The sequence below is a fragment of the Spermophilus citellus genome, assembly GCF_964194105.1.
Source record: "Spermophilus citellus genome assembly, chromosome: 9".
In the NCBI taxonomy this organism is placed as follows: domain Eukaryota; kingdom Metazoa; phylum Chordata; class Mammalia; order Rodentia; family Sciuridae; genus Spermophilus; species Spermophilus citellus.
In genome coordinates, this window is record NC_138191.1 from 67186162 (window position 1) to 67330340 (window position 144179).

Below are 144179 nucleotides of genomic sequence, written 5' to 3' on the forward strand. Positions count from 1 at the left end.
CTGTGATATTATTGTTTTATTTCTCTTTATATATATATATTTTTTTTCGGCAGTACTGAGAATTGGACCTATGGGTGCTCTACTAATGAGCTTCTTCCCGAACCCTTTTTATTTTTTTAGACAGGGTCTCTAAAGTTGCCCAGCTGACCTAGAACTTGCAGTCCTCTCACTGAACTTTCAATCCTTCTGCCTTAGCCTCTCAAGTTACTGATATTATAGGCATGTGCCACTGTGCTGGGCTCTCTAAAAAACATTTTCAAAATTAAGTTTATTTTTAGGGTAAAACTTCATATTGCCCCATAAGCAGAAATTCAGCATCACTTGTCATTAACAAGCATAGTCTTTCCTGTATACCACAATAAATTCATAGCGATTAAGATAATTAAGATATTAAGATGTATTAAGATAATTAAAGTATGTGTTCTGTGTACAGTTCTGTACACCTTGGAATGCATACAGTACTCTGGAAAACACTGAGTTAGTCTCCATCCTTCTCCCTTTTCCTAACACAAATATGGAAACAAAAAAGGGCTGGGGTTGTAGCTCAGTGGTAGAGTGCTTGCCTAACACATGTGAGGCACTGGGTTCCATTCTTAGCACCATAAATAGGTAGATAAATAAATAAATAAATGTCTACCAACAACTAAAAAAATATTTAAAAGAAAAAGTCAAAGCTGGATTGGAAATCTATGGCAGAGCTAGGGAAGTTCTGGCTGCCACCTCCCTAAACACCACCCTAAGATTGTACACCTAGCAAGGGTCATTTTTCATGAACTTTCTAGACCCCACTCTGGTAGGAACAGAGCTAAAGCCCAATCCTTGCAGCCTGAATTTCTTCCTTAGGGACTTCTCTGCTGTGGCCCTGACCACATTTTCTTTTTCATTTTTCTCTTTTCACACCTGTAACACTCTCCTATCATATATCTTTCCCTGAACTCTAACAGGGTGATAAGAGACCAATAACAGACCTATTTTTCCCTCCTAAATTTAGAACCAAGACATAGGAGCTGGATATGTGGAAATCAAAATGTCATGTTTACTACTGATAAAGTTAATCTATAGAATATGACATGAATCTACAGCCAAATGGGCTTCGTCACCTGGCCACTGGCAGAGTTACTGGAAAATAGGCCTCTTCTGGCAGAGGGTGGTACCTGTCAGCATTATTTTTTTAAGAATCTGCATCATGGTGCGTGTGTGTGTGTGCGTGTGCGTGTGTGTGTGTGTGTGTGAGAGAGAGAGACAGACAGACATGTACTAGGAGAGAGACAGTGGTGAGAACTCAGAAGGCACTCAGCCAATCATGCTCAAATTCTCAGTTCACCACTCAGAGAAAGCCATTTTTTGAGACTTGGAGAACAGTAATGAGGAGGGCAGAGTGAAGTTATAGGTGACCCTCTCATACCTTCTTCTCTTGAGAGTTGGAGAATAATTTCCTCCCTCTTATGGAAACAGGAAAAGAACAGGATTTTATCTCCTAATAAATGCCTCCTATTGCTTCCTCCTATAGTAACCGAAGGTTACACATAAACTTCAGGACTTTTCTACAAATGGAGCAGGAAATAGAGATGATGCACTGTGCATTGGGAGCCAAAAACAACACACAAAGATTCTCCGAGTAATTGTTAAGCAATTACTTTCATGGCACACCTCATTTATTTGCCAAGTGGTAAAAAATTGGGCATATTCACCTTTATTGATAAATTCTTTCATTTTCAGGTCCCTGTGGCCATGTGCCAGCTCTAGCTAGCTGCCTTGGGCCTAAGACATCCCAACTGGTCTTTCCCTTCCATTCCCAATAGAATCCACCTCCTCCTCCTCCTCTGCCTCCAGGGAAAATTTGCCTTCTGCAATCTCATTTGGAATCTTATTATATGATTAAAATACTAAGGTGTTAATTACCTGACTAAGATACTAAGGTATTAATGATGTGTAGGTTTTATTTGTACTTTATTTTTAAATGGGGGCATATTAAACCCATTTTCAAGACTAACCCTAAGAAAGTATCAGAGGAACCTCCTAGTCTCTTGATTCTGTTAATAGCCATATGTCCAAACATATCTAGTTGTATACTTTATATAGAGAATATTTATAGTAACACTATGAAAAATGTGTGTGTTATAAACATGAGATTTGTGTAGGAGCACAATATTGCAGGTGAGAGCATAGACTCTGGAGGCAGACAGACTTGGCTTGTATCCTGCTGTCACTTGATTGCACTGTAATTAGTAATGTGGTATCTGTTAACAGTTTTCAGCAACAAACAACCACTGTCAAATTACAAAGGCCTATTATAAAAATATTCAAGTAATACAGACCTATTAAAAGTATTACCTTTGCTTCAAAGTAATCTAGAGTGAGGGCTATAGATTAAAGATTAGCCACATACTGTCTTTGTTAAAATTGAGGGTGGTAAAAGTCTGATCTTTGCTTTACACTCTTCCCTTCTTCCTTTCCATTTTTTTAGAATTAGAATAACTACCATTTTGATGACTTACTTCCAGGTTTTCATATGCAGAGAAATATGACTATCTATACCTTGGTATAAATACACAGACATCTTTTTTATACAAATGGGGTCATATTATACTTGTACAACTTGACCTTTCCCTTGCTAATTTGTGGACTTCTTTCCTTATAAGAATGAACAAACCTGTAATCATTGCTCATCACAAATAAAGAGTAATCCTTGTTTTGGATGAACATAATATATTTTTCTATTTTTCTATCAATGGACATGTAACTTCCTTCCATCCATTAATGTTGTCTTGGCTAATATATCCTCTCTTCAGTACCAGAAGTCAACACTTTGACTTTGTCAGCTTTCCATTAACAGTCTCCACCCACAGTTTTCTTGAATCCTCTGAAGTCCAGTGCATCCCTTAAACCTGCGAGGAGCCTGACCTTCACAGGACAAGAGAAGGAAAAAGAAATAAGAAGTAACTTTCTACTAGTATTATGTTTAAGTCACTGTGCAAACTCTGCTTTCCTGAGAAAGTATGGCTAAGGAATTTATTTTCAGGTTGGCTCTTTAATCCATAAGGTGAAGAAATTTCTTTTTCATTTTTTAAATTCTAAATCATATTTTTTTAAAAATAGTTTTAGTTGTAGATGGACACAGTACCTTTATTTCATTGATTTTTATGTGGGTGCTGAGGATCAAATCCAGTGCTTCACATGTGCCAGGCAAGCACTCTACCACTGAGCTACAACCTCAACAAAATCACATTTTTAAATTATTTTTTGGAGTTACACCTCTTATGTGACCCTTTATGTTTTCTCTTTTCTTTCCATTTAGAGAAACTAGTCAACAAATAAGTAAAATCTTTTACTGGATTTTCACTCCAACTTTGGAATCTTTATGAGTTTATGCTAGGTTGAATAATGACCCTAAAGATATGCATGCTGTAATCCCTGGAGCCTATGAATGTTACTTTATATGGCAAAAGTATTTAATAGATATAATTAAGGACTTAAAGATGGAGGGATTTCCCCAGGATATCCAGATGGGCCCTAATGGTAATTACAAGTGTCCGTATAAAAGGGAGTCAGAGGGAGATTTGACTATAGAAGGGAGAAGGTGATGGATAGATTCCAGTGGTACAGCTGGGAGCCAAGGAATACTAGCTGCCACTGGAAGGTGGTAGAGGCACGGAATGGATTCTCACCAGAGCCTCCAGAAGGAATCAGCCCTGCTGTCACCTTGACTTTAGCCCCACAAGGCTCATTTCAGACTTCTGGCCTCTAGGAGAGAAAGAGAACAAATATCCTATTGTTTTAAGCTACTGGGTTCATAATCATTTATTATATAATCCCAGCAACTCAGGAGACTGAGGCAGGAGGATGGGAAGTTCAAGATCAGCCTCAGTAACTTAGTGAGGCCCTAGGCAACTTAGCAAGACCCTGACTCAAAATAAAAAATAAAATCAAAGACAAAAAAGAAACAAATACTGAGCTCTGTTCACAATACTGTGTAATTAATTTTTGTTATTTTTTCAATTTGTTACTTATTGTTCTTGTTGGTTTCTTTTCCTTCAATGAGTGTTTTTTTCCCATATTTTTTATTGGTGCGTTATAATTATACATAATGGTGGGATTTGTTGTTACATATTCATACATGCATACAATATAACAATGTAATTTGGTTGATATTATTACTCAGTGTTTCTTCTTTCCCTTCCTTCCTCCCTCCCCTCTGGTTCCTTTCCTATGAAAGAGATCTTTTGACCCTTTCCCTGAGTTTGGCTTCCTTCACTTAACATAATGTTCACAAGTTCCATCCATTTCTGCAAATTACATAATTGCATTTTTCCTTATGGCTGAATAAAACTTAATTTCTTTATCTATTTTCTTTATCAATAGATAAAGAAAAATTTCATTTATTCATCCTTTGATGGACACCTAGACTGGTGTTCGTGGTTTGGCTGTGAATTATGCTGCTATCAACATGGGTATGCCTGTGTCCCCATAGTATGAAGACTTTAATTCTTCAGAATAAATATCAAAGAGTGGTATAACTCAATTCATATGGTGGTTCTATTCCTAGTTTTTTGAGGAAACTTTATACTGATTTCCATAGTGATTGTACTAATTTACATCCCATCAACATGTAAGTATCCATTTTTCTTCACATCCTCTTCAGCATTAATTATTGTTTGTATATTTGCTGACTGCCATTCTGGCTGAAGTGAGATGAGATTTCAGGGTAGTTTTTGATTTGCATTTCCCTAAGTGCTACCGATATTGAACATTTTTTTCATATATTTGTTGGCTATTTGTATTTCTTTCTTTCTTTTTTCTTTTTTTTAAGTGTTTGTTTAGTTCATTTGCCCATTAATTAACTGTGTGTGTGTGTGTGAAGTATTTTGAGTTCTTTATATATTCTGAATATTAATTCTCTATCAGAAGAGTATCTAGCAAAGATTTTCTCTCATTCCGTAGATTCTCTCTTCACATGCTTGTTTCATTTACTGTGCAAATCTTTTCAATTTGATGTCATCCCACTTATTAATTCTTGGCATTATTTTCTGAGCTTTAGGGGTTCTGTTGAGAAGGCACTGCCTATGCCTATCTGTTGGAGTTTGATTCTATGTTTTCTTCTAGGAGTTGCATAGTTTCTGGTCTTTAGATTCCTAGGTCTTTAGTCCATTTTTAATGGACTTTTGTGTAGGATAAGTGATAGGGATCAAGTAGTCTTCTAAACAATTTTAAACAATTGTTTAAAAGGCTATCTTTTCTCCAGTGAATGTTTTTGGCATTTGTCAAGAATCAGTTGACTATAACTCTTAGTGTTTGTCTCTGTGTCTTCTATTCTGCACCCTTAGTCTATGTGTCTGTTTTTATGCCAGTATCATGTGGTTTTTGGTACTATGGCTTTTAAATACAATTTGAGGTCAACTATTGTGATGCCTCCAGAATTGCTTTTTTGGCTTTGAATTGCTTTGGATATTCTAGGTCTTTAATTCTTCCAAATGAATTTTAGGACTATTTCTTCTAGTTCTATGAAGAATGTCATTCGGCATGTTGATGGGGGTTGCATTGAATCTGTATGTTGCTTGTGATAGTGTGGTCATTTACAAATATTAATTCTGGGGTTGGAGTTGTGGTTCTGTAAGAGTGGTAGAGCACTTGCCTAGCACATCTGAGGCCCTGGGTTCAATCCTCAGCACCACATAAAAATAAATAAATAAAATAAAGGTATTGTGTCCAATTACAACTAAAAAATAAATATTAAAAAAGAATATTAATTCTGCCTATCCAGGAACATAAAAGGTCTTTCCATATTCATGTGTCTTTTTCAATTTTTTCTTCAATATTCTATAGTATTCATTGTAGACATCTTTCACTGCCTTAGTTATATTTATTCCTAGATTTTTTTTAAGGCTATTGTGAATGGAGATATTTTCCTGATTTCTTTCTCAGCAGATGCATTATTGGTGTATAGGAAAACTATTGATTTTTGTACGTTGATTTTGTAACTTGCTACTTTACTGAATTTGTTTATTAGCCCCAACAGATTTTTGGTGGAGTTTTTTTTTTGATCTTTTAAGTATAGAATCCATATCATCTGCAAAGTAATAATTATTCTTCCTTTCATATTTTATACCTCTTATTTCCTTCTCTTGCCTAATTGCTGGGGTTAGAATTTTTAGTATTGTATGAAATAGGAGTGGTGAGAGTGGATATCCTTATCTTGTTCCAAATTTTAAAGGAAATGCTTTCAGTTTTGGTTTTGTTATATTTTGTCATATGTAGCTTTTATGATGATGTTGAGGTGGGTTCCTTCTATCTCTAGTTTCTTCAGTGTTCTTTATGAATGGGTGCTGAATTTCATTGAAGGATTTCTCACCATCTATTGAGGCAACTAAGGGGTTTTTGTACTTAATTTTATTTATGTGATAAATTATATTTATTGATTTGTGTATGTTAAGCCATCCTTACACCCCTGGGATAAAACCAACTTGCTCATGATGTGCAGTCTTTTAATATGTTGTTAAATATCATTTGCTAATATTAAGGATTTTTGCATCTAAGTTTATCAGGGATATCGGTCTATAGTTTTCTTTCCTTCATGTGTATTTAACTGGTTTTGGTATGAGTGTGATATTGGCTTCATAGAATGAAGCCTGGAAGTGTTCCATTCCTTTATATTTTATGGAATAATTTGAAAAACATTGGCATTAGTTCTTCTTTAAAGGTCTAATAAAATTCAACTGAAAATCCATCTGGTCCTCAGCTTTTTATTACTGCTTCTGTCTCATTGCTGGTTATTGGTCTGTTTAAGTTTTCTCTGTCCTCTTGATTCAGTTTTGACATGTTGTATGTGTCTAGAAATGTATCAATTTCTTCTAGATTTTCCAATGTATTGAAGTATAAGTTTTCAAAACAGTCCATAATGATCCTCTGGATTTCTGTGATGACTGTGATGATTTCTCCTTTTTCATTTCCAATTTTAATTATCTGGGTCTTCTCTCTTTACTTTGGTTAGTTTGGCTAAGGATTTATCAATCTTATTTATCTTCAAAGAACCAACTCTGATTCATTGATCCTGTGTGTATTTGTGTATGTGTGTATATTCTCAATTTCTTTGATTTCAATTCTGATCTTAATTATTTCCTTCCTTTTACTGGTTTTGCAGTTGGTTTGTTCATGTTTTTTTCAAGGGCCTTGAGGTATGTTATTAAGTTGTTTATTTGGGATCTTTCTAATTTTCTTCTGTAGGCACTCATATCTATAAATCTTCCTCTTAGAACTGCCTTCATAGTGTCTCAGAGGTTTTAGTATGTTGTATCACTATTCTCATTTTATTTTAGAATTAAAAAAAATTCCCCTGATTTCTCTATTACCCATATTCATTCAAAAATGTATCATTCAATCTCCATGTGTTTATATAATTTCTGTTATACAGGGGTTATTTAATGTTGACTTATAATTTGAATGCAAGATTATTTACTGAACCACATCCTCTTCCCTTTTTAGTTTTATTCTGAGATAGGTTCTCGATAAATTGCTGAGACTGGCCTCAAGTTTGCAATCCTCCTGCCTCAGCCTGCCAAGTTGCTGGAATTACAGGCATGCACCACCATATCCAGCTCTATCATTATATCTTGTTTGCTGGATTATTAATTTTAGCATATGAAGTAACATTCTTTGTCTCTTTTTTTAAAGCAAGCTTTTATTGAAACTTAAATTGTGATACAGAAACAGATATCAACTTATTTAAGTCCAACACAAATAAAGAGAGAAATTATGGCACCAAAATTTTCCTTCTTCTATCACACGAGGATAGATTGTATCCAATATACAGTTTTCATTTCTCTAGGCTTTGTTCCATACAAATTTGTGCAAGTTTTCAACATTAGAAGTCTTAAGATTATTAGGGGAAAGGAAAAAAAATTTAATAAATAAAAATAAGACCTCAAGCCAACAAACATTACTAATCTACTGGGATACTGATCCAAAACAAAATCCACGTTGAGTATAGGTCCTCACAACAGAGCAAGTCAAAACATTTGGTGCTGTGCTCATTACAGAATCAGACAGATCAAGCTGATTGAGAGCTTCCTCAATGAAACATTCAGTCAACAGCATACTCGAGATATAAGTCAAACAGTGTTCCAACCATGTGATTTCAAATCAAGTAGATTTTATGTTTAGAAACACCGAAAATGTGTTTCATTTATAATTATGGAATGAATAAAGCATCAATCCAGAAATTATCAAGAAAATATTGTGAGTTCAAGAAATACAAAATGTAGTCATTTTTTCCTGTTCTCTCAGTTGCTTAAATACCACAGTGTTTGCAAATATAGCTAAAAGATCCCAACTCTTGAAAGCCTATACACCGAGTCATTTCCCATTGAATATTTTTAGAATTTTAATTTTTAAAAATCTATCCATATACTCTGCTATATGATAATATCTGAATAATCTGGACAGTTTTCATTCTGGACAGTCATTCATTTGATCTTGTGGATACCATGGTGGAAGGAATATGATGCAGGAACAGATGAACATAAACGTGTGTTACTTTACTTAATTACAGAACTTCTAAGTCTTAATATGGAAAAACACTGATTCTGCTTTGAAGCAAAGTTCACAATACACTATTAAAGGAAATTTCTGGCAATGGCTACTAAAAGTAAAATTTAAGTAGATGATCCAAGATGACAGGACTTAATGAATCCAGGACAACCTATATGCTAAATCTCCCTACTTATCTACTTAGTGATAAAAATCCTTTTATACCACTACTTAGGAAGTTAGTACAGGCATGGTACTCCATTAGAAGCTAATCTCATTTATGAAAGAGCACAGCATAGCATGGGGTATACAGTTCAGTATACCCTAATCTCAATCTATAACTCTCCACGTCCTCCCTGCTAGTCAACATTGGAGACGCTTAAAATTATTTTGTGGGAGACATGTAATTTTGTCACTTACCTTCCAAAAGAGCCCATGCCATTAAAAAGGAGGCCAAATTAATATGCCCTTAAAAGAACATTAAGCCCAGGGACTTTTCCTAATTCTCGAACCTGGGGTATAAGATTAGTATATAAACCCACAGTGTAAGTACATTGCTTCATTTGTGGGGCTGGAGGGGAAGACACCAGGTTGAGGGAAGAAATCAAAGGACTACAAATGCAGAAACAATTATTAAAATAGTAATACACAAAATGAGTAATTAGAATAATTTTCTTAAGGACTTGTGAAAGAAAAATTTAATTGTGGTTGCCAAAAACATCTCTATGAAGTAGAAACTGGTTTCAATAACATTAGTAGACAATATGTTCAAGAAAGTTGAGGTAACTGCATATAAAATTCTGGCAGCAATTTAATAGAACAGTCCCAGATGGTTCAGCTGAGGCCAACACCTAATGAGGACGAAAGCCTTGTCTGTGAGGAATTTTGGACAATACCTGCAGAAATATTATACCATGCATAAGCCAGTCGAAATTGTTTTCACAAGTGTTGTAAAGTTTAATATAGTAAAAGTTTTTTTCTGAATGCACTTCAATTTCACAGCAAGAGTGGCATAGAATAACTAAACACAGAAGACAGCCTCCATGCAAGATATCTAACTCCTTGATATAATAATGCATACACTTCAAAATGATTACACTATCATTAGTCTAGGGCTTTCTGCAACTACAGGTGGTGGTTATGGAAAGCATAGCCCCCAGTACCAACATCTATAAAGTAGCCATCACCTTCTGTGGGGGTTCTCTTTTTGAGTTTTTTTCTTCATTTTCCTTAATCAACTCTGCTGTGCTGCTTCTTGGCAAGATTAGTAAAAACAAAGTTGTAATCATTTAACTAACATAGCACTCTGGCAATCAAGACGAGTTCTAAATGCCACACAGTGCTTTCTTCTGGCGTGAATATGTTTTGTATACAACTGGAAATACGAAAAATTGTGCTCTATAGGTGTAATATGAATTGTAATGCATTTCTTCTGGGGTGAAGAAAGCACTGTGTGACATTCAGAACTCTGACTAACAAACCAGGTCGTCACAAATTTTCCTGGCTTGAAGACTTCCCAAACTTTCCTGATCAGATCATCATAAGAGATCTGACTTAAGTTTGTTTCAAAACTAACATAAGAACATTCTGGTTCTGGAGTGATGTGAATAGTCCAATAAGTTCCATTCTTTTTTATTCCATTCATTGAATACCCACAAGGATTGAACAGTACGGCATCAATGACAAAACCTGGTATCAGGTCACAAATTCCGCTCTCATGAGTGACACCCTTTGCAGTAACACCATCTTTCATGTAGAATTGGTTAGTAACTGCTGGGTCAAGCTCAGTCATCAAAATTTTCAGGGTTTAAATGCCAAATGTTTTCTCTGATATAAGGAGGCTGACTCATAGTGGGGTTGGGAGGGGGAGCATGGGAAGATTAGACAAACTCTAGATAAGGCAAAGGGGAGGGAAAGGAAGGGAATGGAGGAAGGGGGTAAAAAAGATGAAGGAATGAGATGGACATTATTACCCTATGTACATGTATGGAGACACGAATGGTATGAATATATTTTGTATACAACCAGAGATATGAAAAATTGCGCTCTATGTGTGTAATATGAATTGTAATGCATTTTGCTGTCATACATAACAAATTAGAATAAAAATTAAAAAAAAAATTTCCAGGGTTTGATCTGGTTGACTTATTACCCGATTCTCTGGGAAATCCAGAGTATACAAGTACCAACAGTCAGAATTCATATGTCCCGTAAAATACACTGTTCCATTTGGGAAAATTGCATCTATTTCTTCCTGGAAATTCTGGTGTGGGTATCCTTGATGAGACGGCTTCATGAAATTCTTACAAGAATAAAAGAAGCTTTGAATTGAGTCAAACCCACTGTAATCCTTAGTAAGCTTCAACAGGGGAAACAGTGCTTTCAGCAAGAGGGTGGTACCAAATGTCTTCAAAATGAAACGTCTCTTGGAGACAAACACACTACTCTCATAAGCTTCCTTATAATCTAGATTGAGATTCCCCTCTACCTTATAGGTGTGGTATCCATAGACTTTGTGTTAATTCTGGTTTTGCTGCAGGAGAAAATGTCTTGTGAGTGGGATCCAAGGGCCCATGCCTAGCCATTTCTATTTGGGTCCTGGTCATTAGTCTGAGTTTTTGCCTCTTGTTTTCATTGTATTATTATTTTTTTAATATTTATGTTTTTAGTTATAGCTGGACATAATACCTTTATTTTATTTATTTATTTTTATTTGGTGGTGATGATTGAACCCAGGGCCTTGCATGTGCCAGGCATCACTCTACCGCTAAGCCACAACCCCCACCCTATTCAAGTGCAATGAAAGTTTGAGTGTGTCTAACTTTAAAAATAATTATTGTAAGAAAATGATAAAACTGAGAAAAAAGGAAAAAACATGTATAATATATATAATGTATTATATATACAATACATATACATACATACATAGACACACATACACACACACACATACACACACACATACACATATCCATGAACCAATCAGCCCAGCAAGAACACAAAAGCAAAAAGAAAGGAAAAAAGTTAATAAAAAAATGAAAAAAAATTGTCTTGATTGAGGTGTTCAAAACAGTTGTTGAGAATGGATGGTCACTGCCTGTGCCCGACTGTTTTTCTTTCCATTTCTTCTTGAGCTAGGTTCAGAGAGAGAATCAGAGAGAGATATAGCATACACAAAGTCTGGGAGTTGTGAAGCCGTTTCTCTTTTTGAGTTGCTCCCTGAGCTGTCAACTGGAGTAGCGTAAAACTGAAGCTGATTGAAATAGCTCTCAGCTTCCCTTCTCATCAGTGTAAAGTAGGATGGAATGAGAGGTTCTGTTGATTGAAGTTTTGTCCACACAGACCTGGATCAATGCACTCTCCAGATGGGACTGCTGTAGAGTTCTGTAAGGGGAGTTCCACTGGCTAGGGCTTAGGTCTAATCTAGTGTTGGGGCCTTTGTTGGGTGATATCTGCTCTGGGGAGATTAGATCAACACACCCCTATGGCCAGGCAGTTACTGATCACTGCTTGGAGTCTGGATCTTAGAAAGCTCCTCAAAATTCTACTTATGGGTCAGGGGAGACTATCCTTTACACACTGCACCCATGAATATGGTCTTAGTTCCTGAATGTATTCACACTGCCTGTTCGGATTCCCAACCCTCAACTGGTCTTGTGAGCTACCAGACTCAAAGGAAAAGCGAATTTCACTCCTCTTTGTTTTTCCGACTTGAAAACCCCTCCGCTCTCTACCTCCTAGTTGAGAAATACAGAGCACTTTTCAAACACCGGTCTGTTGTGCAGTCTCACAACTAAGTTCAGGCTGCTTTCCTGGTTTACAGGTCCATCTTTCGTGTTTCTCTCAACCCTCCCCTCGGTGGTGAACCAGCGCTGCTGTTGCCACACCTGGCTTGGCTCCAATGTACTCTTTCTTGTTCTTTGTTCAGTGCACCCGAATTTCTGAGTCTCTTAGACACTCTGTCCAATGTTGAATTTTAGTGCATTCCCTCGTTCACCCACCTCAGTACTTCCTCTGCTTGAATCCTGAGCCATGGAGCAACTGGAGATGCAACCTTCCTGTAATTTGCTATCTTGAATCTCTTCCATGAGTGTTTTGTAGACAACAGAACAAAGTTGTATATTTACAACTTGTAGTTAAGGAGTTCATCATGGCCTTTTGTGTTGTAAACAGGGGCTTACTACCTCCTAAACTTATTTGTTTCTTGCCCTCCCCACCCCACACTAGCTGCAACAAACTCCTGTTCCCTTGCTTGGATTTGGTCCCATGTCAGCACAGTGTGACTTCCCCTCCATGGAACTCCCCACTCTCCTCCTATCCCAGTGGTTCTTTGGGAGGAAAGAATGAACACTCTCTCACTCTGGGGACATTTGGAAATGTCTGGAGACATTTTTTTGTTGTCATAACTGAGGAAGTGCCACTCCTAGCATGTCGTGGGTAGAGATCAGGGAGGCTGTTAAGCATCCTACAATACAGAGGATAGTCCCACAATGAAGAATTTTGAAGCTCAGAGATCAACCGTGCCAAGGTTGAGAAACCCCATTTAGTCCCTGCACCCCAGCACCACTTGCCTGCATTCAGAAAACTCTTATTCAGAAGCAGTTCAGTTAGACAGCTTTCTTGGAATTCCTTGTTTTCCTTGTCTCCTCCTTCTGACTAATGATTTCTAATCTGGACTGTGCATCTGTCCATCTCTAGTCACCACAGGTCATTCTCACATGTAGCAAAGATCAGGAAGAATTCCTTTCTCAAGTGTGCATTCCTTGGGGTAGTTAATGAATGAAGCAACTTAAGTATTTTCAAGTTCAGAACACTGTTTTTGCAAATTCTTCCAGATTTTCATTCTTTGCTGAGTGACTATGCTTTAACAAGAATTTTAAAAAATATTTATTTTTTTTAGTTGTAGTTGGATACAATATCTCCATTTTATTTATCTATGTGGTGCTGAGGATCGAACCCAGGGCCCCGCACGTGCTAGGCGAGCGCTCCACCGCTGAGCCACAGTCCCATCCCCTTTAACAAGAATTTTGATATTAAAAAAATATTCAAATCCATCAGAAACAATTCTCTTATATCCTTTATTTTTCACTTGCCTGACCTTTGTTTAGCTGTCACTAATGGATTTAAGAAAAAAGTCTCATAGTGGGCACAATGGTGCATGCCTGTAGTCCCACCTACTTGGGAGGTGGAGGCAAGAGGATTGCAAATTCAAGGCCAGCCTGGACAATTCAGCAAGACCCTGTATTAAAATAAAAAGTAAAAAGAGTCTGGGAAGTAAATAGTGGTAGAATGCTTGCCAAGCATTCACAGGTCCTGGGGTTAATCCCCAGTACCAAATTAAAAATAATAAAAACAAAATCTGACTTTATTTCTTTTTTATAAAAATGGCTTCCTTAAAAATTTCAACAATGTGGAATGGTACAAAGACAAAATTAAAACCATCAGAACATTGAATATGCAAATAAATGGTTAGGTTACATATTGTTGAATATCCTTTCAGACATGTCATAGTCCATAAAATGTGTATATGTTTGTGTGTATGACATCTTACAAAAACAGGGCCATAAATATACTGGTCTATATTTTACTTTTTTTTTTTTTTGGTAACAATACTATGTCCTTGGTATATTTCCTGGCCAATACATATAGATCTACATCATAATTTTAATAAATTTCTAGTATTACCCTTTGTAGCTCTTTAATGATTAACATAATCAGCTCCCACTGATGGACATTTAAGTGGTTTCTAATTATTCACTATCATAAACAGTGCTGATATGAACAACCTTGTGAAACAGCATGACCTGAAGGCAAGGTTGATATGGTATAACTCTCAGCTCTGCTGTGTAAATTTAGATGAGTTACTAAATTTGTCCCTCAGTTTTCCCATTAATAAAATAAAATATTATGATACCTAATATTTGATAGAACTGTGAGGATTAGGTGAGTTAATATATGTAATAGTACCTATTACATATATTAGTACATAACATCTCATAAAAGTTGTGTACTATTCTAATATCTTTTCATTTGTCAGATATGTGGTTTGCAAATATTTTTTTCCTTGTCTATAACTTTTCATCTTCTTAACAGGGCCTTTTGCACATAAAGTTATTGAGATCCAGTTTCCTCTAGGCCTAGGTGCTAAAGATTTTCTCTGATATTTCTAAAAGATTTATAGTTTTACATTTAAGTCCATGATCCATTTTGTGTTAAGATGTGTAAAGATAGTACACTCATATTCATAGCAGCGTTTTTCACAATAGCTAAACCATAGAGGCAACCTGAGCGTCCATTAACAGATAATGGATGAAGGGATAAACAAAATGTGGTATAAACATACAGTGAGATATTATTTAGCCTTAACAAAGGAAAGGAAATTGATGCCTACTACAATGCAAACGATGAAGACATTCAGCTAGATCAAATAAATCAGGCACAGAAGAGCACCTGCCGCATGACTCCATTCATATGAGGTACTTAGAATAATCAGTTTCATAGAAACAGAAAGTAGAATGGCTATTGTCAGGGGTTCATGGGAGAGAGGAATGCGGAGTTAGTGATAGGAACTGTGTTAAAACTTTGTACCATTTGGGGGAGTTAGCATCTTTATCATGCTGAGTCTTCCAATCCGTAGAAGGAGTCTGTACTTATTTGTCTTCTTTGGTTTCTTTCATTAGTACTTTGTAATTTTCAGCATAAAGATCTGTGTATGTTTTAAATTTCATATCATATTCTTTGTAGCAACTTGAAATGGAGGGTTTTTTTTTAACCTTTATTTATTTATTTTTAGGTGGTGCTGAAGATAGAACCCAGTGCCTCACACATGCTAGGCAAGCGCTCTACCACTCTGCCACAACCACAGTCCTAAATGGAGGTATTTCAAAAATAGATTCTGCAAACTGCTTTCTACTCCCCTATAAAGCTGTTCTCGGTTAAGGCTTCACCAATATTGAGAATTATTCATATTCTTTATCAACGTACAGGCAAAGAATAATAGTTTCTTCTTTGATATCCCAGCAAAGTTGAACATCTTTTCATTTGTGTTTTGGCCATTTGTTTATTTACATCGATAAATTGCCTAATTTCCATTGAGATGTTGCTTTTGGTTAATTTATGAGTTCTTTGTATTTAGAGGCATTGATCCATTGTCTGTCTTGTATTGCAAATAATTTTTCCAAATTAAAAAATTCTTATTGGACTAGTATATGTGTGGGTGAAGGTTATCTGGTTATGAGTGTGTACATAAATAAAAATTAAGTCAGCTACACATTTACGGTTTGTACATTTTACTGTTGACAAGTAATACTTCAATAAAAAGAAAGGTAATAAATAAATAAATTCATTGTTTTTTTGTGTGGTAATTCCAACAAAATATAAAAGTTTGTAGTATATTCTACTTGCCAGAGATTTGTTCTATTTATAATACTTACGTTTATCCATTTATAAGACATAGTATTTACTTCGTTCTGTTTTCTAATATAGTTATTTGAGTACATGGCATATTATCTCTATTGGATAATGTGTATTAAAGGCAGGAATTTATTATAGAGTCTCTTTATAACCATTCTGGGAATAAATGAAAGAGAAATAAATAACACACTATTTGGGGGTAATTTCCAGTTATTTCATGTTATGGTTATTGAAGATCTATGTTTCAGACACTGTACTAGGAATTCTATCTATTCTTCACAAGAGCCATACAAGGTGGTCTATTGCTTAGCAGCAAACCATCCCCAAATTTAGTGGCTTAAAACAATGATGCATTCACTATGCTAAAAAATCTGTGTGTGGGCATACTTAGGCAGAGACAACTACTGTTCTCAGCATCCACTGGGTAGTTTGAAGGTTCAGGGTTGGAATAATTTGATGCCACATGCATTTAAATGATGTGGTCAATGCTGGCTGTTGGCTTAAACCTTAGCTGGGCTGTTGATTGGAACACCATATGTGCCTCCTCCAGGTAGTTTGGACTACCTCACAGAAGTGGCTAGGTTCCAAGGCTGAGTGCCCAGGGAGAGAACCAGGAGGAAGCTGTGTTGTCTTGTACGACTTAGCCTCAAAAGTGAACACAATGTCATTCATGCTACATTCTGTTCTTGAAAGCAACCACACCACCCTGCTAAATTTCTAGGGAACGGGAAATGGAGTTTGGGGTATGGCAAGAATACGTGGGATGAGAAATACTGCTCTGTCCATCACTGAGAGTTCCTTTGACCTTGGCAGAAACTCATCATGATTAGTTTACTAAAACTTCTAAGTGGCTTAATGCTCAGAATTCTGACTCCAAAGCCATGAGTATGAACTAGATATTTCTCTGATTTTTAGCGCCATTGACAAATATATCAATTCCTTTTATGTTTTATAAACAAATCCTTATGCATACCATTCATTTTTCATAGGAGGATCATCTATGAAATATTATTTTCCAATTATATTTAGACAATTTTGTGCTGCATAAGGTACTAATTTGTTTTAGAGTATTGTTTAATTCTTGGTTACTTTTTATCCATGGAAAGGGACTAGCATTTTTGAGGAAGCAGTGAAGAGAGAGTAGAGCTAAAAATAAATAAATAAATAAATAAATAAATAAACAAACAAATAAATAAATAAATAAGAGAGCACAGCTTGTGTGGAGAATTGCATGGAGGGCAATGGCTTGAGTAGAAATAGGGGAGAGAAAAGCAGTAAGAGATGAACTTAAAAGTAAGAAGGGCTGTGTCCTAAGCAGGAAAAGGGCTGAGACCCAATGCCTGAGGCAAGGAGGGATCTCTGAAATTTTTTAAATAGGGGATTGATGAAGTACAGATTTAAATTTTAAATGAACACTTCAGCTTCAGTGTTCAAAGCAGGAGATTCAGAGTGATAATTTAGTCACTTCTTGCATAATTTGTAGTTTGCGTAGAATATTGTATGCTCATTCAACCCATAGATACAAGTAATTTTCAATTTAGGAAAGGGTTGTTCCTCCCACACTCCATTGGACTATCTTTGGCCATGCCCCTCTTCCCCCTGTGTTTTATTAACTGTGCATAGGTTTAAGTCTTATTCTGGATTTTTAGGTGATAGTTCAGCACATCTGTTCTAATGAGATGGAATTTCTCTAATCTACTTGAGTATATTAGGATAGGACAGGCCATGAAATAAATAAACCCAGAATTCTTCACAGTTGAACATGGGTAATTTTCCACTTGCAAAATGTCTGATACAGATTGAGAAACTTTTCTCTGTTTTATAAATTATTGGCATTAGAACGCATAGTACGAGAAGTTAAAATTGGAGGATTTCATGAAATGATTTAAAATCAGGCCTGGAGTGGCTTCTATCACTTCTACCCACATCCTGTTGGCTGGAACTCAGTCAGTCACGAGATTCTAATCTAACTTCAGAGGGGGCTGGCAAATGCAGAGGCACACAGGGACATTTGACAAGAACAGTGGTTTCTGACACCACCCTCTGCCCAGATTTTATACTCTCAGTCAACTAAAATTAAGATTCTCAGAATAAGTGGATACAGAATCTTTTTGTTTCCAACTCTGTTTTTTTTTTTTTAAAGAGAGAGTGAGAGAGGAGAGAGAGAGAGAATTTTTAATATTTATTTTTTTAGTTCTCGGCGGACACAACATCTTTGTTGGTATGTGGTGCTGAGGATCGAACCCGGGCCGCACGCATGCCAGGCGAGCGCGCTACCACTTGAGCCACATCCCCAGCCCCCAACTGTGTTTATAGTGTATCATCTCTGAGGACTAAACTCCTCACCAATATTCCCTAGTAGAGCTTGAGTGGATTTGTAGGGTTTGCTTTCCTAGTGCTATGCTGATAGCCTGCTGGAGAAATTCAAACAAAATTCTGTTATCTTGAAAAAATAAAATATAGTGGTGCTTACATGTTTCCCTGGTTGATATAGATTGGGTTGAGAAGAACACATAAAATGCCTTTCTACTTTTTAAACAGATGTCGCTCTTCTTTTAAGATAATGTTTACTATTTTTCTTTTTCCAAGTATAAGACTTTAGGGCCTACATAATTGTTAAACTAAATTAATCGGCTACTAATACGTGTAAATTATTTATCCAATGGGTTAAAACTGTGGAATGTATTGGAAAGTTGAATGTTAATTAAACATCGGCTAGGGTTGGGGTTGTGGCTCAGTGGTAGAGTGCTTGCCTAGCATGCACGAGGCACTGGGTTCGATCCTCAGCACCACATAAAACTAAAAAAATTAAAAAATTTAAACATTGGCTATTGGGAGTTACATTGTAATAAAAATATACTACAAAAAAGGTCAGTTTACTCCCTTTGATACTTCGAGTCACCTCAGAATCTCAAAGTAGTTCAGCATTATTATTATTATTATTATTATTATTTCACATATATTTACAGCATTTAGACTTCACAAATTACTTTCATTTGTTTTATCTAATCTTTATAGTTCCATGCCATGGGAATTATCCTGTTTGTTGGATGAAGAAATGAAGGTGATTTGCCCAGCATTATAAACCTAGTGAGTGGCTGAGCTTGTGCTGCACTGGGCTCTCTCTGTTCTGACGACATTGAAAACCTATTGCCCAGTCCTACAGACATGACTCTTAGCTGAATTGTGCTGACACTTGGATGAACCTTGAATTTGGTCATCAAAATGATAAATCCTCAATTCATTTTTTATTATTACATTCAGAGCCATACAGCCTAGAAATATCTTTAAAAATGACAAGCTGGTATCAATTTCAGTTTATAATTTAGCTTGCATACTAAGGCTGAAATAAAGCAGACGATCAGCACTTAAGACTTGATTCTATATTGTTTAATTTTAACAATTTTTTTTTCAAAGAGAATTATTATTCTTAAAAAAATATTGCCCCTTTTATTGATTAGGTTATTTTTTTTGGATGTTAATTTTTTGATTTCTTTATATATCCTAGAGATTAATGCTTTATCAGAGGTGCATGTGGTAAAGATTGTCTCCCAATCTACAGGCTCTCTCCTCATATTATTATTTTCTTTGCTGAAAATAAGCTTTTTAATTTGAATCCATCCCATTTATTTATCCTTGATTTTACTTGAGCTTTAAGGGTCTTGTTAAGGAAGTCAGATCCTAGGCCTACATGGTGAAGATCTTCTATTAGGCGCAGAGTCTCTGTTCTAGTGCCTAAACGAAATAAGTCAATCCCCCAAAAAACAAAGGCCGAATGTTTTCTCTAATATGTGGATAATAATTCACAATAAGGAGGGAACTAGAGAAGAGAGTTACCTTAGATTAGGTAGAAGGAAGTGAAGGGAGGGGAGGGGAGGGGAGGGGTGTGGGGATAGGAAAGACAGTAGAATGAAAAAGACATTATTACTGTATGTATGTATGTATATATGTGACTACATGACCAATGTGATTCTGCAACAACATGTACACTCAGAAAAATGAGAAATTATATCCCTTTTATGTATGATATATCAAAATGCATAAATGCACTCTACTGTCATGTATAACTAATTAAAACAAATTTAAAAATTAAAAAAAATGTGACCCCTAAAAAGAGCTGGAAAATGTATCTCTAGATGACAAGGGAGAATGTAAAATCTTCCATTTTACATTTTTCTAATTCTTCTCTGTAAAAGAATAAAAACATCCTAGAATGTCACAGTGCAGGTTAGTTAGAGAAACCTTACTCTCTGCCAATATTTGAGTGTGGGCATTGTTACAGGGAAATACAACCTATATCATTTGCCATATTCACCATGTATATATTTTGAGTCATAATTGTTGACAAGAAAGTAATTACACATTTTCTTTTTAACCATCGTTTCCTCAATAAAAGTTGGTTGGGTGTGTGGGATTCTGCACTGATGATGTGCACTTGTTTTATATGAACCTGTGACCCTCAAACAGCTCATCAGCCATGCAAGAAATGGATTCATCTCACAGGATTTAATCTGCCCTTCACTGAGATATTTTATTTCCATAGTAGGGATCTAGCTCGGTTATACAGTATCTGCCCTGGCAATGGCAGCCTAGCAACGGGGATAGAATGCCTCCTACCCTGGGCAGAGCTCTGGGGCACTAGGGCACAGAGAGATGTTAATTATTTACAGTGGTGGATTAGCAAAGCTGCAGAGGAGCTCATGGGCCACTGACTACTGGAGTTAATTGCTTTTCCATCTGAAGTACACACGGATGATATGTTTATTTGAGGACCTGAAAATATGCTGGTTTAATTACACATTTCTTGGTGAATAAAAAGGATTTATAATGCAGAATAACAATTCAATTTGATCTAAATAAGTCAAATATTATTAGAATGATTCATTTCTTAAATAGCATTTTAATTTCTGCAAAACAGAAAGCTGCTCTTCAGATTTTAAATAGTGTCCAATATTTGTGGTCTCAGGATGATCAAAAGCTAATATTAAGCCAGACGTGCACAGTTGCTGCTTAAGTCACATTTAAGAGTGGGAGACATTCCCATTATTAATAGTAACCAAAATGTTAAAATCAGAGATTATTACTTGGGGCAGAGGAAACACTGGTGGATGTGTCCTTGTGCCTGAGACCAAGCAGAGGAGACAACATCCATTAAGGGCCAACAATGCTCAGGTACTTCACATTATTTTTGTGAGTTGGGGTAGGTATGATCACCACTCCCATTTTATAGATGAGGTAGCCAAGACTTAGAGGACAGTGCAGCTTACCCAGGGCATGAAGCTGGGCTCTGGACTCCAGCCTCTAAAGCTCTCCCTATTTTTACTACCCTGTAGGCCATAACAAAGAACCTATGAACAGAAAAAGAAGACCAGATTGACCCAAAGTACAGCTTGGAAGGAATGGGCAACAGGGGACAGGGCAGAGCCATGGGGTTAGGAAGGAAGTACACCAGTTAACTCTGTTTTCATTCATGCCCATATTCCTACATCTTCCATTTTAGGTGTTTTGCTTCTTAGCTTGAGCCTCAAACATGCTCTTTGCTGAGATGTAGCACGTCTGCCAAACAGAAGGTCTGGACCAGAGAAAAGGACATCAGCTCGAGAGGCTGAAAAGCCTCAGAGAGATCTCATCCCATGGCAGCTGTGTGAGTTTGCTCAAGTTCCAAAGCCTTGGAGTCAAAGGGAAGAACAAGAAAATCATTAAACCATATCTGGCCACCTGAGACACATCCTGCACGACCTCTGCCCTTTCCTCTCTCCTTCTGTTCATACAGATCGGCTTTGAGGGATGAAGTCTCTCCCTTGTTTCTCCCTCTTTCTCCGCCAGCAAATCCTTTGTGCATCTAATTCTTCTTGGTGTTTGCCTCTTGTTACGACTTCAACTCCCAGGAACACTGTCCCAGCCATAAGTTATTATGTACTCTAGCATTTTGGAAGAAGGGAGCTTTGAGTGCCTGGTGGTCTTCAGCTGGTTTTTTGGACATATGTGACTCCATCTTTATCCTAAGTGGTACTGGACACACCTAGGGGCTCTTTACAGAAGGTTGAGATATCTGATAAGCAGTTGGAACAAGAATTCACAAATCTTGGGTTCTGGCTACTAATGAGACCCCATTGGTGGCCACAGGATAGGGACATGAGAGGACTTGGAAGAATTGAGTTTCCAAACACTGAATGAAAATATATTAAACTGATAGTAGTTGTAGTCATTAATATGATGAATCCCATGTTTAGTCTCTATAGCATAAATGTTATAATCATTTTGTATTTGTAAATTAGGGGAAATAATAGCAAAATGTTACTTATGGCTTACTAAATACTAGTCACTATACAAAGTTATTATTATTATTATTATTATTATTATTATTATTATTATTATTTTGTACCAGAATTGAACTCAGGGGCACTCAACCACTGAGCCACATCCCCAGCCCTATTTTGTATTTTATTTAGAGATGGGTTCTCACTGAGTTGCTTAGAGCCTCGCTTTTGATGAGGCAGGCTTTGAACTAGTGATCCTCCTGTCTTAGCCTCCCGAGCTGCTGGGATTATGGGCATGCACCACTGAAGTTCTTTTCTTGATAACCAAGGCAGACACTTATTCAATATTCATTATTTACCCCATCTTCTATGCTAATAAAATCCTGATTTTGAGAAAACAAAGTGCTTAGCCCTCTGTAGTGGTTTATGTCACATACCCATGACCACTCCTGTTCTCTGTAGTCTAAGCATTTTTTGCACTGAGGGATGGAGGACTGGATTATGGAATACACTTCCAGAAGATTATAGGTGAAATTCCTCACTTCCTTCAGGTCTTTGCTCAAATATCAGCTTCACTGGTCACCAGTTTAAAAGTGTAGAGTCTGGCACACAGTAAAAACTTCATACTTTTTTTTTTTTTTTTTTTTAGTGAGTGCAGGAAAATAAAACAAGGACTATCTCTGGAGAAGGTGCAGTACATAGGCCTTGGGTTTGGAACATGCCTCACACATTTAGTGAATAGGAGGTCAACATGACTGGTGTAGGTCTCATGGAGGAGAGAATGAGTGATGAGACCCAGTAACAATGAAGCACACGGAGGCTTGCAGGCACGGTAACAACTTGAGCTAGGAAGCTGTGGGAAGAATGATAGCACCTGACTTTCATTTAAAAATAGCAGCCTAGCTGTCATAGAGAGAGAAGGGAGGTGGAGGACACAGAAGCAGAGAGAACCAGAGGTGATGGCAAACTCCAACCTGGTGATTATGGTTGCTTGGACCATGGTGAAGCTGTGAGGGAGGAGGGACATGATAAGGTTCTGGCTGTATATGAAGGTGTACTCCACAAGATTTGTTAGCAGATGGATGTGGACTGTGAGAGAAAGAGGGCGAAGGATGACCCTGAGCTTTTTGGCTCTAGCAGCCAGAAGCGTGGTGGCTGAGAGGATTGTCAGGAATGGGTTTTGGAGGGAAGTAAGGTCAGGCACTCAGTTTTGGGCATGTTGAAGTTTGAAATGACTATTACCTCCAAGTAGAGATAGACAGTCAAATGGCTCCATGGCTCTTGGTTTTATGGGAGAAGTCCAGGTAGTTTTTAAGACCATGAGACCTGGTGAATTCAACCCAAGATCCAAGTGCAGAAAAAAGTAAGACAATTCTAATAGGAATTCATCCTAATAGAAGCAGAAATCAAATTTTGCACCTACTGATCATATTGCTTTTGTTCATCTCTCCAAAAAGAGCTTCCCCTGTAAGACTGCACAAATTATAGGGCCATGTGCTAAACACAGTTCTAACAAATAAAATCTAGAGATAAACACATTTTAAAAAAAATAACAGATGGAGTCTGAGTTGGGTTTATCTAAGGTTAATTTAACCATAGAAGCTCAATAATTGACTAAAAGAAAGTATGATGCCAAGTAGATATAGAAAAACCTTTGATAAGGTTTAAGATCCATTCATGAGAAACAATAAAAACTTAGGTGGCAGAGAAAGAAGACAACTTCCTTTATCTAATGAAGGTCATCTAAAATAATCCTATACCAATCATTACACATGGTGAAAAGCTAAAAACTTTCCTCTAAGTTGTGGCCAGAACCCGGTACCCACTGTCTTTGTCGTCCTGTTGGTGTGGTGCTGGGGGTTTAGCACCCAGGCACAAGGAGGAAATGATAACATGTGAAATTGAGCTGCCACAGAATATGACACTGGGTTGTAAAGGGAAGTGGATTATAGATTGTGGGGAATTAATAAAAGGGCTAAGCAGGAAGGTGCCAGTCAGCTTTATTTTTAGGAAGATAAGGAACGGATTTGAGCCGGGAGGGTCTCCTGGCAGGAAAATGACATTTTTTTTTTTTGGTTGTTGTTGAAAACTCTTATATGCAGGTACAAAATTCAGTGCACACTCAGTACAAAACTTAAACATATTTTATTGTTATAATCCAAATATTTTAATAGAAATGAAATAAAAGCCTATAAGTAAATCTACATATGTTCAGTTTGTTAGTTCATCTTATACAAAATAACAAATGAAAACAAGACCCACAGAGGCCCCCCCAAGTACCCCTTCAGATGCTTTCCTATACAATGTCTATGTATGGCACCTTCTCTGTCTCTTTGGCTAGGCCAAGATTGATGAGGACACTCTTTTCCAGCTCCAAATAAGCCTCGTATTCCAATTTCAGTTCAGCCTCGGCTTGTTCTTTTGACATCTGATATATTTTCTAGGAGGAAAAATAGCAAGACATCTCTAGAAACTGCTGATAGATAAAAACATCAAAGAATTAGAAGAAGCTGTTTTTGAATAGTTGGTGTGACTGGGCTCTCCAGAAGGGGCGGGGGAGGGTGGGAGGGCTAGAGGGCAGTCCATGTGCAGGGGTGGGGAAATGGGGAGAAATGAAGGCCTGGCTCTCTCCAGTGCTTCTCTCCAAAAATAAAAGAAAGCCCTCTTTCCCACAACTCTTTCCTGGCTCTCATGGCCTGGAGGGAGAGTAACTTGACTACAGGCTGCAGAATCCTTTTGAAGTTCTCCCTCCCCTCAATCCCATAGAAAAGGCATAGTTTGTGGATCACATGGCTACTACTCCTTTACCCAGCTCTGGTTCTCCAGCTGAAATTTCAATTAGAAAGATTCCCATTTCATATGCTGTTAGAGCTGTGATTATTATTATCCTTTGAGACGTGAGCTGTGTCCAGACTCGATGGTGGCAAAGAGATGCTGTATCATTTCCCTGGGGTCTGTGGGTTGAAGCCTCATCCCTGGCATCCACAGGGCATTCATGAAGCCCAGCCAGGAAAGTAGGATCCTCCCCTGACCTCTGACTAGCACTTTCTAGGTACCAATCACTGTCTCAGTGCTGGAAATATGGAAATATTTTAATTCACTTAAATCCCCACTGCAATCCTCTGAGGTTCATATTGCTATTGTTCTCATTCCCCCCTTTCTAAGGGGATATTTCTGACTAACATTGTTTTTCCTTAGTGACTTTATTCATCATCCAAATGTAACAGAAGAGCCCTTTGAAATTCATTCACTTATCCATGATCTAGTTCCAGAGAAAATTTGAGAAGTGGCAGCTCTACTTACAAGAAGATAATGTGTCAAATGGAAATGATGTTACAAGAAGTAGTTGGAAAGGTTCTGGAAACTTTAAAGTAACACAATTTTAAGATATGACTATTGTAATATCCACTCATTTAAAAAAATATTTCAAATGCAAGTTATTTTTTGGAATTTCCATAATTCTACTTTGTTTTCACTGATGTGGGTAATTTGAAGTTGTTGCTATGATATATAAACACGCATAAAAAATTTGGATAATTACTTGGGTAAGAGAAGGGTGGCAGATATATCCCACCACATAATTTCATTGAATGTTTTTAAGTGTGAAAAAGAAAAACCTAAAACCGTTTTTTTTTTTTTTGGTAGCAGTGGAACTCGATGAAGAGTTAATTAACTGGCATTAATGCATAATTTGTAAAAGTAAGCAATGTTTTTGAAATGAGTTCCTCTGCTTCTATTGCACAAATTAGTTATCTATCAGTAAGTGATATTATTAATCTATTGGCCAGTGCAGTATGTTACGATATTTCCACATGTTGGTGCTTTTAACAGGGAACTCAGGTCTCACCTGAATAATTAAGGATGCTATGCATTTGGCTATAAGGAGACTACTGCTAGGACCAAACATAAAATTATTGGTGACAAAGGGCAAGGGATGGAATGAACCAAAGAGAAGTAAAAATCTCAAGGGAAAAGGAGAGAAGAGCTTAATTAACAGACTATTGAAAAGACCCAAATTCCAGTGGATAAATGAAGATCAGAATTATAGAATTCATAAAAAAACAAAGAAAGGCTGAGAAAGAGGAGGGTGAGAGCTTGATTTAGAGTTCTAGGTTCCTTTTTGGTGGAATTAAAGATGGGTGTGTCCTGTACCAAATTCTTCTCTATTTCAAGTGTCATGCACAGCTCCAATATATTATATTATAGGAAAATTCACTCTCTCCTTGTCTGTCATCTGACATTATAGTTATAGTAGCTCTCATTTGAAGACAGTCTACTATTTGTCAGGTTATTTAACTGAAAGTCTTACAGTAATCATCATCAAAGGAGTTACTAATATTTCTATCTTCCACACGAGACAACTGAAGCTCAGCATTTCAAAGAAGAGCCCTCTTGACTCTCATAATGAGAGAAGGCTGTGGAAATGGGGGAAAAATCCAAATGCACATATTTCCATGGGTGTGAGGGGAAAACAACTTTCATTTCTACAATTTAACTTACAAATTTTTTATTCTCCATTTCTAGTTCCATTTCTCTCTTTTCTTGCTCACGAATATTTTTGCGCTGTTCTACATATTCCAGATGCTTGACTTCTCTTTCGAAGTAGTGGTTAACACTTGCTATCTGTTAGAAACAATGGCTTGTGAGACAGTAACCCACAGGGAAGCTCTATGTTCTGTCCCAGACTCTTAGAATTCCTGCTGTTTGTAATGAGGCAGGCCACCTACCTGACCAACCTACTTAGTCCATCCTGACATTACCTAGTGACCATCTACCTAATCATGAGAGAGATATCTACTTTGGGATGCTTCCAATCCTTGAGGTGAATGTAATTTGGAAATTGTACCCACCTGCCTACTACCAGAGTAGCTAGCTCAATATGGGAGCAACTGTGCTTAGATTTAGGTCCTTGTGACTTGGAGGTTTTTAGGAAAGAAGTAGGTTGGAAGGAAGGGGCTGCAAATAACTGCTATTGCATAGTAGGAATATTTTTCCCTTTTTCTTCCTTGATTTGAAGGATATTTCATGTCATCAACTGAACTTAGAAAACCCAGATGAGGATATCAGTGGAGACCCTGAAGGGACTGACGTAGAGCTGAACTCCTAGTCCCCTGGAGGGCTTAATATGTGAAAATAAGAACAGAAGCTGAAAAGTCAGCAGAGTCCTCAGGAAGGCAACCTGAGTGGGACGAGGGAAAGTTTGTCACCTGCCAGTAAGCAGGTTGTTGTTGGGATGTGCAGTGGGTTACAATCTGTGCATTTAATGTTGGTTGTGTATATACTTATGCATCTCTATTCATTGATTTTCTTTTTATAACCTCATTATTAGCATTGCTTTAAACACTTGGGTAGTGTGTACCGGGTTTGGGGGAGGGGTGCAGAATATTGTCAGTTCAGATATGAGGCCTGCAATATACTAAGGTGGGAGGAGGAAGACAGAAAGATGCATAAAAATGTCACCTGGGTTCTAAGGAAAGAACTTCACTGAAATTGGGAGGCTAAAATTTAGTTAAAATCTAAAAACATTACTATTTATGATTATGAATTCCCAAACTGATTTTTCTATGACTCTGGGCTTCATCTAATTGCCTTCTCTCCCACCTCGTGCTAGGTCTTTTTTTCTAGCTTCAAACTACTGAACTCATATTAAGAGAAATATATCTCCTTTTTTTTACTGCATTAGTTTTTTGTTTTCTCATAAAGCAAACATGCTGCCATTTTTAACACACTTTTAAGATATGCCTCAGCAATGTCTAGTCACACAAATCTTCAAAACTAAAAGTCACTAACCTCATTGATGGAAGGGTGACTTAATGTCCATGGAATTTCTAATATATGCAGTGTTCCATAATAGTCAGCTATGGCTATAAATTGTTGCTTAGCTGAAAGATTTAAAAGAGAGAGAAAATTCAGCAAATTCAGCTTCAGAGGCTAAATATGCAATGTGTTTTGTTTTGTGGTTTCCCAAGGGACGTGCTGTGGTTACAGTGATCTTGGCAGCTTCATCAGATGTTCATGACTGAAACATATAAACATGTAAAAGTCATTTTTTCCAGTTGATGAAATGAAAGCTAAGACTCTGAGTCTTCCTTGGCCTCCCTGTCACCTCAAACCTTGCTTTCCTGGCATCCATATGAGGAGTATGGCTGATAGCCGGTTTCTCTGTGTCTGGGCTCATTGTCAGAGTTGAGAAGAAAGTAAGGAGGGCACATGGAAAGATTTTCAAAGAAAAGCCATGAAGCATATTTTCACCAAACACACTGAGGGCTAAAAGAATACCAGTTGAAATTCAAAGACATAGCCAGAACCACAGTCTTCATTACAAAACCGAATTGCTTACTTGAATCACTTAAAATGGGCAAAATACTTTAAGTGTTTGAGAATTTTAATTTTCTATCTCATTATATACGTCAGTATAGTTTCTTCTCATTTTCAGAAGATCTAGTTCAAATGGTTGAATCCTAGACTCATGATCCCTGCAGGTACAAAAACAATGACACATATAGCTATGCAGTAGCCAGATTGTGATACGCTACAGATGCTGATGACAAAAGTTTCTGAATCTAATGTTTCTGAGAGAAATGGATCGACAACTTCTTGCCTGTACACCTTTGGAAACAAAAGGGAACTTCTTTTAGAAAAGGCAAATATGCTGGATTTACCCAGAAAGTACTATTTAAATGAAATAGAAAAATTGGGGAAAAGGAAATAAATTTGCTCTTTCATAGACACAGTCCTGGGTGTATGCTTGTTTTGCTGCATATTACCTTTTCCTCATCCTTAATCCAAAGATTAAAGTTTAAATAGCTATCTAACCCCAGAGAATCATTTGATCTCGTGAAGAGAACTGCTTGATATGGCCCACAGGAAAATCACAAAAGTGACATAATGTCACAAAATATAAATTATAATAAAAAAGAGACAAAAATATTTTATATGGAAAAGAAACCGCAAAAAGTAGCCAAACTTCAGGGATGACCCTGTCTGACCCCAAGAGGACAAGAAGGATGTTTCCCATCAAGCTTGACATGGTAAATGTGTATCAGAAATCATTGTCAATGAGGACAAACAGTATGGGAGGCTCTGGGTGTATCCAAGGTTTGAGAGCAGGAGAGAAGGGGAAGGATGAGGAAGGAGGGGAAAGAAAGGAAAGATGGAAGAAGGAAAGAATGAGGAAGGAGAAGAGAGAATGGGGTGGAAAGATAAACCAAAACCTGAGAGAAAACACTGGATACTTTCCAAATGAATGTCAAAATGTTTCCCAGTTACCCAAAAGGATATAGCTCACTTATTTAGAATTAACATACAGGAAAAGGTCCAGGGCTTGATGTTGGTGATCATAGTTATGCAAATATTTTGTGACAGAGCTGGCTCATGGGTTTTCTCCAGAAGGTCCCAGACATCGATGTATCCATCTTCTCGGCCAACATAGAAAACTCCAGGCCTTGTCAGGGACCAGTGTCCCGAGGTGTACCTTTTCGGTGCACAGCATGACTGAAGGAGAGGTCCATACTTCCGAGCAAAATTTTGAAAGACAGATTAAAAGCATTTGTTATTACCAGAGAGAAACTCAATGATTTTCTTAAAGTATAACTCAGCTGGCCATGATCATTTAACAGCAAAATTATCCCACTGGAAAGTCTTTTTGTTGTGAGGGTGGAATACAAAAAAAAGCTCTTTTCTTTATTATTTGTTTTCATAGGTCATTTTTTTTCTTGTTTGAGTTGCTTTTAGACAAGATTGAACCTTCCAATTGAGCTGTTGAGGGTCCTATCAATACCCGCCAATCAATACCAGCTGTGAGACACATGTTGAAAATCAAGAGCTGAGCTGGCAAATTCTAATTAATTAACTTCAGATGAGAGTATCTGATGGCTTACAAAAGTATTTGGAAGAGATTTTAGACCACCAATGCATCTTGAGATTATGTCTTTTATCTATCTACCTTGGGATAATTTTCTGATTTGGGGAACTTTTCACAGAGATGATTGGAATATGTCTTCTACCAACTGCCAGGGTCCATCAACCAACCAGGTTGACTATGGGAATCTGCAGGGACTAAGCTAAACCACCTGCCTCATACCCTCCAAAACATGGGTAGGAACCTTTCCCGTGGAAAAAGAAGGTATCATGGCTTCCTGGACTTCTAGAGGTGAAACCTCAAACCTCTTCTTGCCCATGTCTCCCAGCTCCTTCAGTCTCAATGAGGGTCTTGGCCCGCATGGTCTATGAACCATCTTGCCTGAATTTTCTTTTTTTATTTCTTTAACTACAATGCTAGCTCATTGTAAAAAGAAATGTAAACATTCAGATGTAGACTGTTATAAAGTAGAAGTCATTTGCTGATGCATATTTAAGTAGTTTCCAATTTTTTTCAGTGACAAATTTGTACAAATGTTCACATACATTTCTCTATTACTTGTGTAAGTTAGAGTTGCAAAGGGGAAACCATTAGGGTCAAGAAATCTGTGTTCTACCTGGATCCAGCCCCTTTCCTAATTCTGACCAGACTCTTCCTCCTGCCTCCCTGTGACCCATGCATGTCTCTGGCAGGCTCTCATCTGCCTGGTGATGGACTTCTGAGCCCACTTATTCCCTCTTTCTGAAACTTCCAGAAGAAAAGCTGGAGCAGAAGATGATAGACCCAGTGTTTCCCCGTTGGACTCCATCCAGGAATCAGCCTCCCATCTTGCATTTTAAAGGGAGGCAAAAACACCAGCCAAGTCAACCGCCTGTGGTGTGTATTTCCAAGAAAAGGATTCGGAGAACAAGGGACTTGCTTTGCTGTTTACTGCCCGCAGGAAAGAAAAGCAAATGGATGTTTTCAAAAGGCTTAAGGTGGTTCTGCTGACAAGCTGGGGCGCAGGCCATCTGTTCTAATTTTTCTAAAAAAGTACCTAAAGGCAGTTATGTCAGAACAGGCCATTGTTCCTATTGTCTTTCCAAAGACCAAAGGGCCACACCCCGACTCTTCCATTTCACAGGCCACTTACCATAACACCTTCTTTCCAAATAGCCACGTTCCACCCACCAATGGTGAGGACAATGTCATTGTAAAAAGGTGATCTCTGGACAGTGTGGACAGCCCCATCATGGACAGTGTAGATGTTCACTGGTTTCTTTGCTGTTGGAGTGGAAAAGACCATTTTGGGGGTGAATGAATTTATAAGGGATAGCTCCTTATCTTTCTATGAAAAGGTCTGGAGAATTTCCCACCAGAGCCACTTTTCAGGCTCAGAGGAATACATCAGCTTCTTATTCATTTACTCATTCATTAGTTCATTCAGGGAATCAATAAATATTATCTGTAGATTGCCTACATGTGCCAAGATGGATGGGTAAACAATGGCTAGTGAACAATGTGATCCTGCCCTCATGGAGCTTAAAATCTAGCGGGAAAGACAGATGCTCAGTAAATAAATCCTAACATATAGAATTAAAATATGGTAGAGACTGTTATGAAAGAAAAAATATTACAAGAAAGTAACAAGGGAACATTTGTCATTTAGACTGATGTTCAGAAAGCCTTCTCTGACGATTAGTCATGGACACTGGAAGACATTGGTGTGGAGGAAGATTCTAGAAAGAGGGAACAGCACACACCAAAGTCCTGAGGAGGAAAGTGTTTGATACCTTTGTACACCCGAGGAAATCAGCACCAGGGTCTGGTAATCACAATGAGAACCAGGAAAGGTCCATACGATGCAGGGTCTTGCAGGACAGTTTAGAGTCTAGTCTAAGGGTAGTATGTTTTAATGAGTCCTAGAAGGTAGACAAATTGATTGGCGGTTCTAAAGGGCCTCTGGTTGTTGTGGGGGAATGGATTAGAGGCAGGTAGAGGTGAAGAGGGGACAATAGGGGAGGCTGCTGCAATAGTCCTGGTGAGAGAGGGAGGTGGCTTGGATTAAGGGGCAGTGGAGAAAGGTGGATTATCAAGAAATATATGTGAGCTGGGATGTGGAGACCGCTCAAATAAGGAGAGTGAAGAGATGAAGTGCTGAGAACAAAAGCTAAATTTATTTCTTTTTTTTTTTGAGAGAGAGAGAGAGAGAGAGAGAATTTTAATATTTATTTTTTAGTTTTTGGCAGACACAACATCTTTGTTTGTATGTGGTGCTGAGGATCGAACCCGGGCCGCACGCATGCCAGGCGAGCACGCCACCGCTTGAGCCACATCCCCAGCCCCAAAAGCTAAATTTCTGATGAGAGTAATTGGCTCTGTGAGATTTCCACTTGTTGCAAAGGGTTGGGAGGGCATGAAAGAAGGAACACTCCGGATGGAAGATCAGAGTTGATGTTAGTCTCTGCCCCAGGCCACAGAGTCTTCCCACTTTTCTGGACTCTTCACCCAGAGCACAGGAAGGTTTTGCTTGGGTTTATTCTCTCCCAGGCCTGTCTGCAGAGCTCGATGCTCCTCATTCCTTGTGTCAAAGCCCAAACCCAAAATTTCTAATTACTTTACACCAAAATCACAAACGTGTTCTGAATCTCACTGTAGTAATAGTTATGTGGGAGCTGGGGTTGTTCTTCCCCTGTCCCCAGAACACTGATGGAACATGAAGTATAAAAAGATCTACTACATCTTAGAAGACCTTATAAAGAAGGGTTTTTCTATCCACATTAATAGCAGCATTATTTGCAATAGCCAAAAGGTAGAAGCAACCCAAGTGTTCATTGATGGTGGAATGAATAAATAAAATGTGATGTAGACTGACAGTGGATTATTATTCAGTCCTAAAAAAAGAAGGAATTATGATACATGCTACATTGTGGATAGATCTTAAGGCTATTATGCTAAATGAAATAAGGCAATTGCAGAAGAGTAAACACTTTATGGTTTCACTTATATGAAGTACCTAGAGTAGACAAGTTCCTAGAGACAGAAAGCAGAATGGTGGGTCACCAGGGACCAGGGAAAAGAGGGATAAGGAGTTAGTGTTTAATTGGTGTGGAGTTTCAGTTTTTCAAGATGAAAAAAGTTGAGATTGGTTACAGAACAATGTGCATGTCCTTAACACTACTGAATTGTGCACTTCAAAATTATTAAGATAGCAAGTTTCTGTGTATATTGCCACAATTAAATTTTTTTTGGAAAAAAACTTATTAGGAAAAATAAATAAATAAAAATGTAAACATAGCACTTCTGGATTAAAAAAAAAAAAAAAGGGCCAATTTTCCTCTACCCAGAGCCCAACCTTGAAGACAGTACAGAAGACATACTTCTAAAGGCCACCTTGAAGTGACCTAGTAGATTAAGACAGGAGACTCTGGAAACCAGTGGCTGTCTTCTTGCTGCTGCCCCTGTGTCTCAGGGTCTGGTGTTGCCCTCAGGGTTACCTAGGCTTCCCTACCCTGGTGAGCAGGCCCTTCTGTAGTCTGGAACTGCAGTGACAGCAATATCCATAACAATAAGGGTTTTGGGATTTTTTTATTTTTTTTATTTTTATCTTTTTAGTACTGGGGAACCAAACCCAGGGCCTCATACACCAGACAAGGGTTCTACCAAGGAGTTAAACCCCCAGCCCACGTTTGTTCTTTAAAATAACAGCCCATAAAACCTTTTTCTTCCTTTTGTTCTTTGAAAGACCCATTGGCCATTCAGCAATGAATGAAGCTGTCTTAAATTATTAAGTGGAGTGCCAGGGCCTCTGGGCCAGATCACTAAAAGAAAATCATAATAAGCAGAAAAGCAGTTTTCCTAAGTCACTGTCTCTTGTGGGATTCAGTAGGGTCATGCGGTTAAGAACATTGACTGGTGGCATATGTGACCAAATGCTGGTGTCAATGCCAGCACTGCCACTATGGCAGCTACCCATGGGGCTGCTATGAGGTGAATTACATGGGTTAACTCATAGAAAGTGCTTGGAAGAGTGCCTGGCACATGGCATGTGCTGATTTGACAACTTGAGAGCAGACTAAAGGAAATAACACGTCAGCTGTCACCATTCCGAACCTGCATTTCTTGGCTTGTCACTTAGATCATCTGGAAATGTTTGGTTCAGTCTTCTTTATCACACACATCTCAGTGGGTGTAATCTGACTTCCAGAAACATCTCCTAAGAAGAAGAAATTCTCCTTCCTGCCCGGTTATATATTTGAGATAAGCAGACCCCAGAGGGTCAGGCCACAGTAGGTGCCTCACCTTTACTCAGGAAACTCCACGCTGTTTAAAAAAGACACTGGGATGGGAGGTGCCAAGAGACATCCCTCCAGTTCACAGAAGGCAAATAGGGCACATAATTTACAGTGCAGAGCGTCTACACATTGACTTTCCTTGGACTTCAAACATTATTCAATGAGAATAATGGGTTTTTTCAGCTTTCCATGCTATAAAATAGTTGACTGATGATTTAAAGTATTAACAGTAATCTTTTAGCAGTTAAAGCTATTCCCATTTTTAAAATGAACTAAATGCAAGAAATTAAAACAACTCCTCTAGTCCTGACTACCCACATTCCATTGGCCACAGAGTCCTGGCATGTCGACCCCTGCGTCTCTCTCTCCCCTGTAACCATGCTTGGACTTCAGTACTGTCTCTCATCGGGGCTGTTGCAACTGAGTATCCTGTTTTCATTATGAGTATTATCAACAAACCAACCCATCTTTGCTCTCCTTCCAGGAGATTTTCTGATTATATGCATGGCTCTGGGATAATGTCCAAAGCTCTTAGGAGGGAGCTCAAGGGTCTTTGCCACCTGGACCAAGTGTCCTCCCTAACATCTCCCCTGTTGCCTTCTCTATTGCTGTGCTTTGGCCATGAACTCTTCCTTTTTCCTAACTATCCATTGCTCTTCAGGTTTTTGTGTTTTTGTCCTTGATATATATTTTTTTTACGTGGAGTCTTTCCTCATCTGATCCAAATGGAAACTTGTGATCTATTTTTCAAGACCTAGTTCCACTGTGTCTCTCTTCAGTGGGACCTTTTCTTAATAGCCCCATATTGAGTCAGTTCTTCCTTGGGCTCCCACATCACTTTGCATTTTCTTATAACCATAGATCTAATGGCTGTGTGATGTCTGACTTGTTTTGTCGGATTTTTTCAATAGATCATGAAAATCTATTGAGGTGGAATAATATCCTGGTCATCTTGATATCTCCAGTGCCTGGCACATAACAGGTTCTCAATAATGACCTGATAAGTGGATAAAAGTAAGAGGGAAAGAACAAGCCAATAACAGTATGTTTCAAACATAAAGCTCTTGCATTTTAACTTTACTGATATTTATTATTTTACTAGTAAAATAAAATCCATTTAAAATAGATGAATAAACCTGTTTGTAATGGGTCTTCCAAAAGGCAGTTTAGAAAGTTGGCTATTAGGAGGAGATGGAGCCTCAAGAGAATCTCTGAGACCAGAAGAAATTGGTGCCTACATGTCCACAACCAAGTCATGGCATCTGGTCCTCAGCCAGTGTCTCAATAGTGTGGTGACAACCACTTCCATGTTATACAGTGACTGGCATGTAGTACATGCACGATTAATATTCATTAATTATTGAATAAATAAATTACATGAAGAAGCATAAAAGAAGTTGAATATAATTCATTATATCCAATATCTAATTTTGAGTTCAATTTTAAGTTATAGAATTAGGAATAAATGGAAAGCAAAAAAATCAGTTCTGTGTAACTTGATCCTCCTTTGGGTCACATCTGATCCTCTCTTGATGCCCCACTATTGTCAACAACACATATTTGAGTTTTTGGACAGGGGATACCATAGAAGGAAAATATAAGTGCTTTTGCTTCAAGATTAAAAGCTTTTGTTTCACTGTTGGCATGTGACAATGAAAGCCTTCCCAGGTCGATGGCAGACTCTGGTCTCTGGAACCAGATCAGTAGGACTGACTGGGGGGAAGGTTTGAGGTAAAGATGCCAGCCCCAACAGCTGTCCCGTGCAGGATGTGGCTTTGACCTCTGACCTCTGTGGGTCATTCACTTGCCACTCTTCTGAACACCCACAGAACTGACCAGATTTCCTCCGCAAACTGAGCCACTGTTCCACAGGGGGCTGCTCCTACATACTCTGAAGCCTTCCAGAGCCTTTATCTGCTAGCAGTTCCAAGAGCCAACTCTTCCTTTGCTTATGGTTATTTCAAACTTGAAAATGTAGTACAATTACATTGTCATGGTGGGATAAAATTTAAAGGTCTAAAGTAAGCAGCTGTAATTGTAGTGAATCCCAAGACTCTGAGCTTATCAAAGACAGGGAGCTTTGCTTATTGGTGTGCCTGTTCTCCTGGGTGTGACCCACACACCTTTGCTTAGCTGCCCAAATCACGGGAGCAGGAGTTTGGGGTTACTGTTTAATTAAGTTGTTCAAGTGTCTCAGTGATGTAAGCATCATATAAGTCAAATTTGGGGGTAAAAATAAATCACCTAGAAAATCTTATTAAAACCTGGATTTAGGTTCAATAGGTCCCAGGGTAGGATCCAAGATTTTTATATATTCTTCTAGTAAGCTCTGTGGTGACAAATATGCCACTTAGTAGAGGCCCTCATTTTAAGTAACACATGTATTAGAACGGGTGCTCTCCCTTCCACGAGCAGGACAAGGACCAGGCCTCTCAGGACTTCACAATATTTCTTTGGATGGTTTAAATTAAAAAGAAGATCTTATTAATAACAGAGCAATCCACAAAACTTACTCATCAAAACTTACTCATAAATCGTCCAGTGTCAGGATCTCTTTCTAATTTCCAATCTGTATATATCACTTCACCTTCCTAAAAATATTACAGGTTTCTGATGAATACAATGATAACTTCAGAGACAAACCCTCAAATTCATGTGCTCAGACTAACTGCAACCAAGACAAATATGAGTCCACAGTTCAATGTCATCAAATGATAATTAGATAATCACATTATGAGAGGGTATCAAAATCATAACTGTACTTGGTTTTACAAAAAATGAGTTGGTATTTATATAGACACAGTGACATAGAGAACATGGTGGCTATGGAAATGTGCTATGTACAAAGAATCCTGACTTCTGGGGTTCCAAAGTTTTTGCTGATCCACGATCAGTTTCAACTAATTCAGTGATCTGTTCTTAACATGTAACAAAGTACTTAATAACAACTTGTGGACTAAAAGAAAAATTACCTTTCAATTACCTTTTAAAGTTGAGAACAGGAAACATTAAGTTCAATCCAAATAAAATAACAAGTAGTATGTATTCTGTTAGTACCTTATGACCATTTTAAGAAGGGAAGGCAGAAGGACCCAGTGTAAAAAAAAGAAAGAGCCACACGAGAGGGAAGCATACAGTGCCAATGAATGACAGAGGTGGAGAGGCAGTAGCCCCATTGTCATCTTTTAGATGAGAAAATAGAAACAGAGAAGTTCAATGACTTAGTCAAGGTCACCCAGATGTAGATTCCTAATTCTAATCGCCACCCCTGACCCAGCTGACTGAGGGTATTTAAAAAGAGGAGATGAAAGGACTTGGAGGAGGGGATAGATTCGGATGTATAGGCCAGGGAGGGGAGATGAGAACACATTTGATTCATGCAAAGTGAAGGATGAGTTCAGTGGTGGTTGCCAGGAGCTGCAGAAACGTGAAAAATGAGGAGTTATTGTTGAGTGGGTGCAGAGTTCCGGTTTTAGATGATGAAAAGTTCCAGAGATGGATGGTGACAGTAAGAGTAGATTTAATACCACTGAATGGTACACTTGCAATGGTCATGATGGACAATTTTGTTATGTATATTTTGCCATAATTTGAAACAATTTTTTAAAAAAACTTGATGTGACATGCAAGTTATAAAACATACGTCTATTGGTAGTGTCCCACTGCTTACTAAACGGAATTCAAAAGGCCATCTTAGGTATTGGACTCCAGTTCCCCACGCCAGGCATAGCTCTCCCTCCTGCACCATTCTGTGCCACCACCTGCTGATAAATCCCAGACTTTTATGACTCCCAAATATTACTCAGGCTATGACTCCTGCTTGGAACCAAATTCTCACCCTGAGCCTTTTGGTTTCTTCTCAACTGCTTATGTCCCCTCAACCCTCCTGCTTCCTGTTTTGGCAGTTTCTAGACTGGTGTTGACCTCTGTCACATTGTCAATGTGTCTGCTCCTTAACTAGGCAGAAAGTGCCTTGAGGACAGGGACTGTAGGGCACACTTTATCTCTGGCCAGTGTTGAGCACTGCTCCTGGCAGGTGCCATGCTCCCCAGAGCTCGTGACTGGGGATTAGTCTTGGAGTACCAGCTTGTGAAGGCAAACTGCATTCTGTTAAGACTGAGCTGTGGCATCTTCCCCTGGTGTGTTGGTCTGGGAAAAAGAAAGTCATGAGTGAAGGGAGCATCTCCACCTGACTGTAGACAAAGTTCTGAGCCTCACTTCTTCATCTGTAAAATGGGACTAATAATATTGGCCTTTATTCTGGGGATCAAATGAGTCATACTTTGGAAGGTCACCTGGCACAGATCCTGATACATAACAATGTTTGATAAATGTGGGCTTGCTTTGGTTATTACGGTAGGTGCTGAAAATGGCATTCATTATCATTATTATACTCAATGGTTATTTATCTTCTGAATTAATTTTTTAACACTCTTTCCCACTAGCTTGTGTTAGAGTAAGAAAGTGGTATTTTCTTAGTAAATCTCTAATACTTAGCATGTTTTTTTCCCATACAGTGAAGTATTCAGTGAATACTTGCAGGTTGATCAATAAATTATTAGTAAAAAGTGTCCCTAATTTTATAGAGGTTTTTTTTTTTTCAGATTTGTGAATCTATGAGGCAACAAGGTTAAAAATCTCAAATGCAAATAAGCACATGAAAACATGGAAAATATTTGAATACCATAAGTCTTAGTACAGGAAACACATAAAACAGGACTATAATCTCATATTTTGGTGTAATTAGGTATTGATTTTAAAAGCAGGGGATTCCTATTTACCTCTGTCCCCACGAAGAACTTTGTGCAGAAGTCTTCTAGTGGCTTCAATTGCTCAGACATCCCACCTTCAAGATTGTAGTACGGGCTAGTTTCTCCTGCCTTCAGTGCTTTGGTCTGGGCTAATATTTTGTCTTTCAGAGGAGCATAGATAGAAGAACACATGTTTACATGAAAGATCTTTTAAAAATATAGTTTACATTTTCTATTCCTTGCCATATACATCTGTCCCAGTCTGTTCTGTTCTGTGGCATATGACGTATATCATAATTAAATACGCAAGCAGCACAAGAGCATAATTAGTCCAGGGGCTGAAATGCAAACACCATCAGGAAGATGCTTCTTTTAAAAAATATTTGATGTCACCTTGTCTTAAAACAAAGTTCATGGTCTAAAATTAATAAATATAATTTCCTGAATCTTTGGAAAATAGAGACAAGCATGAATGAAAGAACAAAAGTCACTCTTTATCTTGTCTCTCAGAGATAACCACTATTAAAATATTGGTATTTTCCCCTCTAGTGACTTTTCTGTATGTGTGTGTGTGTGTGTGTGTGTGTGTGTGTGTGTGTATATATATATATATATATATATATATATATATACACACATACATACATACACACACATTTTTTAAAACATTGGACCATTTCTATTTGACCTTTTCATTCTGCTTTTCCATCTTAAAGATATGTCTTAAGTATCTTTTCAGATCATTTATTATTTTTTAAAAAATGTAGTAGTAAATCTCTGGGAAAGATGGTACAAAAAATACATGTTCACAAAACCCTTCTCATTGCACCTCCTCAGTCTGCCCTCTGGTTATGTCTATGGGAAAACACCAGCAAATACAAAAACCAGCCAACAAACAGACAAAAAGTAAAGTAGGGTAAGAACACTTTAGCTATACTAAAAATTTATGTCGCATTAAAAAATCTTTGGCATAATTCTGGACAAAATTAAAAAATGACATAGTCAACCAACACTTTCTTTGTTCTGGAACCTATATGTTTTGAAAGGTCTCTTTTTTTACTGGGTAAGACATTAAAAGCAAGTAGTGAAATAACCCAAGCGCAGGGATTTAAAGAAACTGGACACTTAAGTAATTGTTTACAAAGTGCAAATCAATGTTTTAATAAATAACGAGGCACATTCAGTCACATTATTCTCCTTATAAGAGACTATTTATACACATTTAGGAAAAGCAAAGAGGAATTTCTATTTGTTTAATATATAAAATGAAATCATTAAAATATTTTAGATTCTTCACCCTTGTTTTAATGTCTGCTTTTCTCTTTTAAAATAGTGTACATAAATATATTAGTAGAGCATTACATGTACACGAGTTATAAATAATTATATGTACATTGGAGATCTGTACTCAAAAATATTTACTGAGAAGGTACAAGATCAAAAATCTCGGAGGAAGGCTGGGATTGTGGCTCAGTGGTAGAGTGCTCGCCTAGCATGCATGAGGCACTGGGTTCGGTTCCTCAGCACCACATAAATGTGAAATAAAGATATTGTGTCCACCTAAAACTAAAAAATAAATAATTAAAAAATTTTTGGAGGCCTCTGGTTCTAACAAGGGTAATGAAAAACAAGAAGCAAATGAGAAGAAATATTGTAAAAGAGAAGAGAGGCAGGATGGGCTGGGAGTCATGAATTCTGTACTGAACACATTGACTTTGAGCAGGTGGGTTGGATTCAGACCTGTGAGAGGTCTAGTGGAGAATTCTCAGCCAGAAAGTGGGAGCCACGTGAGTAGACTATGTTACCAACAAGGGTATAACTGAAGTTAAAGTTTGAGGTACATTCATGATGAGAGCAGCAAGGCAAAATGGAGCCAGGAAATGGAGGGGGAACTGAAGAAGGAGCAGGATAGGAAAATCACCAACACCAAGGAATGTGTGATGAGCTCCAGGAAAATTTATTGTGGCAGTGCCAGAGGATGAGGCCAGAGAAGAATGTTACCATCAATTTCGTTTAGTCAGACCTGAGTGGGGCATCTTTGGATATTTAATAAATTCAAAGTCATCCTAAGAGGTCATGGATTTTTCATCATGGGGGTTAGTAATACTAGTAGCTCACATTCATCAAATGCTTATGATAAGCCAGGATCTGAGCTGTGTGCTTTATGTGAACCATTTCATTCAATCCTTGCAATAGCTTCCAAAGTGTGAATGTATTAATCCTCCTTCAAGGATAAGTAAACTGAGGTTCAAAGAGACTGAGTATTTGCCAAAGGTCTCAAAGATGGTGGTTAACATTTATTGTGCTGTTCTTAGAGCTTCGTGTGTATTCACTCATGTTTTCTTCACAATATCCTATGAGATAGTTATCTTTATATTTTACTCCCTTTATCTTCTCACTCTGTTTTCAAGCAGGTTAAAAAGTAAGGCAAAGAGAGGTAAAGTAATATGATCTGGTCAAATAATGAACAGTGACTTTGAGGTTTAAACCTAGACCATCAACTTCACAGACTTAACCACTCTACCACATTGTTTAGAAGAATATATGGCAGGCCCTGAAAGCTATTGTAAAAGAAGAGTTTCACAATCATTTAGAGCTAAGAATTCCTCATTAAAATAAATGGAGGATTTCTAAAAATCATTACAATTCTTCAAAGGACATTGTCACGGACCTAAAATGGGAGGCAAAAAGTGAGTAGTCTCTGGCCTCTAGATGGCGACAGAGCACGAGAAACTGACACTGAGACCAATTAGGTCTCAAAGAAAATGGAATATCCAGGACTGGTGATCCACAGTGGAAGGAGGGCCAATATTGGATCAGTAGCAAAATGTGCTGAAGTGTTTATGAGTGTGTTCTAGTTTAAGGGTCCAAGTCTGGCTAGAATAGGTAGATAACTGGCAGTTTGTCCAAAAAAGACCCAAAATACCATAATTGATTTCCAATTAAAGTCCTTAAAAATGGCTGTTTACACAGGAGGCGGAAAATGACCATATAATGACTGACTGCCTTTAAAGATTAAAAGAAAAAAATGTGAGCAAGATTCCTGGGATTAGCAAATGAAATTTACTTCTTTTAGGCACTATAGAATTGCCTGAAACATGAAGAACCAGGCATGCATAAGGGAACCTAAAACCAACTAGAACCTAAGTTGGGAATCCAAAAACATGTATCCATTACTGTTATAAACTGATTTAAAATGGCTTTTCTCTGAGAATCAGCTATAAAATCATGTTGTCTGGAAAGAGAACATTCATTTGATGATATATACTCTGGTTTGATGACATATGGGACATGCTGTAAGCTTCTTATTTATGTATTTTGATTTTTTATTGATGCATTATAGCAAGCTTCTTATTTTAAATAGGGCTTTCCTTAATTGGATGTAAATATGTGTCTATTTTAGTCTATACCACCAGAATATTAGCTCCATAAAAAACAGGGACTTATCTGTTCTACAGTTGTACCCTCACAGCCTGAGTCTTTGCAGGAATTTTATAAATATTTGTTGAATGAACTCAGACATCAATATGGAAATAATTAAAAATTATTCTTTAAAAATATAAAGGAGCACAATATTTCTATATAATACTTCTGGCCACATCTATTTTTATGCACTTATTGTTGAGTGTTGGCTGTGTCAACAGTAAAATGAAGTTTCTTTTAGAGATAAAAAAGGCCTCTATGTCATGAAATGGTACCATATTTAGACAGCCTTCAGCAAGAGGTAACTTAGGAGTCTAATATTTATAAAAATATGATGGAAAGAGAAATTATCCTCACTTAATGAATATTAAAATTGAGATTCATTTTTTTATTGTTGGTTGATCAAAACATTACATAGTTCGTGATATATCATATTTCACACTTTGATTCAAGTGGGTTATGAACTCCCATTTTTACCCCGTATACAGATTGCAGAATCACATCAGTTACACTTCCATTGATTTACATATTGCCATACTAGTGTCTGTTGTATTCTGCTGCCTTTCCTATCCTCTACTATCCCCCCTCCCCTCCCCTCCCCTCCCCTCTTCTCTCTCTACCCCCTCTACTGTAATTCATTTCTCCCCCTTGTATTATTTTTCCCTTTCCCCTCACTTCCTCTTATATGTAATTTTGTATAACCCTGAGGGTCTCCTTCCATTTCCATGCAATTTCCCTTCTCTCTCCCTTTCCCTCCCACCTCTCATCCCTGTTTAATGTTAATCTTCTTCTCATGCTCTTCGTCCCTACTCTGTTCTTAGTTACTCTCCTTATATCAAAGAAGACATTTGGCATTTGTTTCTTAGGGATTGGCTAGCTTCACTTAGCATAATCTGCTCTAATGCCATCCATTTCCCTCCAAATTCTATGATTTTGTCATTTTTTAATGCAGAGTAATACTCCATTGTGTATAAATGCCACATTTTTTTTTAATCCATTCGTCTATTGAAGGGCATCTAGGTTGCTTCCACAGTCTAGCTATTGTGAATTGTGCTGCTATGAACATCGATGTAGCAGTGTCCCTGTAGCATGCTCTTTTTAGGTCTTTAGGGAATAGACTGAGAAGGGGAATAGCTGGGTCAAATGGTGGTTCCATTCCCAGCTTTCCAAGAAATCTCCATACTGCTTTCCAAATTGGCTGCACCAATTTGCAGTCCCACCAACAATGAACAAGTGTACCCTTTTCCCCACATCCTCGCCAGCACTTGTTGTTGTTTGACTTCATAACGGCTGCCAATCTTACTGGAGTGAGGTGGTATCTTAGGGTGGTTTTGATTTGCATTTCTCTGATTGCTAGCGATGGTGAGCATTTTCTCATGTACTTGTTGATTGATTGTATGTCCTCCTCTGAGAAGTGTCTGTTCAGGTCCTTGGCCCATTTGTTGATTGGGTTATTTGTTATCTTATTGTCTAATTTTTTGAGTTCTTTGTATACTCTGGATATTAGGGCTCTATCTGAAGTGTGAGGAGTAAAAATTTGTTCCCAGCATGTAGGCTCCCTATTTACCTCTCTTATTGTTTCTTTAGCTGAGAAAAAACTTTTTAGTTTGAGTAAGTCTCATTTGTTGATTCTAGTTATTAACTCTTGTGCTATGGGTGTCCTATTGAGGAATTTGGAGCCCGACCCCACAGTATGTAGATCGTAGCCAACTTTTTCTTCTATCAGACACCGTGTCTCTGATTTGATATCAAGCTCCTTGATCCATTTTGAGTTAACTTTTGTGCATGGTGAGAGAAAGGGATTCAGTTTCATTTTGTTGCATATGGATTTCCAGTTTTCCCAGCACCATTTGTTGAAGATGCTATCCTTCCTCCATTGCATGCTTTTAGCCCCTTTATCAAATATAAGATAGTTGTAGTTTTGTGGATTGGTTTCTGTGTCCTCTATTCTGTACCATTGGTCCACCCACCTGTTTTGGTACCAGTACCATGCTGTTTTTGTTACTATTGCTCTGTAGTATAGTTTGAAGTTTGGTATTGCTATACTGCCTGATTCACACTTCCTGCTTAGCATTGTTTTTGCTATTCTGGGTCTTTTATTTTTCCATATGAATTTCATGATTGCTTTATCTATTTCTACAAGAAATGCTGTTGGGATTTTGATTGGCATTGCATTAAACCTATAGAGAACTTTTGGTAATATCGCCATTTTGATGATGTTAGTTCTGCCTATCCATGAACAGGGTATATTTTTCCATCTTCTAAGATCTTCTTCTATTTCTCTCTTTAGGGTTCTGTAGTTTTCATTGTATAAGTCTTTCACCTCTTTTGTTAGGTTGATTCCCAAGTATTTTATTTTTTTTGAGGATATTGCGAATGGAGTGTTTTTCCTCATTTCCGTTTCAGAAGTTTTGTCGCTGATATACAGAAATGCCTTTGATTTATGTGTGTTGATTTTATATCCTGCCTCTTTGCTGAATTCATTTATTAGCTCTAATAGTTTCTTTGTAGACCCTTTTGGGTCTGCTAGGTATAGAATCATGTCATCTGCAAATAGTGATAATTTAAGTTCTTCTTTTCCTATTTTTATGCCTTTAATTTCTTCTGTCTGTCTAATTGCTCTGGCCAGTGTTTCGCGAACTATGTTGAACAGAAGTGGTGAGAGAGGGCATCCCTGTCTTGTTCCAGATTTTAGAGGGAATGCCTTCAATTTTTCTCCATTCAGAATGATGCTAGCCTGAGGCTTAGCATAGATTGCTTTTACAATGTTGAGGTAGGTTCCTGTTATCCCTAGTTTTTCTAGAGTTTTGAACATAAAGGGATGCTGTACTTTGTCGAATGCTTTTTCCGCATCTATCGAGATGATCATATGGTTCTTATTTTTAAGTCTATTGATATGGTGAATAACATTTATTGATTTCCGTATATTGAACCAGCCTTGCATCCCAGGGATGAATCCTACTTGATCATGGTGCACAATTTTTTTGATATGTTTTTGAATCCGATTCGCCAGAATTTTATTGAGGATTTTTGCATCTAGGTTCATTAGAGATATTGGTCTGTAGTTTTCTTTCTTTGAAGTGTCTTTGGTTTAGGCATCAGGGTGATGTTGGCCTCGTAGAATGAATTTGGACGTTCTCCCTCTTTTTCTATTTCCTGAAATAGCTTGAAAAGTATTGGTATTAGTTCCTCTTTAAAGGTTTTGTAAAACTCTGCTATATACCCATCCGGTCCTGGGCTTTTCTTAGTTGGTAGTCTTTTGATGGTTTCTTCTATTTCCTCAATTGATATTGGTCTGTTTAGGTTGTCTATATCCTCCTGACTCAATCTGGGCAGATCATATGACTTAAGAAATTTATCGATGCCTTCACTATCTTCTATTTTATTGGAATATAAGGATTCAAAATAATTTCTGATTATCTTCTGTATTTCTGAAGTGTCTGTTGTGATGTTGCCTTTTTCTTCCCGTATGCTAGTAATTTGAGTTCTCTTTCTTCTTCTCTTTGTTAGCATGGCTAAGGGTCTGTCGATTTTATTTATTTTTTCAAAGAACCAACTTTTAGTTTTGTCAATTTTTTCAATTGTTTCTTTTGTTTCTACTTCTTTTGCTGTTGTTTTGCTCTTCTTTTTCTAGGATTTTGAGATGATTTATTTGTTGGTTTTTTCTTTTAAGGGATGAACTCCAAGCAATGAAGTTTCCTCTTAGAACTTATTTCAATGTGTCCCATAGATTCCGATATGTTGTGCCTGTGTTTTCATTTATCTCTAAGAATTTTTTAATTTCCTCCTTGATGTCTTCTATAACCCATTGATCATTCAGTAACCTATTGTTCATTCTCCAAGTGATGCATGATTTTTCCTTCCTTCTTTTATCATTGATTTTCAGTTTCATTCCATTATGATCAGATAAGATGCATGGTATTATCTCTACTCCTTTATATTGTCTAAGCATTGCCCTGTGACAAAATATATGATCTATTTTTTTTATTGGTTGTTCACAACATTACAAAGCTCTTGACATATCATATTTCATACATTAGATTGAAGTGGGTTATGAACTCCCAATTTTACCCCAAATGCAGATTGCAGAATCACGTCGGTTACACATCCACAATTTTACATAATGTCCTATTAGTAATTGTTGTATTCTGCTACCTTTCCTATCCCCTACTATCCCCCTCCCCTTCCCTCACATCTTCTCTCTCTACCCCATCTACTGTAATTCATTTCTCTCCTTGTTTATTTTCCCATTCCCCTCACAACCTCTTATATGTAATTTTGTATGGCAATGAGGGTCTCCCTTCATTTCCATGCAATTTCCCTTTCTCTCCCTTTCCCTCCCATCTCATGTCTCTGTTTAAAGTTAATATTTTCTTCCTGCTCTTCCTCCCTACTCTGTTCATAGTTGCTCTCATTATATCAAAGAAGACATTTGGTATTTGTTTTTTAGGGATTGGCTAGCTTCACTAAGCATAATCTGCTCTAGTGCCATCCATTTCCCTGCAAATTCCATGATTTTGTCATTTTTTAGTGCTGCGTAATATTCCATGTTGTATAAATGCCACTTTTTTTATCCATTCATCTATTGAAGGGCATCTGGGTTGGTTCCACAGTCTAGCTATTGTGAATTGTGCTGCTATGAACATCGATGTGGCAGTATATATGATCTATTTTTGAGAAGGATCCATGTGCTGCTGAGAAAAAAGTGTAACTGCTTGATGTTGGGTGGTATATTCTATATATGTCAATTAAGTCTAGGTTATTAATTGTGTTATTGAGTTCTATAGTTTCCTTATTCAACTTTTGTTTGGAAGATCTGTCCAGTGGTGAGAGAGGTATGTTGAAGTCTCCCATGATTATTGTATGGTGGTCTATTAGACTCTTGAACTTGAGAAGAGTTTGCTTGATGAACATAGCTGCGCCATTATTTGGGGCATATATATTTATGATTGTTATGTCTTTTTTGGTGTATGGTTCCCTTGAGCAGTATGTAGTGTCCCTCTTTATCCCTTTTGATTAACTTTGGCTTGAAATCTATTTTATTTGATATGAGTATGGACACTCCTGCTTGTTTCCGAAGTCCATATGAGTGATATGATTTTTCCCAACCTTTCACCTTCAGTCTATGTATGTCTTTTCCTATCAAATGCATCTCCTGCAGGCAGCATATTGTTGGGTCTTATTTTGTGATCCATTCTACTAGCCTGTCTCTCTTAATTGGTGAGTTTAAGCCATTAACATTTAGGGTTATTATTGAGATATGGGTTGTTCTTCCAGCCATATTTGTTTATTTATGTTACTAAACATGGTTTGTTTTCCTCTTTGATTATTTTTCCCCCCTTTACTGTCCTACCTCCCACTGTTGGTTTTCATTGTTATTTTCCATTTCCTCTTCCTGTAATGTTTTGCCGAGGATGTTTTGAAGAGATAGTTTTCTAGCTGCAAATTCTTTTAACTTTTGTTTATCGTGGAAGGTTTTAATTTCATCTTCCATCCTGAAGCTTAATTTCGCTGGTTACATGATTCTTGGTTGGAATCCATTTTCTTTCAGTGTTTGAAATATGTTATTCCAGGATCTTCTAGCTTTCAGAGTCTGTGTTGAAAGATCAGCTGTTATCCTGATTGGTTTACCCCTAAATGTAATCTGCTTCCTTTCTCTTGTAGCTTTTAAAATTCTCTCCTTATTCTGTATGCTGGGCATCTTCATTATAATGTGTCTAGGTGTGGATCTCTTATGATTTTGCACATTCGGCGTCCTGTAGGCTTCTAAGATTTGGGATTCTGTCTCATTCTTCAAGTCTGGGAAGTTTTCTCATATTATTTCATTGAATAGATTGCTCATTCCTTTGGTTTGGACCTCTATACCTTCCTGTATCCCAATGACTCTTAAGTTTGGTCTCTTTATGTTATCCCATATTTCTTGGATGTTCTGCTCATGGTTTCTTAACAGTCTTGCTGAGCTGTCTATGTTCTTTTCAAGTTGAAATACTTTGTCTTCATTGTCTGATGTTCTATCTTCTAAGTGTTCTACTCTGCTGGTAGTATTCTCAATTGATTTTTTAAGTTGGTTTATTGCTTCCTGCCTTTCTAGGATTTCTGTTTGTTTGTTTTTTATAACCTCTATCTCCCTGTATAGTTGATCTTTTGCTTCTTGGATTTGTTTATGTAATTCATTGTCGAAGTGATCTTTCATTGTCTGATTTTGCTGTCTAATGTCTTCCTTGAGACTCCAGATCATCTGAAGCATGTATATCCTGAATTCTTTATCTGACATTCCATCTGCTGCAGCTATTACCTCTTCTAGAGTTGAGTTGACCTGCATTGCTTGTGGTCCTTTCTTTCCTTGTCTTTTCATACTGCTCACGTTTCTTTCTGCTTGGTGAAACTGTTGTTTTTTTGAAATTTTCCCCCTATATATTTATATTGCTCTTGTATAGTTGAAAAGTCTCCCTTGCAGGGGCGGGCGGCGGCTGTGCTCCTCCTCCAATTGGTGTGACGTGTCTACCACGCCCGCGGACCCCTGGGCCTGTTTTGCCGGTCGGTCGCAGGTCTGCCTACCTTGCAGGCGCGGGAGGCGGCTCTGCTCTGCCCTTACTCCAATTGGGGTGACGTGTCTACCACGCCGGCGGGTCGCTGGGCCTGTTCCGGGCTCGGGAGGCAGCTCTGCTCTGCCCCTACTCCAACTGGGGTGACGTGACTTCCACACCGGCAGGTCGCTGGGCGTGTTCTGGGCATGGGCAGTGGCTCTGCTCTGCCCCTACTCCAATTGGGGTGACGTGTCTGCTGCGCCGGCATGCCGCTGGGCCTGTTCCGCTGGTCGGTCACAGGCCTGCCTACCTTGTGGACGCGGGTGGCGGCTCTGTTCTGCCCCTACTCCAACTGGGGTGTCGTGACTACCACACCGGTAGGTCGCTGGGCCTGTTCCGGGCGCGGACAGCGGCTCTGCTCTGCCCCTACTCCAATTGGGGTGATGTGACTACCACGCAGGCGGGCCGCTTGGCCTGATCTGCTGGTTGGTCGCAGGTATGCCTTCCTTGCAGGCGCGGGTGGTGGCTCTGCTCTGCCCCTCCTCCAATTGGTGTGACATGTCTACCACGCCCGCGGACCGCTGGGCCTGTTCTGCCGGTCAGTCGCAAGTCTGCCTACCTTGCGGGCGTGGGTGGCGGCTCTGCTGTGCCCCTACTCCAATTGGGGTGACGTGACTGCCACGCCGGCAGGTTGCTGGGCCTGTTCCGGGCTTGGGCGGCGGCTCTGCTCGGCCCCTACTCCAGTTGGGGTGACATGACTACCACGCCGGCAGGTCGCTGGGCCTTTTCCAGGTGCGGGCGGCGGCTCTGCTCTGCCCCTCTGGCCTGATGACAAAGTGAGAGAGACTCGGGTGTATGTGACTCACTTTCTTTACCAGGAGACCAACTCTTTCTGTCGCCACTGGTATCGATGAAGTTATCTCCTCCGCCGCTTTCTGATGACCTCAGATCTCTGCCATGTTGGTATCCCATGCAAATGGCAGCATTTCGTTCCCTTTGCTGGGTGACCAAAGCAACGGGTGAGTCCCTCACAAGCCCCGTCTCAATCCTGTTGCCACTGCCTATGAAGGCTCGGTTGGTATTTACCTCCACAGTATTCAGCAGGACCCGGACCGAGAAGCAGTTTCCGCAGGTTCTTTAGCCCTGGGCAGAGCAGTTCCGGGAGCTGGAATTTGGCCGCTCCGGGCTCGGTGTATGTTCTGATAGGAGCAGGCTCCAAGAAGCAGTTTCTGTGGGTTCTTTAGCACTGAGTCTGAGTAATTTGTCTGTGAGATGCAGGCGAATGGCAGCCTGAAATTACCTGTTCTATAGCTGAATGAGCTGCGATCAGTCGAAAACAGGGATGCTGACGTTAGCTCTCCAAGATGGTTGCCGCTGGCTTCCTCTGTGGTCTGACCGGTGTGGAGAACCGAATTGGACCGCTTCCTTCCCCGTCTCAAACCCAGAATTCAGCACTGAGTACAGTGATTGCACAGCTGGCAGGAGCCCACAGAATCCGCAGCGCTGTATCTTTTCTTTGCTATCTCGTCGTTTCCCAGCGCGCGCCGCAGACTCTAGCCGTGGGGCGATTTGCTGAATAAGCAGCGTGACTCTCCGTGCGGACAAATTGCTCACATTTGAGCCCCCATAGCTGATCCTTGTGCGATGAAAATCCTTCCTCTAGGTTTTGGAGCACCCCAATTTTGCTGGAAATTCCTAACAAGATAGCTTTTAGCCATTCTAACTCGTCATTCTCCCTCACAGTGACACGGTACATGGGGGTGATGCACTCCCTTCGCCCTAGATTCATTTGTTTAAAAATATATTATCATATCTCAGTGCATTTCAAAAAATATACTATAGAGAGACATCTGCTTTAGGTCAAGATGGAGCAACTGGGACTAAACTTAGGCTATCTCACCTAAAAAAAAAAATCACAAAACACAGACAAAGTATACGAAACAATAATATTTAAGGTGCTTGACCTCAGACAACAAAGGGCAGTGATATCTGAAAATTAAGGTTAAAAAAAAGATGACAGTTTTAAATCTGTTAACAATCACATTAAGTATAAATGTTCTAAATATCCCAGTTAACATACAGACATGACCAGGCTGGACTAAAAAATAAATAAATAAATAAATAAATAAATAAATACCCCAAAGAAGGGTTCAATACAAAGACACAAATAGGCTAAATTTAAAAGGCTAAAAAGGGTACTTCATGTTTTTTCACTAAAAGAAAACTGGAATGACTATAACAATAGTAAACAAAGTAGATTTTGAAGTCAAAGGTATTACCAATTAATCCAGAAGACATTAATCTTGGGATTTGTGTATCTAATAACAGGGCTTCAAAAATAATTGAAACAAAACTGATAGAACTATGAGAAATCGAAAAATCCACATTTACATTGGAAAGTTTCAGTGTTGAAAATCAGAAAGAATATAAAAGACTTAAATAGTCTCCCTTTATCTGTGGTTTGCTTTCTGTAGTTTCTGTTACCTGTGGTTAACTATGTTCAGAATATATCAAATGAAAATTTCCAGAAATAAACAATTCCTAAGTTTTAAATTGCATATCATTCTGAGTAACATCATGAAATTTCACACCATCCTACTCCATCCTACCTAGGATGTGAATTTTCCCCTTGCCCAACATATCCACCCTGTATAGGTTACCTGCCCATCAGGCACTCAGTAGCCATCTTGGTTATCAGACAGACTGTGGTGGTACTGCAGAGCTTGTGTTCAAGTAACCCTTATTTTACTTACTAATGGTTGCAAAGTGCAAGATTAGTGATGCTGGCGATTCAAGTATGCAAAAAAAAAAAAAAAAAAACCATAAAGTGCTTCTTTTTAGTGAAAATGTGAAAAACACAATAAGATATTTGGGGAGTGAGAGAGAACACATTTATATAACTTTGATTCTAGTATATAGTTCCATATTGAAGCGTTTGATTTTCTGTATTATTTTCACAAGTTAAACTGTTTTAGCAAGTAACTCACCTTGGATATAATCAGATACAGATGCCCAAACTATTAAATGCCTTTTTAATAGGCAAAAAGCAGTTACCTTGTGTTTTGTAAAGAAGATGGTCTTCAGTCAGGCTTATCTTGGTTGGGCAGAGGTCTAAACTTGTTTCCCCCTTAGACAGCTTTATCTTTTGGGAGAACATAAAGGAAAGCTATGTTCTTTCATATCAAGAAAGAAGTTCTTATCAAGGATAACTTAAGATATCCTTAATTTTGCCTGTCCCTTCTGACCTCAGATTGTGAGAAACCCACCAACCTCTCCCTCCCTTCCTGCTTCCTTCCTCCCAGGCGCTTTTTACCATGGAAAACACCTAACCCACATTTCTAAAACCTTGCTGCAAAAGGGAGCTTGTCTGGAGGCACATTTCCAAATCCCAAAGTTTCATGTTTTGTTATCTTTTTGAAAATGCCTTATTCTACTCCATAAGAATCCTTATTAGTTTTAATATAAAATGATGACTCAATCTTCTGTTCCCTAAATATTTCAATTAAATGAGACGCCAGGAAGTTGTAGAGGGACCTTTGCATCTACCTGACCTCCACCAGGTTCCATCAGGGACATATGTAACTCTAAGTTTTCTAGAAGTGGCCTTGGGCCGCCCTCAGATCGTGGTGGCCAGAATGGTAAACTGTTTCACTTTAGGTTTTTTCCTTCATGGCTCCTTCTCTATTTTTCTATCTCAGAATGTTTGCACATGTTGTACAATCATTCTTTTTTTTTAATATTTATTTTTTAGGTGTAGATGGACACAACACGACTTCTTTATTTTTATATGGTGCTAAGGATCGAACCCGGGTCCCCATCGTGCTAGGCGAGCGCTCTACCGCTGAGCCATAATCCCAGCCCTGCTTGTTTTAATTATTCACCACTCAGTAAATTCTACCCCAGAAAATTTCTAATATTTTCTTTCCAATTCTTTCCTGATTACTTCAGGGATATTCTCATCCCTCTATGCTCTCTCATCCACTAGGGGCATATTTAATAATGTAGTTCTTGTGATACTTATAAACTAAAAGAAAAGTATTAAGTTTGGAATTCAAATTAGATGTTCTGGGCTGGGGATGTGGCTCAAGTGGTAGCGCGATAGCTTGGCATGCCGGGCCGGGTTCCATCCTCAGCACCACATATAAACAAAGGTGTTGTGTCTGCGGAAAAACCAAAAGATAGATATTAAAAAAATTCTCTCTCTTTAAAAAAAAAAAATTAGATGTTCCAAAGAAAAAGCCCATTCACACTTACCATACACGGCCTTGGCCATATTGTTGTCAAGGTAAATAACTTTTCTTTATACTTTGTAATTCAAGATGTATACAAATAACTTTCAAGTTCTGTTTGGGCTAAAGTATTGCAACTACATTATTTCTTACTATTGATATGCAAACTATGCAGGATTTTGACAGTATTGGGGAAAATTAGCTTTTCTAGGCTAACTTGGGAAACTACCCATTTTTGAGTAATGGATACACAACTGAATAATTCTTACACAAACCATTTGTAAGCTGTTGTTCATGGTTTGCTTATATATGAAATATCAATCTCAAGTTCACAATGATTTTGATTTCTGATTTGCTCTAGGCAAGCATCAAAATAATGCTCAATCAAGGAATACATTGTTTGAATGAGTTCATGAATTTTCAGGTCCTGTGTTAATTTGAGCTGTTTTACTTTTAGAGGCTGTGCATATGTATGTGTTATTTATGCAAAATATATAGTGTACATAAGTAAATAGGATGGCTCTAACCCCATACTACCTCACCTTAGCGAGAGGTTTCCAAGAGAGATCTAGATGCAAAAAAGTAGGTGGTACATCAAAAGGAATTTCAATACTTTCTTCTTTCTTTTTCTCTGTTGGCTGAGGGGTTAAAGGTTTCTGTGGTCTAATATCCCAGAAACATATGGTGCTAAAAGAAAGTTGACAGACATCTTTATTAAATACAATGAAGAGGTTTAGTCTCAGCACCAACATCAGTGCTGATACACACCAGCAATCTGACTGTGGCTGTTCTAAGGTCTCTGAAACTAATTTTTTTTTAAAGAAATAGGACAGGTTTTTATTTCACAGTTTAGGGGATTATACCATATATTAGGTTTCATAATGACCTCCCTTGTCTAGAGATTAATATTGCCATATGTGAGAACAGAGTTTAGAAACTGATGCAGTCTTTTAAATATGAAATTAAGATACGTCTTATAAGCTAAAAATTCCACCCATTTAAAGTGTATGATTTAATAGATCCATCAGGTCTCCCTTGCTCATAGCTGTTGCTCAGGTCACTTTTTCTCCTGTCAGTTTGTATATACTTCTGCTGTCTTTAATAGTACAATAATAGTATTTAAAGGCTAGATAAATAATAAACTCTACTGTGGGAGACCAACTTTACACATGACTGAGTCACACTCCCTGGCTGGGTGCTGAGGTGCTCAGTCACAGAAATGTGGCAGAGCTTTCCCCACCCTAGGATAGAATCTTCCATGGAAGTGCCTTGTGTGTGTCCCCTTCTCTTACTGTGCCCTTGGGTATGGCCTACCCAGGTGTCAGTCAACCTGCTGACAGTGGACATCATGAAGATAGACTCAGCCCCCTGAAACCTGACCCCTTGCCTCATTTGAATAGCTTCCCTCAATAAAAGGGGTCAGCGTGTGCTTTCTCTCTCTCTCTTTCTGCAGACCCTTAAGATCAGAGGAGCCATCACAGCGACCCTAAACAAAAAGGTACTTGTGTCTCTTGTGTGGTTATTTCGTGCAGCCCAGTTAGCCCAGTTTATCTGGAGTGACCCCTGAGCCTTTTAGTGGCGCGAACAAAAACCCAGCACTCTACATATTTCCTACATTGTTACAAATTCTTGGTCCTATAAATTAAAGGACAGAATTTTATTTAAATGATTATTCACTACCAAGTTGCTTATAAAAACACTTTTTACAAATGTACAAAGAAAATGGAAAAACTCTTCTACTTTTTAAAAGCTTTCCCAATGAAACGTTATAATCTCCCTAAATGTGAGATAAAATTGAATGTAAATATCACACACTGCAAATTTATAAATAAGAAAATGTGAAGAAGCATAATAACTATAGATAACATTATACACTGTTATCAACCATGAATCCTGCTTAATTCCCTTTTGTTTTTAAAACAACATACCTACTGCTATAAAAATATTTTTACACACTAGTAGCAATCTATACCAGTCTGCCCTTGAATTATATTAGGGTTAGTTGTTATAATAAAGATGAGTTGGGCTGGGGATGTGGCTCAAGCGGTAGCGCCCTCGCCTGGCATGCGTGCAGCCTGGGTTTGATCCTCAGCACCACATACCAACAAAGATGTTGTGTCTGCCGAGAACTGAGAAATAAATATTAAAGAAATTTCTCTCTCTCTCTCTCTCTCTCCCCCCCACTCTCTCTTTAAAAAAAAAAGATGAGTTAAGGAGCACAAGACAATGTTCTTAGGAACAAATAAGAAAAAACAATACATTGGGTGAAAACATTTTAGGTAATGTTTGAAATAAAACATACCAATCTGCTGAACATGTGGCAAGCTGACAGCATATTCCATTTCGATTCTCAAAGACAGAGCCCATTCTGTTAATCTATTTTTTAATGCAAAAAAAGTTAATTCTGTATATCTAGAAAAGTAATAATTTTTTTCTCATAGTTATTTTTATATTTTTAATTTTCCTCTTCTATTTTAATATAAATTTTAATAAAGATCATAATACTACCACAAGAGTTTGGAAAATATGTCTTAAAATCAAATATGATTTTGTCATATATTCTTGCCCAGTCACAGAAACATTTTTAACATAGTTTTAATTAGAACACATGTAAATTTTTATCCTCAGAATTTTCATTTCACATAACTTGAACATTTACCTGGATATATGATGGATTATTTTAATAGTTTCATAATGTATAGATGATGTACTATACTTTCATTATTGTTGGAGTGAAGACCCTTTTAGTTCTTTTATATTATCAATTGTGGAGTTAAACATAGCAGCTTTTATGAGGTGGTTGAGCAAGTAAAATCAAGAAAAGAGGCTAATCTTGGTGACTGGGATAGGAAGAAAGGAGGGGTTGCTGGGACAAAAGGATGGCTACTTCCAGGCCAGCCTTAGCAATTCAGTGAGCCCCTGTCACAAACAAACAAACAAACAAAAAGAGGCTGAGTGTTAACTAAGAGACCAGTGGTGTCCAGTGTCTGTAATTACTGGCGTAACTCTGCAAGTACAAGGAGGATCTGCAGGAGAGTTGATGACTCCTCCTTGTCCTAGAAGCTCTTAAATCTCAATTAACTAGCTGTCAAGGCCAAAGCCTTTGGAGGCAGCTTGAGAAGATGTCACTCTTGAACTAATAGGGAGACATGATTTCCCCAGTTCCCTTCCCTCCTGATAGGGATGAGGAGCAGAACAGTGAAACAAAGGTGGGACTTCCAGCAGCAAATAAGCGGTGAGAGCAAGAGTGGAAGAAGAGGACAGAGGGGCTCTGGTTAGGCCTGGAGGCAGCACAGGAGCTGGGCAACCACAGACGAGGCTGACACCACTGTGGCCTGAAGGCCTTCAGGTTGTGGAGCTGCGGCCAACTTCCCCTTGAATCTGATAGTCCGTGCACCAAGATCTCTCTTTGCCGAGGCTCCCTGTTGCATGAAATCAGGGCCCTCAAGAGATGTGACTGCTCTGGGGTTTTATGTTTTAAAACTAAAAATTCCTAAAACCATAATATTACAGAAGCTTGGAGAGCAGAAAGCCTTCAAATCAAACAGAATGCTACTTTGGCTTCTTTTCCAATCTTCTTTCATGTGCACACTTTGACATGAGTCTTTAGGGTGTGCATGTAATATTCTATCTTGAGACACAAGATAAATTGAATCAAATATGATTTGGATCATTTCTTAAGTTGAATTCCCAAAATTGGAATTACTGGTCAAAAAGCTTGAAACTTTGGATGACTTAAGAACTACATTGACTAATTGCATTCTAGAAATTTCATATGTCAGTCAGCAATGGTAATGGACAACATTTTTAACCTTTCAAATACTACTTTGTATTAAAGAGATTTCATTCTTTAAATTTTAATTTAAAAATGAAATAGATTCAAAAGAGTAAGTTATCTTTTCTTTATTAATTTGTTTGATATTAGAAAGGCTGGGTGATTTTCATGTTGACTCGCTGTTTTGTTTGGTGTATGTTTTTGCTTACTTATTGAAAATTTTTATAATAACATCACATTTAGTACAAATATTTTCCTCCATTTCATTATTTACATGTTTTTAAATTTATTTTGTGGTGCCAGAAATTGAACCCAGGACCTCATGCATGCTGGCCAATATACTCTATCACTGAGGTATACCTCCAACCTTGCCTTTTACTTTTAATCTAGAAATTTAAATGTGTATGCTTTGAATCTGTCGATTTTTTCCTTTATCATTTCTTTCATCATTAAAAAGCTTAAAAAACTATACCCATTCCAGAAATCTGACTGTTTTTTTAAAAATATAATGTTATTTCTATTTAAATGTATTGTCATTTGAATTAACTTGTGTGATGTGAGTTAAAAGAGAGTTATTTTTCTTGTGTCATAACTTCCATTATCATATGTAAAATTTTTCAAAATAATAGAAACTGTGTATGAATTGTTTATTTTGGTCTATTATGACTTTTTAACAGTAGTTTTGTTTTACATAATCCACTTGAATACCTGGTTGAGCTAGTAACTCTCAAAAACGAATTTCTCAGAATGTTCTTTGATATTTACACTTGTTCATTCTTTAAAGTACACAGCAAACCCTAGTGTCCTTGAGGGAAAACATGTGGGGAGCTTGCTTGTTTTCAAATTCATAAAACTACACTTTGTAAGGCTGGAGTCAAGCTCAGACCCTCAGTTGGGGTGGTCAGCCAGGCATGCTATTGTGTGGCTAATCTTCACTAGCAGCCCTTTGACACACACAACTCAAAAATGCCTTGGCAAAGCTACACCTTACAGTGTGTCATAGATCGTTAGGGTTGCCTCCCCTAAAGACCTGAGATCATAAATTCTAAGTCCACAAATGCTAAAGGAGTATAATATTTGCACTTAAGTTTTGCATATCACACCCTCATTTTCTCCACCATCGTACCTGTATCAATGTTGATACTAACTACAGTTTTCGGTGGTTAAAACTATACCTAGTTGGAAGATTGACCTTATTCGAATCCCCAACTTCTGACACTGATCTGGAAATGGTGACCCAGTTTTTGATGTTAGGCTCCTGTTATTCACCCCACCCCCCCAATTTAAATATAAATGAATTATTGACTTGAAATACCTACTTTGGATAAAATCTGAAAATTTATAATCCAGCAGGAGAAAAGTATAAAGCCATCAAGACTCACCTCGAATGTGTCAGGCAGCCAGTGTATATCTGTAATTATTTTCTTATGTCCACTCTCTATTGAAGAAACAGCACAGTGTCTGATGAAGTTGGACTCTTTAGGACTTTGTGGTTCAAGGAGAAACATAGGCTGAAGAAATGTTAAAGTCACATTTCAGAGAGCTGATGAGTGAACTCAGATTCTACTCATCATTTCAATTAAAATTAATAACTTGAAGATATATCAGTTCAAGGGAAAACATAATTAGTGTTTTCTCTATAGTGTATATTTATGTAAGATTCTTGATTTCCCCTTAAGTTTAGTCTAAGATTTTATTTCTAAACCTAAGTATTATTGGCACACTCCTGAAAGCATCATTGGTCTATCTCAGTCTTTTTTTTTTTTTAAAGAGAGAGTGAGAGAGGGGAGAGAGAGAGAGAGAGAGAATTTTTTAATATTTATTTATTTTTTTTTAGTTCTCGGCGGACACAACATCTTTGTTGGTATGTGGTGCTGAAGATCGAACCCGGGCCGCACGCATGCCAGGAGAGCACGCTACCACTTGAGCCACATCCCCAGCCCGTGGTCTATCTCAGTCTTGAAGGAGAATTTCCATGTGTGCACAGAATGTGACACTGACCATACCTTGGGGTTCCAGGGTGGGGGTGGGGGTGAGGGTGGGTGGGGGGATGTTCAATATGGTGGCCAAATACTGAGTCGGGAACAAGAAATATTTTTCCAGTGCTTTTTAACAAAATCCACAGCCTCACAAAATTATAGTGTATTTTGACCAGAAAGGATTTGAAATCCATTTCATATATGAGAACTAATTCCTGATGAAATAAGATGATATGTCTAAACTCACCCACTGTGAGGCAGAGCCTGGATACCTGGCCCTCTGTTCAGGGCTCTCTCAATGACAGCACATAATATAAATCACTTGGTCTCTTTGTTTACTTAACAATAACAACAACAACAACAACCCTCCCCCCAACATCTGGTGGGATAGATGATGCAACTTGTTTTGTTGCACTTTTAAAGGGTCCACACAAATGCAATTTGGAACACATCTATGAGAAAATGGGAAGGCTTAGGAAATAACATTCTTTTTTCTTTTCTCTACTGAGTCTTTGTTAAACTCAGCAACTTTTTTGATGAATTCCTAAATGAGAAAAAAATTGCAAGTAAAAATTTTTAGAAAACCAACCTTGAGTGTGACCTTTTTACTTTTGCCACTCGCCTTAATGTTTTCTATGTGATCTGCAAATGTGGTGATGTCCCACAAGACGATCTAAAACAGAAATAAATGTTTTTTTAACACTTTCAGGAAACAGCTAATTGGATCTTAAAGATTTCTTTAGAAAACTATTGATATGCAGCCTGATAAATCAGTCTTCTTAAGTGATAATCAAATTTAGTCTATATCTTAATAAGCAACTTTTGAAATGAATATTAAAAAAGAATGTTTTCTCCTTTCTAAAAGTTCTTCAGCCATTGGATTTTTCTGCTTGTGATAGTAAATGCCAATGTTTTAAAAAGATCTAGATGAGTATCATGTACTTTGCTTTGCTTTGGGAGGAATTCTTCTCCTGTACTTGTGAATGTACAACTGCTATAGACCCAGGGGAAAAGATAATTTTCCAAAATTCTCCAGAATTAAGTTCTCCAGAATTAAGTACAAGGCTGGTAATTGATGATTTCTATTTTTTTGGGGGGGAGGAGGGGACTACAGGGGCACATTACTACTAAGCTACATCCTCAACCATTTCTATTTTTTTTTTTTTTTTGAGAGAGTCTTGCTAACTGCCTGGAGTCATGGGGACTATAGGTATGTGTTTCTGTGCCCAGTAGTTGATTTTTATTTAATTGAATATTATTGCCAACTTCATTTTTGTATATACCTGGTCATTTTCTTGAAAAACCAGAATAAAATAGAATATACAATATTAAATTAGTTTCAATGACTAAAAGTTTCAATCTTTTTTTTGTATATATATATTTTTTTCTGATGAATTTTATTTAAATCTGTATCATCCTCTAATAACTACTCACAGGAAATTTTCAGAAGAGGTCTTTTTTTTTTTTCATGAAGTGGTAATGCTTGTAGCTATTTTTCTTCCATGGATTCTTATAGAATATGTGGCTCTATCCCAGCAAATCCAATAGAGTTGACCTAATTTTTGTCAATCATTGTAACTGGGTTACTCTGTGAACACCTCATATACTGTTACCATGTCTCACACATCTTCATCCCCTGGTTCCTGGCAGGGTGACTGGCACTCAACTGTCAATGCTTTCTTCTGCTGAACTTAATTTTTAAGTTAGTTCAAAAAAACTACCGAATCAAAATTTATAGAATGTTATCTACATTAATAAGTGACTAAAATATTCCATAAATACCTGTCCATTTATACAGCCTCCAGCAATGATGTTAGGGTCACTCGGACAGAAGTTGAAGCAGACGATATCATCAGGGCTCTCCAGCATTAGCTAAAGCAAATCCCACAAATGGAAGAAAGAGCGAGAAAACCTAATAAGATCATAGCTAGTAAATAACATTAAGGTGGTTTGAGGTCTAATTTTATAGCTGTCTATAAGCAATGTGCATTAGAGTTCATTCTCAGAAATCTATCTCTGATTGGAAGGTGCTTTTGTGGAATATTATCATGGACATTGGCCATACCTATGATAGTGGGGATATTTTCAAGGGCACCTAGGTCTTCTCCCTTGCCTACTTCTAACATGCCTCCTATGTAATGGTTGTCACATGTTAGAACTTTTCTAAACCAAAGGACTATGAAATTAGTGTTTTTGTGAAGTGTGGTAGTCAGTTTTACAACAGCAGGATATTTACTTTTGTTCTCTGATGTATACCTAGCCTGGCACATAGTAGACACTCAAGAATAAAATTCCTTCAAAAACAGAATATGGGGCTATTGCCAGTGATATTTTAAATTTTATAATAACACAGAACCCATAAGGTGAAAAGTAAGTTGAAGGAATAGTTACATTAACAATGTTTAGTACCAGTGTAAAATGCTTACATGGTTACTCTTCTTCAATCACAACAGCAAAAACAAACAAACAAATAAATAAATAAATTTTAAAAAGCCCCATTAGGCTGAGTGAGCTAGCATTTCCCACCTGGGATTAGAGTTAATTATCTTCATTTATTCCGTACTTTGTGGATTCTAGAGAAACCTCTTTTTTTTCTCTCTCTCCTTCCTCCCTCCCCTCCCTCCCTCCCTCCCTCCCTCCCTCCCTCCCTTCCTTCCTTCCTTCCCACATGTTAAACAAGCACTTCACCATTGAGCTACATCCCTAGGCTTTTAAATTTTATTTTGAGACAGGGTCTTGCTAAATTGCCCAGGCTAGCCTTGAACTTGTAATCTTCCTGCCTCGGTTTCCAAAGTAGCTGGGATTACAGGCATGTGCCACACCATGCCTGGATTAAACGTTTACTTTTGAAAACAAAATTGTTAAACACTCTCTTACAGTGTTGATTAAACAAAGACAAAATGAAACAATTTGCATTATTTCTTAAAAGATTATGTGCTTGTGTTTTTAAAGCTACTTTTCCAAACAGGAAAGGACAGTCTTTCTTTCCTCTTTCTTATTGCCTGGAAGTTCAGCTGTACTTTCATAGTAAGGAGTGGAGAGTATTTCTGCAAGGCAGTAATGTTAAAAATCCTCTGTGGCGGTGGGGTGGTGGGGGGTGGTGGGGTGTGTGTGTGCTGGGGTTGTGGCTCAGCAGTAGAGTGCTCGCCTAATCCTGGGTTTGATCCTCAGCACCACATATAAATAAGTAAATAAAAGTAAAGTTATTGTATCCAACTACAACTTAAAAAAAATCCTCAGTGGGAGAATGGCACTATCTTTGCGATAAGTAGATTAACAAAGAAGAACTAGAGATCTGTCATTTTGATATCTGGGTCTGTAATAAAATTTCTAGAATCTCTGACAGTAAAATTGCCATAATTCCAATGAATTTGGGAAGAAGCAACAAGGAGGGGCTAGGGATTTTTAAGGAAAGCCTTATAGTAACAACATATTATTATATTTAAGAATAGTACAAAAACTTAATCTAACATTAAAAAAAAGCACCTTCCACTAAACAGAACTCTTATTGAGCAGATACTGGAAACTAGAACCATATGAAACAAACCTAGACTTCAGTCTCATTTTATGAAGATTGCTGTGTGTTTTAGTTTGGTTTGAGTGGTGTGTGTATGTGTGTATGTGTGTGTGTGTGTGTGTGTGTGTGTGTGTGTGTATGTGTCTAGGTTGGTTGGTTGGTTTAGTTTTAGTTAGGCTATTTAAAATTGGGAAATTTTCACACAAAATCTTAAATTACTGATTCTCTTGACAAAGGGATGCCCTGGCAACAAGAGAGCTGAACAGTACTGATCCAAGGTAGATAGGTCCTGTACTTGGGGACATAGTCCTACTCCTTCCACCCTCTTGCTCTCCCATACAACCATCTTTTCTCATTTCCGCCACCTACTGGTGTTTCTTGGAATTGAGGAAATTCATATGAAATAATTGAAAATGAAATAATACAATTGAAAATCAATTTGTATTTGAAAATCAATATTAAATAAACCCAGAAGAGTTTGTTTAAAAAAAAGGTTTAAAATTTCTATTATAACCATTTTTTTTAAAAAAATATATTGCTTTGTTCAGCACACTGTTTCAATAAACTCACCATAAACTTTAATTTTGCTCAAGTTGGATGACATGCTAGGCATTAAAGAAATCCCAATTTCATAAGGCTTTACAACATTAATTAAGTGGTAAGAAAGTACTTTGCACTTAGAAAAACTGCTAAAGATATATGACAAATTAGTACCTGAAATTTCCTGGTTATGTGGGTAACTTGTAAATTACCTGAGGATGTATGGGATCAGAGAAACTCCAGAATAAAATCAAGGATGGTTGCAGCAATAATTTACCAGAAAGCTGGACTCTCTCTTCAAAGGAGAGACGCTCGGCCATCGACACAGCGATTATCCCTGAGTGAAATGTAAGGAGATATTAGCATTGGCAGCAATAGTAGGTGGAGAAGAGCTTCCAGCTTGTGCTCTTCTGTGTAGCAACTATTAAAAGATTTGGTAATAAAAGAAAATGTTGCCAGGCATGATGTTGCACACCTGTAATCTCAGTGACTCAGGAGGCTGAGGCAGGAGGATTGCAATTTCAAAGCCAGTCTCAGCAACTTACTGAGGCCCTAAGTAACTTAGTGACACCCTGTCTTAGTAAATGAATGAATAAATGAATGAATGAATGAATGAATGAATGAGTGAATGAACAAATAAATAAATAAAGGTCTGGGAGTATGGCTCATTGGTTAAGCTACCCTGGGTTCAATCCCTGAAAAAAAGAAAATGTTTCCTTTTGTATGTGTGTGAAAAAGGGCTGGTGGGGAGTTTGAGGACAGAGTGAGCAGGGACTTCGTGGTTCTGCCTTCACATGTTCCTCTGCTTCTCAGCTGCCAAGCTCCTTAAAGAAGGTAAGTGTTCTGTCTTGCCCAGCAATCCTGGAGGCAGAGTGTGAGGAGGAATGAGTCCAGTTGGGGAGTCCCTTTGCACTGCACAATTGAGTGACCTGAACAAGTCACTTCCCAGAGTTGAGATTTGGTCCTTTTGTTGTAAAATAGAGGCAGTAATATGTGCATGTCGCATGGGATTGCTGGGAGGACCTGTGGAAGCAAAGGTGTTTAGCAGGTACCTGGCACTCAGCAAACGGAATTGGTTTTGAAATTGATCTAGTTTGATCTAATTTTACATAAATTTAAAATTGATCTAATTTTACATAAAAAGCAAGGCTATTTGATTTCAGCACAAAAGGGAATCCATCATTTCCGTCTCACCATAGATAGTTGGGTGCCAAGAGATGTAGCTAATCATTTTATCCGTGCCACTATGAAGGTCAGTAAAGGACTGGTACTCTTTCAGGTGGGTGTCAGTTTTGTCTCCAAAGGCACCTTCTTCTTCTGCTAGGCGCTTCCAGTCTTCAATGAATGTGTTCATGATTTCATTTTGCTGCAGGGCTATTTCAACACTATTTTATTCAAGAAAGCAATGAAGATGTTGGATTTTAGTGTTCAAAGATAAGGCTATTTTAACAGGTTTTTCTTCATTCATATTGAACAAAACTAATAATTCTCATTTATATTTGGTCATAAGGATTAACCCCACATGAAATAAATAAATTAAGAGAAAAAAAACTTCATTGGAATTTGTTACTTAGAACTTCTTTCATGAACTTGCTATTCAGCAGCCAGAAGGGCCATTAGCTGACAGCCTCTGTGGGTTCCGAGGCAAGTCTGCACTCTGTGCAGGTCAGTGACCAAGCAGGATGCCAGGACCTGACCAGTTCTGCTCTGAAGGCTATGCTGGATTGGCTAAGAGTTTGTCTGAAGCTCTACCTGAACACTTCTTCCTTTATATTTCACAGTGTATACTCAGGAAACCTCTACTGCTAATTTGGCCTCAGTTGCTTCCTGGAAAGCCCAAAGTGACACAAAAGGAAATTTCTAAGGCATTTTCAGTATTAAATGATCACTTATACTAAATGAGGACAGCTCAAATATGTGTGTGGACATGCATGTAATGTATATGTGTGTATTAAATAGATACATATACATATATGTGTATAAATTCAAAACAACAAATAACTGATTCTCAACAGGGGATATTTGGAGTTTAGTAGTGTGTGTGTGTATGTGGAGTTTAGAAGTTTGTGTGTATGACAACTAAAACTGGTGGTTTTAGTTGTCACAATGCCACAATGCCTGGGAGGTGTTACTATATTCAATTCTATTACCCACCCCCTTACAATATATAAGATAGTTCCTAAAATGAAGAATTATGCTACTGAAAATGATAATATTGCTCCTTTAAGGAATAATCCGAGTGCCTGTACAATCTCTTAGCAGGCTAGGGATTCTGGTTTCACAGGCTCCTGTCTTTAAATAGTTACTATGTTTATTATTCCTTTATATAATTAAGTTTGAAAATAGCTCACTAGGCTTCTTGGAGCTTTCTTACAATTAGAATGCTGCTTCAATGATTGAAGTCCAAATATCTTGTGTGTATATGTTTACATAGGTGTGGTAAGCTGAATCATTTCCAATGATGAATTTCTTAAAATAAGAAGAAACCCTGCATTTAGACAATTAAATGTAAACACTAAATTTCCTAATGGACATTCCTAAAATGTAAATAAGGGTCCCATTTGATATCTCTGTCACTGATCCTTAACACTACTGGTCACTGCTAAATTGAATTCTCTCTTGGTTAAATTCCGTGTAGTTCATCTTTTCAAACAGAAGCATTTTTAAGTCCCTGTGTTTCAAGTGTGGACCATGGGCCAGCAGCAGCGGAGGGCCGGCAGCTTGCTAGCAGCACAGTCACAGGCCTCTGTCGCCATCTACCACACTTGATTAGGGATTGATGAGAGGCCCTTTATTTTTTTTTTATTGGTTGTTCAAAACATTACAAAGCTCTTGACATATCATATTTCATACATTAGATTCAAGTTGGTTATGAACTCCCAATTTTACCCCAAATACAGATTGCAGAATCACATCAGTTACACATCCACATTTTTACATAATGCCCTATTAGTAACTGTTGTATTCTGCTACCTTTCCTATCCTCTACTATCCCCCTCTCCTCCCCTCCCCTCCCATCTTCTCTCTCTACCCCATCTACTGTAATTCATTTCTCTCCTTGTTTATTTTCCCGTTCCCCTTTATTTTGAACATTTTTACTTCCCCAAGGCCGAGCTCTCCCTTGAAATGATCATTTGCAAGTAGACCTTTCATTTTTAATCTTCTTGTCAAGAAAAACGTTAATGTCTACTTAGTGTTGCAATGAGGTGCTATGTGTTTTGCTATGTTTTGATTCTTGTAATCTAAGTAAATCCATATTTTAGTTATGATCAGTGTGACTATGCTCTGGCAGCATTCGGTTTATTCTGAGCCTTTTCTTGTAACACAAACTTTAACTGAGCTGAGTTGCTTGCTGACGACACATTGACAACTCTGTATTGATATACAAACGTGATAGTTGGTATCTCAAGACTTTTCCCTCCAAAGTTACCAGCTGGAAGCTTTACATGTCTTCAGAGTCCATAAATAACAGTGCCTTAAGACTGCCATTTGAGACTCATCTCGCTGTGACTGTGCTCTGAACATTCACTGGATGACAGAGGTGAGCAGTCCTTTGTTTCATTGTTGGATAAGTTGGCTTTTCACACCTGTTCAAAGTATCATCTTGAGGGACTGGTCTCCCAGTCCATTAGGACATTTTTCTCCATGGATGCACAGTGTTTAGTTTGTAACTAACATTTGTGTCAGAGTAAAATTTTTTTTTACCCATTTTTTGCCTAAATGTTCACATATTCCTTTTGTTTATTTTGCTCTTGTGTGCATTACAATGGACTGATTAATTTGGGAGCTATCTTGACTTGTTATTTGATTAGGAGGATAAAAAAAAGGAACCTGTTTTATTGCATGAATTACAATGCTTGAGGTTAAAATTGTCATCAGGTATTGGAAAACCTGACCACCCTTCTTGGTCCAGTACAACAAGTGACAAGAAACCTTAAATTTTCTTCTTTCTTTCTCATTGTAGCATGCTTGCTGCGAGTGAGTGGCAAAGAGTGAATGTACTCTGAATCATTAAATGAATTTTTGCATCAGATTCTTTCTAGACATCCGTAACAACTTTTGAGAGTTGCTGGAATTTTCAGACATTTAGTTCAGTCTGAAAGAATTAATGAATGTTTTCTTAAAAATAAAAAGCTTAACTTGGGCTATGTATAAATTTGCCTATCACATTTTTTTTTAATTTTGGAAAGAAATAGAAACCAAACCATTCCATACAACTGCTAGACTGGTCCACTATTGATCACTTCAAACTCTGATGATAGTTCCATGAGATTTAGTAAAGCTCATTCTCTAGTTTAGAAGCCCCAGAGCTCTGCTCTGAGTCCTAGCACCAGCATAGGGGTTGTTTTGAAGACATCTCTCTTTCAGAACCTGGGTGGCAGCAACACAGAAATTTGTGATAACAGTGACATGTCCAAAAAGCATATCTGAATTGAATTTGGTTTCTCATTAACAAAGATAGTTTTTGCAAATTCTTTCATCATAATAATGTTCATCCCTAATACCCACAGCATCTTCAACCTAATTGTCCTATAAAAGGCAATGAAGCTGAGAAGGGGACTGTGGGGTGGAGAAAAGAAACCGTAGTATATACAAATATACTTTGACTAAGGTCGAGCATCCTTAGTCCAAAAATTTGAAACTTGAAATTGTTGAAAATCTGAAACAGTTTGAACAAGGACATGACACCACTAGTAGAAAATTCCATACCATGAAACTTTGTGTAAAATTACCTTCAGACTATGTGTGTAAGGTATATGTGAAACAAATTAATTTAATGTTTAAGTGTGGGTCCCTCCCAAGCTATCTCATTACTATTATTATTCCCAAATCCAGAAAAACCTGAAATTGGAAACACTTCTGGTCTCAGGCATTTTGGATGTGGGATACTCAGCCTGCAGTTGTTAATTTGCAATTAGGAAAACATCCTCACACATTCAGTTGCTCAGTGTGTTTGGTGTGGTCCCAGCATAGGATATTGCTTAGCAATAGAAGGGCAAGGAATACTGAGAATCTGTAGAATGTGTCATGATCTCATGCACATCTGATGTTTTTGTACTTTCTATCTAGATACCTTATAGAATTATTTATTAGAACCATTATAAATAAACTTGCACATTTTATGTTTTATTTCAAAATTTTAATATAAAAGTTTTTTACCTTGTGGATACCTTCTTAAGAAAATCAATCAAAGTCTTTGATTGTCCAAGTTTCTCTCTTTCCTCTTCTGAGAATTCTCTAGCATAATATTGTGTAGTAGCATTTTTGGGGTATGTCCTAATATATTCAAAGAAAGTAGAATACAAAAAATTATATAAAAGAAAAGCACATATATAGGTCATGATAGGTCAAAAGTTTATCTCTGTAGCTGGGTGCAGAGGTACACATCTGTAACTCCAGTGATTTAGGAGGCTGAGACAGGAGGATCAAAAATTCAAGGCCAACTCCAGCAACTCAGTGAGATCCTGTCTCAAAATGAAAACTAAAAAGAACTGGGGATGTAGCTCAGTGGTCAAGTGCTCTGGGTTAAATTCCCAGTATAAAAGAAAGTTTGATCTGTGACAGTGATATTAGCTATTAATTTATACTAAATTCTAAAGTTCAAACTTTCTTTTGTCTTAGCAATTGATATTGACTACCATTCAAAGTCTAAATGTATTTCTCTCTGACATAATTAAAATTTTGTAAAATTTTGTAAAATTTTAACTTAGAAATCATTTTTAATTCATAGAAAAGTTATAAGAAGGATATAAAGAATTCTCATACACCTTTTGCCCAGATTCATCGATTATTAACATTTTCCAGATTTACATTATCAGCAACTTAGTGAGATCCTGTCTTAAAATGAAAACTAAAAAGAACTGAGGATGTAGCTCAGTGGTAAAGTGCTCTGGGTTAAATTCTCAGTATCGTTGGCTCTCTCTTCATGTCATTAATGTTTCTTGACTACTGCAATACACCCCCATACTCAGGGAATATTTGGCAATGTCTGGAAACAGTTTTGGTTGTCAACGCTGGGAAGTGTTGCTGACGTCTAGTGGGTAGACCCCAGCGATGCTGTTACACAGCCTACAAAACACAGGTAAGTTCCCTCACAACAGAGGATCATTGAGCCCAACATGTCAGTTGTGCTAAGGTGAGAAACTCTGCTCTAAATATGCAACTAGGAAGAAGTTATAGTTAGGCAGTGATGGCAGCATGATCTCTGAAAGAAATCTGCTTCCTCCAGTCTGCTCTCCAGGTCACCTCCCCGTGAAAATGTCACATGGCCTTTTACTTCTGGGCTTCATTGATAGCCCCACTCACTAGACTGGGTGATGTTGGTCCTTGCATGTGGTGCTGAGAAACAGATGATGCACAATGTTCAAGAGTGTGGGTACTGAGGACAGGCTGCCTGACTTTGAAGCCTCATTCTATCACTCACTCTTAAATTTAGATCTCCTGCCCCTCTCATCTATTTACACCCTCTATAGCCATCACTATTACTCACAGCCAACATTTCTTGAAAGCATACCACATCCAAAGTCTTGTGGTTGGGGTCCCTGTTGTTGGAGGTTTACTGTCCCTTCTGAGTCTACCTACTGAGTCTACCCTGGCTGGCTCTGACTTGGGACTTGTCGGCACCGGATAGGGACCCAGAGGAAAGCTGGCTGGCCTAGCTGGACATTTGTCTCAAAATCCAAGGTCCTTTGGTACCTACGTATTACCTCTCTCCTTTGTGTCTCACTCTCACTTCTTGGGAGTTTATGGATCTCTACTGTCATCATTCCCTGCAGGGACTTTACTATCAATCCTTGTATTTCTGTTTGCTTTCTCTGGTTCAAGCCTGTCAATTCATCTGCCACCCTGGTTTCTGATTCATTTCTTGGCCCAGCATTTGGTGTTTATGTTTCTGTGCCCTGACTTTAACATTGCACTCTCAAGGTTTCTGATTTTTGGCTTAAATAGATCTGAAAAGCATTTGTGTGTTGCATTCCATGTTTTGGACCCCTGATTCTTCTGGTCTTGAAATCTCTTACTGTATCTCATGGATTTTCCCTTAACACTGAATATAAGTGAGTGATCAAGCTGAAAATTTTCTCTAACTCCATCCCATCCTCCCTCTTTCCTTGTTGTATTCCTTTTTTTCCTCCCCATTGAGTAAGTGCATGTCAGGAACTATTGTAGGAGTTAGAGACATGGGGGAGGGGAGAGAGAGAGACAAAGTTTTTGTCTTGTGGAGCTTAAATTCTAAATGGGAAGGGGAAAGAGTGAATTAAAAATATAAATTAAGCAATCCGGCACCATGAAGAAAAATAGAGTAAGGAGTTAGATAGTAATGGAGGTGATGGCCTTTATGTAGGAGTGTCAGGGAATGCCTCATTTGAGCAGAGGAGGAGGGAAGGAGACATAAAAGATATCTGGTAGGGAAGAGCATTCTAGGTAAAGGAACTGCATACGTATACCAAGCCTGAGGGTGTTTGGAGAATCCAAGAAACAAGAAAGACAGTGTGGCTGCGATGGATGAGAAAGGGGAATTATGAGAAAGGAGGGGGGAAGGGAAAAGGGAATCCCGATCATGTGATGCCTTATAGATTCCTTTAGGATGGAGACCATTGGAGGGCTTTAATCGGTGACATAATCTAACCTACTTTTTTTTTTTTTTTGTGATGGTGCTGAGGATTGAACCCAGTGCCTCACCCATGCTAGGCAAGCACTCTAGCACTGAGCTACAACCCCAGTCCCCCAAACATACATTTTGACAGGATTTATCTGGCTTTTCTATGGAGAACAGAATGTAGGAGAAACAGGATAGACAGCAGAAGCCCAGTCAGGATGAGTTACAATAATCCAAGCAAGAAGTGGTGATGGCTTTGTCCAAGTTGATAGCAGTGGATATATTTAGAAAATAGATCCAAGAAAATCTGAGGCTTTTGGTCTGAGTAATTAGGAGTATATTATTGTCATTTATTGAGAGGAGAAGGATTCAGGATGTTTTAGGTTTGGGGATATAAAATCAAAATTTTGTTTTGGGGCATTTAAATTTGAGATACCATTAGATAATTCAATTAGGCAGATGAGTAGATGAGTGTAGGATTCTGGGGAGAGATGGAGGTTTCATGTATAGATTTGGGAGTCATCAGCAAAGAGATGGTAGGAAACACCACAGCACAGAAGGAAGTCATCCCAGGATTAAGTCTAATTAGAAAGGAGATCAAAAGGAGATAGCCTCGGTGCCCTGAAATGTTTAGACAGTTTCTAAAGGAAGAGGAAGATCCAATAAAAGAGACTTATGAGCTGCCAGTGAGTTAGGAGGGGATAATAAGAGTTTTCAATAAGTCCAACAGAAAATGTGTTTCAAGAGGGATCAACAGTTGATCCTGTTAAATACTGCTGAGTGGACTAAGGTCTGAAAATGGATCATTGGATCAAACTGTCAGAAATCTTGTTAAAGACTGCTTAGAGTGGGCTTTAGACAGAAAGCCAGAAGAGAAAGTGGAACTACAAAATATGGACAACCGCCGTGAAGAGTTTTATTTGCAAAGAAAAGCAGAGGCATTAGGTAATAGCTGCAGGGGGCAAGCTATTTGTTTGCTTTAATGATGAGTTCATAGTATTTTGTATGTACACATGTCTCCTTTCCACCTCTTCCACTCTGTTGACAGCCACCATGTAAATTTAAACATGGTCACATTTTTCCTGGTTTAATTACAACAGGCTCCTAGTTGGTCAGTCTCCTCAATTCCAGCCTTTCTCTTCTCTACCCTCCAACCCACAGTACCTGGATATCTATAGCCTTACCATCCTGTCTCTGCTTCAGAACTTGCCAAACTTTCCTACTGTCCATCATTCTTTGTCTGCCTCATCATGGAGGAAAACAGAACCTTTGATGCCATCCCAAGAACTCTGAATTAATGTATTTTTGTAAGTAATAATGAACCAAATAAGAAATCTAGCCAATGAAGTTAAGACTTGAGGTGTAAAAATGATCACTTAGGTGGTATAATGGAGCAGTTAGGAAGAAACAGTAATATTCCAGGTGAGTAATGACCAGTATTGCAATTATTAACATCACTCATTTTCCCATCTCATATTCTTTATAGTCTTCCACAGTTGTATCTCACTTTCTTAAGATTTTTAACGGCATTATTGAGCATAATTAGATCTTGAATTGAATGACTCTATGTGATCTATAGGATCATTGTCAATCCATTTCTATTAATTATAAAGAGCTCTCAAACTATCATGGAAGTTGCTAAATTTTATGGCAACTGTCTATAAAAATACATAAGCCTATTCTATACCTACCATTTTGTCTGAGTGCTTATGTCCTTGACAAAGGGGATTACTTGCATGCCAATATCTTTCTCGAGTTTTTTAAGGGTGAAGTTTTTATCTGGGTAGGCTGTACAGTCAATGTAGGCATCTTTTGTACTGGAAGCATTCTGGTCACTGAATGTAACTGGCGCACCAAATTGATTTCGTTTTCGAGAAATCATATATATAATCTGCAACACATGTAAGCAACAAAGGTAATATAATGAAGTCCTAGGAGAAAAAAATGGATGTATAGTAGACAGTGTTGGCATTCTTCTCAGTTCCTCTCAGCTCTCTTTGTACAATTTCCATGTGCCCGTTCAGTTTTCCATTCCCACTGGCTACAACCACTTTGGAGGACCCTCTAGCACCACTGAGAACACAAGAATAGAAAGTGACTGGCTGATTGCGTCTTGACCAATAAGGGACTGGTAGGAGGTATATGGAAGCCCAGTTTCTCGGCTTCTGTTTGGGACAAAGCGCTGAGTTTAGATTGCATGGCCCCTCTACAGGTTCAGGATGAGGCCTGGGGGACTTTTGCCTGAGATTGCTCCCTTGCAGGACTTTCTCCATGTCTCTGTCCTGCTGCTTTTCATCTTATCTTATGGGGCACATTCCTAATAGTCACTCACACACAAATCCTCCTCTCAGGAGATGCTCTGGGAAGGAATGCCATCATATTCATTCCCCAGGGCTTCGATAAGGAAGTATCACAAACAAGGTGGCTGAAAACACAGGTTTTGTTTTCTCAAATTGTGGAAGCTGGAGGTCGCAAATCAGGGTATTGGGAGGGTTGGTTCTTTCTGAGGGTTGATGGGAGAATCTGACCTGCCTTCTGGTGTTGGCCAGCAATCCTTGGTGTTCCTTGGATAGTAGTTAAGATGGTTCTACTCTCTACCACCTTTTCCACAGGGTGTTCTTCTACATGTTCTACATGTAGCCATCTTCTTATAAGGATACCAATCAATTTGGATTGGGGTTATCCTACTCCAATGTGACTTCAACTAATTATATCTGCAATGACCCTTTTTCAAAATAGGGTCAAATTCTGAGATAACTGGGATTACAACTCCAAAGTATCTCTTTTTGGGGGGTGGGGCAGATTCAACCCATAACATACACCTAAGAAAATGGCCATTCGTCTATAAGATATTAAAAAAAGACATATCCCCATAGTACATGTAACAGATTTTTTAGATCCCTCAGGAATAAATGTTGTTCAGCTATAGGGAGGTAAGGACTGGAAGTCATATTTAAGCCCCTGACCTGCTTTGTAGATTCCTTCACTGATTCTTCCTCAATTTCTTTTTCACTGCCCAAAGAAACCCATGGTTTAGAGACAGGTGGTTGGTAAACATATGTGTCTTCAGGAATAAGTTCTTTAGTTTCTTCCTGTTCTTCTGGTAGTACTTCTGGGGGCTGGAGTAAAAGAAATAGCATTTTAAAATAGATGACCAAATTTAGGTTTGCAATCACATGTTTGTATTTTGCAATAAATGTTGCTTTTATGTAAGTTCATTAGCACTTTCTGTTTGTTTTCTTTGTAGGCTCATGCTTTTGAATGATGAGAAGAAAATTAAGTCCAAAAAGGGAAGAATAAAGAATGAAAAAGAGACATTAAGAATGTAAGAAGAAGAAGGGGAAGATAAAGGAAAAGAAAAAAAAGAAGCATGATTAGAAAAAGTCATTTATTACCCATCTTTATGACCACAGAATGCTAAATTTGATGATAAAATGTAAAACTAATTTTATCTGATTTAATGAAAGGTTCTTTGATAAGAGGAATGTAAGTATGAATAAAGATGATATCCCTTAAATATTAGCAATGAATTTTTTTTAAAAACCAAGATGTTCACTGCTGTTTTATTTGTAATACTGGAGGAACTAGCAACCAAATGAATATCACTAGGGAAATGGATCAATGACAGCATGGTATCATTGTAAAGTAAAACCCCAAAAAGCAATTAAAATAAACAAACACAATCAACATATATATGACATCCAAATGTATCAATATTTATAGATTCTAGAATTTTACTATTCTGAAAAAAACTGCAGAATGCTTTATATAAAATGACATAATCTCCATGATAAATTTTAAATTAATTAAACAACAAAACACATTATTTGCAGAGGATACATATATGATAAAGGCATAAAATCATGGGTACAAAGATTATAAAACAACCTTAGAATAATGGTTCCTTATAGAGAGGAGTGAAGAAAATGAAATTAGGGATGATATCAAAGGGAGTAACATTATTTTTATTTTATTTTATTAAATTTTTTTGAAGTAAATATGATAAAATATTCATTTTGTGTGGTGATTTTATAGATATTTGTTATACCACTCTTTTCTATACATTTAAACTATTTCACAGTAATAACATAAAAGCAGAGAAAACAATGATAAAAATAAAATTTAAAGTATTAAGGCAAAATGAAAGATTAGTTTTAAATTAGAAACTATCAGGTATTTAAAATTCTGAGCCCTTCCCCTATTTTTTCTTCTTATTGGACAACCATGCAAATCTGTGTGTCTCCATCAAGCAATATGACCAACTTTTTCAAATAATTCCACTCAAATTATGAATCTCTTGCTGAGTGCAGAGGCGCACACCTGTAATCCTAGTGGCTCCGGAGGCAGAGGCAAGAGAATCTTGAGTTCAAAGCCAGCCTCAGCAAAAAGCGAGGTGCTAAGCAACTCAGTGAGACCCCATCTCTAAATAAAATACAAAATAGGGCTAGGGATGTGGCTCAGTGGTCGAGTGCCCCTGAGTTCAATTCCCGGGATTCCTCATCCAACAAATTATGAATCTCACAAATCTATTACCTTTCTTGCCTACCTTCAGCAAAGGGCTTTACCTGTATTAGTTCATCTGATTCAAATGGGTACTATTGGTGCTACTGTTATAGATTTGAGGTTAGTAACTTACCCAAGGTCATGATAATGGGTGTGACTGGAAAAAAGGATCATGGACCAGGGAGAGACACTCCCAGGAGACCAGCGGTGCTCCAGATAACCTGGTTTTCTCTCTTGCTGGGTTAATGAAAGGCAAGCAGGAAGAGTGCCTGACACCCAGAGACATCTGATTCTGTTCACCCTCCATTTACTGGTCACCTGTTCTAGGCACCTGAATCTGATCTGGGCCCCAGGGAAATTGAGTTGAACAGGAATAATCAGAACACTTATAGGGATCCCCCAGAGGTACAGCTTCCTTCCAACATCTGACAAATCATATGGGCTTGGGATTTGCTTACATTTAAATAGTTTTCCTTGCCCTCTTCAGTGCCAATAAGATAAAAGTTGAGTCCATATTTGAAGTCTTTGTCATAAACAAGCAGAAGCTCATCTCCAGGATATTCCTGTAAGAATTTAATCAAAAGAGAAGATTAATGTTTAATGGTTTATTCAGATGCTGACACAATATTGATTTTTCTTTAATCAATTAGTCATAAGAGATAACCATAGTACTAGTCTGTGACTGATAACCCCAGACCACAAAATTATTTGCTTAACTTAAAGCTCTTAAAAACACAAAAGATCCAGGGATATTTACCAATACAACTTTATTTCCAACAGGAAGAAAGAACCATTACTTTTATTTGGTGTGCTCTATAGCATGTTTGGAGAAAAATCATGAGCAAAATTATGAATAAAACAAAGCAACATGAAAAAATAAGAGGTAAATTTCTATTGAAGGTAATAGCTTTACTGGGTGCAGTAAACTAACCTGAACTAACCTGAACTGCTAGAGCTTTGCTTTTCACAGAAGATAATCAAGCAGGATTTCCAAGGAGATGTGGGCAGGCTAGTGTTTGTTCACAGTAAGGGGGGCTGCCAGATTTGAAATTAACAACCTCTCAAACTTATATTAATGTTCTTGGTACATAATAACACACTGTGCACCATAATGAGGTAGGATGGAAAACAAAGAGGGATATTGTACTTACTTGGACAATTTTTTTGACTGGGTGGAAATCAGATACTGCGTCTCTGTTTTGCAAGTCTTCAAAAATATCTTCTTTTTTGATAAGCTTATAAGGTACTTCATCTGTGATATCTTCATCTATTCGGCAATTGAATATTTCCTGGGTCTTGGTAGTTAACACTATAGGATAAATTTCAGGATGACCTAGGAGAGATAAAGTGAATTTGGACATTATATCTAACTACTTCAAATATTAGCAATGGGAATATGCAATTGTTTGCTTTAAATAAATTTCTTGGTTAAAATTTAAAACTTCAAAGTTATTGTTATTATATTCAAAGTAAATACATCCATTATAAAAAGATGTTGAGCAAAACAAAAAGGAAGAAAATAACAATGGCCCATAATCATACCCTTCAAGAAAGAACTTCTATTAATATTTCTTTTAGTCACCCCAAATATACCTTATATGAAATTCTGGATCCTGCTTTTAATACTTACTATTATGTCACAAGTGTTTTACTGACATTAACTAATCCTTCAAAAACCATCATCTTAATTTAATTCTGTAGCATAATTTTAAACCATTATTGGTAAACATTCTAACATTGTCCCATATGTTTCCAATTATTGTAAATAACCCTATAAATAAATATCTAGTTCATAAATTTTATTGCATTTCAAGTATTTTCTTGGGATAGAATTGAAAGTGAAAGTATTGGTTCAAAGGTCTGATCATCTTTTCAGGCTCTTTTGAGCCTCTATTTCTTTCTTAAAACACCTCCAGGCACCTGCCTGGGATGTGGGTCTCTGTCACTAGGTGATGGCTTTCCATTTTATTCAGAAAACAGGATCTGTATAGCACAGAATCCTGCTCAACAGCTGATCAGCACAGGTGCCACAGTCTCACCCTTTGCTCAAAGCAAAAGACCTGCCCACCCCCTCCACCGTCATTAGCCACGGCACCATCAACTATTCGTCTCCCTTCAACTTGTCTATGCCTAAGCTGTTTTCCCTCAGCACACTTATTTGCTCAATGACTTCCCTTTAAAACAAAACAAAAAAACCCATAAAATTAAAACACACACACACACACACAAAAAAAAAAAACCCTCCCCTTGACCCAATATAGTGACTCTGCTCTTTAGGGCTTCTCCTTTTCACAGTCAAATTTCTTCATGTTTTTCAATTATTGACTTCTCAATTAAGTTGTATCACAAAACCCTTGGACATAGGAAGGAAAGTGGATAGGGAATCCCTGTTTCCCCTCTGGTTCACCAGTTCCAGGGTTGCTCTCCAAAGAGGAGGGAGGAGGATGGAGAAGCTTCCATTCCTGGTCTCTGGTGCCTCCCTCCCACCCTAGACCTGTCCTCAGCAGCAGCATGCACTGGGACAGAGGATGCAAGAGGACAAGGGAGCATTTTGACTGCTGCCATCCACTCATTTAAGCTTTCTTCCCATTTTCTTATCCTTTGTCTCACCATCAGCTTCTGCCAAGCCCTCTAAGCTCTGCATCTGCACCCTGAACTTTCTCTCTCACATCTGTACTCCTGGGGTCCCAGGCCCACTGTCTTCTTTTCCAACTCCCATATACCTGGATATCTCACCATCCTCCTTCCAGCTGCTCAGCAAAGGCACCAGTGAGGGGAGTAGTGTATGTGTCCTCACATTGAAATTCTGAGCTTATTTTCCTGTAGAAACATTTTCCTCTACCCAAGTGGTTCTATGGTACAATTATTCAGGAAATTTTGGGGTTTTGAATGACTGTACACTTAACACAGATTATATGTGGAAATATATTCTAAATTGCAATCAGTTGGTATAACAAACATTTGAAATTCAGTAAATAATGAATTAGGGACAAATACCCATTTTTATCTCCCTCGAAATACTAACCATAACACTTGATATATGCAAGATGCTCAATAAATAATTGTTGGCTTGAATTACATATGAATAATCTTTTGAAAACATATTGTGGACAGTGATTTGTATAGTGTTGAATACATAGTAAAAGTTCTGAAGTTTTGTCATGAAAACCATACAGTGATACAGCCACATTAATGTGTATAGCAGCACAATTCACAATAGCTAAATTCTGGAACCAACTCGATGCTCTTCAATAGATGAATGGATAAAGAAACTGTGGTATATATACACAATGGAATATTAGCTTAAAAGGGAATAAAATCATGGCATTTGAAGATAAATTGATGGAGAATATCACACTAAGTGAAGTAAGCCAATCCCAAAAAATCAAAGGCCAAATATTTTTTCTGGTAAGTGGATGCTGATCTATAATGGGAGGGCGGGGGTAGTGGAGACCACTGGAGGAATGGAGGAACTTTAGATAGGGCAAAGGGGAGACAGGGGAAGGGAGACGGTATGGTGGAATGAGATTGATATCATTACCCTAGGTACATGTATGATGACTTGAATGATGTGACTCTACTTTGTGTACAACCAGAGAAATGAAGAATTGTGCTCCATTTGTGTACTATGAATGCATTCTGCTGTCATATATAACTAATTAGAACAAATAAATAAATTTAAAAAACATATTGAGAGAGTTCATTTAAGCAACCCCTGTATATTTTATACAATTCATCTGCACTTTGGTTTAAAAAAAATTCTAAACATATTGGTTGTTATTTAGCTTTTAAAAATAGAACTAGGTAGATCCTTGAAGCTCTCTTTACATTAGGGTAAGACACAGGTAGTCAGACCAAAAAACTGCCTGCCCTCCAAGAAACTGGAAAAACAGTGACAAAGATTGTGTACTATGCTACCTTCCCCGCCTAAACAAAATTTTCAAATTCTACTAGCTTGATATTTTTCACAAAGCTATCCTATTGCAAGAATTAGGAATTTTCAAGGTGACTTTAATATAGGATCTAATAACATTCCTTTATCTAGAAGTTTATAAACCTTAGAGACTGTTTCTAGCTGGAGTTGGCAATTAATCAGACAAAAGGCAGCCACTAGACTACAAAAAAACCTCTATAGGCTGGTATATTCATGCCCATCAGAATAATATCCAAACTGAAGAGAGCAAGGCTGGATGCTTTTGGCCACCCCAAAGGGTCTGGGGCTAAATTCAAGACAAGAACAGTTCTTGTTTATGCTTTGAGGCACACATAGAGGGACAGTATCTCAGGTTACAGCAATGGGGCTAAGGTGATCAGCACTGAGATGGGCCCAACTGAGCCTCCAGCATATGGGATATTAGTTGCTGGAAGATGTTGGGGCAGAGGAGGAAGCCTTGGGGCCTCCTGAAGCTGATGGAGGTCAAGAGTGCCTGACACAGGGCTGTACCTGCTGGGATCGGGCAGGTTAGTGCAGGCTTCAGGCCCAACAATGTAACAGCCATGTTTTATTGGAGCACCTACCTGTGCCAGGTGCAGTTCTAAACACTTTGTATGCATTACAAACTTATTTAGTATTCACAACATTCTGAAGTGGTTACAAAAGCTGTCTCTGTCTTTTTCTTTTAAACGGAGGAACTGAAGCCCACAGAGTCTGAGAAACCTTTGCAAGGTCAGCCACTGAGAGAGTTGGACGCTGCGGAGCTGCCATACAAACTAGAATCCTGCTCCTCCACATAGTCAGGGAGGGCACAGAGAGGAGGCTCCATAGGACACAGTGAAGCGCAGATATTCACCTAGCACCTGATAGAGCAGGATCTAAGACAGACTTGAGCTCTACATAATTCATGCCTCAGACTCTTGCTGTGTACACAAGCCAGGGCTGTGCAAGTTAAAGCATAGGTTATACATGTATTGTCTTACGTATTGAAAGAGTTCATTTAAATGAACCTATACATTTTATATACTTCACCTGTGCCCTTTCCCCCCTCATTTTGGTTGCTATCTAGTCTTTTAAAAATAGCTTTGCTGAAGTCTAATTGACAAACAATAAACTGCATATATCTGAAATGTACTATTTGATAAATATATGAATTTGATAAATATATATAAGCCCCAAATGTTTCCTCCTGCCCCTTCCTCACTGCACTTCTCCATCATCCCCAAGCAACCAACCACTGACATGCTTTTTTGCTTGAAATATTTATAAATGGAATTACACAGTGTGTACTCTTTGTCTTCTTTTAGAAGCATAATTATTTTGAGATTCATCCATGCTATTTGCTGCATGTAGCAATGATTCATTCTTTTTTTGTTGCTAACTGGTATTCCACAAAAGAAAATAATCAATATTTTAAAGAGATTTTCTTAAATTCCTAGCATTTTTTAAAATAACTAATAATTTTAGGTATTGTCTATAGGAAATCCTTGCCTAATCTCACATCACACATATTTTCTTCTAAAGGTTTTATAATATTTGGTTGTACATTTAGGTCTCTGGTCCATTTGAGTTAATTGCATATGATGTGCGGTATGGATTGAAACTTATTTATTTTTGCATAAAGACATCCAATTGTTCCAGTATCATTTGTTGAAAAGACTATCTTTTCTCCACCCAATTGCCTTTTCACTTTTGTTGGAAATCAGTTGACCCCATCTATGTGGGTGGGTCTATTTTTGGACACTATTCTCATCCATTGATCTTTAATATCTTTATTATCTTTCCTATGGTGATAAGGGTTGTGTGAACTTACTTTGTTATAGCCCCATGTGAGGAAATGTATCTCCTATTTTAATTTCTACTAAAAATCTGATGAGGTAGACATCCTACCTCATTTTTCAGGTGAGGAAGCAGAGAGACTCAGGGAGGTGAAGTTATTTGGGACTATACAGTCATTAAGTGGAGGAATCATGATTTGAATCAGATCTGTCTGGTCCCAAAGGCTGTGCAATTAACCACTTGTAGTAAACAGAATAATGTCCCTCCAAAGTTGTCCACGTCCTTTTGGGGACCTTTTGGGTTGCATTGTCATGCATTTTATTGGTGATAATGCTGAAGTGCTGTCTAGTGTTCCTAAGTGCAAGAAATCTGATATGCCTAATGGAGAAAATACGTGTTAGATAAGCTTCATTCAGGCATGAGTTACAGTATTACTGGTCACATGTTAAATGTTAATGCATTAATGACATATATTAAATGAGGAATCTTTAAACAGAAACACACTTAAAACAAGGTTGTGTATTGACTAGTTGATAAAAATGTAAACAGAGGCTTGAAGGAATCTAATTCTGTATTTCTCCTAGAAACAACATTTGGTATTGGATAAGTCATTATTGAAACAATTTTATAGAATTTTCATGAATAAAGAGTATTAATTTTGGATTTGGAATGTTCCCCAAAGTCCTATGTGTTAAGACTTAGTCCCCAGCTTGGTACTAATGGGAGATGGTGGAAATTTCAAAAGGTGAAGACTAGTAAGAGGTTTTTAGGCCATTGGGGGCATGCCCTTGAAAGGGACTGTGGGACCTGGGTCCCTTCCTTTTTTTCTCTTTCACCTCCTGGCCATGAGGTAAGCAAGCTGTTTGTTTTGCCATATGTTCTTGTTATGATGTGTCACTGCAAGCCCAAACCAACAAGGCTAACCAGTCAAAACTGTGAGACAAAGCATACATTTCTCTTTATAAGTTGATTATTTCCATTGTTTGTAATAGTGACAGAGAGCTGACAAACACGTCTATACTTTAACTTGACAGTTACACATGCTATGAAGAAAAGGCCTCTTGAGATGGAATTGGAGTCTAGATCTCAGTGATACAAAGATAGGTGCATAGAAATGTGAGAGCTATTTCCCTATCCATATAACCAAAAGCCAAATCTTCATCTAAATCAAATCTGAAAGTGAGGTTTCTCCTCTACTTCCCTGAAAAAGTCCTGTTGGTATAAGATTATTTAGCCCTTAAAAGAAAGAATGTCATTAGTTTTGTTGTTTAAGTTCTAGTTCATTTCCTTGAAAGCCAACCCCTTTCCTTGAAATAGTGGAATCTATGAAGGACAGACAAATAATGCTTATGAACCAGATTTTGAAAAATACTATTTTGATAAAAGTTATAATATGCAGACTTAAAATACTTCATAATTACAAAAGATCTTTCAATAATCACAAAATATATTTTTAAAGGTCTTCTTGGTCCAAGTCTATTTCTTAGTTTGAAATCCTGTTTTCATCTCTTATTTTTTTATTCTTTATTTTTTTCATTTTATATTCTAAATCACATGGTATAATGGTCGCCTTTGGACATTTTGATGGATCAATTCAATATGTAATAAATATTCTTTTAAAAATATTTTTTTAAAATTTGTTTATTTATATATGACAGTGGAATGCATTACAATTCTTATTACACATATAGAGAACAATTTTTTCATATATCTGTTTGTATATACAGTATATTCACGCCAATTCATGTCTTCATACCTATACTTTGGATAATAATGATCATCACATTCCACCATCATTAATAACCCCATGCCCCCTCCCTTCCCCTCTCACCCCTCTGCCATATTTAAAGTTCATCTATTCCTCCCATGCTCCCTCTCCCTATCGCACTATGAGTCAGTCTCCTTATACCAAAGAAAACATTCGATATTTGTTTTTTTGGGATTGGCTAACTTCACTTAGCATTATCTTCTCTAACTCCACCCATTTTAAAAATGTCTTTAATTAATTTACTTTTATGTGGGTCTGAGGATTGAACCTAGTACCTCAAACATGCTAGGTAAAATCTCTCCCACTGAGCCACAACCCCAGCCCCAATATATAATATTTGTGCTTGCTTATTGTATATTAAAATATTATAAAACTGGGACATAAATACTAAATTATATTTCTACTTACCCATGCTCTCCATATTTAATGGTTCCTCTTCTTCAGTATCTAGAATATAATAAAATGATATCATATGTACATTTTTCAATCAAGTAAATATCTTAGTTTATTGTAACCTTTTGCAAAACATTATAATTAAGAGCATAATTACAAATATACAATGAAGACTTAAACTGTCTTATGAATAATTATAGAAAAATCTGAGTAATTGCTTTTCTCAAAGTTATTGCTTAGTGATACACTTTCTACAGCATTCATCGTATGTATGGTATTTAATTTGATAGTGAAACAAAATGAATCCAAAGTAAAAATTAATCCCCAAATATTTAATTCTGCATGTGTTTGACTTTATGGCAGCAAAAATATTTCATTTTGCTTGATACATGAAAACAATCATTTTGGCTGCTAATATATGTAGAAGAAACACAAATCCCCTTTGAATGAAAAATAATCTTACCAGGTAATGGTTTATGTTTTTTTTTGCCACGTTTCCCACCACCTGGGCTCTTTCCTCTTTGAGCTTTTGGAGCCATGGTTCTGATGTAGGCTGCTGAAAGAGAGATTATCATTAGTAAATTTTAGCTTACGATTTCAAATATTAAGCATTATCATTTTGTGAACATAATAATATGTTTTCTAAACTTTTCCCTCGACTAAATCAACATGTATTTTCAGTGGAGTAGATGTTCTGTGACCAATGGTTTATTGTGAAAACAATCTTGCTGATAATATCTTGTTCCAATGGAGCCATTCATCTGAAGCACAAGATGGTGACCTGCCAAAATTTCAAAGTTTCCGCAGAGGCCCTGCCATGGAAGTGCGACAGAGGGCAATGGATCCCCTGCTTTTCACTACTGTTTCCACCCCAGGTGGTTGATCTCTGCTGCCTTGTGCTGGGATCCAGCACAGGTGCCCCAGCTACAAAGATGAGCTTAAAGTCTGCTGGGAAGGACAGGCCCACAATGTGCATATATGTACATAATTGTTAAATAAACAATTTAAGTTGTACATTGGCCTTAGCATGTGAGCATATAACCACTAAAGTCTCATTTATGCTGTCAGAGGCTGCCTCTGGATGTTTTCCGTGGAGTTGCTTATCGGTTTTGACAAGATATAACACTAATCAAGGTCATTACCATCACATCAAATCCCCATGTTCTCCAAGATGCCTGCCTTACCCATTCGTATTTAATGGTTAGGAGTGTGATTTCAGGAGTTTAGCCAGCAGTCTTTAAAAACAGGCTCTACTTTTAACCAGCTGAGTAACCCTAGGCAAATTACTTCTCAGTTTATATTCATCTCTTCAATGGTTAAAACAATGACCTTCCTCACAGGGAGTCAGTGAAGACTTAAGATTAATCAAAATCTCATCATCTTCAACTCAGTTATCTCAGATTGGTTTGTTTCATTTTAACAAATTAACACAGTTTGACTATTACCTCCTAACCTATGACCAAAGAAAATCACAAGTCTTTTTTTTTAAACCTAGTTTCCGGATTACAAAAATCTTGACCCAAAATATGGGTGCCTATAAATATCTTTATCTTTAGATTTTTGCCCAATAAGTTTTTCAAATGGTAATAATGATAGCTTGTGGTTGTGGAGCGCTTACTACGTGCAAGGTATGCTTTTAAGCAATTCATGGGTACTTTTAACTTAATCTTAACCTCATTTTATTATTAGTGCTATCTTTATCTCCACTTTATGATGAGAAAAGAGGCCCTGAGAGGTTCAGTGACTTTGCTGAGGGGACACAGAGAGCAGTGGGCAGTGGGTCAGGCTGTGAGCCCTCACAGTACAGCTATAGGGCCACGCTCTCTCTGTAATAAATTGTCCCTCAGACTGGAAACCGTTTGTTATGTTTCATTACAAATAAAACTATTTGTTGGGTACAGTGGCACACACCCATAATCCCAGTGACTCAGGAGGCTGAGGCAGGAGGATGGCATGTTTTAGGGCAGCCTCATCAACTTAGAAAGACTGTCTCAAAAGAAAAAAAGAAAAAAAGGACTGAAGATGTAGCTCAGTGGCAGACCTTGGTTCAGTCTTCAGTACTACAAAAACAACAAAACAAAAACAAATGAAATTATTTAAAATCATTGTCTTCATATAGAAAGGCACAATTTATGATTTAATCACCACTATATTATTATGATGTAGAAATCTGTAATTTTTAAATATTTTGCAAAATAAAAAAAAAGCTCAGCTTCAACTTTTCAGACTAAATGTTCTCTATCCCACTTGTCAGTTTTAGCATAATTTCAGGCCTTGGACCTAGCTCTTTTTTGTAAAGATTTCTTTTCAGTGTACTTATCAATTCCTTATCTCCATTTTCTATTTCAGGAGCATTTGGCTTAAAATGCACACACAAAGAGTGAACACTACCTAGCCTCATCTTGCACACCACTCACTGGCATGTGTGCATGCACACATACACATACACACACACATACACACACAAATACACCACCACCATCACCACTATTCATTCTCATATTATCTATTGACTAGGATGGACAAGGGGTTATCCTAGGTATTAGGGAAACAGCATTGGACAAAATAGGCAAAATAGGGGTAAAAAATGCTTGCTCTGATAAAGCTTGCATTTTAGGATGAGACAGAAAACGAAAAAAATAAAGGAGCACAATAGTGAGTATTTAGGTGGTGATAGTTGCTAAGAGGAAGAATAAAGTAGGAAAGGGAAAGGAAGTGCAGGAGTGGTGCAGCTATGATTTTACAATCCCTGACACGAGAGGCCTCACTAAGTGTCACCAGAGTAAAGTCCCAGAGAATGGAGGAAGCCCCAAATGCAGACATCTTGGGGAGACAGACAGAGTGTTTCTAATTCGAGGGAAAAGCAAGTATGAAGCATCTGAGGGCAGGAGTCTGCCTGGCACATTTAATAAAACAGCCAGAAGGAAAGTCTTCTTGTCATTGGCACCCTGTCCTTCTGCTCAGGTTCCATGGGCCCTTGCAAAGTACATGGCCAACTCTGGGGATGGGAGAGGGATGTTCTGCCTGCTTGGCAATAGGTAGGAATGTATGGTCCTTTTACAGGGAAGCGAGGTAGGAGTTGGGGACAATATAATTGGGAACAATTGTATAATACACACAGGGGGCTAGGTCAGGCGTAAGCTTTAGCTTTCACTGTGAACAAGTTGTGGAGCTACTGGATGGTTTGGAGCTGAGGAGCTGCTTTACTCCACCTGACCTGTATTTTAACTATGAGCAGGTGCGCTGTGTTAAGACTGCAGCAAGGAGAGGGCTGAAGCAGGAATCCAAATGAGAGACAATCAACAATCTGTGGAAGAGATGATTGCAGCATAGATCAGGGAGAGAGTGGGATGGATAAAAACGGTTGGGTCAACCTGGTGGTGTGTCTCTGTAGTTCTAGCTACTCTGAGGGTTGAGGCAGGAAAATCTCTTTGAGGTTAGGAGTTCAAGGCAAGCTTGAGACTAGGAATTTGGGGCCAGCATGGGCAGTATAGCAAGACCCCATTTCCTAAAATAAAATCATAATTTGGAGTCTAGTTGTATTATTTAGATGGAGCTAATGAGATTTGCTGATGACTTGATATAGGGTCTGAAAGAGGAAGGGATAAAGGATGATTTCAGTGAATTTTGCCTAAGAAATTGAAGGCATGGGGTTGCTATTTACTGATATAGGGAATATTAGGAGTTCGATTGAGAGCATGTGAAATTAGTCTCTGTAAACTGTGAAGATGGGGATTATGTCTTTATATCCATTGACATAACCCCTATAACTAGCATAGTGAACATATTAGAAAAATTGTTTTAAAAAGTTGAGTTAATCATTGCTTGGTTTCCTCTTCCCTTCTGCCAGTCTTTGTGAGTCTCCAGTCTGGACAAAAGGTTTTTTTGCCAAATGGTCCATGGAATTTCTAGTATGCATGCTGTATTAGTTTTCTACTGCTGCCATAACAAATTATCATAAGCTTGATGACTTTAAACAACACAAATTTATTTTCATACATCACTATAAATCAGAAGTCTGACCAAGATCTGAAGTATTAAATTTGAATTAGATAACAGTTTAATACCATCATTCCCTAAAATACTCAAGGTAAACAGGTGTCCATTTCTTTTCAAATGCTGCTATTAAGTAATCTGTGTACTTTGATTGAATTTCAGTTTTTGTAGAGGGAGAAACAAAGTTTTCCAGCAGTAAATTGACAAAATTGGAAGACATTATAAATGCATGCTGCCTTACCAGAATAGCTCATTTACTACTTTCACAAATCTTAATTAACTTCTGTGCCTAAATTATAGACTAGTGACCAAGGGTAAAGGGAGAATCAGGTTGTTTTGTAGTCTTTCAGAGGCCGTAAGCCTTTTAAATTAAATAGCAACATAAAAAGCAATATGTCTTAGTTTCTAAATAGAAAGTTCATTAGCTGAAATTAGACTGGTGAATATAGTCAAAACTGGAAAGAAAATGATAACTTTGGTAGTAACTACCTTACAATGAACTTATGTTTCAGGGAAAATCTCATAGTTTATTTTAGTAATTACAAATAATAAAAACCCCACCAATATTATATCTAGAAAACAAATCACTTTTGATTGGAGGTACCTATAAAAAATGAATAATACCATCTTCATACTTTTAATAAGTACACTTATTTCAGGTTTATTTTTATAAATATTTTTTAAAAACTCAAATAAAAAATACCGCTTTTATAGTTGGGCTTACTGAAGTTTTTCATAAAAGTGCATATTTTATACACTGATAATGCTATATAATACTTTTCAAATTTTATTTTTCCATTAAATTGATTATAAAAAGATTATGAACACATTTTCAATATAATTTATTGCTTTACTGAGATTACTCTGAAATGTTCACATTTTTTCTGTTTCCAGCTGAAATTGATTTGTACTTACTAATAATAACAGAAGAGATATCTGATTTCATCTACTCCCTAAAGTAAAGGTTATGTACAGGGATTTGTGTTATGATTGGTTTTCAAAGCATTAGAGCTGACTGGATTTCAACCAGAAATTATAGAAGGTAACACTGAGAAATGTTAAGCATTTCGTTAAAAAATATTTTTGACGTTTGAACCACTCATAGTCATTATAAATTAATCCATCCATTCTAGAGTACTTTCTTGCTACCAAGGTACCAAGGTCACATTGTCTATCATCTAGGTTAACAGCTACAGACTTCAAAAGCTGACGAATTGGGTATTGGATGAGTCCTCCAGAAAGTGGATCAAAACCCAAGATGGTGCTCTACTGATTTCAGAGTTGTCCTTGACGTGGTTCCAAGCTACCTCTCCAGACTTGTCCATAACTATATCCTCTTGAGATGCTTCTATTATTTAGGAGGATAACTACTACAGATGAAGGAATATGTGGTGCAAATTACAACTGACATAGCACAGTGAGTTAAATAGCCACAATTTCTTCTTTACTTTCTTGGTGTAATACACACAAGCTGTTTGCTTATGCCCATTTTTTTTGCCATATTTATTTGTGGCCTGTTGCCAGCAGGTCTTGATTTGAAAACACCTGTAGCAATAGCATCTTTTCTTCACCTAGGTCCTCAGAAACTTTACCTTTCTGATTTTTCTTCAATTAGCTGACCTTATCTAAGGTCATTAGCCTCTCATCCCAAAGTATTTATAAACTTATCATGCTTGTCTCCCATCTTTTATGTTTTAAAACAGATATTTAGAATAAAATTTGAGACTAACATCTTGGGAATTTGGTAAATGTGTCTCCAAGAACTGCTTGTCAGTAAATCTCCATTAAGACCCTGATTAGTCTTCAGGGTTCTCCTGGGCCTTTCAGCTGTCTTCTGACAAGTACAAAACATGCACCCCTCGGAGATAACCTGTTTCCTTTGTCTACTACTCTTGTTTCTTCCCCTCCGTATCTACTTTGCTTTCTTTCCGAGACTGAATATTCACTCATTTAAGTAGATGCTATCTTAACACTTTATTCTTTGAAATGTCCTAGCACCCTTCAGTGCTAGGGCTCATTAAAATGTCTCCTGAATTCTCAGCCCTCCTTTTCCACAGCTTCCTCTGGTTCCTGCCTTCAACCTGTCTTCCTAGTCCAGAGCTCCTTTTCTATTTTGTGCCATAAATCCCTTTGGCAGCATGGTAAAGCTCATATATCAGATAAAAATGTGAGGTTACAAGAGAGATAGACTATAGTGAAATCCAGCCATTAATATATTTTGAAAAACTATGTTACGTTAATTCATGAGCTTCTTTATTAATACATTAAATAAGATCAAGCAGTGAGTCTAACAACCACCTTAATTTTGGAGGTTGTAATGAGCATAAATAATATATCTGTAACATCTATAATATAATATGAAAAGAGGTATGATTTATTTCTGTGACAAAATTACAGTTCCTGCTATTACTACTGTGGTTTGTTACCAAATGAATACATTTAAGTTAGTGAAAATAAACATATAATTTTTTATTTTATATATATTTACTTTTTAAATTCCTTTTTTTTTTTTTGGTACTGGGTATTGAATTCAGGGGCACTTGACCACTGAGCCACATTCCCAGCCCTATTTTGTATTTTATTTAGAGGCAGGGTCTCACTGAGTTGCTTAAGTGCCTCGCTTTTGCTGAGGCTGGCTTTGAACTTGTGATCCTCCTGTCTCAGCCTCCCAAACTGCTGGGATTAAAGGTGCATGCCAAAGCATCGGTATAGAATTTTTTTTTTAAATCCACAGAGTCCCCTTTCCCAATCCTCTAATCTAGATCATGACACTTAGCTGACCTTCCTGCCTGTGTGCTAAGTGGAACAAACATCTAAGGCCTGCCTTCAGAAGTCCAGTTCCTAAAATGCAAATCTTATTTATCAAGTCACTTTTCTGAACTGGAGCTAATTTGAAATGCAAATTTCACCCTCTGATTTGGTAGGCCTGCAGTGATTGTGGGACCCTGAAGTTTTAAAAGCAGTACCAGGCAGTCCTGCACTGATGGTCTGCATACCACACTTTACACAATGGGATAGAGTCCAAACTTGTACACATGTCCTTCAACACCCTTCGCAGTCTACTCATCACACTCACCTTTCCAGTTCTTGTCCAGCCTCACCAGGTTACCATCCACTCTCAAACAGTTCCAGTACTTCCCTGCACCCCCTCACCCCCTCTCTCTCTGTCTGGAGAACACCCTACCCTCCAGCCATTTCTGATCCACACCACATGCATCCTTTAAGGTTCCACTACGCATAATATGACCCGTTTTATGAAGCCTCCCCGACTTTCTCTCAGTCTAAAACAATCTTGTTCTCTTTGACACATTCTAGTCTCATCGTGTATTAATTATGCCAGACCTCTGCAAAAGCAGAAGGCCTCACACTCAGAGCTGCCTGAAAAATTGCTGTGAATTTATTTAACATTTAGCATTCACCATACACTAGGAGGAAGGAGAGAGAGTGCATTTAGCAGAAATTCACTACTAGGTAAAATAATCCCTAGGGGAATAGGTAGGGTCCTTACTTTCAAAGAGTTTGTATCTGCATTCATCTTCCTGTTTATTTTACAGTCCTGAAGTCATCTAACTACTAAAGCCAGCATTAGTCTTTTCTTGAATCCTCCCCCACCCTGAATAACCAAGATCATGTCATTTTTTAATATTCATTCATTCAATGATTTATTGAATCTCTACTATGTGTCAGGCAATGACTATTGCTTCAGTGACTATTAAGTCACTGAAGATATATAAGCTGTTAACAAGTCAGTGCCTGCTCTCAAAGTTCTCGTTAACTGCTCTTTCTTTGCCTGCTTGGCTAGGTTGGAAGCTCTCTCTGAAAGCAGCGAAAGTCTTATTTTATTATTGTTGTTGTTATTATCATCTGTATTCTTCACCTCAGCAATGCAGAAATATTTCCGAACTCCCTTGAAAGAGTGAATAAAATAACTTTTTTTCACTCCTTTCTCGTTCAGAACTGACCTTACCTGTTATGGATAAACTGAAGAGAAAGAAGTCTCTTTGCCGTATTTCGGAGAAAAGCTCCTTCGAGAACTGGAGATGGGAGTTTGACTCTCCTCTCTCGGAAAAACAAATCCCAAGAGTACAAATCACAGCTCCTCCGCCGGCCGTTGCCAGGACGCATCCGTTGCTAAGAGAGAAGAGGTGGTTCCTCTGCTGAGATTGACAAAGCATCATCACCAATACAGTGTTCGCTCTCCAACAGTTTCTTTTAGAGATGGCTTGTGATTGGGTGCTTGGATGTGACGTCACCCAATGGAAGCGAGGGTTGTGCGCAGTTTAACACTGACCAGGAGGGTTGAGCAATTTAGGTCTGTATCCACGTCAGTGGCCAGGTCTCACAGGCTCGGTCCGAGCCCCGCAACCACCGCAAGAATCCTCGCGGGGTGAGCTCTCTAGGATCGGGGGACTAAGGGTTTATGGAAATTGCCCTCTAGGAACCCTTGGGACAGCTGCCCCGGCAACCCCCCTTTGGCGAGCTGAAGCCTTCCTAGGAACCTGTCTTAGAATTCAGGTGTGAAGAGGAAATTGGGTTCAACCGGGTGTCGTGGGCGTCCCAGAACTGTTAATATAGTTACTTCTTGAAAAAATAAGTTTTTCATAGTTTGACTCGTCCTGGATGTCTGAATCTCAGGGGTGGAAACGTTTGAATCCCTGAATAACATCATTTTATCTTGTAATTATGAGACCCAAGGGATTCAGAGTGAAGCTCAAGCTCTCTGAACAGTTTCCCTCTTTTCCTTAAAAAAAAAATTAATTATAACTGCCCTAATTTGTAAATTGGCAGAATTTAATAAAACAACGCAATTGACTTCCATAATTGGTCTGAATTAATTTTCTTACATTCGATATAAATGAAATACAAGCTATAGGCTTGTAACATAAATGACATTTAATCCTAAATAAAGATTTTACATCATACATAGAAAGATCACGTTGGTTCTTTACAATTTCAGAAGAATTTGTGTGCAAAATCTAGATTCATTTTACTATAGGAATCATGAAAGAAGGAGGAGGGGAGAGGGGGGAGGGGGAGGGGGATGAGGAGGAGATGATCTTGGCAGAAGTCTTATCTAAACATTGTTAACAACCTTTTCCTGGACTCTTCTACACCTGATGCTGAAAAATTAACTTTCTCCTATCTCAGTCCTGAGTCCTGTTTCCTCATTCTGTGTGCTTTCCTGGTGGCATCTTATTTTCCCCCTCAGTATAGAATAGCGCCTTTAAATGCATCAGTGACCATCATTTCTATATTCACAGCCTAAACTTCAGACTTGAATTTTCACTAACTATTGGACATTTCTAACTACCAGTCTAGTTTGTATCCTGATGTTGAATAATTGCTACATAAAGATAATGAATGAGTGAATTAATTAATTACTAGGCTGTAGGTAACACAGTGTAGTCAAAGCCAATCTATTATCTTTCAGATATCTTTCAGAAACTTTTTCTCCTTTTTTATTTCCTATCTGAGGTAAGAGCACCACTGTCTATCAGTGATAGTTGGCAAAATTAGAAAATTGAGTCATCCCTAACTTGCCTTCAATTTCTCACAGTCAACACATTACTAAATCCTATAATTTTCTTTTGCAAATATCTCTCTAATAATCCATCTCCTCCTACCATCTTCTATGTCTCCCTTATTTCAGGTATGACTTATCTACCATCTAATGTGTAGAATTGTACTATCTTCTTCTGACTTTTATTTGCCAAGTTGCCATGAAATGTTCTAAACCAGGGATTCAATGCTGAGCCTGCTTAAATATCCTCAACCTGGCATATGAAGTGCTATGCAAAGAGTTCTAAATGATACATTTAAAAACAGGTAGTTAGACTTTTCTCTCTTCCTTCCTCTCTTCCCAGTGCAACCCATTTAGTCCAGTGCTTCTCAACTGAAGACCCCTAAGAGCTGAAGGGCATGAAAAGAGGGGTTATGGGTTAGTAGTAGGCTGATGAGGGGTTATAAATTTAAATAGACTTCTGCAACTGATATATTAGTTTTATATAAAGAATTCATGAGGTTTTTACCTTCTGCTTCACAAGGTATTCATGTTTATTTATTTTTGGGGGGGTAGTGCTGGGGATTGAACCTAGGGCCTTGTACATGCTAGGCTAGCACTCTACCAACTGAGCTATATCCCCAGCCCTCATGTTTAATTTTAAAAAATGTATAAAACCACTATTAGCTAGAATTGATATTAAGTTGCATAAACACAAATTAATGCAAGGCAACTGTGACATACTTATCCCATCCTTTTCCACAGCTCCTGATGGTACTACTAGACAAACCCTGGAGTGGTGTGTTCCAGGGTGGGAGCCAGAGCCTTAGTTATACAGGGCTCTTTTTTTAAATTTTTTTTAGTTATTGGCGGACACAACATCTTTGTTTGTATGTGGTGCTGAGAATCGAACCCTGGCCGCACGCATGCCAGGCGAGCGCGCTACCGCTTGAGCCACATCCCCAGCCCTATACAGGGCTCTTGATAGCTCCCCCAAAATGCCATTCCCTTTCACAACTGTGCATCTGCTCATCCCTTTATTTCTGTCCAGCTCTACCTCCACCCCTATGCTTTTCCTCATCTTCATTACTTGATAAACTCCTTTTTAATTTTCAAAACTCAAACATCACATTCTCTGCAAAGCTGTTTCACCTTTTCCTCTGTTTATCAATTAGAGTAAGTATTACCTTGTGCTGCAATGGCTTGTTTATATGGGTGTCTCCCTTTAAAAATATTAGGGGTGGCAAAGTGTTTCATTCTTTTATATTTGCACTGCCAAAAGTAGCATCTGATATATTTAGTAAAATATGCTTAGTTATTTAATTGGCTGTTCTTGAAAACAGACCTAGAAGGAGCTAATCAAAGCCTCTTTGTATTCTTCTAAAGAAATTTTCTTGAAAAATAGTCATAATTCACTGAAGTCAGATATAAGGAAGTGAGAATTATAACCTTGTGATTTAGATGAGACAGCAAGCACTTCTGTCATCTTTTCTTTAGAGATATCCCAAGGGGATGTATGTTTGGGGGAATGAGTCATAAGCCACATGTCAAGAAAGTTAGAAATTAAATGGAAAATGTTTAGAAATTTCTTCATGTTACAAATGCATGATTGACTGACCGTCCGTTCTTTCATGGGAACTTTCAGAAATGAAACTTTCAGAAATGAAACTGTACTGTGTTCACAGTGAATGCTTCCATCCAGGGGATGCTGATTTAAATTTGCCTGAAACATAAAAATAAAACATAAAACTTAGTCTTGGGACTGGGGATGTGGCTCAAGCGGTAGCGTGCTCGCCTGGCATGCGCGGGGTGCTGGGTTCCATCCTCTGCACCACATAAAAATAAAATAAAGATGTTGTGTCCACCAAAAACTAAAAAAAAAAAAAAATTAAAAAATTCTCTCTCTCTTTCAAAAAATATTCTAAAATTTATTCTTAATTTTATTAATTGAATGGAGGTTGAATGAGTCAAGAAGTCAGGACTGAAAATGCTTTTCTGATAACTTAGGGACATTTAGATAAATTTCAGATTGGGTTTATGGAAGATGATCTGACAAGTTAGATCTGAGGTGGATTTCTACTAATTATATGTATTTTAAAAGAATTAGCACAGAAACTAGGGATGGAAAACCCTGTTTTGGAGTCTTAATAAGTTTTGTTTATCTGCACCAATATTCCTGGAGGGAGAAAAGGTGAGAAAGATGGAAATGTAATTGTTTGAATCCTAAACTAATGGAATGATCACATGTTTTCAAAATGCTTGGAGAAATATCACAGTCTAGTGCATGAGGAACCAAGGAGCATCTGGGAAGAATGCTCAGCTATAGAAATGAGAAAACCAAACAGAATGGTCTGACCTGGGAACAAAGCTTAAGCTGTTGGAGAAAGGGACCACTTGTGACATTTCTAGAGAGAGGAAAAAAAAAAAAAGAACTCAAATGAGAAATTAGAAAATGTTCAACACTAAAGTGAGGAAAAAGGCAATCTTGCTACTTATGCAGAGAATGGCTTAAGTGTACTGAAACTAAGGAATACAGGCCTGGATGACTCCAGAATTTCTGACCCTTCCCACAAGGGAATCTCTGCAGACCATAGGAAGCACACATCTCCAGTGGGGCAGTTCAAAAGCTGAGGAGGAAAAACATGGGGCTGTGTGGCAGCAGAGTGGACTTTTCTGTGAGTGTAGGTGAGTCTTCCTAAACCCAGAAAGAATTGGTGATGGGGGAACTGCTGTATGGCAGTGATAGTGCTACAATATCAGCAGGCACAGAGAGCCAGTGAATACCAATTCCACATGCTTAATGATTCTTACCACCAGGGAAGGACACACACACACACACACACACACACACACACACACACACATACACAATAATACTGGATTTAGAATGGGAAAATAGTGTTGAAGACTAAATCTGTCACTTTCTAGATAAGTAGCATCATATAAACTATTAAAATTTTTAAATCTCAGTTTTATATCTGAAAAATTTGGGATCATGATGCTCTTCGAGCAAGACAGATAAAGGGTGGGAGCAAGCACATTGCTGCCATAGGGGAATTCTTCAAAAGGTCATTTTTGAAATGAATTGCAAATAGTTCAGGTTTCTGTAGGGAGCTCTTATGTGCTGTGAAAGAGGAGAATTGATTCTTCTCTCAACCCAGCTTCAGATTTGAAATAAAATCTGTGGTGAATATTTTTGTCATGTGAGGTTCCAAGTCATAAGGTGCAATTAAAAAGCAATACTCCCATCCTGGAGTCTGCCCAGTTTTCATAGCCAAATGTTGAATGGTTCAGTATGCTCCCTCAAAGTTGTATAGTTTAGAAAATTGTGTTTAATAAATCATTTAAAATGTAAAGAACAAGCATATGTTTATTAACAGAAACCATTTTCCCCCTCTTGCCACTAGATAAATGGTGGATGAGCCTTTGAGGATGGATATGAAAAGATTACCCATTATTAGCCTGTCCAGATTGCCTACAGATCTTCATCTGACCCTTCTTACATAACATTGCCATAAAAAGGCCCGCATAGTTCCTTAAATGTGGTATATATTCAGCGAATGCTTGTTAAATCAGAATCTTAATTCTGTGCAAAGTGAATTTAAAGACATTGTTATTGTCCTTTGGTGATGATTAAATATAAATTTAAATATCTATCTGTCTTCTAGGCATTTCCACTTGGATGACTAATACATATTTAACCAGAGTGTGTCAGTCGGGTCAGTGCCTGCCAGGAAATACTTGTTACTAGTCCACTAGCCTGTGAAATATTTGTTACCCATTCCACAAAAGAAGTGCAGAAATTGAAAGTGCTTAAAAACTTTTTAGCAATTCAGTAGAGTCTCTTTGTGTTATGTATGAAGAAAATTGAGGTTACTATTCAAAATGTCTTTATTCCAGTTTTCTATTTGTACTATATTTAATAGAAGTATCAGTCTGTGGAAGAGATGAAAATGAAATAAAGCCAACCAGCCTTTTAACAGCCCGAAAAGCACTCGATTGACATCTCAGATACACATTCAAGACTAAATTCTCCCCACCTTCCTGTTCACCCTGCAGTTTTCTTCATTGCAGTGAATGGCAACTTTGTCTTCTTGGTTGTGTGGCAAAAATATATCAGATGCTATGTTGCCCAGTGCAGATAAAAAAGATTGAGACTCTTTGCCACTCCTAATATCTTTAAGGGGAGATATCCATGTAAATACGCCATTGTGGCACAAGGAAAGAGGCATCCTTGATGCTTTTTCTTTCATTCTTCACACTTTGGAGATACATTGTCAACTTTGTAGCCAGAGGGATGTACTTTTAAAGCCTAAGTCAATATCATGTCAGTCCTTTGCTTAAAATCCTCAACTGGCTCTCATTTCACTCCATAGAAAGCTCACATTTGATGGCCTGCAAGGTCCAGGACAACCTGGTTCCTGTTACTAGTTTCATTTTCTACCATTGCTCCCTGCAGCTCACATCTGTGCAGACACACTGGCTTTCCTGTGGTTACTCAAACACACATGGCAGGTAGCTCCTGTCTTGCATTAGATGTTCCCTCTGTCTGGAACATTTAAACCACATATCCTTCAAACTTTTGCTAAAATACTAACTTCTTAGTGAGCCCTACCCTTCACCCTGTTTAAAATGACAACTTCCCAGCACCCCTCATTCTCTTAAGAGTATTTATCACCTTTCAGCGCATTGCAAAATGTACTTATGTTCATTGACTGTCCACTGAGAAATAAACTCTACTAAGGCAGAGATTTTTGCCGTTTTTACTGCTACACCATAAATGTTTGTTCAGTGATGTGGGGCAACCATTTTGGAGATCATTTGGGTGGTCTACATTAAAACTGAAAATGTACACTCCTATAATCTAGCAATTCTATTCCTGGATACTTATCCTAGGGAAACTTTTACACATGTGCATAAGGAATTGGTTCATGGATGTTCACTGACAATTTTATATTTTTGTAATGGAAAAAAAAAGTGCATTAGTAGTGAAATGGATGGAATGCTATGGTACAGTCAATAAATTATTATGAAGCTGCTAAAAATAAATACACTTGCCTGGATATAACTAGAACAAAATTATCAGGTAAGCATTGAAGATTAGGTACAGAAAAATCTCATCTTTATGAACAAAAACATGCATGAATTATTTCTATATGTGAGAGAAATATTACATATATATGAATTGAAAGGATTTACATGAATTCATGACTGAAGCTACATTGAGGTAGGGAAGTCAATTTTGTAATGCTTTATTTCAATAAAATAAAAAGACTGGACCCACAAAAAATGAAAACTAATATTTGTTCAATTGGAGGTTTGTGGATATCAATTGGGATCAACCTGTTATTTATTTTTTGTATTTTCTCTATTTGAATTTTTCCCATAATTAAAAAAAACATTGTTTACTAGACTAATATTGTTAGAATAGGAATTATATTTTATTTTATTTTGTGCAGTGCTGGGCATTAAACCTAGGGCTTTGTACATGCTAGGCAAATGTCCTGCCGCTGAGTTCTATTCCCAACCAGGAATTATGTTTTATTTCTATTTTTATCAACAGTACCTAATAATCTCACTGTAATATAGGAGGTCCTCAATAATCTGAGTGTGTGTGTGTGTGTGTGTGTGTGTGTGTGTATGTGTGTGTATGCTGAATAAATAAACATTTTATTGGGATCTCCTTTAGGGACAGAAGATGAATGCTTTAGACAGAAATGTGACAAACTTTTGGGTTTACATATGTGTGACTTAACACCCATACTACCTGAGACTTCAGCTGAGCTGTTACTATAAAGCAAATACGATTTTGACATGGCAATAATATCTGGAAAATAAGGAAAAAAGTCCCCTTTTATCCAACAGATACCAAGGATGTCATGAGGATCTATTGGTTATCATAGAAGTGTTTCCAAATTTCAAACAGATGTTAATCACTGGGATTCAGGAATAGAAAAAAATGGAAATTTCTAAAATTATAAGTTATTTTGTATTTTTCATACCATTTTATTTACATGTTCTTAAAATATAGGGAGTAAGAATAAACAGTGAATAGTTTTTCTGTGTTAGAATTATGCTAAAAGTTCCAAGGATTTCTTTTTGTTTAAAAAAGATAATAAAAGCATGGTTTATTATTACTATGAACCAGTATATTGAACGAGATTAAGTATTTCAATTATATATAATAATGATTGCTGTTATAGATTGTGTGTGCCTGTGTGGAATTAAGAATTGAATCGCCAGCCATGTGCTTGCTAGGCAAATGCTTCACTACTGAGCTGTATCCCCAGCACCAAGCCTCTCCCCCCACCTTTTTTTGGTACTGGGGATTTAATCCAGGGGCATTTTACCACTGAAGTACATCACCAGCCCTTTCTATTTTTTATTTTTAGACAGGGTTTTGCTAAATTGCTGAAAGTGGCCTCAAACTTGTGATCCTCCTGTTTTAGCTTTCCAAGTAGCTGAAACCTGCCACCATACCTGGCCTGTTATAGATATTTTATAATAAAAATCATTAAAAGAAGGAAGCATTGATGCAAACTAAATTCTAAAAAATATTTTTAAGTGGAAAATAAGACTAATGTTTTAAGTTATTCTGTCAATGGTAATTTAAGACATAAAATAATCACTTTATTTGATATCTTTACTTTGTGATAAATATCCAGAGGAGATAAAATTTCTCTTATTATGCATTTGATGTTGGTTCAGTTGTTAAAAGTGCTTCTAAAAGCATTATCATATTGAACATAGGGCATATGTTGCTTTATATAAACTGATTAACTTTTTTTTTCTTTCATACAACTGAGTGTTTTATTGGTTTCTTTTTTTTAATTTGGGGAATTATTTTATTAGTTAGGCTTTGGTTAATATGGTCTAGTTCTTCTCAAAAAGGAAATAGTATTCACATATACTGATACTCATAAAAAAAAAAAATATATATATATATATATATATATATATATATATATATATATATATATTCTTCATTGGAAAACCAATTAACTTTCTTTTTGCCTTATTTATTTGTTTATTTATTATTATAATTCTTAATACACAATTATACAATAATTTATCATATTTCTGATTATATTTAAGGTCTGTTCTAATTAACTTTTTTTAATATTTATTTTTTAGTTGTAGTTGGACACAATACCTTTATTTTTAGTTATTTATTTTATGGGGTGCTGAGGATTGAACCCGGGGCCTCACACATGTTAGGTGAGTGCTCTACCACTGAGCCACAACCTCAGCCCAATTAACTTTTTTAATAATGAAAATATTTCATCTTTTTAAATATACTTTAGTGAATACAGTCATGCTTCTATATTAACAAGGGCATATTCTGAGAAATGTATCAGGTAATTTCATTGCTGTGTGAACATCATAGAGTATACTTACATAAACCAAGATGTGTAGTCTATATACAGCTAGTTATATGGGATAGCCTATTACTCCTACACTACAAATCTGCACAGCATGTTACTATACTGAATACTGTAGGCAATTGTAAAACATTGCTGAGTATTTGTTTCTAAACATATCTAAAGATAGAAAAGGTATGGTAAATATGTGGTATAAAAGTTTTTTTAAAAAAGTACTATACCTTATCAGACACTTACTATGAATGGAGCTTTCAAGACTGGAATTTTCTCTGAGTGAATAGTGAAAGAATATAAAGGCCAAGGACATTACTGTAGACTGTGAACACTGCACTTAAACTATATCAAATTTATTTAAAAATTTCCTTCTTTAATAACAAATTATAGCAGTCTTACTTTATACATTTTTAAGTTTTAAACTTGACTCTCTTAATAACAGCTTAAAACATAAACACATGGTACAATCATATGAAAATATTTTCTTTATGTCCTTGTTCTATAAGATTTTTCTATTATTACTATTTTTACCTTTGAAAATTTTTGTTAAAAACCAAAAAGTATGCACATCATCCCAGACCCACACAAGACTAGGATCATTAATATCAGTGCCTTCCACATCCACATCTGTCCCACTGGAAGGTCTCCAGGGGCAACAGCATGTGTGAATAGTCATCTCTTCTGGTAACAATGCCTTTACCTGAAGGATCAGTCTGAGTCTATTTTACAGTTAACTTTTGTTTTATATAAGTAGAAGGGGTACACTCTAAAATAACAATAAAAAGTATAGTATGGGGGCTGGGGCTGTAGCTCAGTGGCAGAGTGCTTGCCTCACATGTGTGAGGCACTGGGTTTGATCCTTAGTACGGCATAAAAATAAACAAATAAAATAAAGGCATACTGTCCATCTACAACTACAGAAATTTTTAAAAAAGTATCCGTGGTAAGTACATAAGCCAGTAACATAATCATTTGTTATTATTATTGAGTATTATATACTGTGTATAATTGTGTGTGTTGTCCTTTTACATGACTGGCAATGCATCAGACTTGTTTACATCAGCATCACCATAAACATGAGTAATATGTTGTGCTAAGATTTTGTGATGCCTACAACATCCCTAGATGATAGGAGTTTTTCAGCTTCATTATAATCTTATGAGACCACCCTCATGTATGCAGTGTGTTGCTGACCAAAATATCCTTATGCAGCACATGACTCAAATACTGGAAAATGCAGCGAATGAATTGATTGGGTAATATTCAAATAACATTTTTATCTCCTAGCAACAGCAATAGTATTACACAGAGTCATATGTTGAAACTGCCAATTTAGAGACTTATCTTGCTTCCAAGACTTATTTCTGGAAGTATCTTTCATGTGTGTAAATGTATCGACATTCATTTTATTTGCAAGAACAACTCCCCAGCAGCCCCAGGAACACACACTTAAAACAAGGCAATAGTTAAAAGCAAGATTGACTGATTAGATCTTAACTGCTTCTCTTTCTTGAGCTCCTGCCCTGCTTTCCAGCAATGTTTACTTAAATCTTGGAATTATTAGCATTTCCTCTTTCTTTTACTTGGTGTCAGTATACTTCTTTGAGCCTGTAATAACACTTTGTTGATTGTTAAGGTTAATTTTCTCCTTTATATTATTTGACACCTTTGAAACAAATCAACTGAACAGGTACATGCATGTGATCTATTTTGGACTCTGTTCTATAGTTTATATATATTCTATTTGTCTCTTTTTTCCAACACCAAACTGTTTTGCTTATATAGTTACATTAGATGGCTTGGAATCAGGTAGGGAAAATCTTCCAGACCAACGAACCTTGGTCATTCTAGGTTCTTTGCATTTCCATATGGATTTTAGAATCACCTTGTCAATTTCTATAAAATAGCTTGCTGGAATTTTCCTTGAGAATGGGTAGAGTCTATAAATGAACTTGGTTAAAAACTGACATCCTAATAGAATTAAGCATTGCAATTGATGAACACAGTGTATCTTTTCATTAATTTAGATCTTTAAACAAACAGAATCAGCATTCTCAAGCACATAAAATATGCCAGGCACAGTAATGAGTGCTCTATATTTATCATATTAATTAAAATTCACCATTCCATTTATTAGACAATTCAACATAAAATAAATGGAGAGGGGGAAAGAGTAAATAATTTCCTAGAGGTTGGTCAGTGAGTAGAATAGAAGGGAATTTGGGACCCCATTAGTGTGACTCCAAAGCCTAGCTTTTTTCATTTATGGGTCTGAATAACTCAGCTCTAAATAGAATTAAGTGAGGGAGAGAAGGCTATCCTTAATGCCTATAAGCCTTCCCATGACTCAGATTGTCCCGGACAATCACACATTGTAAACTCTCACCACCGCCATAAGTTCAATGTTACAGTAAGGAGATAATGTTAAATTGTGTGGCAGCAAATGGGCATTAGAGATTATATTTTTCAAATTGCACTTGAGAATTGAGTGTGCCAATTATATTTTAGGCATCTATCTACTTTGTCTACAACACTTGGGATTCAGGCTAATGAACAGCAAAAAATTGTTGTATGCCATTACAAGAAAAGATAATTCCATTTATAAATTGCTATTGCAAACTGATCTCTGTCTGACAGCTCTTTTTTGGCAGGGGCAGAGGGAGGGTGGAATACCAGGGATTGAACTCAGGGACACTTGCCCACTGAGCCACATCCCCAGCCCTATTTTGTATTTTATTTAGAGACAGGGTCTCACTGAATTGCTTAGTGCCTCATTTTTGCTAAGGCTGGCTTCCTGAGCAGCTGGGATTACAAACATGCGTCACAGCGCGGGGCCTCTGACAACTCTTGATACAATTTCCGGAATATCGTTCTAAGGAAATTGACTGGCATTTACAAACTTACCTGTGGCCCCAAATAATGAAAATTTAAAAAATAAGTAAATAAAGCAAATCCAAAATGATTGTAATTAAAATCAAAGTTCCTGATCCATTCCTGATAAGGAGTAGACTAAGGTTTAATTCATGAAAAAAGAAAAGTTACAGTTCAAAGTCTACTTCAGGTGCTTCTAGTCACATTGCTTCTAAGAGGCTCCCAGGGCTCTTCCCACTGCCCAGCCTAGAGAAGAGTACAGTTTACAGTCTCATTTTCATGGTACTTGTCTGAAGAACCAAGGAGGGCACAAGGCTCAGGCTTGATGTCTTATACTTCAGAATTTCACCTTGTACGCCAAAATCAAAATGACAGGCCTTGGAGTGGACTGGGCTCTTACACGTGCTAGGTGCTGTTCATCCAATATCAGGTGTAAGTCCTGCAATCACTGAAGAGGAATGGACCAGGAGGAGTGGCCCTGGCCCCTAGGAGGCCCGAGCCCCGGCACCTGCACCTCACCATGGAGTAGGGTTGTTTACTATGAAAGCAAGGGGCGTAAGGAGAGAGGGTGCCAGAGCACTTGGACAGCTGGACAGCCGCGGAGTCCTTCAGAGGGTTGCTTTGTGCACCCGCCCTGCCGAAAGGCTGCCCCAGAAAGGGCGTGGAAAAGAAGCTGAGCAGTGGGGAGGAGGGTCACGGGTTAAAGCGGCCAGGGGAGGGAGGATGCCAGGCTCACGTTGGACTCTGGGCGGAGCGCAGCCTCAGAGGCTGCTCGGGTAATGCGCTGACATGCAACACGCCCCAGCTGCTGAGCAGATTTGACGCCTCCTAGCCCAGTCGCTCCGTTGTTCCCCACTGGGCGCCCCCTCCTCGCGCCGGGAGCCACAGGTGAGCCGCACCAGGTGCCACCCGGAGGCATCAGGTGTCGTGGGAACAGCGCTTCGCGCGCACGGAGGGACCACTGTGTAGCGAGCTGTAGGTGACGCAAAGCTGGAGGACAGGGCTTTTGATGCCATGGAGGGCACAGAGGTGGGAGCGGGGTGCGAGATGCAGCTGTTTGGCACAACGCCAGTTCCATCGCTGGCTAAAGGTCAGTTAGTAGCACGCGCGGGCTGGGGGTGGGATCCCAGCCCTCGGGGTCGCGTGGGTTCCGCGCGCCTGGTCCGGGTTAGCCCCAGGTGGTAGCTTCGGCGGGTGAGCTCGGCCCCTCAGCTCCTGCCAGGCCTCCGCCCACTCAAAAGCCAGGGTCCAGGACTCCGAGAGCAGAAAGCCAACTCCGACCCAGACTCTCTACCTTGAGAGGCTGCACCCTGCATTGCCTGCCTGGAGCTCGAAGGTGGTCTTGAAGTTGCTCAGCCTGCTGCTATTAACTCGGATTGTCCCTTTAGTAGAGGCGTGTGGTCAGGAAGTGGAATTGGGTCTACAGTGGGTCTCGGTCCTGGCGGAAAACAGCTGCCAGGGGAGCTTTAGCGGGCTAAAGAGCTTAGGAGCTCACAGGCCAGGCCGACTGCCCTAGGCCAGTGCGGCATCTCTGCAGGGCCTGTCTCGCACCTCCTACCACCTCACAGAGGAGTAGCAAGCTTGTTGCTGAAGTTTTGTGTCAGGTGAAATTGGAAAGGTTGAATCACTTTGTCACCAACTCAGAGGCTTTCACCATTTTCCCAGATTCCTTATCTCTAATTTCCTGCAGCTCAATCCAGTTGAGCCTCTGACAGCTGTAAATAAATAATTTACATGTTTCAGAGCGTGCTTCATACCTGGGATAGACTTTTTTTTGTTGTTGTTGTTTTATTTTTTTAAATACATGACAGCAGAATGCATCAATTTCTTATTACACATATAGAACAATTTTTTCATATCTCTGTTTGTATATAAAGTATGTTCACACCAATTCTTTTGATGGGGTCCTGTGCATACCTTGCACTCCTAGTGCCTTCTGAGTAGATGCAAAAGGTAGCTGCCAAGGCGCCTTCTGCTGCTGGGGTTTCCAGCAATTTGCAGTTAGCAAACTGCACCCTCAGGAGAGTTTTTGAGACAGGGTAGAATTAACGTTTGCAGCTAATTGAATGAACCTCCTGTCTTTGTGAGTGTAATGTTTGCTTCTGGAGCAACTTGGTGCGATGTGCTAAATAAATTAATGGTGGTTGGCTCATGTTCTCTCTGTTTCTGTGGGTTATTGTTACACGGTGTGTGGCTGCCTTGTTTAAGGTTTCATCTTCTCTGTATCAAAACGGAAAGAGCTTAATGTGCTCTTAAATCTGTAGTCCATAAAAATATTATTAGCAACTTCGTTTTTATGTTGGTATTCATATGAAAATTTTATCAGCATAAATCATCTTTGTAATAAGTCCCATAGTAAAAGTCTTCTTAAATTTGCTGGCTCAAATAGTTTACTTTTTAAAAGAAGAAAATTAAATGTTTTGTTTGAAAATACAAGATATTAATTTTTCTCTCTCTCTCTTTTGTCTTAATCTAAGAATTTTCCCTCATTTTATCCACAAACATAAGAGCCACACTTTAATAAGTTCTATCACAATTACTTCATTTTGAAGGTACTGCATATGCTACCTGGTAAACATGCTTTATACTTTATTCATTCAGCAGTATCCTTATTAATGTTTCTTATTAATCAAGAGTTTTAAAATGTTCCCCATGGCTAGTTTTTATAACCAACAACTATTTCTTGGAAGTGTTTGGTTTGCCAAGAATGTTGGAATCCAAGTCAAATGTGGTTTTTAGACTTAGAAAAGAGTGTGGTACCTAAATTGTGACTTGCCAGGTAGTATATAAATGTAGGTTGTATTATTCCCCCTTCATTGCTGTTTGTATAAGCTATGAAAACAACAAACAACTAGTCTTTCTATTCTGTATGGAAGGATTTTACTCTCTTGGTGGTTTGGGATATTTTATTTTGAACAGGTTTCCATAGTATCAAAATTAGTTTGAGGGAAAATCCAAGATAGGTCCCAATCTTTGGAGTGACTTTCTCCATCACTTTGGAAAAGCCACCTCACCCTTTTCAAAGTGACAAAAGAAACAATAGATATCAAATACTTTGAAAAGCAAAGTGTATTATATAAATATAAGGTCTTCAATGAAAAGCAGAAACAAGTGATGGGGCTAATTGGGAATTGGACTGCAACTGAGTAACTGCTCTTCCCTTTGTAGAACATCTGAGTTCCCTGAGATTCACAATGCTGTGAAGAACCTTATTGGCTGTTTAGAAAACTGCCCTATCTGCTGAGGGTAGAGGGTAAGCAGAGGTAGACATTATGCCAGAGCTTTATTTGAATTTTTATTTAATGCTTGTTATAATCATATGAGGGTAGATATCATTATTTCTATTTTACAGGACAGGAAACTGAGATTCAGTGTGTCTGAGTGATTTGCCTCAAGTCACACAAGTATCAAATTATAGAATAGAAACCAAACCAGATCTTGCTTCTCTACTGTACACTCTATTACCTGCCACTCAGCACTTTTAAACTCAAAAAAAAATTTTTTTAATTAAAGTTTTAGCTTCTCCCCAGAGGAAAAATGACCATATCCACATATACATAAAATGTTGCATGTAATTTCAAAGTCCACCTACCCTCTGAAGTTCTTTTTTAAATTCTAATTTGTTATGTATGACAGCAGAATGCATTACAATTCATATTACATATACAAGCACAATTTTTCATAGCTCTGGTTGTATATAAAGTATATTTACACCATTCGTGTCTTCATAAATGTACTTAGGGTAATGATATCCATCTCATTCCACCATATTTTTTACCCTCAAGCCCCCTCCTTCCCCTTCCACCCTCTTACCCTATCCAGTGTTTATCTACTCCTGCCAGGCCCCGCCTCCCAACCCCACTATGAATCAGCCTCCTTACCAGAGAAAACATTCAGCATTTGGTTTTGGGTGATTGGCTAACTTACTTAGCATTATATTCTCTAACTCCATCCATTTACCTGCAAATGCTATGATTTTATTCTCTTTTATCGCAGAGTAATATTCCATTGTGTATATATACCACATTTTCTTTTTTTATTAGTTTTTATTTTATTTTTAAAGAGAGAGTGAGAGATGGGAGAGAGAGAGAGAGAGAGAGAGAGAGAGAGAGAGAGAGAGAGAGAGAAGAGAATTTTTAATATTTATTTTTTAGTTCTCGGTGGACACAACATCTTTGTTGGTATGTGGTGCTGAGGATCGAACCCGGGCCGCACACATACCAGGCGAGCGCGCTACCGCTTGAGCCACATTCCCAGCCCCCACATTTTCTTTATTCATTCATCTACTGAAAGGCATTTAGGTTGGTAAACAGTTAAGCTGTTGTGAATTGTGCTGCTGTAAACATTGATGTGGTTGTGTCACTGTAGTATGCTGTTTTTAAGTCCTTTGGGTATAGATCAAGGAGTGCCATAGCTGGGTCAAAAGGTAGTTCCATTCCCAGTTTTCCAAGGAATCTCCATACTGCTTTCCATATTGGCTGCACCAATTTGCAGTCCCACCAGCGATGTATGAGTGTATCTTTCTCCTCACATCCTCACCAACACTTAGTGTTGTTTGTGTTCTTAATAGCTGCCATTCTGATCGGAGTAAGATGAAATCTTAAGAGTAGTTGTGATTTGCATTTCTCTGATTGCTAGAGATGTTGAGCATTTTTTCATATATTTGTTGATTGATTGTATATCCTCTTCTGAGAGGTGTCTGTTCAGTTCCTTGGCCCATTTATTGATAGGGCTATTTGTTTTTTTGGTGTTTAGCTTTTTTGGGTTCTTTTTATACTCTAGAGATTAGCGCTTCACCTGATGTGCAAGTGGTAAAAATTTGCTCCCAGGATGTAGGCTCTCTATTCACCTCACAGATTGTTTCTTTTCCTGAGAAGAAGCTTTTTAGTTTGAGTCTATCCCATTTATTGATTCTTGATTTAAATTCTTGTGCTATAGGAGTCTCATTAAGGAAGTGGGGGCCTAATCCGATATGATGGAGATTTTGGCCTACTTTTTCTTCTAATAGGCTCAGTGTCTCTGGTTTAATTCCTAGGTCTTTGATCCACTTTGAGTTGAATTTTGTGCATGGTGAGAGATAGGGGTTTTATTTCATTTTGTTGCATATGGATTTCCAGTTTCCCCAGCACCATTTGTTGAAGAAGCTGTCTTTTCTCTAATGTATGTTTTTGGCACCTTTGTCTAATATAAGAAAACTGTAATTATGTGGGTTAGTCTCTGTGTCCTCTATTCTGTACCATTGGTCTGCCAGTCGATTTTGGTGCCAATCCCTGACTTTTTCCACTTTTAGGGAGAATGCTTTCAATTTTTTTCCATCTAGAATGGTGCTGGCCTTAGGCTTAGCATAGATAGCTTTTATGATATTGAGTTTTTAAAAATTTTTAATTTACTTCTTTATTTTTATATGGTGTTGAGGATCGAACCTAGGGCCTCACACTGCAAGAAAAGCACTCTACCACTGAACTACAGCCCCAGCCCTGGGTGTTGTATTTTGTTGAATACTTTTTCTGCATCAATTGAGGTGATTATTTGATTCTTATCTTTAAGTCTATTGATGTGATGAATTACATTTATTGGTTTCCGAACCAACCTTGCATCCCTGGGATGAACCCCACTTGATCATGGAGCACTATCTTTTTGATGTTTTTGTATTCGATTTGCCAGAATTTTATTGAGAATTTTTGCATCTATGTTCATTAGGGATATTGGTCTAAAGTTTTTTTTTTTTTCCTTTGATGAGTCTTTGCCTAGTTTTGGAATCAGGGTGATATTGGCCTCATAGAATGAGTTTGGAAGTACTCCCTCTTTTTCTATTTCACAAAAGAATTTGTATAGTATAGGTATTAGTTCTTTTTTATAGGTCTTGTAGAACTCAGCTGTGTATCAATCTGGTCCTGGGCTTTTCTTGGTTGGTAGGCTTCTAATGGCATCTTATATTTCCTTGCTTGAAATTGATCTGTTTAAATTGTGTATATCATCCTGATTCAATTTGGACAACTCATATCATATGCCTCTATAAATTTGTTGATGCCTTCCATGTTCTCTATTTTATTAGAGTACAAGTTTTCAAAATAATTTCTAATTATTTTTTGTATTTCTGTAGTGTCTGTTGTGATATATATATATATATATATATATATATATATATATATATTTTTTTTTTCATCACGTATGTTTGATTTGAGTTTTCTCTCTCCTTCTCTTTGTTAGCATGGATAAAGGTTTGTCTATTTTTTAAATTTACTTTTTCAAAGAGCCAACTTTTTGTTCTGTCAATTTTTTCATTTAAAAAAAAATTTCAATTTCATTGATTTCAGCTCTGATTTTAATTATTTCCTGTCTTCTACTGCTTTTGGTGTTGATTTATTCTTTTCCTAGGGCTTTGAGATGTAGTGTTAGGTCATTAATTTGTTGACTTTTTCTTCTTTCAAGGAATAAACTCCATGCAATGAACTTTCCTCTTAGTACTGCCTTCATAGTGTTCCAGAGATTTTGATATGTTGTATCAGTGTTCTAATTTACCTCTAAGAATTTTTTAATCTCCTCCTTGATGTCTTTTGCAACCCATTGTTCATTCAGTAGCATACTATTTAGTCTCCAGCTGTTTGAGTAGTTTTTTATTTTTTATTGTATCATTGATTTCTTTTTTTTCCCATTGATTTCTAATTTCATTGCATTATGATCTGATAGAATGCAGGGTAGTATCTCTAATTTTTTGTATTTGCTTTGTGGCATAATATATGGTCTATTTTAGAGAAGGATTTATGTGCTGCTGAGAAGAAAGTGTATTCACTTATTGAAGGATGAAATATTGTATATATGTAAGCTAAGTCTTAGTTATTGTTTATTATTGAGTTCTATAGTTTCTTTGTTCAGCTTTTGTTTAGAAGATATATCCAGTGGTGAAAGAGGTGTATTAAAGTCACCCAGAATTATTGTGTTGTGATCAATTTAACTCTTGAACTTCAGAAGAGTTTGTTTGATGAACATAGATGCTCCATTGTTTGGGATATATATATATAATTATTATATATATATAATAATTGCTATGTCTTATTGGTGTATGATTCCCTTGAGCAGTATGAAATGTCCTTCTTTGTCCTTTTTGATTAACTTTAGCTTGAAGTCTACTTTATTTGATATGAGGATGGAAACCCCTGCTTGCTTCTGTAGGGCCTAGGATTGATATGCTTTTTCCCAACCTTTCACCTTCAGTCTGTGTATGACTTTTCCTATGAGATGAGTCTCTTGGAGGCATCATATTTTTTTTATCCAATCAGCTAGCCTATATATTTTGTTTGGTGAGTTTAGGCTCTTAACATTCAGGATTATTTTTGAGACATGATTTGTATTCCCATTTTTGTTATTGAACTTGACTTGGGTTTTCCTTTGATTAGCTTTTCCTTTAGTGTAATTCCTCCCTCTGCTGATTTTCATTGTTGTTTTTCACTTCTTCTTCATAGAATATTTTGCCAAGGATGTTCTGTAGTGCAGGATTTCTAGCTATAAATTCTTTTAACTTTTGTTTATCATGGAAGGTTTTTATTTCATTATCAAATGTAAAGCTTAATTTTGTTGGATACAAATTTTTTTTTTGGTTGGCATCCATTTTCTTTCAGAGCTTGATATATATTGTTCTAGGATCTTTTAGCTTTCAGGGTCTGGGTTAAAAAATCTGCATATAACCTAATTGGTTTCCCCCTATATGTAATCTGATTTTTTTTCTAATGGTTTTTAATATTATATCCTTATTCTATATGTTAGGCATTTTCATTATAATGTGCCTTGGTGTGGATCTGTTGTGGATTTTGTACATTGGTATCTTGTAAGCCTCTTGAATTTGGTTTTCTAATTTGTTCGTGTTTGGAAAATTTTCTGATATTATTTCATTGAATAGATTGTTCATTCCTTAGGTTAGGAACTCTATGCCTTCCTCTATCCCAGTCACTCTTAAATTTGGTCTTTTTATGCTATCCCATGTTTCTTGAATGTTCTGCTCATGATTTCTTACCATTTTCACTGTGTAGTAGTCTACATTCTTTTATATATTTTGTCTTCATTATCTGAGGTCCTATCTTCTAAGTGGTCTAATCTGTTGGTGATGCTTTCAATTGAGCTTTTCATTTTGTTTATTGTTTCTTTTATTTCAAGGATTTCTGTTTGGTTTTTCTTTAGAACCTCTATCACCGTATTGAAGTAATCCTTTGCTTCTTGTATTTCCTTATGTAGCTCTTAGTCGAAATGATCTTTTGCTGCCTGTATTTGCTCTCTTATATCATCCTTTATTTCACAGAAAATTTTGATTATGTTCATTCTGAAATCCTTATCTGTAATTTCATCTGCTGTGCTGGCCATGGATTCTAGTAATGTGGTATCTTAATTTGTTTGGGGCACTTTCTTCCCTTGTCTTTTCATATTGCTTCCTTTCTAGCTCTGTTGATCCGAGGCATTATTGTTTTTACCTTTAGACTTATACCTCCCCTGTAGGGTTCCAATACCTCACCTTCGAGGGGAAGGACAATGTTAACAGACCCCAATATCCACAAAATACCATCTAAAAACAAATAGTTTTTATTAAGACATTAAAGTTTGGTCACAATGTACAGAAATAGTGAATTCAAATATTATCTACAATATAATCAGTAGGTTGGTAAAAAGCTTTACAGTTTCTAATGGTGGACAAAGAACCAGGGGTGAGGTATAGGGAGATATGCTGAGAAGGTATGAGATGAGGATACAGAGTTATTATATCTTAGGAAGTGTGAAAGAGAAATCTAAAGAAGAAGATTAGTAACAGGAGAATAGAGAGGTAATAATTTGGGGTAGACAAGTAAGTGGAAAGTCAGTAGAGTGCCTAAGACAAATACACATATATATTAAGAAAAATTAAAAAATGTTAAAATAGTAAAAATTGGAGGAAAAAAGAATATACAATACAACTGTAATAAACTATTCAGTCGTCTCAGTTCTCAATATCCTAATTCATGCAAAATACTTGGTTTCACATATGTCGGGGATGTGAGGGTGGGAGAATAAAGGGGAAGAAGAAAGAAAAAAATCTCAAAGGAAGAAACCAGCATTATTTTGGTTGGAGATCAGTCCTGCTTTCTTTCTCATCCAATAGGTGGGGATTTCTGTTCTTAGTTGGTATCTCCACCCTCAGGATGGTGGGGGTTACCAGGGTGTGAGGGTTGGTCTTGGGTACAGGGTACCTGGAAGTGGGGTATAACACAATCATCCTGTTGGGAGACTGTATCTCAAGGATCTCCTTTGAAGTCTGCTTCTGTGATGAGGGCGCCGGGTCTCCTCATCTCATGTGGACCTCACAGTTCCTGAAACCTAAATTAGTCTCTAAAGTGTATCTCCCTCACCCTCTCCCTTTCTACTTCCTAATCAGGAACGTTTCTCTCTGGGGGTCTTGTGTGTTGCACTCTGGTGGCTGTGCACCTGTCACAGAAGGCTGTTTTGAATTGAGCATTCACTCTGCTGAGTTAGAGGCTGCTGGGGATTGGGAGGAATTAGAAAACTATGGGTACCTGGCTATTGGGTGTTTCAAACTGGTAAAGATGGTGATGGAGGTGACCCAACATGGAGGCTGCTGCTTTCAGCCATGGGGGGATCCAGGTGATGGCTGTGGCATACAGAGTTGTAGCTATCAGCTTTCTTCGGAGCCTGTGATGTCCCCAGGTGCAGGCAGGCTACCTTGAGTAGGGGACTATGGCACTAGCTGCTAAATCCCAAGATGGAGGCGACTGGGGGAGCCCCACATTAGTAGATGGGGGTCCACATGGAGAGGCGGCCAGAGTTCCTGCATGTGGGTAGCGGCTGAGTGTCCTTGTGGGGGTGGTGCCTATGCTGGTGGTTCTGCTAAGGCACCTGCAAGATTTGTATGGGCCAGTACTTGGAAGTCCTTTTCGAACTCTGAGGGCCTGGGCCCTGTGCAGCACAGTGGCTGTGATTCCTGTGCGGGATCAGCTGTGGAGGGGTCCTCTACCACTCTCAGCAAAGCAGTGTTCCCACTAGTTGAGACACAGGTCATGGATGACACAGAATGATGCCTCCCTCTGGCCTGCCATCTTGGATCCCCATCCCTGTGAAGTTCTTACCCAGAATCTCAGGTCTCCAATCTTTGCTCTAAGTATATCTGTTACTTAATTAGATAGAGAGCATATATCTATCTATGTGTATATACACACACACACACACACAATACATAATACATGCATATAATCTTTTACTGATAGGAGCAGCTCTTGAATTTGATAACTTTCAACAAGGTGGAAATTCCCTTAGTAATAGAAATAAATGGAGAATGTGATCTTACATTTTAATTGATTCTATAAGCATATAAAGTGCAGTTTAGAATAATTGTGCTTTGCCAATGTCTTGGCTGGGCACAGAATCACGAGCCACCACACACCTTGTAGATTCAAACAGCAATTCTTTATTCCCGAACTCACACCGGCCTCTACACACGTTCTGGGGAAATCCAAGTTCTGCTGCCGCCCAATTCACCTACTCCACGAGGCTTTTTTCTCCAATACTTTCTGAATCTCACGAGAACTCAACGGGAACTCAAGGATCGGGCATGCCTGAGGCAGCAGGATACGCCCTATTCCCCCGCAGGGTACACCTTAAACCTGGAACTTCCCTAAACCCAAGTCTTAAACCGGGAACGCCTTAAACCCAAATTATCCTAAACCGGGATACTTCCTAAAACCTGCAGGATACACCCTAAACCTGGATCCACCCTCGTCCTTGAGCAGGGTCACCTTTCTCAAACACACATGCAATGTCACAGTGAATTTCCAAGGCAAGTCCATTTAACATGGGGTACGCTGGCAAGGAAATTTCGATGCGTCATTCCTACTTGGCAATGGCCCTCAGCAGTGCTTATTTGATACCAGACCTGTGTTTGGACTTCTTCCTGAACTAACCTGAACTCTCAAGCAACGTGGACTTGTGCCTTCATTCACCTACTAGAGCTCATGTTTTTCTTCTTCCCTAGAGATGGCAAATTCTGAGATAGGTATAAGTAGCTCCACCTCTCATGAAGATGAAAATCGCTGCACCTTCAACCAGCAAACATCTCCATCTGAGAAGCTTCTGTTAGAAGACCAGATGAGGCGAAAACTCAAATTCTTTTTCATGAATCCTTGTGAGAAGTTCTGGGCTCGAGGTAGAAAGCCATGGAAACTTGCCATACAAATCCTAAAAATTGCAATGGTGACTATCCAGGTAAGCAGCTCAGATCACAGGAGTGAGTTTGGTAAAAGTGTCTTTAAATAGCAAGAGAACAATGGAAAATAATTTGTAAATTCATGCATAATGGAGAATAATAAATAAGGAAACATAGGATCTCAACCTTTTTCTCCTTAAAATTAGTGAAAAGCTTTGGCTTTTTTTTTTTTTACTTTTTTTTTCTTTTCATCTTTCATTAAACTATAATTTTAGCCATAGATCTAATTGGTTTTCAGGGACTGACAATTTTAATATTTGGATTCCAATCAATAGGTTTAATAGTATGTGTATGTGTGTGTGTTTGTGGGGTGATTTCTAAATCAGCCATGGAAACTAGACATCACCTAACAGAAGGACTTCCTTTTCCTTCCTAGTTGGTTTTCTGGACATTTATCTGTCTTAAAAAATGTCATGGGTTTCTGCTAAAGGCAAGTTCTTGGATTCTCACAGCCCTGTGACCATGAGAACTATGCAAAGGGAGAATGTGAAGTTAAATGAAAATTGTCATTAGCCAGTGAGAGATGGAACCATTTTAATTAATAGGGAAATTTTGAATCTAATTACCTTGACATCTTTAAAATTTCTTTGAAAACCATATTTTGTGATGCCTATATATAGTAGTTGTGATTCATTCTCTTGAAAATATGTTTTCCTTCTGATGAGAGTAATTATCTCTTGTTAAAAACCATAGGGCAGGGAGTGGGGGGGGTGGAGAAAGGAAGGAAGAAAAACAAAACAAAACAAGCAGATGTTAATGGTGAAAGTAAATGATAGGGTTTTTTTTTTCTTTTGTTAATTTTTGTTTTCTCTTTTTGATGGACAACTGGTGTTAAAAGAGAGATTTGTGAAAAAAATAAAATCCTGACATTTTTAATTTTAATTGCTTTGTAACTGGGAGACACCAAGGGTAATTCCTATAATCCTATGAAGTTGGTAGAATGCTTGCATGTGTTTCTAATACCGGAAGTTATGTTAAGGGAAATGAACATTTGGATGATACTCTGTTCTAGTATATTACTTTACTTAATTCTAACAAAACCATTTTATTTAAAATTAATAAAATACTAGCATTACTCATATTGCAGAAAAGAAGACTGCTGTTTATAGTTTTAAAAAAGCCAACATGGCTAGTCAGTGGCAGAATCAAGACTTCGGAAGCAGGTGTACTCTCTCTCTAATATATCACTCTCAAAACAGATGCTGGACTCTCAGTATAGTATTTGTCAACTTTGAATTGAACATCTTAATTTCCAGGTGCTAAAACAATGTGTCACAAAAAAGTTTATCTGTGTTGTCTTGTATACAGGGGACTATGTATCAACTAAATGAAAGTATTATTGCTTGAAATACCACCCTAAGTATTTTCTGTAGACCAGACTAAATAGTTTTATAGACATCATCATGTTCAATTTTCAAAACAACTTGGAGGTGGGTAATGGGATCTCTATTTTACACACAGGGCACTGAGGCTTGGTGTGACAAAATAACTTGTCATAGTCAGGAAACTGGAAGAATAGAACTGAGATTCAAACTCAGGTTTATATCCTCTAACCCTGAGGTTCTCAATGCACTTTAATCTTTTAGGGAGTCCATCTAACCTTCTTATAATTAGTAGAGTGGTCAACAAGAAAACTGGCCAGTGGTTTAAGCCTGTTGGTAATAAGCATGTAAAAGGTGTTTAGGCGAGCTTTTAACAAGAAACTTGAGTTTCTTTATTGTAATGTTTCTTTACTAGTACTTGAGCAATCAAACAAATATCACATAAAGGCAACTTTGTCACTGAGCAAATGAGGGTGACATGGTGACAGTTTATCTCTTTTTATAAAAAAGAAGTCTTTCTGTTAAGTTGAAGATTTTTGTGTTTGTAGCAATAGAAGAAAAATGTCTACAATGACAGGCAACCTTCTAAGAATTATCCTTTCCCTCTACCTGGCTCAGTCTCTGAATTATAATAGTTATCTCAGTCACTCTTACTCTTGTCTGTCACCAGGCCCTTCAGGGCAATGACCTCATTATGTCCTCAGCACCCAGCTCAGTACTGGCATGTGGAAAGTATTCATGTATTTGAATGAATTGCTAAGAATATCCTGGGAAATCTTTGGAGACTTTTTTGGTCATCAAACTATTATCTTATTGGAATTTGAATGAGGACATTTGGCTTAAAGAGGGTTCTGAGGAATGGGAGCCAAGTTAGGTGGAGAGGATGAATATGTGGTGTTGGTCAGACATCCTAATGGGAGGAAGAAGGGGAAAGATTTCTCAGTTTCTTTGCTGATGGAGCACTGCATTGCTTTGCATAGTGTAATAGGGTGGAGAGAGCTTAGATTTAGTCTCCTGGGTATGGGTTCTAATTTTGATTGAACACTTGCTAATGTTGTGACTTGAAAAAGTTGTTTAACTTCTCTGATCCTTTATGCACTCATTTGTAAATTTGTTATATTAGGGACTATGCTGAGGGGTTGGTTAATAAATATGAGGAAAGTTCCTGGAATAATTTATGGCACATCGGTGCTCAGTGTTGCTCCCCCTTTCATATAAAATATGCCCTGACTCACCCTGGGATCTAAGTCTTTTTTTGATACTGAGGATTGAACCCAGGGGTGCTTTACTGAGCCACACATCCCCAGTCCTTTCAGACAGGTTGCTAAGTTACTGAGGCTGGCCTTGAACTTTTGATTCTCCTTCCTCAGCCTCCTGAGTTGCTTTGATTATAGAACATGCCACTATGCTGGCTCAGAGTACACTTTCTAAATGGGGAGGCTGAGGGAGAGGGAGAATAGAGTAGATATTGAAATAGATTGGGAGAGAAGAAAAGATGAAAGAGTAAAGCAAGCTTTGGGGTATGATTGAAAGGGTTTCTGTTACTATGGCAGCAGAGCAGTGAAACAAATTTTTGTGTGTGAACAATTGAGTTTCATGTGAAACTCTAGAGGCAATCCTGCCTAAATATTAAGAACACATTATATTAATATACTTTAACTTAGAGATGAGTTGAAAGGATATTTTTAAATTTTAGTCTTATTGTTACCATTTTGGAAATGAGGCCTAGGAATATAGTTTGGCCATGGGACTTAGACTTTCTTACCATGCAGTATCCAGCAGCTGCAAACCTCCTTGGTATCCTATGGAATTCATGGAAACTCTCCTTTGCTGTTCAAGCCTCTGTACCATCTATCTCCACTTTTTCTTTTCAGATTTTTCCCCTGCTTACTGTTTCTTTTTTCTTTTAAGCTGGTCCTTTTTGGACTAAGTAACCAGATGGTGGTAGCTTTTAAAGAAGAGAACACTATAGCATTTAAACACCTCTTCCTAAAAGGCTATATGGACCAAATGGATGACACGTATGCAGTGTACACACAAAATGATGTGTATGATCAGATCGTCTTTGCAATGAATCGGGTAAGTCAATGAGGGAAAGGAACAGACTGGGAAAATGGTAGCAGTGTACATCATAGAAACTGACCCTCAAGGACAGAATGGGAATAGTTTCATGTGGAAATGTCTTATGTATAAGGTCATTTTAAAATTGTCTTTTAAAAAACATTGCCAATAAACATTTATAAAACTAGCATTTGAGAAAAGCTTTTGTTTAGCACTAACAGAAATAGATACTTTAACGACTTAATTAAAAGCTTCAGAGATAGGGCTTGGCATGGGAACTTCAAAGATTTTAAATGATTAACCATGACCCTGATTAAAGTTTTCATTAAGTCTTCAGAGCTCCTGTTTGCAGAGGACCTCAACAAATAGTGAGATTATTAACTTTGCAGAGTTTATATAGCAATCAAGATCTGAAAGTTCATTTAAAATAAAGTAAGGCTTTAATGTCATATATTACAATGATTTTATTGTGCTATTGACTACCTGACAAACAAAAAATAAAATTGTTTTTGATACTGGTGAGTCTATAATCAATTTTTTTCCTAGAAATAGTACTTTCACGAGATCCCAAATATCTTATTTTGCAGCTGAAAGTGTTCTTGAAGTTGGTATTTCCAACCTGGGTTAGCTTATAGACAATGTTTCATAATTATTACAACTCTTCTTCAAAACATTATTTTAGTATGATTGTGACTCTTCATTTTCTAGAGACAATCTATGCACTGTGTGATGAAAAATTGTTAGACTTAAATATGTCTTTATGGCATTAAGATTTTGGTTAGCATTGGGAGTAGTAAAATTAGTGATAGAAATAAGTTGCATAAATTGTTAAACAAAATTACGTCCTACAATTTGTAGAGAGGAAATAGCATAATCCTCAAGAGATTAGTTTTTTCCATTTTTCTTTTTATTTATTTATTTTAATTAGGTATATATGATAGCAGAATACATATTTATTCATTGTACACAATTGCAGCACAACTTTTCATTTCTCTGATTGTATACGATGTAGTGTTGCACTATATGTGCAGTCATACATGTACCTAGGATAATAATGTCTATCACATTCCACCATCTTTCCTGCCCCAATACCTCCCCCCCTTCTCCCTCCCCTTTGCTCAATTCAAAGTTCCTCCATTTTTCCCATGCCTCTGTCCATTTGGGATCACCATCCACTTATCAGAGGGACCATTCAACCTTTGGTTTTTTGGGGATTGGCTAACTCCACTTAGCATGACATTCTCTAACTCCATCCATTTACCTGCAAATGCTATAATTTTATTCTCTTATAATGTTGAGTAATATTCCATTATGTATACATGCCACATATTCTTTATCCATTCATCTACTGAAGGACATGTAGGTTGCTTCTACAGTTTAGCAATTGTGAATTGTGCTGCTATAAGCATTGATATGGCTGCCTTACAATAGTATGCTGGTTTTAAGTCCTTTGGGTATAGACCAAGGAGTGCGATAGCTGGGTCAAATGGTGGTTCCATTCCAAGTTTTCTAAGGAATCTCCATACTGCTTTCCAGATTGGCTGCACCAATTTGCAATCCCACCAGCAATGTATGAGTGTACCTTTTCTCCCCATATCCTTGCCAATGCTTATTGTTGTTTATATTATTGATAACTGCCATTCTGACTGGAGTGAGATGAAATCTTAGAGTAGTTTTGATTTGCATTTCTCTATTTACTAGAGATGTTGAACAAGTTTTCATATACATTTGTTGATTGGTTGTGTATCTTCTTCTGATAAGTATCTGTTCATCTCCTTAGCCTATTTATTAATTGGGTAGTTTAGTTTTTTTGGTGTTAAGTTTTTTGAGTTCTTCATATATCCTGAAGATTAGTACTCTATCTGACATGCTTATGGCAAAAATTTGCTCCCAAGATGTAGGCTCTCTCTTCTTCTTACTTGTTTCTTTTGCTGAGAAGAAGCTTCTTAGTTTGAATCTATCTATCCCATTTATTAATTCTTGATTTTATTTCTTGTGCTTTGGGAGTCTTGTTAAGGAAGTCGGGGCCTAATCTGATGTGATGAAGAGTTGGGCCTACTTTTTCCTCTATTAGGCACAGGGTCTCTGGTCTAATTCCTAGGTCCTTGATCCACTTTGAGTTGAGTTTTGTGCATGGTGAGAGGTAAGGGTTTAATTTCATTTTGCTGCAGATGGATTTCCAGTTCTCCTAGCACCATTTGTTGAAGAGGTTATCTTTTTGCCAATGTATGTTTTCAGCTCCCTTGTCTAGTGTGAGATAACTATATTTATATGGGTTTGTCTCTGTATCTTCTATTCTGTACCATTGGTCTACATGTCTGTTTTGGTGCCAATACCATGCCATTTTTGTTACTATAGCTTTGGAGCATAGTTTAAGGTCTGGTATTGTGATGCTTCCTGCTTCACTCTTCTTGCTAAGGATCGCTTTGGCTATTCTGGTCTCTTAGTTTTCCAAATGAATTTCATGATTGCTTTTTCTATTTCTATAAGGAATGACATTGGAATTATAATTGGAATCACATTGAGTCTGTATAGCACTTTGGGTACTATGGCCATTTTGACAGTATTAATTTTTCTATCCAAGAGCATGGGATATCTTTCCATTTTCTAAGGTCTTCTTCAGTTTCTTTCTTTAGTGTTCTGTAGTTTTCATTGTAGAGGTCTTTCACATCTATTGTTAAGTTGATTCCCAAGTATTTTATTTTTGAGGCTATTGTGAATGGGGTAGTTTTCCTAATTTCTCTTTCAGAGGATCCATCACTGATGTGTAAGAATGCATTTGATTTATGGGTGTTGATTTTATATATCCTGCTACTTTGCTGAATTCATTTATAATTCTAGAAGTTTTCTGGTGGTTTTTTTTTTTTGATCCTCTAAGTATAGAATCAGCAAAGAGTGATAGTTTGATTCTTCTTTTCCTATTTGTACCCTTTTAATTTCTTTCATCTGTCTAATTGCTCTGGCTAGAGTTTCAAGGATTATGTTGAATAGAAGTGGTGAGAGAGGGCATCCCTGTCTTGTTCCAGTTTTCAGAGAGAATGCTTCCATTTTTCTCCATTTAGAATGACATTGGCCTTAGGTTTAGCATAGATAGCTTTTACAAAATTGAGGTATGTTCCTGCTATTCCTAGTTTTTCTAGTGTTTTGAATAAGAAAGGGCACTGTATTTTGAAGAGACTTGGTTTTAAGATTTTCATTTTAAGTGTATTGAATTTCTCTAAGGTACTCAGCACCAAATTGGTAGTTTTTCTTTTTTGGGGGTGGGGTGTTAAATAGAGGCAAGAGAGAAATAGTCCATTAAAATTTTTTATAAAACATCTTTACTGTTATTGACAGGCCTAAAATCAATCTTCAAAATACAATATTTGGCATTCAGGTCATTCTGCTTCTCAGATCTCCATGTTATTTAAATGTAAAAATCCATATAGATTCTTTATCCTAGTTGCATCCTAGTTGGTCTATTCTTGATACTATAATAAAATACCTGAGACTGGGTAACTTATAGACAACAGAAATCCATTTCTTACAGTTCTTAGGCTAGAAAATCTAAAACCAAGGCATCTGAAGGCTGTGTTCTCACATGGTGGAAGGGCTAAAGGACCTATCTTACTTTTAGTCCTTTTATAATGTTCTCAATCCCATTCATAAGGGCTTCTCCTTCCTAATCACTTCCTAAAAGTCTCACCTCTTAGTATTATCATATTGTGGTTTAATTTCTAACATAAGAATTTAAGAGGATGATAATACATTCAAACCACTGCACTAGTATGTCAATAAATAATACTAACCATGGTGATTTTCTTTGGGCAGGTGAGTCCCAGCTATCTTCCAAGCACCATTAGGTACTTTTAGCTGAGAATGAATACTATCTATTTTTATGAACAAATAGGATTTTTGTGGTTAAGAGATGAGTTATTCCACATGTATCTGTGGAGTTGGAAATAGGATAGATATCAAGGCAGGGAGGGTCCTTGTTTTCTGTGAGGACATGTCTTGACAGTAGAGGTGATAGTCACCAAAGGGAACTGTCAGGTGAGAGTGCCACCTCAGTCACTGGAGGCATTTCCATAACTAATTGTTCATGCTGAAGGGCTTAGTCCCCAGATGGCATCTAACTGGATAACCACCAGGGCTCATCCTGATCGAATATTGCAATTTTAACAGTTTCACATTTTACTATGCTTTTCATTTTTTACCTGTGCATCTACATTTGAGTGTCAAAGACCTAGTTATTTTGTTTTAATGCTGGGTCCTGGCTTTCATTTTACTTCCTCAGTCATTTTTGAGTCATCTTCACTGACTTCTTTTCTTTCATTTGCCCCTTAAATTTGGACAATTCTCAAAGATTTGTCTTTTTCCTGAAAAAATTCCCGCCCACACACACACACCCCACCCAGCTTTTGGCCAGCACGAGGATGAGGTGACTCCCAATCCGCTGCTCACTGTGCTTTTTGCTGTTCCTCAGAGCTGCCAGTCCACAGCAGCTTTGAGTTCTCTTCCACCTGCTCCCCAGACTGCTGCCTCTTTTTGGCCAGTTGCTTAGGTGTAAAGGCCTCAAGTTCTTCTTGGAATCTTTTATTCTTTTAACTCATACTGTATAAATTCCTGTGTCTGGTTCACCTCCCTTTTTTTCCCCACTCAATAGAACTCACCTGTTCTACCATTTCTTGGTTATTTTCTAAACAATTCACCTAGAATCACAGAACTGATTGCATAATATTTCTCACGATATAGATTTAAAGATAGAAACTGCCGCAGTCTGGCTGGGCACAATTCAGGAGCCACTTGTCAAAAGAAACCAACTTTATTTTTAGAACCACACAGGCCAAACAAAACAGCTCCTCAGGAAAAACCCTCAGAGCCCAAATGCCACCACCGGCTTCCCACAAGCCTCTCACACAAACACAAGCCTCACCACCTCCCACAATCCTCCTGCCCTTGAGGCCGATTGTCTGGGTCGCATGGGCGGAGCCAAAGAAGTCCCCCAATGAGCATCACCGCAGAGGAGCCAATCAGCTAGATGTTGCTGGGGCCGCTGTGAGCCAATCATCAGCTGGCACTCTGAAAGGGCAGGGAAACAGCCCAATGAGCATCACCACAGAGGAGCCAATCAGCTAGAAGTTGCTGGGGCCGCTGTGAGCCAATCATCAGCTGGAAGTCTGAAAGTTTGCTGGCAGCTGGAAGTTTGCTGGGGCCCCTTCGGCTGTGGCCCTCAATAGAAACATAGACTATCTTTATAAATATGTCTATAGCTCCATAAGCAGTGTGCAGCAACACAGAATTGTGTTTTTATTCTTTTGTGGTTTTACTCCACAAAAGGAGAGTTATAGAACAGGAGCTCAGATGTTTGTGAATGAGCTCATAAGACTCATTATAGGTGGTTGGATCTGGAGATCATAGAAGGGCCACAAACAAGCATTCTATAATCTGGAGCCATCAGTTTTAATTTTCTTTGCTTTTGGTGCCACGTCACTACTCAGCTTTTAATTTTGTTTGTATATAATCATCCAAAGGATAATTTGGGACCTTGCATCTGAGTAATAATTTCCTCTCAAGGCTGCAGAGGCCAGAGGGACAGATATCCAGCCTGATTAAAGCCCCACAGAGGCCACAGCCACTTAAGTGCCCTTTGCAGCGAAGTTCCCCAGGGTACTGCCTTCCAACCACACACTCATCTCACATCAAACACAATGAAGTTAGATGAAGACCAAGAACTAAGCATAGATTTGGTAACATGCTGCTCATTGGTGACCTTGGCAAGGCCCAGCTTGGAATGTACCACATAGGCCCATATTATAAATTATTTCCTTCATTTATCAAGGCATGTTTTCCATGCATCTTTTGTAGAATTATTGTTCTGTGTCCATCATACAAAATTGTTGATTCCAGGAGAGACAGGTATCACATACCTATCTTTATATCACCAATCATGCTAAACATATTGCTCGGGGTAAGCTCTGGAACCATCTACAGAAATCCATCAGGTGTACATTGCAATTATTTCAAGGTACCATAGGATTCTCCTTTGTAAAAGTATTCTTTTGTTTTATTTAGAGGACTCACTGAAACAAGGGAAACATTTCCAAGAAAGTGATTAAACTGTATTATAAAGATTAAGTTCCGTTTTTTAAAAGAAAAAGTTTAAATGGTGAGCTGGGAACAAGTGTATCCCATTTCTATTATAGTCGTAAGTAGAACTCGGATCTTGTAGGAAATATTTCAAAGATAAACAACATTTTTACTCATACTGACTGTAACAATCAGTCTCTGTACATAGTTCTTTAAGGAAGGAAAGAACCTCAAAGATGGTGTGGTTTCAGACTTTAGTTTTGCAGATAAGGAACCAGAGCTCAGAAAATGTGTGACAGACAGAGATAAGTCTTGAAACCAGAATTCAAGTTCAAGGGTGCTCTTTGCCCATAGCCTTCCAGGTGCTCAGCAGCAAGTCCACTTACTCTGCATATTAGTATCTCTGCCCTGAGGGGAGGTGGGAACCTGCCAGAGCTGGGGAGGGAGGGACATCATGGCTCACCTCTGCCCTGGCTGGCATGCCGCTTTCTATTTCTTTTTGGTCACAGTACTTGGAGCTGCGCAACATTTCAGTTGGGAATCACGCTTATGAGAACAAGGGGACCAAGCAGTCTGCAATGGCAATCTGTCAGCATTTCTACAAGCAAGGAAGCATCTGTCCTGGAAATGACACTTTTGACATTGATCCCGAAATTGAAACAGGTGATGTTCATCTATAAGCTGGAAGTTTAGTTTTTAACTCTTTGCTTTGTACCTAAAATCATTTATTTCATCTCTGAAAACATTGATATGGTCACTATTAGGGCATAGTAAGAATTATACGGAAGTCATTGTGTCAGCTTCTGTTCTAAGCCTTTACTACAACTCATGAATCCTCACAGAAACCCAGATAAAGCAAGGTTTATTATCATCCCCCATAGAAGGTTGAAGTATGGCTCAGAGAGTTCAGAGCTCTGCTCACGATGGAGCTAGAAAGAGGCAGCACTGAAAGTTGGCCCAGGCGGTCTGTGCTTGGCCATTATACTGCATCACCTCTCATGCCCAAAAGTCAATTAAAGAGATGAGTAGTATGTCTACAACACATCATGGGTTCACAGACTCTTTATGTATTGTATTAAGAGGGATAGTAAAGGACAATTGTAGCAATTACTGAAATATTTCTAAAATGCTGCTTTTCTTTTTTTGGTACTGGGGATTGAACTCAGGAGCACTTAGTTTAATCACTTTTCTGTGCCACATCCCCAGCCCTATTTTGTATTCTATTTAGATACAGGGTCTCACTGAGTTTCTTAGCCCCTCAATGTTGCTAAAGTTGGCTTTGAACTCACAAACCTCCTGCCTCAGCCTCCCGAGCTGCTCGGATTATAGGTGTGTGCCACACCACCAAACCTGGCTAAAATGCTTTTCTTTATTAAAAAATTGCTTATAGAGAAAAAATTGTCAACACATAATATTTTTAAAAACAGGGCCTTTAAACCGTTTAGAAAATCTTAAGCACTGCAAATGCTTCAAATCCTGTGTTTAGGATACCAAAAGGAAGTGGGAGGCACTCAGAGTTAGGCTTAAAAAGACAAGGAAGCAAGAGGGCATTCTATAAGACCCTAAGGAAATGGAGTTGGAGTCTCCATCTCCCAACCAACCCAGAAGTGCTGTGGTCTCTCATGTCTTAAAAACACAGGAGGCCCTGTAACCAAGTGGTATTGATGTCTAGCTTCCAAAATCTTAATTCAGAAAAACATGAGGCTCTGAATAACTGATCTTAAATGGGCTATCCTTTCAAAATGCAGTTTTATTTTTCTGTTTTAGGCACTACATCATGTTTTTGTTTCTTTCTGTGGCAGAATGTTTCTTTGTAGAACCGGGTGAGGCTTTTCATATTGGAACATCAGAAGAAAATAAACTCAACTTCACTCTGGACTTCCACAGGTGAGGGAAACAGACAGGAACGTAACTTGTGTTTGTTTGTGAGTGTGGAGCCACTGAGCCAATGCCTCCTCTCTTTTCTAGACTGGTGACAGTGGAGCTTCAGTTTAAACTGAAAGCCATTAACCTGCAGACAGTTCGTCATCAGGAGCTCCCTGACTGCTATGATTTTACTCTGACTGTAAGTGTGAGGTGCACTGAATTCAGTTCCAATCTGGAGAAAAAAAATCATTTTATCTAGTTATATGCTTCGCATTCTTGTATTGAGGCAAGATCAAAATGACAAAATATTTCCACATGAATGTTCGTAAGTGGGGCATGGATATAGCTAGTTCTATTTTGCTATAAATTATCTACTTGAGAAATTCTGTAACAGCAGGGACTTGTCTCATCTCCAGTACCAAGAATAGTGTCCGGCGCAGAGTTGATGTTCATACATGAAAGGAGCAGAGGTGTGTGGTTGTGTGTCCAAGGTTCCATACTGAGTTTCCTCATTGTGGATGGTTTAGCCTTCGGGTTATTGCTCACAGTGGCTTTCTCACATTGCCCCTGAATGTTCTGAATGTCTCTCCTCCTTCCGCCCACCCCATCACTTCTATGTTGTCTGCATTCCAGTTGCAGGTGGAGCTGTAAAGCTCTCTAGCAAGCAAGAGATGCTGTCATGTGAGTTTATCGGCTCACAAGATCAGATCACTCACGTGCTACTGTTTGGTCATAGCAGGAGAGCGTTTCAAACAACTTAGCTTCATATGATGCAGATTTCTGTTACTTCAATGGTCGTTTTAATCAAAAGCTATGCTTCTGATAGTCAGCTAATTGATTGTAAAAAAATCAAGTTTTCAGAGATTGAGGTTAGAAAAAAAAATCTAGCATATAATATAATGTAATAGTTATACAGGACATTTAACAAGAAAAAGCAGTAAAGCCATAAGACTAGTTTGAATTAGCCTACATATTTTGATCTTAATATTATCAGCAAGTTATGAATTATCAGTATTACTTGATTTCTTAAACTTCAGCTATCATTCACAATCTCCTCTCTTTATTCTTTCTCTCTTGGGTTTGAGAAATGACAATTTTCAGGTCTTTTCTAATTTTTCTACCTTCTTTGTGAACTTCTTTGTGATTCCTTGGTTAGAAATACATTCTACACACTGAACTCCTAGGTGTTTTGTGGGCTTCCTCTTTTGTTCACCCCCCTACCTCCTTTTTGGATTTTTATATGGGTTTAACAGCTTCTCCTTTTTAGGATTTTTCTCAGTGTTTATCATCAACTCTGCTGGTAGAAAGCCTCTTGAAGTCAGGAATCATTTTGTTAATGTTGTGATCCCTCAGCAAAAATAAAGGTGACAAAAATATTTGTGGGACAGGTAAATGAAATATTAGTGAGATCTGGACCCTTGTCAGTGGCCCAGTTCAGTGGTATCAGCAAACTGGATTTTTAGCCACAGGCAGATTTGTTTTATTTTCAACATTATTGTTGGATCATCCTAAAGCTATGCTTCTTTATGGTGGATTTAGCATTGTATCTCACAGAACTTCAGTAGAGCTTGTGTCCTATGAAGTGATTTAATAATAAAAGCCATTAATGCACCTGTATCCTTGGAAGGAAACATGGACTACACAGCATATATCTGACACAAAATGTAGGGGATCTGGAGTCAGATAAATCTGATTTCAGCTCACCAGTTAGTAGCTATGTAATGTTAGGCAAATTATTTATGTGGTTTGCACCTCAGTTTTCTCATCTATAAAACAAAAATCAATGTCTGCCTGACTGACAAGATTATCACCAAGATGTGAGATAATATATATACAGGACTGACTTAAGTATTTATTATGTACTGGAAAACAACTACTCTTCTTGGTTTTCTGTGTGTTTGTTGTTGCCTTTGTTTTTTTGTGGTGCTGGAGTTCCAATAGAGGGCTTTGCCCATGTGAGGTGAAGGACTCTACCACGGAGCTACCGCTCTTAACCTTCAACAGCTATTTTTAAACCTTTGTGTGGGTGCCCCCAGTTAGATTTATAATGGAAAAAAACAGCGCATTTTCAATCATGCATAGTACTTTAATGATTTGTGCATCATGTACTTTGAAGATCTTTATTAGAGGCATAAATATCTAGGATTCTTATATTCTCTTGAAGAATTAGTTCTTTCATCATTATGAAACAGTAGTTTTTAACCCTGATAACATTCTTTACTCTTCAGCTTTCTTTTGATTAGTGTTAACATGCTAAATCTTTTTTTATCTTTTTAATATTAGTCTATTTGTGTCTTTTTATTTAAAGTGGGTTTCTTGTTAGGCATAAAATTGTGTCTTCCTTTTTTATCCAGTCTTACAATCTCTTTTCATTAGCATGCTTAGGACATTTAATTTTCTGTGGTTATTAATGTTTCCCATTTTTTCCTGCCCTCTTTAAAAATTTTTATTCTGTAGTTGTAGATGGACAGAATGCCTTTATTTTATTTGTTTGTTTTTATGTGATGCTGAGGATCGAACCCAGTACCTCACACATACTAGGCAGGCACTCTACCAGTGAGCTACATCCCCAGCCCTCTGCTCTTTTTGATTAAGTATTTTTTATTATTTCATTTCTAATTTTAGTTATACCTCTTTGATGTTTTATTTTGGGGCTTACAGTATACATCTCTAAAAATCTACCTTCCAGTGATGCTACATCACTGCATGAATAGTAGTATTAGAACCTTATAATCATGACTGCACATCTCCCATCTTAGTTTTTATGTTATTGTTGTCACACGGCTTCTTTCTTTCCTTTTTTAAAATTAGAGCTTAAGGGTTATACATGGTAGTCAGGTTCATCTTGACAAACTCATACAACAATTTATTTCTGTATGTGTTATGGAGTTACAAAGCACTGTAGAAAGCACACGATGCTCTCATGTGAGTTTATCACCTCACAAGATCAGATCACTCACCTGTTACTCTTTGGTTATACCTTATTATTATTTTTCTTTAAATAGCCAATTATTTTTAAAAATGATTAAAATGATAAGAAAAGTATCTGTATATTTTCTTATGTACCTACCATTCCCAGTGTGCTCCATTCTTGTTTGTAGGACAGTTTTGCATCTGGTATCATTTTCCTTCTGACAAAGGGCTTTCTTTAACATTTCTTTCTCTTTTAAAAAAATATCTTTAGTTGCAGATGGACACAATACCTTTATTTTTTTATTTAGTTTTTTTTCTTTTGTTTATTTAGTTTTTTTTTAATGTGGTGCCTCACTCGGGCTAGGCAAGCACTCTACCACTGAGCCACAACCCCAACCTCCCTTAACATTTCTTACAGTCCAGGTCAGCTAATGATGAATTCTTTCAGCTTTACATCTGAATAAGTAATTTGACTTTATTTTAAAATACAGTTTGGATATAGATATCTTGTCTTTCCCCTCCATGGTACTTTAAAGATGTAACTCTTCTATCTAATACTGTTTCTGATGAGAAATCTGCTGTCATCCTTATCTTTGTTTCTCTGACCAGGATGTGTTTTCCCCTGTCTCTTTTTAAACATTGTCTCTTTATTTTTTAATTTAAGCAGTTTGGCTGTGAAATGCCTTGAGGTTATTTTCTTCATGTTTCCTATGTTTGAGGTTCATTGAGCATCTTTGATTGGTGATTTGTAGTTTTTATTGCATTTGATATTTATTCGTCATGATTTCTTCCCATATTTTTCTGTCATTTTCTCCTCATCTTTCAGAGAATTCAATTACATCTATATTTGGTCAATCATAGTTGTCCCATAGCTTTGATAATGTTCTGCCTATTTGTTTCATGTTTCAGTATTTATTCTCTGTGTTTTTCATTTTGGAAGGTGTTTATTGCTGTGTTTTCAAATTTACCAATTTGTTTCCCTGTGCTTTTTAATCTTTTCTAATTCTATCCAATATATTTTTCTTTTTTGTATGAGGCATTCAGCTTCTTCTGAACCTTATTTGAGATGTGATTGACATTAAATCATGATTTACTCATTCCAGATATTTAATGAGCACCTATTATTCATAAGATTCTAATGCTCTTCAAACAAAACATTTTCTCCTTGGCAAGGATTTCTGACTCTGCCACATAATACTGAGCATTTTTGTTGCATGAGGCTATTCTGGGCCCGCTAGCCACTGTGAAGGACAGTCAATGACAGTGCTCTCTGCTACATGTGGAGGAAAGAAGCTTGCAATTCTTTCTTTCAGCTGTTCATCTGAATAAGTAATTTGAAACAGAGTGACAAGATTCTAAACCCATTTGAAATCTCATATCTGGGGCTGGGGATGTGGCTCAAGTGGTAGCGTGCTCTCCTGGCATGTGTGCGGTCTGGGTTTGATCCTCAGCACCACATACAAACAAAGATGTTGTGTCCGCTGAGAACTAAAAAAAAATATATCAAAAAATTCTCTCTCTCTCTCTCTCTCATCTCTCTCTAAAAAAAAAAAAAAAAAAGAAAGAAATCTCATATCTGAAGTGAATCTGACTGCCTCACATGAAGAAGCTTCAATAAAATTAATCAAATTACAGACTTTCAACAAAGCTGCTTCTGGATTTGAGAGGGAGAGAAGAGGAGAGGGGAGGTGAGGGGCAGCGGGGTGCTGTGGGGCAAGGATTGATTTTCTTGCCTTGTCTTCCCTTTTCCCTGCATGGGGAGAGGGAGGCAGCTAGAAGGGGAAGACAGCAGGAGGCCTGTGAGGGGCATTCCAGCATAGCTTCACTCTGCTTGTTGCCCTGTGTCTTACTGGTTATCCCAGAAGCAAGACATGGTTGGCGACTTCCTGTCACCAAGCCCTTTATTATATATGTGAAGCTAGAGTGACCACATAATCTAGGCTCCGAATGAACATTTTGAAAGCTCTACCTGAAATGTGTCAAGACAGAATGAGTGCCTGTGTTAGTAAAACTTGCAGGAGCACTGAAAATCTACCCCCAGCTGAGGCCCTGCTGGAAATTAGGGTAAAGCATAGCAGCACCAGCTCTCACCACATCAAGAGGGTATCTGGAGGGACTTAGAACTGGTAGACGGAGTAGGTACTCTTGTTACAGAAGGTGTGCAGGGGTGGAGTGCTGTCCTAGAAATACAGGGTTTTGGAGACTATAAGTTCTCTACAGAAGACTCCTACAATCTTCTCAATTCACAGAGAAATAACGAAAACTTCCCAAGGTTGAATAAAGGTAGCAATAGGTTGGAGATGGGAATCTGGGTCTCCTGTACCAAAAGAGTTGCTTCTCAATCAGTACATCGTGGTATTTTAGCTTCAAAAACTGTACACATATCTTTGACCTTTTTTATTTCTTCACAGATAACATTTGACAACAAAGCTCATAGTGGAAGAATTAAGATAAGTTTAGATAATGACATTTCCATCCGGGAATGTAAAGACTGGCATGTATCTGGATCAAGTAAGTGATAAGTTCTACTCATTTTTGGAATGCTTACTAAAAAAAATGTAAAATGGTTATTAAATTACTGCCCAAAAGATGTGTGGAGCACCAAATAAAAGATTCCCAAGTCCCCAATTCTCTGCAGTATCAGTAGATATCTGATATTTCGGATAATATGTAAGTTATTAGTATTGAAATGACTCCTTTCATTCTCCACGTGTCCTTGCTTGGCTACTCCTTACTAAGAACATACTTATAGACCCCACTATGACCTACATGTACCAAACCGATAGATATTTATTGAATGCATATTGCATATTTCTATCTTCATTTTTCTCCTTTAGTATTTTAAAGTATCTTTGTGAGAGGCTGAATCCTTGTTTACAGAGGAAGAAACCAAGGCTCAGAAGTTATGCATACTATCTATGGTCATGCAGGCAGGGAGAAGTCAGGTATGATTTTACCCTGAAGCATCCCACATATTATAATTGTCTTCCATCCAGGTTAAAAAGTAGACTAAAGGAGAAAAGGGTCTACTCTTAGAATCCAGGTCTATACTGAATAATGTCAAGAATCTTGCATATGGAGACTTAAGGACTTGAGAAAACTGCCTGGAAAGAATTTATATGTCCATTTTATGGATAGATAATCTATCCATTAGATTTTAGATCCAAAATAGATCTATCCATTTTATCTATCCCTCATCAATAACAATGGAGTGCTTAATAATTAGGTCAGGGGTTCTTGGATTCCATTGAGAAAAGGGATCATGGCCGGTATATGCTAAGCAGTAGTTCCCCAGCTCCTCACAGGACAGTTAGTAGGCACCTAGGAATGGGTAGTAATCCTTGCTCAGACAGTATTTGGATAATTACTGTTTTAGGGGTTCCTACTAATTGATTTACCAAGTTTAAAAGTAATAATGATATAATATGAGTAAATGAAAAGAAATTTCTACATTGTAATTTTTTTTTGTACTGACAGGCAACTTTGAATGTATGAGGCTCTTGAATCACAAACTTTATTTCAATCACAAAGTTGTTTATTTCAAAGACAGACCTGTTTTGTCATCTATAAACACCATAATCCTTTCTCTTTTTTTCCACAAATTTTAGAATAGGGAAAATAGGAGGATATGAAAGTACCTGGCACACAGGCTTCCTCTCAGTGTTTATTTCTTGGTTTTGAAGTTTTTCTAATGTAGATGTAGACATTGTGTAGCCCTTATGTGCCTCATGGCAAATAGGGTGCTTCATGACAGAACTAGTCTTAAGTACTTTATCTTTGTATCAGTATAAAGCAGTCTAACTGGCTAGAAATAAGTTCTGTAGCAGAGCTGAGGCCTTTGTCCATCTCTCTTCATTGACTCTACTCGTGTAGCCAGAGTTTAAACCTTTTCTTTTATGGTACTAAGGACTGAATCCAAGGCCTCACACATGGTAGACAAGCACTCTACCACTGAGTTACCTTCCAAGCCCTTTTTATTTTTTCAAGAAAGAGTCTTGCTGAGATGCACAGGCTGGCCTTTTGATCCTCCTGACTCAATCTCCTGAGTCACTGGGATTACAGGCATATGTCACCATGTCTAGCAACTTTGTACTTTTGATTCTCCAAAAGCTCTGAGTGGGTGACCCTTTCTTATCACTCAGGTATCAGCTAAAACTTACTGCCCCCTAGGTGAGACTTCTTACTATGCAATATACACAGAACTCCTCCCCACTCTCCCACCCCAACTGCTCCACACACTACAGTGGTTCTCAAATATTAGCATCACCTAGAGGATGTGAAGACCCATAGAGTTTCTGAGGTGCATTTCTAACAAGTCCCCTAGGGATGCTAAGAACTAACAATATAGAGTGACAGGTGCTGGAAACAGCTGACAGAGGTTTAAACCCTGACTTTGCTACTTACATCACCTTGGGCAAATTATGTAACTTGCACAAGGCCCTGGGTTCAATTCCCAGCACCACAAAAACAAAACAGAACAAAACAAACAAACAAAAAAACAAAATAAACATATAAAGGACTTGGTGCTATGTCAAGAAATGTGCTCATTACATATCAGCTATTGTGATTTATTTGGTCTATATCCCTGACTTCTATCTGAAAGTATTTTGTCTATGTACTTATTTACTCCTTAACTTGTCTCACTGCAGTAGAACAGAAACTCCAGAAAACCAGGAGTCTTGTCCATCTGGTCTGTTACTGTGTCCCAAACTCTAGAAAATGGCAAATGAATAGTGGGTACTTAAGGAATATTTATACCCAGATAAATAGCTGTTAATAGGCGGTGCGGGAAGGATAATTCTATTTAGAACAAAAGATCACAAGCTGATAATTTTATTTGATTGATGGCCTTGGTGATTTTCTAAAGAAGGGCCTTCAATCTTAGTTAAATGCTGGTTGGAAGAATGTCAAGTCTTCTTTTCTTTGTTGTCTTTCTGGAAAGAAAGTTGGAATTTTCTGAATTATTCTGAAAAAGAAGTAGATGCCACCATCTTAATGTCTTATCACATACAAACTACATATGCTCTTTGCTTCTAGTTCAGAAGAACACTCATTACATGATGATCTTTGACGCCGCTGTCATTCTGACTTGCTTGTCTTCGTTACTCCTCTGCTTCAGGTCTGTGATTAGAGGACTTCAGCTTCAACAGGTAGGAACTGATGCTTTCTGGGAATGCAGATGGCATTTTGATAGACAGGGAAATTCACTGTACCTCTCTTCTTTCCTCTAAAGGAATTTGTCAGTTTTTTCCTCTTCCATTATAAGAAGGAAGTTTCTGTTTCTGATCAAATGGAATTTGTCAATGGATGGTACATTATGATTATCATTAGTGACATGCTGACAATCATTGGATCAATTCTGAAAATGGAAATCCAAGCTAAGGTAAATATTTTTCCTAATGATTTGTGACATTTCCATCATTAGTATCTGATTTGGATTAATGATAATATATTTTTGCAGAATGTGAGAATTCATTCTCTCTCTCTCTCTCCCTCCCCCACCCTCTCTCTGTGTATTTTTTGGTATCAGGGATTGAACCCAGGGGTGTTTAGACACTGAGCCACATCCCCACCTTTTAAAAATATTTTATTTAGAAAAAATATATATTTTATTTAGAGATAGGGTCTTGCTGAGTTGCTTAGGGCCTTGATAAGTTCCTCAGGGTAGCTTTGAATTTTGATTCTCCCGCTTCAGCTTCCCCAGCTGCTGGGATTACAGATGGTACCACCACTGGGCAATAATTTCTTCCAAGTTTTATGTTGAGTAAAGTTGAAATTGATAACAGTAATTTTCTTTACTCTAGTCAGGAAGTCTCTTAGGCAGATGTTTTTGGAGGATAATCCATAAGCCACTGGGTCAAAATCATGGATGCCCAGTAAAAATGCCCTGTTAGACCTTCTGAATCTGAACTCACAGGTGGGGTCTGTAAATTCTTATACACAACAAAATTCATACACACACCAAGATAATAATGGTGAGAGTTTTAAAAAATCTTACAAAATATATTAAAATCCTCAACATAAAAAGAATGGGTTAGAGGGCAAAGTAAGGTCAAGGTACTATGGTATGGTGCTTGCATTTGTTTCCTATCATTCAGAAAATACTCTCATTTACTTGCTTTTCCCATTGATGTGCTCCAAGATCATCCTTTTTAAGTTATGATTAACCTAGCTCTGAAAGAAATTCTTCCCCCAAGTAAAACCAAATTAAAAAACTAATATTGTTCAAAATAGTCTTGCTCAATCTTACATTTTTCTAGCCTTGGTGCAACTAATTATGACTCTGAGTCACAAAGGGAACCAGTGATGAGCCTGGGCAGAGACCATAATTGCAATGGCTCTGATCAAAGAGGAACTTATTTCTCTCTTAGTAATAGTCAGGGTGGGTATTCTAGGATGGCAAGTAGCTCAGCTCCCTGCTGTCATTCAAGAACCCAAGTTTCTCCCATTTTGTTTTTTTGCCATCCCTAAGGCTCAGCCTGACTACATGATCCACACTGGATCACCTCACAAATGGGTGGCCTCTGGGAAGTGAAACTATCCCCAAATATACATACACCAAGGGAATGGTGGAAGCTTTCCCCTGTTTTATAGCCTTGGTTCAAGGGTAGTAAACCTCATTTCTTTTCATATCTTTACTGGAGACAACAGTCAAACTGCACTGCAAGGGCATGTGCTTAGGAAGTAGATAAAAAAGAAAGAAGAAGGAGTGGTAGATTTGCAGCATATTTTTATTTTTACCAAACTCAATGATCACTCATCTCCATGAGTCCTTATTGGTGTCCAATAAACTTTCTCCATTTTCCTAGACTATTCATTCCTCCTGTCTCACAGATGATCATTCCTTCTCTTCTGAAACCTCTGACCCCACCCTCACTCTCAGCTGATGACCTTACTTCTTATTTTACAAGACCAAGAGGGGAAAACAAAACAGAACTTTGGCAGACTCCCACATCCCTTACCTACCTATAAGCATGAGTGCCTATACCTTCTGTTTTTTTTTCCTCTTTCCTGCGAATAATAGGTGCCCTCCCCACTCACTTACTCAAGGACACAGCTCCAGCTAGTCTTCCTTCTCTCTGAATCATCAATTTCCCTCTCTCTCCCACTAGTCATCCTCTAGCATGTTTCTCCTTTCAGAATGGATAAAATCTCAGCTTTATTTCTCTATTCCGGCTTCTGCCCCATTTCTCAGATTCCCTTTTTATAGGAAAGATCCTCAAAAAAGTAGTTATCTCATTGCTGTAGTTCTTTTCCTTCCCTTTCTCCTTATATCTATTCTTTTTTTAAAATTTTTTTAGAGAGAATTTTTTAATATTTACTTTTTAGTTTTCGGCAGAAACAACATCCTTGTATGTATGTGGTGCTGAGGATCGAACCAGGGCCGCACGCTTGCCAGTCGAGCGCCCTACCGCTTGAGCCACATCCCCAGCCCCTCCTTATATCTATTCTGATCAGGCTGCCCTGCCACTCTATGGAGTCTTTCTTCCAGTGATCTCCCATGTTGCGAAGTCCACGAATCAATTATTTATCCCCATCTTGACCTGTCAGCAACTTTTAACACTGTTGATCATTCTGTCTTTGGTGGCACTTTTCCACAAGGCTGTCACTTACCTGGCTTTCCTCCTGAGTCACTGACTGGTATTCAGACTTTCCCTTGCTGGTTCTCCTTCACCTTGCCAACCTTCAAGGTGTTGTGCTTGCATACCTTCTCTTTTCTGCCACTACCTTGGTAATATCTTCTAGTATCCATTAGCTAATGTTCCCAAATGTATATCTCCAGCTTGGAATTCTCTAGATTCCAGACCTGGGAATCCAAATGTGTATGCCACATCTCCACTTGGATGTTTACTTGTCCTCCCAAATTTAACTCACCTGAAACAGAAGTAGAATCCCCACCTCCACAGTGCAGACCTGCCTCTTCCATGGCCTTTCCAATTCCAGTTAATGTCAACTCTCTTCAGTTGCTCAAGCCAAAAACCATAGAGTCATCAAGAATTCCTCTTTCACTGATTCCCTCTCTCACACATGTAAGCCAAGAGGAAACAATATTGGTCTAGTTTTAAAAATCACCTCACCCCCACCACTATTCCCAGCCTGGTCTCAGCCATCACCAGTTCTTAGCTGTTATTGCAATAGCCCCCCCCCCATTCCTCCTCTAACCATCTGCTGTCAACCACAGCAGACATTTGACTATGAGGACCTATGCTATCCTTACCTTGTGTCTCCATATTCTATCAGTTGCTCCCTCTCTCACCAGGCTCCCTCCTGCCTCAGGAACTTTGTACTTGTTGGTTCCTCTGCCTGGAAATCTCCTTCCCAAGATTTTTGCTTGACTTGCTTCCTCATTCCTTCCAGATATTTACTCTTGTGCTACCTTTTCATTGAGATCATCCCTGGTCACTCTATTTCAAATTATGAACCTGTCCCCATTCCACATCCCCTCCCTGACTTTTCTTCTCAGCCTTTACCACCAGCTATCTCTCTGAACGCCCAGCCTCCCCCTGCTCCATCTAGAATGCCAGCCTCCTCGGGAGGGCAGGGAATCTTTTTGTGTTTTTTCACTGCTTTATCTTGAGCACCCTGGATAGTCCCTGGCTGGTAGTTACCCTATATTTCTTGCCCAGATGACTTTGCTGCTTGACTATTTTTTTTCCACTCCATCTTAGAGTCTAACAAGTTATGATGTCTGTAGCATATTTCTTGGGACTTCTACCTTGCTCGTGTGGCTTGGAGTCATCCGGTACCTCGGTTTCTTCCAGAAGTACAATGTAAGGAAGTGCATGATTCGCCATGCCGTTGGCATTTGTTTCAAAGTTATTATTCTGCTTTGGACCAATGACAAGGGGATTCTAATAACTTGTCTCACTTTCCCAGCTCCTCATTCTGACCCTTCAGGCAGCGTTGCCCAATGTCATCAGGTTTTGTTGCTGTGCAGCTATGATTTATTTAGGCTATTGCTTCTGTGGATGGATTGTGCTGGGCCCTTACCACGACAAGGTACTGATAAACCACATTTTTACTGTTGTTGTTACTAAGCTTTTAGAATGGGGCCAAGGGCTTCTTTATCCTTTTTAAAGGAACTTCTTTTATTATGTGATTAAGCCTTAACATGTGGAAGGTAGTATATCTATTGCCATATTTATAAACTAGAAAAATGTGACCAACTTGAGAGAATCATTGATTCACTCAACTACCCCAAATTCTGTTTGGAATATGTTAATTATTAAGTTCTTTCTACTATCAGCAAATTTTAGTCAATTCGATTCATCAGCATATATCAGAGGAGGACATGGCTAAACCTTCTTAAAATATGACTTTATTTTTTTTAAGTTGTATACAGAGAAACTGGTAGCAATATTTGAAAACTTTGTTACCAGAGGTCTAGTCTTGAAAATTATATCTTTCCTTAAATGGAATGAGCTTTAAAATGAAACATACACACGTGTATGGTTGGGATCTAGACATCTCTGCAGAATGTCAGGGTCTCTTTCTATAAAGGTAAAGAGGAAGGGGAAGGCTTATCTTAGAAAGGCCCAGGGGTACAGATTTAGTACTTCTGCCTTCCATTCAGATTGCTCCAATTAAGAGGAGCACCAAAAAAGGGCTGCTTATTCCAGGAAGGAAAAAAAAAAGCAGTAGGTCTGTGTGTGGTATATGCATCACAAAGCAAATGCTGTGACTACCTCAGGTTATTTGTTTGCAAAGGGTAACTTGGAATATCTGGTCCCAGTATTTTTAAAGTAACATCCTGAGCACAGGTCTCTAATGGGAAGGAATGTGGAAGAAAATGAATTTTTCTCTTTTTCTTTTTCCAGTTCCGTTCTCTGAACAGGGTTTCTGAGTGCCTTTTCTCCCTGATAAATGGAGATGATATGTTTGCCACATTTGCAAAAATGCAGGAAAAAAGTTACTTGGTCTGGATGTTTAGTAGAATTTACCTCTACTCGTTCATCAGCCTCTTTATATACATGATTTTAAGCCTTTTTATTGCGCTGATCACAGATACATATGAAACGATTAAGGTAGGTTTACCAAAAGCCATATGTACCAACATTCTAGATTTTGTATGGTGACAATAACACTTAGGACCAAAGAAAGTTGATGGATGTTAACTTCTTCAGGGTAGGGAAGGTCTTAATTTAGAAGCAAAAACAGAACTGAAAACAAAGGAGAATTTCCAGAATGTTAACAGTCTTATCTTTAAGTAACTGTGCTTTCACAAGCAACTTTTCTGACATTTTATTAGAATTAAAAGGATCAGTATTGGGTGAATAAAATATCTGGAATTGCAGAAAGCCAGAATCGTGTGGGAAACTTTAAAAATCCATTTTTTTTTTAGAGAGAGAGAGAGAGAGAGAGAGAGAGAGAGAGAGAGAATATTTTAATATTTATTTTTTAGTTTTTGGCGGACCCAACATCTTTGTTTTTGTATGTGGTGCTGAGGATCGAACCCGGACCGCACGGATGCCAGGCGAATGCGCTACCACTTAAGCCACATCCCCAGCCCCTAAAAATCCATTTTCATAAAGAAAAACTGAGCCCTCCATTTGGTGTGTGCTGTAACTGAATCCATTACTCTTTGCAATGCTCTTTGGGGCACACTCCCAGGGGCTCAGCCTCTAGAGCAGCAAAGGAATTATGGCAAGTACTCTGTGGTTTATCCAGTCAGAAACCTGATTTTAAAAGTTATTATCATTCATATTGGATATTTTTAAAAATCCATTTGAGTCCCTTAAAATATGGAACAGCAGAATAAATATCCTTATATATTTAAATTTCTAATAACTTTATACTGTTAAGTCTATTATTGGAATTGACACTTCCCCTTGGGGACTTGTCTTTCTGAGAATGAAAATATGGAAATATGATTGGCCCAGGGATGAAAAGAAGGCTGATTTGGAGTTGATAATTATGATCACCTTGCTTGTGAAGACTGAGCCATGACTATATTCTTGACCAACTTTCTGGGATTGAACATCTTCCTGGCTCTCTTCAGTTCTTGTTTGGCAGATGTGTGCTTTGGTCCTCCAAAAATGACTGGGAAAGATTGCAGATGTAACTGTCAAATACCTCTCCATGGGGCTTTTAAAATTCAGTATCTTCAACTCTGTGTGCAGAGAACTGTGTCATTCAAGGGTGACATCCCAGAAGGCTAAGAGTAACAGTTTGATGACACAAGCTAATCATTGTAACATTTCAGATGTTACCCTCTCTCCCTGGGCTCAGAGCACTTGCAAAATGGTCGAGTTATTTTGGATCCCTTCTGTTCAGGGAATCCTAAAGATCTCATACCCTACACTTTGATGCTTATGTGGCCCTTAAACAAACCTGTCTGCCTGAAGGAGTAACTCCAAAAGGGTTCACAGGTGCCTTATAAGGCATTCAGACCTTTGTCCAGAAACCTGCACCAGCTCAGGAGTGTCAAAAGTTGTGTGCTGAGGTCATCTGGGGGAAGACCCAGGGGTGTCCACCCCTCAGCCCCCCAAAACACCTCTACCAATCTATATTAGTTGGGTTTCATCCAAGAAACTTCCTTCACATAGACATAGAAGCCAAAGGGCTGCAGCAGTGACAGAGGGTCCCAGGTTTTACATGTGGCTGACTGGAGTCTCTCCAGAAGGGATACAGATGCCTAGCCAGACTCCACATGCTCATTGTGGGCTGAAGTGGACTGGGAAGAGAAGAGCTGAGGAAGGCAGCTGCAGAGTCCCAGGTCTACTTTACATCAGCCAAACCCAGGGGGGCCTCCAGAGGCTGCATCTCCCTAAGCTACACTGCCCCTCTAGGAAAATCCCTGCCCTTATCAAATGGTCCATTTTGTATTTGGAATAAAGCTGTTTTTAAGGGCTTTACTAATGAGAGCTTTTCCCTTCTTCTGCATAGCACTACCAGCAGCATGGATTCCCAGAGACTGAACTTCATACCTTTATATCAGAATGCAAGGACTTACCCAATTCTGGAAAATACAGATTAGAAGAGGAATCTCCAGTATCTTTATTCTGCTGTTGTAAAAAGTAGCTATTAGGTTTATCCGTGTTCTAGAGGAAAATATAATATGTAGCTGAATTAAGAGACATTTTATGTAAGGAAGAGAACTCAAAGATTTAGACAATAAAGTTATTGTGAGAAATCATAAAAAAGAGACTATTTGAATATTTTGAGATCAGGTGCAGTATGTTCAAATACTATTATTTTAAGCTAATTATAGCTATAGCTCACCAAGAACTTTTTGTATTTTAAAAATAATACTTAATGTCCTTGCTGCTTTATACTGGGTTTATTTTTAAAGAGTAATTTTGATGAGGGAAGCTATTGGATTATTGTTCTTTCTTATTTATTTTGTCATAATGTTTGAATGTGTTCTCTGTGCCCCTCTTTACTCTGCCTGTATGAATTGTGTCCTCAATGAAAAGCAATCCCTGGTTTGACAGTGACCTTGGACAACTCAGTGTCCATCCCTGAGGGAGTGAGGATGGTTGCTGTATATCCACTGATCACTGTATTTAAAAATCTTCTCTTAAGGACTGAACAAGAATGAAACAACCATCACCAGCTAACAGTGTGATATATTTGTTTCTGAAAGACAATTATCAATTCTACTTTTAGTTCTGGAGAATAGGTATTTTAATATTCATTTACAAGTTTTTTTTTCTTTTCTGTCAGTGTTAAAATACAAAGTTGAAAGAGTTTCTATACATAAAATGAAAATGAAACCAAATACCAATTGTATATTAAATAAAGATTATGTTATTGGTACTTAAGTGGTCTTATGAAAACTTTTATGTACTGTGCCTTTCCTAGGCACATTCAGTCTCATGGTAAGGCAATTTGGGGCCAGGAGTTGTGATTTTATGGAATAATTTTCTATAAGTCATGCAGAAAATATGTTGGATAATAATTATGCTCAAAATTTAAAAACAAGTGAGAAATGTGTGCCTTAAAAATATAAAAAAAAATATTCTCTATTCCTTGTAGACCATTGATTGGTACTTTCAGGGATTTTCACAACATGAATATTTGTTTTATGTATTATTGTTCAAATAGAAATGAGTTCAATAATGTATAATAAAGGTTTTCTCAATGCAAACTTTTCTAAGGAAACTGATTTTTAAATTGCTGATTTTAAAGGCTTAATGAAGGTGGCTTTGAGACACTGAAATCTTCTATTTACAATAATGACTCCAGGTGTTGAAATGTGAGGTTCTGCAAAGGTGTAAGTTCTTTTTGTAGTTCTTGTGGCTTTTAAAAAACGAAAAATCTCAATCTCCTGATGAGGATTTGGGGGGATTTAATTCTAATATTCATATTACAATCATTTTTAGAATTTAGTAGGATGCAAAATGAATTTTAAAATCATGTTTATTATTTGATAAGCCCTTTTTGTTACTCTTTGAGAAACTTCTGCTTTAATAATAACTTCAGCGGCAGTATGGAGCCACTCAATGAGGGCTGGGCCTGGAGTGTTGTTTTGCTCTGCATTCACTGTGTTTCTTCCGTGGAATTAAAGTCAGTGACTTGGTGCCTTCAGATCTCTCTTCCGATTCTTTGCGCTTTCTCATTGTGGCAGGAATCCCTGATAAATTCCAAAGCCTAATTTTTAGTAATGCTGCCCATGAGAGAATATCTCAACTATTTCATGAAAGTAACAGCGCTAACTTACTTGAACCACCCCAAAATCTGACAATAGCCTGATCTAGGTTGGAGAAAGGTTATGGACTATTTCTAATTTCTCCTTGTTTGTGCATATGTGCCATGAAGAATATCAAAGCAATGATAGGAAGGAATGGAGAGTGGAAGTAATTGCTTTCCCAAGCCCTTCACTCTCCTTAACCCAGGAGACCAGGGTTGGCTTTTGTTGGATACTCCTTTAAGAAGGTGAGCCTCCTTTCCCTCCATACTGATTCTCAAGTTTCTGGTCATAAGAATCTCTGGGGATCTTGTTAAAACTCTAGATATCCAGGCAGCACCAGGATAGAGTCTTATCTATCAAGTGATATGCGGATGCTAGGAATCTGCATTTTTAATAATCGCACAAGGTGATTCTGGTGCAAGTGATGGCCACATTGCCTAGAGCAGGACCAGAAACTATATACATTCTTTCGTTGGTGCTATAAATAAAAATCTGTCTATAAGGGTCAGAATTCATAACACAAGTTATTTGAGAGCGTAGATGAAATGAGATATCTACTCTGTTATTCTTAGTAAGTACATATTAATTTCAGCTGGAAACAGAAAAATGTGAACATTTCAGAGTAATCTTAGTAAAATAGTATGTGGTATCAAAAAAAATTTCATGATCTTTTAATAATCAATTTGATAGAACAATAAAAATTGGAAGGCATGATATAGCATACCCAGTCTATAAAATATGCAAGAGCTATAAAGGTATGAAGGCCCCCATCTAGATTTCAAAGAATATATTGAGCCGCCTGGGAGCCACCACAGAGTTTCTATGTCAGAAACCTGCATAGGGAAGAAGCCACCACAGAGCTTCAACCTAATACATCTGTGGGAGTGGGACATGTGCTGGGATCACAAAATAGTTGGGCCACTGGCAGCGTGCCACTCAAGCATCTGTGCATTTCCAACCTGGGAGAACAGCCATGTGGGCCAAGCTCTGCCAAGCTGTGGGGCCAGAGCTGCCTGAGACTTTGGGAGCCCATCCCTTACCCCAGTGTGTCCGGGAGACTGTGCTTGGAGTGAAAGACAATTCTGGTGTTTCAAGATTTAATGTTTTGGATTTACTTGGGGCTGATCCCCCCTCCCATATATCCTATTTCTCCTTTTTAGAACAAGAATGTCTATCCTATGCCTGTCCTGCCAAAGTATTTTAGAGGCTTAAAGTTAGAAGTTAACACTTTAGGACTATAAGGATGGAATTAATTTTTTTTTTCATTGTGAGAAGAATGTGAATTTGTGAGAAGGTCAAAAGTGAAAAGTTATGGATTGAGTGTATTCTGCCCGAAATTTGGGTATTGGGAGATTGGGCCCAGTGGGAAGTCTGGTTCATGGGAATGGAGCCCTCATGCATGGATTAGAACCTTTCTCATGGGAATGGGCTAGCAGCCATAGGAGTTTGGTCCCTTTTTTCTTTTGCACATGTGCCTACTTATCCTGGTTTCTGCCATGTGTTGAACAGCACAAGGCCCTCACCAGTAGCCCAGCAGATGCTCTTCCAGAAGATAGGATCAGAGAGATTATTTCCTAACTCACTCTATGAGACCAGAATTATCCTAATGCCAAAAGTGGACAAAGATGTTATATGAAAACAAAAGACAAACATCTCTCATGAAATAAGAGATTCAAAAATCTTCAACAAAAATATTAGCAAAATCCAACAATATGTATAAAGAATTATATATTACACTAAGAGGAATTTATTCCAGGTATGCAAGGCTGATTCAACATTCAAAGATAAATTAATGTAACCCATCATATTAATAGACTAAAGGAAAACATTCACATGATCACATCAGTACATGCAGAAAAACTATTTGACCAAATCCAACACACATTCATAATAAAAACTCTCAATAAGCAAGGAATACAGGGGAATTTCCTTAAACTTGATAAAAAATGTCTATGGAAAAAAACCTACAGTTAACATCATACTTAACAGTGAGAAACTTAAGAAGCTGTCCTGCTAAAATCAGGAACAAGGCAAGGATATTCCCTCTCACACTCACTTTCAACTTTACACTGGAAGTCCTGGATGATGCAATAAAGTGAGAATATAAAATTAAAAGTTTATAGATTAGGATGAAAGGAGTAAAATTGTCTTTGCAGAAGAAAACCTGAAAGAATTTTTAAAAAACTTCACGGAACTAATAAATAAGAATAACAAAGTTGTAGGACACCAGGTTAATATGCAAAAGGCAGCCATTTTCCTAGGCATTAGTAATGAATAATTAGAATTT

The 144179-nt window shown here is 37.8% G+C and overlaps 3 protein-coding genes across 3 annotated transcripts; 1 reads left to right on the forward strand and 2 right to left on the reverse strand.

Moving 5' to 3' along the window:
• Positions 1 to 9808: 9808 nt before the first annotated feature.
• On the reverse strand, positions 9809 to 10819 carry LOC308655527 (S-adenosylmethionine decarboxylase proenzyme 1-like; the record flags this gene model as incomplete). The annotated part of the gene is made up of 3 exons (XM_081305606.1): positions 9809 to 9898; positions 9950 to 10306; positions 10613 to 10819. 3 exons carry the CDS (start codon positions 10817 to 10819, stop codon positions 9809 to 9811), a joined length of 654 nt encoding a protein of 217 aa, XP_081161732.1.
• Positions 10820 to 24492: 13673 nt separating this feature from the next.
• DNAI3 (dynein axonemal intermediate chain 3) lies at positions 24493 to 91217 on the reverse strand (the record flags this gene model as incomplete). The annotated part of the gene is made up of 23 exons (XM_081305608.1): positions 24493 to 24636; positions 26697 to 26815; positions 27983 to 28078; positions 29504 to 29708; positions 31190 to 31320; positions 36859 to 36922; positions 39113 to 39243; positions 52087 to 52174; positions 53804 to 53948; positions 55564 to 55637; positions 58419 to 58547; positions 59605 to 59688; positions 60798 to 60887; positions 63285 to 63409; positions 64267 to 64457; positions 68233 to 68349; positions 72361 to 72560; positions 73636 to 73788; positions 75631 to 75735; positions 76324 to 76505; positions 83062 to 83100; positions 83510 to 83602; positions 91010 to 91217. The coding sequence occupies 23 exons, from the start codon at positions 91215 to 91217 to the stop codon at positions 24493 to 24495; spliced, it is 2913 nt and encodes a 970-aa protein (XP_081161734.1).
• A 12586-nt stretch (positions 91218 to 103803) lies between these two features.
• On the forward strand, positions 103804 to 140280 carry MCOLN3 (mucolipin TRP cation channel 3; the record flags this gene model as incomplete). Its single annotated transcript, XM_081307547.1, has 13 exons — positions 103804 to 103879; positions 113798 to 114027; positions 117262 to 117429; positions 123990 to 124143; positions 125283 to 125367; positions 125449 to 125545; positions 130671 to 130770; positions 133297 to 133409; positions 133493 to 133642; positions 136929 to 137030; positions 137137 to 137259; positions 138078 to 138284; positions 140146 to 140280. The coding sequence occupies 13 exons, from the start codon at positions 103804 to 103806 to the stop codon at positions 140278 to 140280; spliced, it is 1740 nt and encodes a 579-aa protein (XP_081163673.1).
• Positions 140281 to 144179: the final 3899 nt, after the last annotated feature.